Raw genomic sequence first — 134,904 nt, 5'->3', positions numbered from 1 at the left:
TGGGTTTTCTTTAAACATCATACACTATGACATTTAAATTTTTTCTTTCTTTAAACAAAGGGTGATAAATTTGATGGTCCAAAACTCCCATGAGTGATGTAAGTTTTTTAAAGAACAAATTTCTGAAGGAACGGATTTAAAAAATGAAGGACAACACATCTCCATTTGCAAGGAAGCGGGCCAGTCATCCAGGATGGGCATTTTGTGGTTTTCTGAGTTCATGTCTTTGTCTTTTACACTGGCATAGAAACTCCCAGTTTGAAATTTCAAGAATGTTGCAACAATGCAGGAGTGCTGAGAGCATCCCACGTACACTAAGTGTGATTAGAGAATGCCAGATCCAGTGTCAGAGAACACAGGACAGATCTTTTCTTTAAAAGACCCCCCTTGTTCTCTGTTTACTTATAAAAATGCTGTCTCTTACAGCATTTTAGCACCAAAAAAATCACGCCAAGAAAGAAAAGTCAAATTATCCCTAAGTCAGAGAAGGTAGCAAATGTAGACTTTATTTTTAAAAAGAAGAAGAAAGAGGGAGAGAAAGAGAAGCTATTTTGAGAAAAGCATTTAAAAAGTACAATTATCTAGCAAGCAAAACTGATAATTATATAATTCTTCAGCTTTTGACAGCTTGACTTTTGCTTAAAGGGACGGCTTGGGGTTCAGGCTGCACCTTCATCCCTGCAGTACCGGATGCTCCAGGTCTGTGCAGACGGCCAGCAGAGAACAGAGCTGTCATCAGCCCGGTGGCCCGCAGGGACAGGCACTATTTAGCTCAGTGTTTAGGGAAAAAAATAAAGAGGGCAGATGGAAATTGTGGGTAATGAAGAGTCAAGATAGTGGTTAAAAGAATGTTTTCCCTCACAAAAGAATGTGTGTCACGCAATCAGTGACAAAAGACTGGCTTCCCAGAATAATGGTGCCTCCTACACCTTGAACTTTTGGAAGGTGTCACCTTGACTCTGAGACAGAGACTCCGTTGTTGAGCATCCATAATGTGCTAGGCTGTGCTTCTAGCTGTATGTGACTTGCCTCGAGTGCTCTAAGCTTTGTGTGGCAATCGTACCCACTTGAAGGATGAACCAGCTAGGTTCATATAACTAGTAAATTGCAAAGTTAGGAAATGAACCTAAGTGTTGACTCTACTCTATCCTTTTGGTACAGGCTGGGAATGTACTAATCAGCTTTTTCTGTATAACAAACATTCCGTCAGGTATGATGGCCTGCTCTTCCAATCCCAGCACTTTAGAAGGCTAAAGCTGGAGGATCAGAAGTTTAAGAACAGCCTCAGTTATGTGGTGAATTCAAGGGTGGCCTGGGATACATGAGACCCTGTATCAAGAAATAAAATCAAGGGGCTAAAGAAATGGCTCAGTGGTTAAGAGCACTGACTGCCCTTGCAGAGGATCCAGGTTCAGTTCCCAACACCCATATAGCAGATCATAATCACCTCTAACTCCAGTTCCAGGGGATCTGACACCCTCTTCTGGCCTTCATAGACACTATATAAACTTATGCGCAGGCAAACCATTCATCCACGGAAAATAAATTTTAAAATCTTTTTAAAAATAAATGGCTGGGGAGCTGCTCAGTGGGTGAAATATTTGATGAATAAGCAGTAGGACCAGGGTTTGGATGTCCAGAACCCATGTGAAAGTCTTGTAGTCATGGCAACCCGCTTATGATTCCAGTAGGAGAGGGGCAAAATCAGAGGATCTGTGGAGCAAGCTGATGAGCTAGATTAGCAGAGCGGATGAGTTCTGACACAAGTGAGATGCTCTGCTTCAATAACCAGTTAGGAGTGACCAAAGAAGACATGAGGTGCCTATCCTGGTCTCCACATGCATGCACACTCGCATATACACATATGCTCACACATGTGCAAACATACATACATGAGCATACATAACCAGTACACACACCATAAACAACACCAACAAAACACTAACTCCAAGACCCCGTGTCATAAAACCAGAACCCCATATTTAGCCCATTACTTCATGATGTGGTTAATGATATAGGCGCAGATGAGCTCCCTCGCGCTCTTACAGATGGCTGATAGAGTGGCTAGGTGCTCTCTGGTCCAGGAGGGTTCTGTCTGACAGGGTTATCTCTGTTTCCTCAGCAGGTTGATCGAGGTTGGCAAGGAGTGACGGGGCCATGTCCTGAGAGACCAGCTGGCAGGGTGCACACACGTTGGTGACACAGGCTCTAAAGTAACATAACATCCTTGTTCCCCCCACATCCTGCCATCCACAGCAAGCCTCAAGCCCAGCTTGGCTTCAAGGGGGAGACTGGGATTTCATACCCTAAAGAGAGGAGGAGCGAGCACACTGCAATATGGGGGGAGAGGAGGGAAACCCATGTGCACCATCATATTTCATTGTGTATATACATATCTTTGTCAAGAATAATGAAAACTTACCTTAAGAAGAAATAGTTTGTAGGTGTGGCAGAGCACACTTTGAATACTGGGAGGCAGTCAGATCTCTATGAGTTTCAAGCCAGCCTGTTTTGTTTTGTTTTTCAAGACAGGGTTCCTCTGTATAGCTTTGTAGACCAGGCTGGTCTTGAACTCACAGAGATCCACCTGCCTCTGCCTCCCGAGTGCTGGAACTAAAGGTGTGTGCCACCACTGCCCATCAAGAAAAGAAATTTTTAAAGTGACTAAAATAAGTGGCTGATGGAAAAGTAGTGAGCTACGGTCACCATCAGAGAGATAATGATGTGAGAACATCGATGAGGGCCTCTGGTCCACATACTCCCTACTGATGGGCATGTGATAAAAACACTCACGGCACAGCTTCACAGGGTCACAACGTTTGAGGAGTGGCTGGCTTTAAGAGCCTGTAAAACTATTTACGTGTTCTTTCTCAATAATTGCCTTTCTAAGAGACTCTCTCCTAGGAAGATACTCTGGATGCAAAAATATCAGGGGAGGAGATTTACTGAGCCCCTGCTGCTCAACTTTATGTTGACCAGTCTAACCTTGGAAAGCTGTGAAATGAGACAGATATAATTCAACCCATATACATTAGACACCTTGTCCAAGTAACTTAGCCAGCACCGGGCAGCTATTCTGGCTCTGCTTTTTCTGATAATGAAGACCATGTTCTCTGTCTTGTGGCTTCTCATCCCCTCTTCCTCTTGCCTAAAGCCATGCGTTAGCAACTTTTCCATTGCTGTGATAGAACACTGTGACAGAAAGCAAGCTAAGGAAGGAAGGGTTTTGATGGGAGAGGTCATTCGGTAAATCTGTCTCTTATTGGTTGTTGAATAAAGCCCTGTTTGCCAATAGGGAAACAAGATATGTGGGACTAGGAGTCCAGAAGGAGTCTGGGAATTGTAGTGAAGAGGTTGGCCGCCTAGCAAAGGTAAGTTCTTGCAAAATATATATGAGTAATTACGGGTTAATAATCAAATCAGACCTAGCCAATAAGAAACTAAGCAAACAGCCAACAGCTTCATAATTAATATAGTGTCTTGTGTGTTATTTGGGGGTTCAGCTAGGCAGGGCCAAGGCAGCTGGCCGAAAGAATACACGTTACAGGGTTTATTTGGGCTTACTATTCCAAAGTGATACAGTCCCTTGTCGTCTTCCCCCCCCCTCATTTCCCCCATCCCACCCCACCCCCCCACCGCAGGGAAGGCACAGCAAGAGGAGCATGTTCTCTGCACACAGGAAGGAAAGAAAGAGAGCAGGAAGAGGAAGCAGACCACTAACCCTCAAAGCCCGCCCCTCAGTGATGTACTTCCTCCACCAAGACTCCACCTCCTAAAGACGTAGTAACTCCTAAACTGCCAACTGAGGACTGGATTTTCAGATGCATGAGCCAGTGGGGAACGTTTCTTGTTCAAACCGCAAGTCACAATGGCCTTGATGGGTGGCGCTTAGTCTTCATCGTCAGCTTGACTAGAATCACTGTGGAAACACACCTCCAGGGTGTCTGTGAGGGATTTTCTGGTGGGAAGATCCACCAACCTAAATGTGAGTAGCACCGTTTCATGGGCTGAGCTCCAAACTTCATGCAAAGAGAAAGGCTAGCTGGGACCCGCATTTGTCTCTCTGCTTACTGGCTGCAGGTGCCATGTGACCAGATGCCTCACTTCCTGTTGCTATGTCTTCCCTGCCAGGACGGACTGTATCCCCTCAAACAACAAGCAAAAATAAACCTTTCCTGGCATTTGGCCACATCAGTAAACAAAGTAATTAATACAATGGCTATGAGGGATTTATGGTGGACTTGAGCCGCCAAAGATGTATCTTCAGGAAGATGCGCATTCAACGGGATTGGTCTGTGGGTTTTATTTTGGCAACCACGGAGTTATTTAGGCTGAGAGAACATTACGCATAAGGGCAAGATGTAATGAGAGCTTGACAAGGAGTTGATTCCAGGCCTCTGTAGTTCCAGAGAAGGATGGAGAGGTGGGCAGGTGCTGGGTAATTTCAATACTAGGTAAAATTTAATTATAAAAAGAGAGAAAAGGGTCCCTAAGATAACCCCACAGCCTGCTGAGTTTTCCCAAACCAGATACCTGTAATAACCAGCAGCTTGACATGAAACTGGATCATAGGCAGGAGGAGGACTCCCCTGCACCCTTGCTCTGAGAATAAGCACTGTTTTGGTTCCTAGAACACACATACGCTTAGCTGCTTTGTGTTTTATATAAATGCAGTTTCGCTCTGTGCACTTGATACCCGACTCCTTTGGCTCTGGTGTTGGTGAGAGTCATCAGAATGGTGGTGATTGTAGATTGTTCAGTCTCACTGGGTAAGTAGGGAATTGGTTTGGCCATCCTAATATGGAAAGTGCACCCTTGGTGACCTTCGGCCTCCTTCACCAGAATGACATGAGGTGGCATACATCAGTTGTCACTCTCATGGTGCTCTTAGTCATAGTATAGGCTGGACTGGAGACTGAGGCACAGCAGCCTGACCCAGAGGCCCTTTGCCTGAGTCTTCTCTAGAGGGAGTTCCTTGCTGCACTGACCTGGTTACTCAGAGCTCCTAATCCCTATGGAGCTTCCTCAGGGGGACAAAGCAGGAAGCAGCATCCTTGGGAGTCTTATTAGCCGTTCCACAGAATGTCTCTGGGTCATGAGGTCCCATGACTTCGGGGAATCATTGGGGGCCTATCAGCATCAGCTTTGTGTCTCCGGGACACATTTTTTCCCACTGAGATGATTTCTTGTGAACAATTCACTTGATGTTCTCACATCTGTCTCTTGATGGAGGACAAGTTCTCTGGGAACTGGGCAGTATGTCATGAGGTCTCATCATTTCACTCAGGTTTTCCCTCAGAATTTCCTATCTAGTCTCAGAATTTTATCTGATGAAATCAAATTACCCAGCACCTGCCCACCTCTCCATCCTTCTCAAGAGCTACAGCGACCTGGAATCAACTCCTTGTCAAGCTCTCATTACATCTTCCTTTGGTGCCCTTATGCCTAACATTTCCTCAGCCTACAGAACTCAGTGGCTGCCAAAATATAACCCACAGACCAGTCCTGTTTGCAGCTTGTTTTGTAAATAAAGTTTTATTGGTATTCAGACTATGCCTGTTCATTGAAAAATTGTCTGTGGTTGCTCTCATGCCCTAACAGCAGCAGACATCACACGGCCCACAAATCTGAACATGTTTACTATGGCCCTTTGTAGGGAAACACTGCCAAGCCCTGGCCTAGAGCACTGTCAGATGTCTATTCCGTCTACCCCATCTGTCTAACTCCCACTCCCTTTGCAGAATTCGGAGAAATGCAAACAGCAAACCTTTGTTTGCACCTTTGTTTAAGAAGGCCTTGCTCAGTACTTCTGAACCTTCCCTCCAGGGCTGTCCTCTGCCTCCTTCCCCAAATGCCTTCCCCTGCATCTAGGATTGCAAGCAAGCTTGCCCATGGTCCCCAGCTCCTATGCAACTTGGTCTTCTGTGCGTCTCTCTGGCCTTCTCCTCTGTCCTTGTTTGCAGTTTGATCTCTTTGGCCTCAATCCATGGCTTAGCCCAGCTGTTCTGCACCTCAGGGCCTTTGTGCAGTCTATACTCTGCCTGAATGCTCTTTCCCGTTTATTCTTTGTGCAGTCTATACTCTGCCTGAATGCTCTTTCCCGTTTATTCTTTTCCCACCATGTGCCATCATTCATGTGTCAACTTAAATACAGAAGAAGTCGTTCTATGAGATGTCCCTGGAGGCTTCTCCCCCAGCCCAGGGTCTAGAGGACCCACAGCTTTCAACTGGGCCTTCTCACCTTCCCTTCCAGAGACGTCTCACTCCCCAAGCTCCACTGATGTCCACTCACTCTTGGTCTTCTCCCAGCAGAAAGTTCTACCAGAGACAGGTCTACCATAAGCCTCTCCCCTCTTCCCCAGGCTTGGAGCTTGGCACCCCTCCTCACTATGAAAGGGATGGGCTTACATCAAGGAGAAGTTGCAAGTCTAGCTGCTTCAAGCAGAGACACAGGCCACCCAGAACCACGCCAAGGGAACTGCACCATCACTCTCTTAGGGGCAGCATCAGCTGCAGAGAGCTGTCTCAGGGAGGCCAGCCAGGCCCTCGCAGGGACTGCCCACATCAAGGAAAGTGGGCATGGAGGCCTGGCATTCAGTGAGTCTCAGGCCAGCTCCAGGTGATTCCACTCCAGAACACCCAGCCTGACCCACAGGGCACTTCCCAGCCTCTGCATCTCCTTCCCCTCAGTGGCTTTTGATTCCTAGTGAACAGCTCATCTGTTCCATGCATTCTGCCTCTGCATCTGCGTCCAAAGCATCAAGGCTATAGTGTTTGTTTATACTGTTTTAAGAGATGAGCAGAGTTCCCGTCAGACCTGGGCTGGCATTTCTCACAAGCACTCACTTGAAGGTATTTCCCAGGTTCTGTCTCCACCTTAGCAAATGGAGAAGGAGGGTCCTCACTCCAAGGATGATTTTAGGGTTCACTGATGGCACATTCTATGACATGATGTTTAAGTGGGGTTAAATGTAAACATATAAGTATTTCTGTTTATATAAATGTATTTATATATGTGAACCACATGACCCTGACTCCTTGTTATGTCCGTTTATAAACAGCATTATTGAAACGCATGTCTCAAAGCAGAGTGACCCTGAAATTTTGACCTCACTTCCAAGGGCAGAGATGCCTCATTCTTTTCAGATGGCCTCAAGAATGACCGGCTTCGGGAAGCGGACAACCCACTGTGTTTGTTATTTTCCTTGTCTCCGCGACCAAATGTCTGACAGAAACAACAGAGGCGGGCAAGGATTTATTTTAGACCAATGGTGGGGAATCATCAGTCGACTTTGGGACTGTTGATTCAGGCCTCTTATGGAGAAAGTGGAGTCTACGGAGAAGGGGGAGCCTACGGAGAAGGGGGAGCCTATGGAGAAGGGGGAGCCTACGGAGAAGGTGGAGTTTATGGAGAAGGTGGAGCCTATGGAGAAGATGGAGCTTACGGAGAAGGTGGAGCCTACAGAGAAGGTGGAGCTTACAGAGAAGGTGGAGCTTATGGAGAAGGTGGGAGCTTACGGAGAAGATGGGAGCCTACGGAGAAGGTTATCTGCCCTCTGAGGTACCAGGATGAGGCTGAGCTTCAGCCTCTCTAACAAGTCCCAGTTGATATGGACGCTGACCTCTTCCCCACTCTACAGAAGCCCACCTCACTGGCCTTCACGTTTCATTGTGAGATCCGAATCCCACTGACTTAAGGTGGAGGACGATTTGACCTCATCAAAATCAAACTGACCCAGGAGCATGGGAATAACCAACTGCCTCCACCTGTCCTTGGGGACGGCTTGTGTACTCCATCTGGGACAGGCCCTTCAGCTCACCTTGCCCCTCCTCCACCCCAGGCTTGCAGCGCTGCTACTCTACTGTCGAGGGCTCCAAGTGCTGTGTCCAGTGGGAATCATTGCCATCAATGAACCTCGTGTTTTACTGGACTCTCAGGCCCACACCGGATGCCTCAGTTTCCCCATATTCCAAAACGAAATTGGAGAGTAGGAATCAGTAAGGAAAGGGAGCTTACTTCTAGTTCTCAGAGGAGGGGAGCCCTCCAGCATGCATGTGGGGGTTAAAATTTACAGAAAACCTCGAGAGCTGGCAGAGAGATGGCTCAGTGGCTAAAGCCCTTGTGGCTCTCTCAAAGGACCCCGGTTTGGCTCAAAGAACCTACATTAGGCGGCTCGCACTCCCCTGTAATTGAAGTTTCAGGGGATTCAACATCCGCGTGTGCGTGTGTGCATGTGTGCATGTGTGTGTCTGTGTGTATGTGTCTGTGTCTGTGTGTGTGTGTGATTAAATCTGTGTCTTTCTAAGTAATATTGTCAAAAGAGAATGAAACCTACTACAAGGTTTAAAGAGTAGAGGATTTTCCTCAAACAAGTTGTAAGGGAGACTTATGCATTATAGCTTTGTTTAGATTCAAGAACTGTTACACATCTTTGGTCCCTGAGTAAGTACAACCTATTTACAGTCCTTGGCACCTTTGACTGAGGTGTCTTTAGAAATGTGTCACCTGGCCCTAGGGAGAATTTATTTACTGTCTTTGACAAGATTCGTTTTGTAAAACACATTTGATAGGGACTGGAGAGGTGGCTCAGAGGTTAAGAGCACTGGCTGCTCTCCCAGAGGACCTGAGCTCAATTTCCAGCAACCACATGGTGGCTCACAACCATCTATAATGAGATCTGGTGCCCTCTTCTGGCATGAAGGTGCACATGCAGGCAGAACTCTGTATGTATAATAAGAAAACACATTTGCTCCCCATGGACAATTTGGGCTTTATCGACTCCTTTCTTCCCATGCCGCTGTTACTTCCCTGTCTTCCCCCTGCCTTTACCCTTGACATGGACAGTACTTGCCTTCCTGGTCCTTCTCTCCTCTCCTGTAGAATCTATCTCCTTGCCTCCCTTTAAGTGACTCCCTTTTGCTCACACTCTTTAGGGATCCTTCTGTGCCTATCCCTTCATTCCAGCCCTTCCCCAAGCTGGATACCCACTCGTCAACTTATCACGCAGATAATGCCTATCTAGCTACCACAGAAGCATCCTCAATACAACCTGCTCCCTCTCCAGTGTTCCCTGGCTCAGTAAATGATGCCAGAAATATTTCTCAATAAATATACTTTCACATGAGTTTTAAAAAGGAGGAATCCAGATGTGATAGGGTGAAAAGGGCAGATTATTGAACCTACTCTGAAAAGAATAAAGAGAAGATATGATAAGATAAAAAGGTAGATTATTGACTCTACTCTTTAAAAAAAGCAACTACTGGCTTTAAATTTTTTACATTGTATTGGATTTTTATATATTGTATACAAATGTTGTATATTGATACAATACAAATTTGAGATTAATTTTGTTAAAACATCCTACACATACATTTATAATATTGTTCAAGGTATTGTACCTATACAACTCATTTAAGGTCCAGGCACCAACAGTAAGCCAAGATCACATGGAGATACACAGATTAATAGAAATGGGTTAATAATTAAGAGACAACTAGCCAATAAGAAGCCTGAGCCATTGTAAACAGCTTGTAATTAATATAAGCCTCTGTGTATTTATTTGGGACTACACAGCTAAGGGATCAGGCTGGACAGAAACTTCCATCTGCAAGCATCAATTCAACATTTGGGAGACACTGACCGACCACTCACCACGTTTAGCTGCAGAGCCTGTCAGTGCCTGCCCGTGGGCCTTTGCTTAGGTGGGCTTTATCAGGGATTCTCTTCCCTGCCTCAGACTCCTCACACACCACTCTGCCTTGAGCCTTGAGTCTTTAAAGCCACATTGGCAAGATTATAGATCCACCTACACGGATCTGGGCTCTCTGGAGTCACCAGTGAACAAAACAGATAGAAATCTCTGCTTGTGTGCACCTTGCATCAAACAGCAACTCCCATCCCCGGGTAGTTCACCGTGGAACACCAGCTTGATAAACACTTCTTTAATGCACTCACCTCATGAGAGAGATAACCCTACCCCTTTTCTGGAGCAGAAAGGAAGGAGAAGAGCAGCAGGGGTGCGTGGAATTGGGGACAGCAGAGGGGGAGGAGATAGATCCTCGGCAGAATCGCACAGCAGTTTCCAAAAGAACACCTGACAGGAGAGTCCTTGTGGAGCTCTGGCTCTCCCCAGGGGAAACTGTGTAGCATGCCGAGAGCCAGCTCTGTGTTATGGATGGGTTAGGTGAGCAACAGAACAGGTCTGCATGCTCAGGCATCCAACATCAAAACACAAGAGCCAAACCAAGAGCTGTAGCAGTGGCATAGGCACCCACAGACGAGGACAATAGCATCGATTGGCTACTATCCTGGGCAGAAAACATCGGTTTGGAAAGATGGGATGATACGGAGACTGAGAAAACAGTAGCGATTTTCCTGAATGCCTCCTCCCCATATTGATTAATGTTCATATTTCACTGCATTTAATCTTATATATCAACTCTGACCATATTGACTTCCTTGATTGTGATGAGTACCCCTAAACATGGGGACCCCTTTCTCACTGCCTCTATATCGCCCACACCTCTTGTCGAGCGATGGACTAGAAGCTGAAAGACATTGTGAGAGACAGCCGTACTAGGCTTTACCAAGGGCTTGGTCTCAAATTCGTCATTAATTGCATCATCAGTAGAGTCTTCCGAATTCTGTGATTCAGGCTAAACGTGTGACATACTATACACATGGTAGAAAGAAAAGAACAACAGGAACTTCCAGAATTTTCAATGTACTTAAAGTTCATATTTCCATGTAGTAAACAGCACAGCACAATGGCAAAAGGAAGTCAGAACATGGAAACCCAGCATCGAGGGTGGAAGCAATCCACCGAATCTGTCACAGTGGAGTCAAGTTCTCTGATCTCAGTTCTTTGGAATCCTCTATCTACCTTCCTATCATCTATCTATCATCTATCTCTTCCTCCTATGTGTACTGTGTGTGTCTGTGTGTGTGTGTGTGTGTGTGTGTGTGTGTGTGTGTGTGTGTGTTTCAGAGTAGAGAGGAGGAAAGTAAAGGAGGAAGAGATAAATAACTAAAGTCTGTCCAGTTTGGGTTGAACTCCCTCTTATCTGTCTTCTGGGTTATATTATCATGGATTTCAGCCTCTTTGGGCATCCTAAGTTGGATAGTGAATATAAATCAACAATTTTCATGTTTCCCCCTTGTATCTAAGACTAACCGTCTCTGTATACAACATTCCCAGTTTGACACAGACGGGGTTTTGGTTATCTATGTGAATGGATGCAGTCAGTTCTCACTGGTACTCTGCCCACCTTTACAGATCGATAACAGCCCTGCTTGAGGCCCACCCACTGCCATGCAGCAAGGACCACCAGGGGCCACTAAGATGAGCAACTGTGCAGTGGAGAAGTGGGGAGGGAAGGCGGGACTGGATACAAGTCGGCAGTGAGGAGCAGGCTGACGTGAGTGGCCCGCACGGCCACCCGAGGCCATGTGATGTCCGGACCCGTGTTGCCTCCGAGGGCCATTTCTGGGTCTGTGACACTGCTGCAGCTAGTGTCTGTGTTGATGCTCCTTTTACTAAAGGCCGTGCAGACACCCTCGGGCTGGACTGCCGTCCAAAGCCATGTTGATGTCTGAGGGCTGTGCCGAGCATGGTGGCACAGGAGAGCTGACCCTGGTGGTGTGGGCTCAGGAGAGTTGGCTCTGCCCCTCACCTGAAGCGGGGGTGTGTCCCAGTGGAGGCCTGGGCTAACCGACTCAGCTAACGCCCAGGCCCATATCCAGGCTTTTGGGTTGGCCCACCCCAACATCTACCCCATCTATGGCCTGCTGGAGTGCATGAAGGGGCTGAGTGGAACCACAGTCACAGGATCTCCATGACTCAGGCAGGGCAACAGCAGAGTATCTGAAAGGAGTTTTGGTGAGGGCCCGGCATTGATGGTGTAGCAGAAGCCAGAGATCTTGAACCAGATCAAAAACTCATGGCAATGAACATTTGCAACTAAAGCTGTTTGAGCAGAAGGGTACACACAGCAGTTCCCAGTCCACTGCAGCAGATGAGTATGTGATGGCAGGCGGGCAAGACAGAGGACTGAAGTGGGTTTGTTTTGGGGTTTTCATTCATTTCTCCTTTTGGGGGTCTACAAAGGTGGAGGGCAGAAATGGAAGGAAATGAGTAGGATTGGGGTGTATGATGCAAAATTCCCAAAGAATCAATTAAAAAATGCTAAAGGAAATGGCCCTGCTTGCCTGGAGAGGCCAGGAGAGAGTGCAAGTTCACTGGCTCCTGACATGCAAGGCTATTCTGATAATTACTGATCACGTCTATACTGATCGTGCATCGTGACACCATCCCAATTGTGAGTCTGTATACAGACAAAGAAGCCTTCTTTCTCTAAGCGAGATACTTCAGAACTCTTTAGTGTCACCAGATTGGACGTTCTTCATCTTGCCTTGAGCAACCCTGCATTTCCAGTCCCACTCAACACACTGCATCATCACATATCACATATGAACACACACACACACACACACACACACACGGGAGTGAAGAGATCAGCTTCTGGTGCAAATGCTGTGTGAAAACACAGAACAGGCGCTTGATGGAGAGGCTCAGGAGGGGCTGTATCCAGCAGGCATCTGGCCTTGCCCCGGGAATGTCCAATTGCTATGCTTCCCTATCTCACTCAGCCATTTTTCCTATTCCTTCATTCTTCCATATTCGCTAGCTTCTAGAAGTCTGCTGTTTCCAACTGCTGCCTCATGTTGTCAAATTCAAATGAGACATTTACTGTGGCTGGCTGCAGGAGGAGGCTCCAGTCCTGGACCCAGCAGGGGACAGCCCTGAGCTATCAGCCCTAGGCGGGCATCTCAGTTGCACAGACTTGCCAGGACAGCCCACACTTTGCTGACCTATTTACTGAGCGAGCCTGACAGTTTTCACCCAAAGCCATTCGGCATCCTTGGGGTTCTAGAGCTCCCCAGCGGGCCAGTGAAAGCTCCTATTTGTTCTTTGGGGTTCTAGAGCTCCTGAGCAGGCCAGTGAAGGCTCCTATTTGTTCTTTGGGGTTCTAGAGCTCCACAGCGGGCCAGTGAAGGCTCCTATTTGTTCTGTTGTGCAGCTCAACTACCTTCTTTGGCCCACTTCTGCTTCCTTTCTCTCCCTTCCACCAGCATTGATCCCAAGGGCTCTATTTAATAAACATACCGCAAACTAAGATCCTTCTCAATGAGTTTCCCATGGAACCCAACCTACAGAGACAGTAACATCAGAAACACTGCTATGTCCCCAGGCAATTAAGACACACACACAATTAATAATTCTTTATTTGAACTCCTCCTGACATCTAGAAACAAAACCATCCGAAAGTATGTTTTTACATTTACAACAAGGTTTATCATCCTTGTTGGCATTTGAAGCTGAATTTTTTTTACATTTATTTATCGTGTGTGTGTGTGTGTGTGTGTGTGTGCATGTATACAGGCACAGTCATGTATATGAATATTAGAGAACAACTCACAGAAGTTGGTCTCTCTCTCTACTACATGAGTTCTAGAGACTGAGCCCAGGTCATCACACCTAGAGGCAAGCACCTTTACCTAATGCTCAGCCGTCTTCCTGGCCCCTCAAATAAGTCCTATCATGGAAGCAGATCTGTGCATTTACCCAGCCACCTTCCTAACACAAATAACCCTATGGTATGGCTGACCGGTGCATCCCACACCGTTCGGCGCCATTGCTGACCTCCACAAGCTCGTTTGCAGTGGTGTTTCTTCACAGCTTTTGTCGACTTGATACAAACCTAAACATACCCGAAAAGAGTTCACCTCAATTGAGAATTGCTTCTGTAAGATCATTCTGTGTGCACACTGGTCTTCACTGTTGGTTGATGCAGAAGGGCCCGATCTCACCACGGACCATCCTTAAAGTTGTGGCGTAGCTGAAGCTGGCCTGAAACTCTCAGCCCTCCCGCTGGGTTTGCAGGGACATGTTCTCATACCCAGTTATCCACGTATGCTCTACACCAACGCTGTGTGCAGAGGCTACACAAGCGAACCAGACAGGCATTGTCAGGGTTAGACTATAAACCAGACTGCCCACCATCAGACAGGCATTGTCAGGGTTAGACTATAAACCAGACTGCCCACCATCAGACAGGCGTTGTCAGGGTTAGACTATAAACCAGACTGCCCACCATCAGACAGGCGTTGTCAGGGTTAGACTATAAACCAGACTGCCCACCATCAGACAGGCGTTGTCAGGGTTAGACTATAAACCAGACTGCCCACCATCAGACAGGCGTTGTCAGGGTTAGACTATAAACCAGACTGCCCACCATCAGACAGGCGTTGTCAGGGTTAGACTATAAACCAGACTGCCCACCATCAGACAGGCATTGTCAGGGTTAGACTATAAACCAGACTGGCCACCATCAGACAGGCGTTGTCAGGGTTAGACTATAAACCAGACTGGCCACCATCAGACAGGCGTTGTCAGGGTTAGACTATAAACCAGACTGGCCACCATCAGCTTCCTCTTTTACTTCTTCTGTGAAGGAGAGCCTGTCTGTGGATCTCTAACCTCCTACCAGACTTCCCAGTGCCCACCCCAGGACTAGGCAAGTGTCATCCTCACTTCCCCCACTGGAATTTTAGACCTCAGTTTGCCAGACTCTCAGACATCAGATGGCTATTGGTAGTGACACATTCCCTCATCTATATAATTAGACCACCTCAACTAGATGCACTCCTCCTCAATTCCCCCATCCTCAGGGTCACACATTCAAACCCACCCTCCATATCCTCCCTATCTTCAGTGAATCAAGACACCTTGACTTCACGACACATTCCTTTTCCCCTGAGATCTGTAAGAAAGGACGCTCCTTCCATCCCTCTGCTTAGAGGACCTGAACTCTCCTTAAAGCTCCTACCTCAGTGATGGTGTATATCTGAACGTACATGGAGTCAATACCTCGTCTAAGAAATCTTTTACCCAACATAAGAATCCACCTCAGAGCCGGGCGTTGGTGGCGCACGCCTTTAATCCCAGCACTCGGGAGGCAGAGGCAGGCGGATCTCTGTGAGTTTGAGGCCAGCCTGGTCTACAGAGAGAGTTCCAGGACAGCCTCCAAAACAATACAGAGAAACCCTGTCTCAAAAAAAAAAAAAAAAAAAAAAAGAATCCATCTCAGTCTCCCCCTTGATTTCCAAACCATCCCAAACCTTTTCATCCCCAGGATAGGGCAGTGAAAAGCACAGCCTATTTTCTGGGCACAAACAAGTGCTCAGAGTTAGTGTTCAATTGGGTGAAGGGTGATCTTCCCAAGAGGCAAGATGCAAATAGAATCAACGAGCCATAAAGGATGTGATATGAAATATTCATAACTACTGTTTCAAGTGTGCTCTGCATGTTATCTGACCTAAGGGACAGTCAATGCTAAATAAAGTCTAATACTGACTGGAATATCTCTCTTTTTGGCCACAGCAATAATCTTCCTTTAGAGATCTCTCTCCAGGGGCTATAGGCTAAATGTGTTCCCTCAATATTTGTATATTGAAACGATTTTGTTTGCTATAAGCCATTTGGTGTCTGCCATTTTTGCTTTAGAAGCCACTAGGCATTCTTCAGCTCCAAATAAAACAAATTTAACTTCTCCCCTTGCCCATGGAGGCCATATAGGTGTTGGGCTAAAAATCCATCTTCCAACGTGACAAAGCAATATCCTGGGGATTCGTCTGCACTGTCTCATAAACAGTCACTATGGCAACAACAAAACACAGCTAGTACCAAATGTGCGCATCTCGTCAGGCTTTTCCAAACCCATTTGTTCTGCACGTGCTCCCCAAAACGCTCTGGGGACTTGGTGTGTGGGATGTGGGAGAAGGAAAAAGAGAAGAACTGGGGGTTTTGAGTAAGAAACCGGCAATGATAAATGATTGGCATTCCTCTGAAAGTAACAAGTTAAAGGGCTGGAGAGATGGCTCGGCAGTTAAGGAAATGCACTGCTCTTGCAAAGGAGCAAAGGGTGTGAGTTCAGTTCCCATTACCCAAGCCTGACAGTTCACAACAGCCTGCAGCTCCAGCTCCAAGGGATCTTTTGTTGTCTTCTGACCTCCATGAGTACCCAAACACTCTTGGCACCTGAGCATGTGAGAATGTGTACGTGCGTGCGCGCGCACGCACACACACACACACACACACACACACACACACACAAGTAAATCCTTTTGTTTTGATTAAAAACAGTAAAGCTTAGTGTGTCTGAGGATACGGCACATGAGCCAGAAACCACCTGCGCTGAAGGTGGGAGAGTGGAGATAAAAGTCTGACTCTTTGGGAAACTGTGTTCCAGTGGAAGCAAACAGACAGTGAGAAAGAAAGCAAAGACTGACATGGTACCCCATGCCTGCAATCCCAGGACTCGAGAAGCAAAGACTGACATGGTACCCCATGCCTGCAATCCCAGGACTCGAGAAGCAAAGACTGACATGGTACCCCATGCCTGCAATCCCAGGACTCTAAGGCAAACACTGGCATGGTACCCTATGCCTGCAATCCCAGGACTCCAGAAGCCAAAAGCAGAAGGACTGCTGTTTGAGGCTATCCTGGACTCTAAAGAGAGACCCTCCAGAGTGCATAGGGGACCTGTCTCAAACAACTAACCAAGAAGGGGACTACAAGCATAAAGACCGGCAAGCATATAGAAGACCTGAGTGCAGATCCCCAGTATGCACACAAAAAGCCAGGGCAGTAGTATGCATCTGTAACCCCAGTCCTGGGCACCAGAATCCGCCTGATCCTTATAGCTCATTGACTAGCCAGACCAGCCATGTCTGACTGGTGGCAAATTTTGGCCTCCACATGCATGCCCACCAACACACAGGTGCATGTGCACGTGTGCACGCGCGCGTGCACACACACACAAATAAATAGCAAAAATAGTGGAATTGAAAGCATAACAGAGAGGTCAGAAAGAGTTTCTCTCCTGACTGGCCTTACACTAGTCACTCCCCCAGGTGAAGGAGAGAACACAGGAGAGGAGACAAGCAGAGGTAGAGTTCTTTATCATGTCAGCAGACTGTTGTTGCTTTCTGAACCAGGTTGCCAGGAAACACAGCCATGCCACAGGAAAACCTGACAAGACAGCTTCCAAGTCAGGTAGGCAAAGCTGATTTTTACCAAGTAGGAGAATGCTCTTCCAGGGATGATCCCATGTTTTTTGGGTTTTTTTGTTTTTTAATTTCGGTTTTGGTTTTTGGTATTTGGCTTTTTGTTTGTTTCTTTGGTTGGTGGGGTTTTGTTGTTGTTGTTGTTTTGGTTTCTTCAAGACAGGATTTCTCTGTGTAGCCCTGGCTGTCCTGGAACTCACTCTGTAGACCACACTCATCTCAAGCTCAGAGATCGGCCTGCATCTGCCTCCCAAGTGCTGGGACTAGGGGCCTGCACCCAGACATGTTTGGGGATCTTAAAGGAGAGAAAAGACAACCACGTGGACAGAGGCAGCGGCATCGGTGGTCCTCGTGCCAGAACACAGAGGAAGATAAGAATAAAATATCTTCTTTTTTCCCCCAAGACTTGCCTTGATCTCACAATGTAGCCAAAGATGACCACAAACTTCTGACTGTGGGCTTCCACCTCTCCAATGTCGAGGTGATGTAATAAGACCCCCCCAACCCCCTTGTAAGCCTAGGGCTTTATGAGTACTAGAAACTACCAACTGACCTAAGTCCCCAGCCACTGAAATGTCTTTCGATCTCAGCATTGTTAAGAGCAGCAATGGTCAACACTGGCTAAGACACTGTGTATGTCTGAGTTCGTGCCCTCTCATATTGGAGCTGGCAGACTAATCCTATCCATTCCACTTCTCCATGGATGGCCCAGTTCAGTGAGGAACTCATCCTACTCAGCCCTGGTCACCTGAGGTCCCTCTGCTGGGCTTTGGTAGAGAACAATGAATGAAGTACTTCAACCTGTGATCAGTCGTGTCCCGAGCCCTGTACTGTCCAATGCAGGGTGTATTTACTGACTGCTTGGTAACATGTGAAAGCAGAAGGGAATCAATGCATTGGAGAACATCTGGAAAGATCTCAGAGCAAACAAGGGTACCCAGGGCCAAAGAAGTTTTTCTTCTGGTAACTCATTCTGAGGTCAAAAGTCTGCCAGGAGAGTGAGTCATACTCTAGCCTCTTTGTGGTTTGTGGTGGTCTGAAAGAGCCCCCAAAAGGAATGGCACTATAAGGAAGTGTGGCCTGGTTGGAAGAAGTGTGTCCTGTGGGGGTGGGTTTTGAGGTCTCTTTTTTCAAGTTTCCCTCAGTGGGGCAGTCAGTCAACTTCCTGTCGCCTCTGAGTCAAGATGTAGGACTCTCAGCTCCAGCACCATGTCTGCCTGCTTGCTGACATGTTCTCCATCATGACAATAGGCACTGTAAGTTTTTTTGAAACAATCATTTTACATATCAATTCCTCATTCCTCTCCCTCCCAACCTCCCATGTCCCCTACCAACCCCCCAACCCACCCCCCCTATCTGCTCCCCAAGGATAGTGAAGCCTTCCATGGGGGATCATCAAAGTCTGTCACATCATTTGGGGGAGGGCCTAGGCCCTCCTCCATGTACCTGGGCTGAAATAGGATCCCTTCATAGGGAATGGGCTCCCAAAGTCCATTTGTGCATTAGGGATAAGTACTAGTTCCACTGTTAGAGGTCGCATAGACTGCCCAAGCCTCCAAACTGGCATCCACATTCAGCGGGCTTGTTTTGGTTCAATGCTGGTTCCCCAGCTTTGCAACTAGGGTCTCCGTGATCTCACTAGGTCAGGTCGGCTGTTTCTGTAGGTTTCTCCAGCATGGTCTTGACTCCTTTGCTCATCCCTCCTCCCTCTCTACAACTGGATTCCAGGAGTATGGCTCAGTGCTCAGCTGTGAGTGATTGTTTCTGCTTCATCAGCTACTGGATGAAGGCAATAGGATGGCAATTAAGATAGACATCAATATCATTATAGGGGAAGGACATCACCCTTTATAATAGCCACAAACAACATAAAATATCTTGGGATAATGCTAAGCAAACAAGGGAAAGACTTGTATAACAAGAACTTTGAGTCTTTAAAGAAAGAAATTAAAGAAGATACCAGAAAATGGAAAGATATCCCATGCTCTTGGATAGGTAGGATCAACATAGTAAAAATGACAATCTTGCCAAAGCAATCTACAGATTAAATGTTTTCTTTGTAAGAGTTGCTATGGTCATGGTGTCTCTTCACAGCAATAAAAATCCAAACTAAGACATGGGTCTAAAACAGAGGCCAGAAGCCATCAAGCCTCATAACTTTTATACCCTATGGTTAAAGACAAATCAGAAGTAAAAAAAGTTTTACAAAGAAGTCATCTGGGTGGTCCAGAAATTCTAAGCTTTGACAGTGTCATGGTGAACAATAATGAGGTTCCTCAAAGAATTAAAAATCAAACTGCTGTTATGATCTAGCAATCCTGCTTCTGGGTAGATACTCACAGGAAATGACACCACTGTGTCACAGATATTGATGCATTCGTGGTCACTTCAGCACTAGCCATGATAACACACACACACACACACACACACACACACACACACACACACACACACTGGAAACAACTTGAGTCCACCAGCTGATGAATATATAAGGAAAATGTGGTACACAACATACATAATGGTATATTGTGCAGTACTGAAATCACAACATACACAATGGTATATTATGCAGTACTGAAAATCATCTTGTGATATTAATTCCCAGAAACATTTATAGAGATGACAGCAGAATTTGAAAGCCGAGGTGATATGCTGCTTGCTTTGAGCCTGACATAGCTTAGAACCTCCCACACACAGCAGAGGACCCACAGCCTGGATTTCCCAGGAAGCCGGTTTGCTCTGGCTGCCTCTATTTAAGCTCAGGTTTGAAACATAGCTGAGGGTTTCCCAGGCTCGTGTGGGGAAAGACCCAGAGTGCAGCTCTTTCCTCCCTATTGGCCACATCTCACTGTCTCAATAGAATGCCCATCTGTGTCCCTCTCATCTCAGGATGTCCTGGTCCCCCAGGAATCCAGCCATCTGGATGGGCAGGGCAGAGGAGCAGAGAAGAATAAGGAGCAAATGAGACAGCCCTCCTCAAACATAGTGACAGTCTCCCATGTACTCACTCAAGTGCACACTCTTGGCCCTGATCCCGTGCAAAGCTGTGAATGAAAATGTGTTTAATCTAGACAAGAAAATGTGTCTCAAATAGCAACTGTTCACCCCCAGCCCTCCATCAAACTTGTGGACATATGAACATCTGATGCTCCACTCACAGCCCTTCCCCCTCCACCCCTGCCTCTGTCCTTTAGGGTCAGTTGTAACTTCACTTTGGAAGTCTTCAGGGCAGATCCAAGGACCCTGAGACTTCTATGTTACAATTGGCCTCTGTATCTTTTTCCCCTTCTGAAACGTTAGTTCAACAAATATTCATTGGGCACCTATTGTGTGTCAACTATATGCTTAACATGGAGTCAGACAGACAGGAGCTGGCCATCAGGACTCTAGTGGTAAGGGGAATGTTCTTTATTTTGTACCTGCATTGTCTGACATGTGACTACCAGACACCAGTCTGAAGAGCACTTAAAATGTGGTTGGCGCAATGGGGAAACTGAGTTTTCCATTTGTTTTAATTTCCATTTATGTTGCTGCACACGGTCAGTGCTACTCCTGTGTTAGATAGCTCAGGGCAGGAAGAAGCAAGCCATCCATATTCCACTGCCCTATTCTACTGTCTGCTCCAAAGTCCTACAACGGAAGCCTGGGGGCTCCTAGGCTGAGGTCACAGAGCATGATCCCAAGAGCAAGGAGCGGTACATTTGCAAATAAGGATTGAGAAATTCCTCTTGGAGTTGGACATTCAAGGAGGGAAACAATGCTGCAGGTGAGTGGAGATGTTAGCAGAAGCAGAGTGAAGAGAAAGACAGTGCTCTGTAGCCACAGCAGGCTTTGGAGTCCCCTTAGTATTTTAGGAATCTTGGCCATGACATAGAAAAGCTTTTCAGGACAAGCCAATACAAAACAGCGTTAGAGTTTACTAGAAGTATAAAGACACTTAGGGAAAGAATAATGCACAGTGGACTGTGTGGGGGCTTATCAAGAAGAACTGCACTGCCGTGTCTTAACATTAGTCATTTGTGACATCTTGGTAGCTCTGAAGTTACATCTCACACTCTCACATGGTGTCAAGAATCTCCTTCCCTGTCTCTCTTATAAGTGACCAGAATAATTGATCACACTGTGAAACTCTGAGACTGTGCTAATAAAATTAACCTTGGATCAGGGGGCAGAGCTAACAACTAGTGGACAAGATACCATAGAGTACAGAGGACCCAGCAATACAGAGAGAGACGGGAAGGAATAGGGAGGGACTTTGAGATTCTCAGTCGTTTTGGTTTGGGATGGTGTGGAGAGGGTCTCTTTCTTGCTGGGTCTCCAGTCAAAAAGAAAGGCCAACTGATTGCTTCTTAGCTTCTCTGATCTAGCAGGTTTTCACCCCAACATCTGACTTCCCAGTCTTTATTGGTAAATAAAACAATTTGGATAAAAACAACATTTGGCAGCCACATATGAGGCCAAGTCAGTGCTGGCAGGACAGAAAATCCACCAAACCAAGGTCTGAGGGGCATGGTGCTGGCTGAAGATGGAGGTTTCTCTCCTGTCAGGTCCCACCACCCTTCAGCCCCAAATAAGCACACAGAGACATATTAATTATTAAACTGTTGACTGATGGCTTAGGCTTTTATTGGCTAGGTCTGTCTTAATTATTAACCCATTTCTATTAATGTACATATTGCCATGAGGCTGTGGCTTACCCGTAATCTGGCATGGTACTCCTTGGGCAACATAGCATCTCCTCCCCATAAATTGCTATGTCAGCCACATATGGATTTAATTTTCCTATCTTTCCTGGTCCTATACACTCAACCCATCTTGTACTTTGTTTTACCTGAAATAAAGATCCCATCCCTAGAACTTCAATATTTATCTCCTGAAGAGGCCAATCTGGATGCCAAGATTTGGGTGAAATTATTGCATCTGTGCCTGTGTCTAATAAACCTATAATTTCAATGCCATTTATTTGTATTTCTAGTTTTGGTCTCTGATCATTCATAGCATTTGTCAAAATACTTGTTTTATGGTCTCTCCTAAATTTTTTGTTCCATCTACTGAAGCTGTTATGTCCATGATCACATCCAGAGCAGTACATTTGTTTTGTTTTGTTTTGTTTTTTGAGACAGGGTTTCTCTATATTATTTTGGAGACTGTCCTGGAACTCACTCTGTAAACCAGGCTGGTCTCGAACTCACAGAGCAAAAACAGGTATTTTGTTTTGTTTTGGTTTTTGGTTTTTTTCGAGACAGGGTTTCTCTGTGTAGCGTTGGAGACTGTCCTGGAACTAGCTCTGTAGACCAGGCTGGCTTCAAACTCACAGAGATCCGCTTGCCTCTGCCTCCCAAGTGCTGGGATTAAAGGCGTGTGCCACCAACGCCCGGCTAACAACAGGTATTAAGTCTTGTAATTGCTCTGTGGATGAACTTCTCCAAGTGACAATATAAGCAAACCTTGGATGAGATTTTAACCTGACATAAAACTAAGGTTGCACAAAAGAGTCAGGAGACATCCATTTATGGCAAGAGAGGTGGCGGGCCTAGAAAATTTATAGCTGGCAAAGAAGAAAGGGATTCAGCAAGTGTTGTTAAAGTTATGTTGGGATTCTTTCTTTTTAAAAATAATATTTAAGTATACAAGTGTTTTGCCTGCACGTGTGTCTATGCACATGTGCATTGCCCACAGAGGCCAGAAGAGGGCATCAGAACCCCTAGAGCTGGAGTTATGGATAGCTGTGAGCCATCATGTGGGTGCTGGGAACTGAAGCCCAGTTCTACACAAGAGCAATGGTTGCTTTTAACCACTGATCCATCTCTCCAGAATCTGTGTTGGAACTCTTGATTCTCAGCAGGTATTATGATTTTAATGTGCCCACCTTCAGTGAATTTTCTACTTCCTATATACACTAACACTCCTCAAAGACCAATTGTTGATTCAGGCTGCTTGGCCAGAATTGAGCCAAGCCTAATGGTTGTTCAAGCTACAAAACAGGACTGCCAGCATCAACAGCAATACAGAGCTGAACTGAAGTCCCTGGAACAGTTGAGAGTTCTCTGCCTGTTGTGTCCTTCACACACACACACACACACACACACACACACACACACCAGTGTGTGGTGATGGTCAGGTGACAGGTAGGTAAGATGACTGCCATGCAGTGTGTCCTCTTCTTTATGGATCCAGGTGAGCATGTTGTACCTGTTCCTCAGTCTGATGTGTCTGATAACTTCTTGGACCTGACTTTCAGGACATGATTTTAACATATCCTAGTGGATATTGTCAATTTACTTTGACAAATGTATGGAGTAGCACCTTTTTTTTACTTTCATAACAGGTTATTTAACCTGTCTGTGCCTTGTGGGTGGTGTCAGGCAGCTGGTGTTGCTTACATGGTCATCAAGGTGTAGCCATCCTAGTATTTAGATTCAAAATGGAGTCAAATGCTGTGTGTAAGATGGAGTCTCAGGGCAAGGCACAGCCTTAAAATCCAAGTTTTACACACTATGGAGTGACTTAGGGCTGTCAGTGGCCAGGTGGCAACATGGGAGAAACTGCTTAAAGGGGCCCTGGTTATTGATGATAGAGTAACTGTAAGGCCCTATTCTTCCCCTTGATGCCAAGGGCAGGCATCCCACCCAACCCTGAGCAGAATGTCCCTCTCCCTGCCTGACCCTCCCACATACACCTACTCCCATCAGCACAGAGATGACACAAGGACTTTTAGAGCCTCTCAGACTGCATGCTCCCACTTCACTTTTTAAAATATCTCCAGTAGCGAGGGTAGACGAAACAGAGTTCGTTCCTTGGCCAAGACTGCTTCTCAGAAACATTCCAAGACTCTGCTTCATTTAGTCTACAGCGGGTTTAATTCCATCTGGACACCCTCAGGCAGCCTGTGCATTTTTTGAACCTTTGAAAATAATGTAAAGAAGTAACAGAATGGGCAAAAGATTCACTTATATGCACCCCTCCTGAATGCCCCATCTCCCTCACATGGATGCACACACACACACACACACACACACACACACACACACACACACACAGGTGTACATACATGCATGCACAGAGAGAGGGAGAGAGGATGAGACAGAGGGGGAGAGACAGAGAGAGAGAGAGAGAGAGAGAGAGAGAGAGAGAGAGAGAGAGAGAGAGAGAGAGAGAGAGAGAGAGAGAGGGGAGGAGGGAGGGAGTACGGTCGGTATTGTGCCTTCTTCGCAGCTTTCCAAGGAACCATATCCTATCCGCTTTAACATCTCTAGAATCCATTTTCATTCTAAAAGGATTTACTTTGCTTTAAAATGTTTACATGTTGGTTTGGGGAGAGGACTCAGTGGTTTAAGAACACTGTCCACTCTGTAGACCAGGCTGGCCTTGAACTCAGAGAGATCCGCCTACCTCTGCCTCCCCAGTGCTGGGATTAAAGGTGTGTGCCACCAACATCTGGCCCTACCATATCTGGTTTTATGCAGCACTGGAGAGCAAACCTAGTGCTTCAGATATGCTAGCCTAGATTCTGCCAACTGAGCTACATTCACAGCCCATTGGAAAGCTCTTGATAGAAGAAATACTAGAATTCTGGGAAAGTGTAACTGTTGACATCCCAGGCCTCCCTGGAAGCACTAGCTAACCTAGGTTCTTCAGTGCAGAGTGCTGATAAGCCAACACAACAGATCAAAGGCATTACTTTAGGCTGGCCAGGAGGACTCTGGTATTTGTTGATGGGAGATGAGTAAATAAATCTCTCTTATTGATTGATGAATAAAACACTGTCAATAGGAAAGCAAGATAGGCAGGACTAGGAGAGAAGGAGAATTCTGGGAAATGTAGTGGGAATCACCATGTGATCCCGGGAGGAGAGGACGCATGAGTCTGGCATTTTTGGTAAGGTAAGCCCTTAGAAATATATAATAGTAGTTATGGGTTAATACTTAAAACAGAGCTAGTCGATAAGAAGACCAAGACATTGGCTAACAGCATTGCAACTAATAGAGTCTCTGTGTTATTTGGGGACTCTGAAGGGGCGTCGGGACCCAGGTGGGAATCCCGAAAGAATTTGTCATCAAGACCACAAAGTCTCAGCATGACAGACTGTGTCCTGCCTTCTATACAGCCATTTTCTGGCATCATGTAGCCCAGGATGTCTTTTTGCTCATCTCTGACTAAACAGAAAAAGTCACCATCTATAGTTGTATATAGCTCTACATCCCCAGAAGCATACTATGTGAGTGATGCCTTCCATTCCTTGGAGGTGCCCAATGTTGTTATTCTGGGGTCTCTCTTCAGGGCCACCAAGACTATTAGATGGCAGAATTCCATCACTGGGCTCACCTCACAGCTCTCCTACAGCAAAATGGGTTCTAAAGGGTTCAGCGTGCATCTAGGCAGGTACCCAGAGCTCCTAGGCAGTGTCCATGGGGAAACAGGTCCTCCCACTCCCATGAGCACCTGTAAGGACAGCATGATAAAAGCCAAAGGAGGAGCTTGAGAAATGCCTCAGCGGTTAAATGTGTGCACTTCCAGAACACCCGTGTTTGGTCCCCAACTCCCAGGTCAGGTGGCTCACAGGCACCTGTGACTTCAGCTCCCAGGGATCCTATGCCCTATCCTGGGCTCACCAAGCACCTATATACATGTGTTCATAATAACACACAGAGAGACTGAGTTCATTAGGAACCAAGGAAGTCTAGGAACTGGAAACATGCTGGCATTGTTCGAAGGAGACTGAAGAAAGGAAGAAACTGGTGGTAGGATGGGAGATGGAAGAAAGGTTTGATTGACGTCAAGAACACGTCCACCCTGCTTCCACACCATCCAAATCTACCTGGAGTGTGGCTGGAGAGGGGATGTGGGGATCAAGGCTCCACAGAGTCATCTGAGCTCCCATCTCCACCTGCACAACGGATATAGTAGTATACTCCTCTTGAATTTGTTGTAATATTCACTGGGAAGAGACTGTGTGATCCAGTATGAAGACGTCAGCCCATAAAGGGCAGTTATTACTGAAGGAAACCCAGAGGAGGTAGGAGGATGAAGAGCCAGCTGTCAGACTCAAGAGCAAGGATGCTCTCGGGCAGGAAGGTAGAAAGGAGAGTCAAGATTACCCAAAGCAAAGACATAACAGGATTCAGGGATGAAGAAGTGTTGTGCAGACAACCTGCAGGGTGAGGCTCCTTCTTGTTCACCACAGGCTGCAAATGTATGCCATTTGGATCAACTGGGTGAGAGGCCAGTTATGTGTAGAATTCCAAGGGTTTCCCAAAGACTTGCTTTTCCTACTAGCTTGTCAACACCATGGAACACATGACAACACCTCTTCCAGGGCTTTGTTAACCCCCGAGTGCCTCCTTGTAAGTGCCAGAATGAATTCTCTTCCGTCCATCTCTTTAAACAACAAACATTCACTTTCTTAGACCTTTCTCTAGTTTGACTTCCAGAAACATTTCCATTGCTTTGCATCAACAAATATAATACAACTATTTTGTAAAATCCACCTCTTACAGAATTCTCAAGGTCAACACCATCAACAATTCTGGAATGTGCCTTTACTTATTTTTTGATAAAAGTATACTGAACTATCAAGCCTCTTGTGCAGCTTAGTATCAGGGAGTGATTGAACTTTGGCAACACACCTGTAGCCTTATAAAAAGTGATTCTATTTGCTTTCTTAAAGATGACCCTGAAGTTAGCATCTACTCATCAGTTGTAGAAATGTTTCTCTAATATGAATCCCTGAGAATGAAGCTGACAATTACTTACATGTCCCAGAATGCAACCTGAAAAAGGGAGGACATTCTGGCACGTTACAATATGTATAAACCATGAAAATGTTACACCAAGTGAAATAAGCCAGACATAAACTGACAAACACTGCAGGGGCCCACTTGTATGGAGCATCTAGAGTAGGCTTCTCTGGCCTGGGAAGACAGTGAAGGGCAGTTTGTGTCAATGGGTGATTCCAGTTGCAGGTCTGTAAAAGTTCCGGAGATGGGCTGTATGGCAATGTGAATATAATCAACACGACTAAACTGCATGATTAAAACAAAATGGTAAATCTTGTGGTTACATGAATTTTGCCACAATCAAAAATGCATTTTGAGCTGGAGAGATGACTCAGTAAAGTGCTTGTCTCACAAACACAAAGACCTGATATTTATATAAACTCCCTAGAGTTATATAAAATTAAATCTGAACATGGCACACATTTGTAATCTCAGGATCAGGGAGGCAGACAGTTCAATTCTTGGGGCTCAGTGGCTAGTCAGCCTAGCTGACTAGGGAAATCAGTGAGCTTTCAGGTAAAAGTGAGAGATCTTGTCTCAAAAAGACAAGAGGGATGGCTCCTGAGAAATAACTGAGGTTTCCATTTGGCCTACATGTGCACACACACATGCACAAACACATGTACACACATATTTGTGTGCAGGTGAAACAACACACATGTACCTGTACACACACATACATAAAAAATAAATTCCTTGCAAAGAACACACAGTGCTGGATCTGAAAGTGAATCCATGTTCATTTTAGTAGATAGTGTCACGGTTTTCATTCCCGAGCAGTGGGTAAGACAGCCCTTCTCCCACGGCCTCTAAACATATTCGGTCTTCTCCCAATTATGGCTTGGTGGTGGCAAGTGAAGGGGAAAGGGAATAGAGATTAACATGCTTCACTCGGAGTGTAACAAAAGAATATTCCTCCTCCAGGCCCCATGAAGATCTTCCAGACGGTGAAATCTGGGTGGCGGCTTTCTGCAGGGTGGGTGGAGATCTCTGTGGATGCCTCCAGAAACTCCAGAATTATTTGTGTTCTCTTCCCCCACCTCACTCCCTAACCTTAAAAATGATGACTCCCAAAAATCACAGCCTGACCTACATATTTCCCTAAAACAGCTGGCCTGTAGAATCACTAAAACTTAAGTTAAAAATAGGCTCTGGCTCTAAAGGAAGGATGGGCCCTTGGTAACAAAGCCATCTTACAGATGTCCCCCTCTGTACAAAGGGCACACAAAAGTTGACCCAGCTTCGTTCTTCACACTCTTGCTTGCTTGTGGCCACCACTCCCTGCTCTGGACAAAGAATCTTGGTTCATCTGTAGAAGGTGAGCAGGGAGGAAAACGCATTTACAACCAGACCAGAAGCTGGGTCGCTATTTCCATGTTACAAATGCCCATCTGGGCTCAGAGAGTTGAAATGAGTTGTCTGGATTCACACAGTCAGTAGGTGTCATTCCAGATACTGCAGTGGCTACAACCTGCTCCTCTGTGGCAGCCAAGGACTCAGCAGATAATCGGGTCATGAGTGTGCATCTCCTAAGCAGAGAGCAGAATCCTGAACAGGGCTTGAGTCCTGCAGGACCCGGGATGCGCTTTTAAATAACTAAAGAATGGCCAGCAGTGCTGCGGAGATGCCTCAGTGGGTAAAGCACTGCGCGAGGACCTGAGTTCTGAACTACAGAACCCACAGAAAAATACGGGTGCCGTAGCACATACATCTGTAATCTTGGGGCTCCTCTGAGAGGCTGGGAGGCAGTGGAGAATCCCTGGAAACTTGAGGGCCAGTCTCAAGTATGCAGCAGACAAAAGTGACCCTGTCCCAAACAAGCTGGATGGCAACCAGACACCCATCACTGTCCTCCACACACAAAGGTGCACCCGTACGCACGCCTGTGTATGCACACACACACACACACACACACACACACACACACACACACGCACGCACCCACGCGCGCATGCACAAGTACATCTTGGGCACCTTGCTGACTGGATTCTCCCTCCACCTGAGTGAGGAAGAGCATTTTTCCAGGAAGGGTGACTGAGTGGGTGGTCTAAAGAGAGGAACCACTGTCTCAGAAACAGAAAAAGAACATTTGCATCAGAGACAGGTATCGTTGCAGTAACTTATCCATCCTCCAAATCCTGAACTTGAGGGTGACCCTGAAGGACACAGAACTGTGACAACTACAGATAATGGACCCCGGCACACATTTAAGGCATCGAGACCCAGAGAAGCCTGCGGGGAACATCTTTGAAAGATGTCTTTCATTTTGAGAGGTGCAGAGGCTAGGGAGAAGATGTGGGGACTGGGAAAATTCTGACGATTTCATGGCTGAAGAACCTGTGCTCCTGAGGCACACAGACCCTAAGGAGACTATGCCTGGGGAGAATGACGGGGGGGGGGCAGTACCATTCTGCCAGTACAGCACTGTGCCCCAAATCTGCAAAAAAGGCTACATACTTCCATTGTGCTGGCTAGTCTTATGTCTACTTGACACAGCTAGTCATGTGGGAAGAAGGACTCTCAATTGAAAGAAAATGTCTCCCTAAGAATGAACAGTAGGCAAATCTGTAGTGCATTTCTTTCTTTCTCTTTCTTTCTTTCTTTTTTTTTTTTTTTTTTTTTTTTGGTTTTACGAGACAGGGTTTCTCTGTATTGTTTTGAAAGCTGTCGGCCCAGCCTGGCCTTGAACTCACAGAGATCCACCTGCCTCTGCCTCCCAAGTGCTGGGATTAAAGGCGTGCACCACCACCGCCCGGCTGTAGTGCATTTCTTAATTAATGATTGATGCGGGTGGGCAGTGCTACCCCTGAGCAGGTCCTGGATGGTACAAGAAATCAGGCTGAACAAACAGTAAGAGAGAGCCCGCCAGTAAGCAGCGCTCCAGCATGGCTTCTGCTTCAGTTCCCGCCTCCAGGTTCCTGCCTCTACTTCTCTGTGATGGAGTGTGACCTGAGAGCTCGAAGATGAAATACTTTCCTCCCCCACGTTGCTTTTGGCTATATCATTCATCAGAGCAATAGAAACACTGCGATACTGGGTACCTTCCAGTTTCCAGGCGCCCCTGCCTGCATACCTTTGAGTCTCTTTCCCTCTGATGTCCTGGGTTGGGGATACAAGGCAGCAAGTCTGGCTGTTTGGAGACGAGAGTGCACAGCCAGTCAATGGTTTTGGATGAATGACTGCAATATTCATTGCACAGGAGAGCTTTTATAATGTAGTATTAAGCAAAATGGTGATAGGTGTAGGAAACCTTCACCTATATTTCCTTTTTAAAAAGGTTTTGGGGACATGATCTATTTAATCCTGGCTGGACTAAAATTTACTGTGTAGATCAGGCTGGACTTGAACTTGTAGCCATTCTCCTGCCTGTGGCTCCCATGTGCTGGGATTACAGGCATGCATTACCACATCCAGACTCCATCTGTACTCTTACCCAAGCTTCAGAAAATGTGAGCCTTACGCCGGATGTCAGTGGTCCTGAAGAACCAGATCTCCAGAACTGAGCGGAAAGGACCAGCAACAGAGGGGCTCAGAGGGGCTCAGCTGTATTTCAAGACACCCTGTGGCTGATGGCAACTCCACAGTCAGTTAGTTGCCAGTAGAAAAGGCAGCAAACACTTGACTCCAGGGGAGTTTTGGGCTCCTCAGTCATGGGGCCTTAGGGCTTGTAGTGCCCATCAAGCCAGGAAGGTGTGGGGACTTTGCCTCCTAACAGCAGACTGAGCAAGGGCTCCAGGTGGGAGCTCTGCTGTGCCAACCTCCTGCTCTGGCCTCAGGCAAAAAGATTTCTTATATTTTAATATAAAAAAGCTGGCTTCAGTCTGGATTAAAGTGATGTAAGGATTGGAGTTGGAAGAATACCATTCCTCACAGTACCTGACATGCAACAGGCCCTCACTTTAGTTCCCTATTTCTGTATAACAAACTGCCACAAACTGGCTGCTTTCAGCCAGGAGTTACTAATTCTATGACTTGGCAGTGAGGATGGGGTGTTGTACGCCCAGCAGAAGGTTCTTCTCTATTCGAATCGGCCAAGGGCACTGACCCACCATGCTCAGCAGACATCTGGATTAAAACACAAAGAACTGTTCGCTCACATGAAAGCGTGGGGGACTCCCCTTGCCTTCCACAGGCTCGACTCATGCTAGCCTGGGTCCTTTACAGCATGGGTCTCAAGAAACTGAGTCTTCAGGTGGTGGCTGAGCTACCCAACGCTGTTAGGCCTTTAACGGGTAAGAGTAGAGTTGGCACACTGTTGCCTCTGCTGCCTTGGCTGCAATTAAACCCTAGATGAGGGGCAATCATCTCCACCTCTAGCTGAGTAGAGTGGTACACACATACACAGATGGAATGAAGAAGCAGTGGCCATCCTTCAAGTCTACTTGGCCCTCAACTCTACTCACCTGTCAATGCGTGCTTATTCTATTTCTCTCTCCATTCCAGGAAAGTAACTTGGACTTCAGTTTCTCTGTTCCAGGGCAAACAGGATGCCAGTAGAGAGCTATGCTCATATTCACACAAATACAGTGGGGCATGAGAAAACCTCAATAGTCAGCCATGCTAGCTCAGCTACAGAGACTGGAACACAGGCACAGCCAAGACTCCCAGCCTTACATGTGCTCAGCTCTGAAGGATAGTCACCAATTGTCTCAAGACTGTGTCAGCTCAGAGAGATCTTGTGTCGTAGCAGACGATGTATACTGGAAGGGCAAGGGCTGTCCTCACTGCTCCCACATCACAGAAGCTGCCTAACTCTTAGAGACTCCAAGTAAGCAGGGGCTTTCTCAATAATGACTTGTGTTGAATTTCCACAAGAGGAATAGGGCACAGAACAGGATCTGAGTCAAGTTAAGAGACATTTCATGCACAAGCAAGATCTGTGCATGAACCCTATTATCAGACCATTAAACCCCAGGACTATAAGAGACTTAGTGATATCAGCTGGAAACAAGCAATCACAGCCAAGCCAGTAACATTTAAAAATATGAATGCTTTGTATAAGGATTATATAAAACACACAGGTGGCTTTGTTGAGATTTTGAGAGTGTGAAGCTCAGGTCATTTTCCTGGGCCACTGGAATGACCCTGCTGTTTGGCTTAAAGGTCCTCTCTGTGCGGAGGAGAGCAAGTCCTATCTACTCACCTCATCCCTTTCACAGGCCCACGTGCCCACACAACACCAATGACCACAGTGGCCCAGGAAAGCTGAAAGTTGATAGCTGATGTACTCTGGTCACCAGTAGGGGACCTTGTGACAATCAGGACCTACAAGGGTAAACATTCTCTCTTCACACACTACTGGTAGCAGTGTATCATGAGCTGTTACACAATGAGCTGTGTTCTTGCAGCAGCCACTATAGACCAGGGTGCCTAGTAAACCTGGGCTCATTTTGAACCATAACATTCCACTTGGGAAACTTAGGCGGGTTGGCTAGGAAAAGGCACCTTCAGTCTTTGAAGAGCTGGGTGTACCCTGGGTGATTCGTGCACCTGGTACCCTAACTTTGCACCACCTGCCTTTCAATTACGGGACATGCTTGGGTTACCTTTGCAAAGTAAATCATCATGAGTACTGTTTCACGCTGAATCCTTGTGCCCGCCCTCCAAGTGTTTGGATTGGTTTGTTTGTGTGTGTGTGATTTTTGGCTTGGGGGAAGGTTTCTTTCTTTTGTTTTGCATCCTACAATGGTCTTGGGACCCTGATATGCACCACATCCTGTTCTTCAGGCATGACTGGCACATCGAAGCTCCTCTCACAGGACTGGGCTCTTGAGCTCAGGTCTCTGTTGGTGTTTCTGACTCTCCTGCTGACTTCCATTGTCTTCTCAGAACTTTAAAACCTGTGGCGAAGGACTGTTGGGGAAGGGCTTTAGGTATCTACCTGATGCTGCAGGTAGAAAATGGAAAACTTGGCATGCTCCAGCTCGGAAGTCCTGCCACCTCATGCAAGTGCACACACACATCACAGCACAAGACCTGAGGGAATCCAACCCCACAGCTTACAGGTCTACTCTGTCAGGCAGGAAGATGAAACTGGGAAACAACTAGGGTATACAAACTGCTGTCTCCCTCGTACACTATGCCTCTCTGTCACCACTGTTTTCTCGTGGCACCAGATCTCCTACACCTCCTGCGGAAGGTGGGGCACCTGAACACTGTGTCAAGCAGATCTAGCTTATCTCAGGATACTCAGCTCATTATGGACAGGAAAGGAATCTGATTCCAAGTCTCTCACCTTTTAGGGCCATGATCCTTGCGAGGGGGAAGCCTTGGTACACAGCACTGACAAAGTCCATGTACTCCATGCCCTACTATACAGAAGCAGCCAGACTGCAAAGAATTTGTACAAGGCTGGCCCTCAGAAACACTCGGTTGTGTTCACTCTGCTGTGTTTCTCTGACCTTAAATCTCTTCATCTCAGCAGGCACAGGAAGCAAGCAAGCATCAACCAGCAGCCCAGAGGAGCTAGCACCAACAGTCACACGCTTGTTCCTAGTGGGAATTGTAAATAAACAAAAAGACAACAGCAGATAAGAGAGATGCTATAACTTTATAAAAATGTGGTAAGACAGCAATATTTGATTAGATTTTTTTCTGGCAAGTTTATAAAAAAATCTGAAAACTGAGAAACATAACAATAAAAATTACCAAACAAACATTTCAAGGAAACACATTTGTAGAAAGACGATGGAGGGCAATAGTGAGCAGGGAAAGCAGCAGCAACGTGGAAGGAAAGCTGGTTTTGTGGTGAGACAAAGCCTCCAGAGCCCGAGTGAGCCGGGGGAGTGGCGAAAGGGCAGGCAGTGACCATCAGAGGAAGGAAGGCTTCCCAGGTAAGACCAGGCTGAGAGTTGCTGGCAGTAGGGAGAGTGGAACGCAGGCCTCGTGAAACCCCTCTCTGGCAGCGCCTGCAGGCCACATGGCAGTGATTCACAGCCAAATCCCAAAGACGTACCATTAGAAGGCTGCTTCCTCCTCATCCATTGTTCCCCACCAGAAGAGTCCAGTGGCAGAAACTTGAGCTGTCAACCTGAGCATGGGTATCAAATACATCGGGGAGAACCAAAAAAAAACATAGATGTACAAGGTATACACAAGGCTCTTCTCATATCATCTACACAAGGCAAAGGCAGACCACCTTGGAGCAGGCTGAAAACACCTTCACATGTTCCTCGAATGAAAAGGGTGTCCGAAGGCTGCTGGGCAGATGTCTGACTACATTCTGAGGTAGTCTAACCATGACTTGCACAAATAGCTGAGAATGGTCACAAAGGAGGGAGGAAGAAAAGTCAACAGAGAGTAAAGGAAAATATACCACAGAAGCCACTCTGACAACCAGAAGGTAGCCTAGGCTCGGGGGTGGCTTATGGCAAGGCCCAAATGAACTCTGGGCACAAATCGTCTTGGTTCTGCTTGCTGATTTACAGCAGAGTGGCAAGAGATAAGGAATTCACGGATGGATTTCCTAGCCCAGAGCAGGAGCACTCCTAGATGAGGTGTGCCTATCTGCAATGCCCAGTCCTCTGCTACAGACTCATCACACAGTGACAAGCCAGGGAGCCTGAGCTTCGGACAGAGAAGTCCCAGCACTCCTTTCATCTACCTTCCCCCATAACTGGGCATGTGTGGTCTGGGGGAGCAGTAGCTAGACCCCAACTTGGAAAACTGGAGGTCCCTGCATCTGAGGGAGCAATCTGACCCTACGCCACCAATAAATGGGCGATAACAATGAGGAGCAAAGGCGGCTGTCCTTTCTTAACACTACTTCACATTCTTTTTCTCTTCTGCCCCAGAATTCAGAATTCTAAAATAGGATAGGATGTTCTGAAGGTTTAAGAGGCAATAGCTGTGTGAAAATATGTTAGTATTTTCTCTGTTTTCCACATTTCCGGGAACGCCTTCTAGGGCGGAGTTCGCCAAAGTCTTCAACTTCGTTTTCATATTCCTCTTCCTGAACAATACCTAGTTAGGAAGCAAAGAAGCAAAACCCAAGTGAAAATGGCAACTTCCTGTTCTACCACAGTTTTCCATCCAGGTAAAGCCTGATGTTTCTGGAATCATTGTCAAAGCTTTCTGCCAGGGTGGTAGCAAACAGAAATCTCCACTGAGTACTAGTGCTGCTCCCCAAGCAGAACCCAAGCAAACACACTTCTCCAGAATTATGTCTTCATAGGCTAGTCCCTTGAGCTGGCACGCCAATTATCCCTTTTGAAATAATCAAAAAAGTCATGATACCCAGAAGGGACTACAGCATAGCAAAGACATTTGTACCAATTTCTCCAAGTTTTCCTCAGTTCTGGGGTCAGGGTTTCCCAGTAGCATCTGGAAGGGTCTCCAAGCTAGATAAAACACTCAAAGACAAAATGTGGTGTGGCTCAAAGGAGGCAACAGTTGGACAGGGCAAGAGGGAAGAAATCCCATATTACATAGAATTTAGCAAGAAAATTGTGACTCCTGGCTAAGAAACCTGATAAACTTTCCACAGGGTGCAGCCCTCTGCAACTTCCCTAGCCATCTGCTCTGTGTCTGAGGGAAACTCCAGGTCCATACTCATGCTGGCACATGCTAGATCTCCAGGCTAACATGGCAGGCTGCATAGGCAAACACTCTTATCAAGGGATGGCTTTACAACACTAACTCTCCTTGGGAGTAGCTGCACTGAGTCTGCGTGATGACTGGACATGTGTAATAACTCATAAGCAACTACTACAAGCCCAGAAGAATGCCCTTCATCCGATGGAGACACTCCATCACTAACAGCTTCGCAGATACTCCTGAGATCGCTGGCAAATCCACCTGACACTCACCTGGAAGCCAGCAGTACCAAAACCATAGGATCCAAAGTATCACCTGTCCTAGGAGAACAGGCCTTACCTTCATCTTTTAAACGGAACTCTGTCTTCTTCAGCCACTCCTGTGCATTCTTGACTGACAGGGCCAGAATTCTGACCTGCCGAGTCATCACCTCCTCGGCTACAAAAACCGAAGAACAGGCTCTGAGTAAAGGGATGGCTTCGGACATTAGAGTTATCAAGCACTAGGCCAACTTCCTCCATGGAATTAGACAGTAAACCTCTCATCTGAAGCACCCAGAGAAACCATCCCAGCTTGCACTAATCAGAAATAATTAACTGAGGATGGCCTCAACAGTGAGATTTTGCTGGAATCTGAGAACAGCTCTTTCTTGTCTTTCTGCTAATACTAACATCCCACGCCACACCCTAAGTCAGCTGTAACTGAGCACCTGGCAGGCTTACCAGTGTCTGGACCAGTCCCCATGGGCTCTCACCTTCAGCCCAGGCCTTCCGCCTGTAGAGCTCCTCCACTAGCTCTGAAACCCTCCTGATGTGCTCCTGCACCTTCCTCTGCAGCATGTGGCTCTGCTCCTTGGAGCCCAGGTGGCCCCGGATCCAGATGCTCTGCTCAATGTCCTGCACCACTACTTTGCCTTCTTCGATGGCTGGGTCCACCTTTTCATGGAAAAATTCCAGATATTTCTGGTAGGCTGTTTGCTGCCTCCGGTGGACTTCCAAGTGAATGTGCTGCTCATAAGACTCACTGATTCTCTCTCGGCACTCCTTCCCTTCCAGGTCAGCCCTGGGAATCATCACAGCCTCTGGTGCTCCCTCAAATGCTTTGCCAGGACTGAAGTAGCTTTCAGGGCTGCGGGTGAACTTCACCCCACACAGGTCACACTGGGTCCTGTCTACATCAGCCCTTTTGAAGTTCCCAGCTCTGAGCTCTGTAGCCTCCTCCCTGCTATGCTCTGTCTGGATCCATCTTCTCCAGCTGATGCACAGAGACACCACCAGGCAGGCTCTGCGCAACTTGCGCTGGATCAAGGCCTTCCGCTGCTTCTGGGAAAGGATGGCAGTCAGAAAATGATCTCTGTCTTCCAGGGCCAACTCATCTAATTCATGTGTCTCATCTTCACCAAAGTCCCATTCTGGGTCAGCAAACTGGTCCACAGGGCCCATACAGAGCAAGCGGTTCAGTCTGACCTCTTCATGGCAGAGCCCACGGACCACAGTGCCTTTGGCGTGTACACTATCCCACCTCCAGTGGCAATCCACCAGGTACTCTTCATCCCGCTCGAAGAGCAGGTCCTGCAGCGCCTCGGCCACAGACTTCACACTGACTGCCATCAACACCCGCTGCACCACCTTCAGCAGCCTCTTGGGCACCTGGTCTGGCCAGTTTATGCTCATCAACTGCAGCCTTGTCTGGATCTCCCGAAAGCGGCGGTACAGAAGCGGCTTGCAGAAGGGCTGCAGGACTTCCTCAGCATTCACCAGCATCACCAAACACAGCACTAGTGTCCGTTCTGCCTCCCCCGAGATCACATAGTCTATTTCACTGAAGGCATCAAGCAGGACATTGAAGTTCATATTCTCGTAACCACACAGCACCTTGACAAGGTAGGAGAGGTGGAACCGGAAGTCCCGGATGGCTCTGGCCACATCCTTCGGCTTGTACTCTTGAATGATGGAGAACATATCCCCAGTTTCCTTGTCCTTCTTGCTGAACAGGAACTCCCAGAAGTGCAAGAGTGCAATGTAGCTCTTGGGGAGGCACAAGACAGCATTCTTCCAGAGGCGGGCCAACACCACTCCACAGTGGATGAACTGCAGCTCCAGCAGCACCACCGTATTGGTAATGCTGGGGACCAGCGGCGTTTTGCACCTCCTAATGAGGACATTTACAAAGCGGAAAAAGAGCCTCTTGTAGTCTTCAGGGTTCCTATGCACATACAGCTGGTCCATGGAGCTCTCCAGCAACCGGATGAAGCATAGATAGGACTTTTCCATGTTCTCATCTTCCCTGTTAGGCACTAACATGCCAAATTTCCCTTCGACACCTTTCATTCTGCTGCCTCTGCCCTTGTTTCTGTCCTCTCTGTCAGACTCTAGAGCCTTCAGCTCCCGGTTATAACTGTCCTCCTCCTGCTGAAGCAGTTTCTCAAAGTCCTCTGGGTAGCTGGAGGACAGAAGGAAAGCCTGCATGGCACTCAGCCACAGGTCTGTTGACTCCCTGCGGCTGTGTGCACTTTCTTTTTGAAACAGGTCATGGATGTACTCTTTCAAGGCAAACCGGTAGGAGCGGAAGGACTTGCAATTTGGCTTGAGGATTTCTTTGCATGCCATGGGATTTTCTGACAGCACTCTGTGATGGAAATGCCGAGGGAAGAGGAGGTTTAGTAAAGATTTGCAAAGGCCATATGTATCTAGAGACAAAATACAATCTATTTCTTCAAGTTCTTCAGCTAAGGCCGTAGGGAATACTTTCTTGGCTTCCAGAAGCAATCCATTGATTGCCACCAGGTGCATTCTTGACTGAACCATGCACTTGGCCTCACAGCGCCTGAGGGGCCTGTGGAAATCTTCACAACGTTCATCCACACATTTCAAACCCACAATAAATCTCATGCAGATCCCTGGGTAAGTCTTCCCAAGCAGGATCTGTGTGATCTGACACAGTCTGCTCAAAAGGTGCTTGTTCAGGGCTAATTTCACAAGATCAGTCACTACTAAGAAGTGATCTTTTGTTTTCTTCTCACTTAAGGTCAAATCCAAGTCAAAAATTATTCTTAATATGGGCCCAGGGTCATTCTGGGCTATCTGGCAATATTTGGCATCCACTTGAGAAATTCCAAAAAACTCAAAGCAAGATTTGACCATTTCCTTCTCAGCATTGTTTGTTACATTTTTAAGAGCCCTGACCAGGTTGAGAAGGACTTCCAAGCCACCTGGAGCCAGGGCCAAAACCTTCTGACGCTCAGATTCGCACTGGCTGGCTGCTTCATAGAGAGCTTCCACCACTCCCGCTGAGTGGTTGAGCATGTCAAACTTGATGAAGGCATCCCTCAGCTTCTGAAAGTCCCGCAGGATAATCCCTAGCAGGAACTGGGCTTCCGCAATGCCAGACAGCTGGTTGGTTTGATAGCAGAGATCAAGTGCTTCTCGAAGAATAGCTTTGGTGTGTTCAATGTCAGAGTCTCTGGCCACATTGAGGCGGGCAACCCCTAGTAGGCACGAGGCCTGGAAGTCCTTGTCAGCAGTGAGCCTGGCAGCCTCCAGGAGGCAGCCATGTTGCTTCATCAATAAGGCAGCCTCTTCTTTCCGACCCTCCCTGTTCAGCAATTCTGCGGCTTCTGCTAGGCATTTCCGAGACTTCAGGAACACCAGCTGATCTTCTACATCAAGCTTGGAAAGGACAGCCATCATTTCCTTGCTCTTATTTGCACTCAGGTACTTTGCAGCAGCTTCCAAGTAAAACTGACTGGCAGAATAGGAGAGCTTAGGGATGGGAAAGGTCTTGTTCTTTAACATTTCTTCATATCTGCAAAGACAGAGTATTGTGGGACATTTGTACACTGTATGAAGATGTGTTGCTGTGATTTGTGTAATAAAAAGCTAACAGTCAATAGCTAGGCAGGAGAATATAGGCAGGACTCCGGGCAGAGAGAGAACTCTGGGAAGAAGAAAGGCACAGCCATCAGCCAGATGCTGAGAAACAAGGATGGGCAGTGCAGAGATGAGGTAATAAACCTCATGAAATAATGTAGATTTTAGAAATAAGGGTTAATTTAAAATTTAAGAACTAGCTAAGAACAAGCCTAAGCTAAGGCTGAGCTTTTATAATTAACAGGAAGTTTCTGTGTCAGTATTTACGGGCTGGCAGTCCTGACAAAAAAGTACAACTACAAAAAAGGGTGCATATGTCAATTTGTTATCAAAAAATAGGAAAGTCCCTCCAAAATGCAATACAAAGCAACTTAAAGTTCCTATGAGCAGATATTAGAGAAAAGATCTAAACCTGTCTTGCACTCAAACATTTCTAGAAATGCTTCATTATCCAGGAAAAAATTATGTATACTGAAAACCAAAATGTAATACCCATTTTGGGTATTCAGCTTTTGTAAACATGACTGTGGTACCAGAAAAGGACATAACGGTGGCTATGTAAAACACTAGCAGTTGCAGCAGTCTTGGTTTTTTATCTAGCTTGCAACTCTTCTCTTTTGCTAGGTATGCTTGTCACTATAATCACGTCCCACTGATAAAACTCATGTGTCCCTGCCCTCCACTGACTAGAGTCAGTGTATCCTATTACTAACATGCAGGACACATCCTCCTTCTTCAGCCCTCTCTTGTGATGGAACATCAGAGATCAGCATGAGGCTGAGAGGCAGAGGCCACTCTCACGGAGCTCTGAGACTGCACTTAAGAGTCCTCTCATGTGAGAGAGATTGACGTGTTCAGCCACTTCACAAGCAGCAGAGTAACTACCACAGCAGGCCATCCCCTGAGAGAAAGGAGAAGGAGGTACAAAGATGAAAAGAATAAAACCACCTACTTTTCCACTGCAATAGCAGCCTCCTCAAAAAGCTCCTCTTGGCAGTACATTCTGAGTGCTAGGTCAAATTCCTGAATCTGCTCAAAGCATCGGAAAGCATCTTGGAAGCACTGGCTTCGCTTATAGAAATAGGCAGCATCTCTTATCTAGAACAGTAAAATTTAACTTTTATTTAAAATGTTCTAAATTTGCAATCCTAAAAAACTAATGCATGAATAATAAAAGTGATTAATATATATTTCTTATAATTCAGTTAAAACCATTATAGCATAGATAATATAAAAACTAACTCCTTTTAAAATAAAGGGAAAAAGTTAAACCCCAATGTCATGTCATGTACAAAGATGGCGTCTAGGTGGATTAAAGATTTAAATACAGGGACTGGAGAGATGGCTCAGCAGTTGACAGCACTATCTTTTCTCGCAGAGGACACACAGGTTCAATTCCCAGAACTTACATGGCAGCTCACAACTATCTGTACCTCCTGTTCCAGGCGATCCAATGCCCTCTTCTAGCCTCCTCCTCAGAAATACAGGCATGCAGTACACATACATAGATGCATGCAAAACACCCATATACATGAAAAATAAAAATTAAAAAGTTTAAAGGTTCAGATACAAATTACTGAGGAAAAATGTGTGGGAATACCTGTGACCTGTAAGTAAAAATGCTTCCCATAAAACCTAAAGATACAAATCTTAGGAGAAAAGTTAATGAATTTTATGACTTCAAATTCAACCAAGGTCTCACGAAATAAAGCTAAGAAAAAAAAAAACAATTGGGCTGGAGAGATGGCTCAGACATTAAAGGCTAGGCTCACAACCAGAAAAAAACAATTGTAAGGACTATAATATGGTTCAGTGATGAAGCACTTGCTTAAGATGTATATGAGGTCCCAGGTTCAATTCCCAGCACTGGAAATGGAGGGAAAGAGGAAGGAGGGAGAAGGGGCAGGGAAGAGACCGGTTTCAGCACTGTCCAACAGCTCTATGAAAACAGGTGTGTCTCACTATTGTGTAACCCAGTCTGCTGGTCACTAACTAAATCTGAATAGAGACTTTGATATATCAAGTACTGTAATGTAAAAAACAAAATTTAAATGTATTGAATTTTAATTAATCTTAATTGGCTATATCTGACTAGAAGCTATTATATAAGAATTGGCAGGTCTAGATCATAAAAAGAATTCCTGTAGCTACAAAGTAAAGACTTTCTTGAAAATAGAATTTTAAAAACACTCAAAGATTATAAACTGCCCTTTACAATAGGAGAGTGTGGACAACTAACATGAAGCCAATCAACCTCTGTGACAGTGAGCTCCATCTAGAGGCTTCCAAAAATCAGAATCTGCTAAACATGGCCAAGGACATAGGGGGCACACAATCTTTACACACAGTGTGGCATGGCCATTCTCAACAGCAAGGTGATCATACCTAGTAAAATGAGATAATAGTCTCTGAAGACCCCAGGACTCCAGGCCACTCCTAGCAACACATCACAGATGGCTCCAGAAAGACTGACTCACGCTACACCAGTGTTGTGTGCTGCAGCCAGGCACTAGTGAGCAGCCTGGACTTTCATCACTGGAGACATGAGGTAGTGAAACAGAAAATGCTCACTCTGGAATGTTACCATGGTCAGAGATGCAGCTGGAGCTTAACACAAGAGAAAGGGTGGGAAAGCCAAAGCATAGAGCAATACAAGCTTAGACAAATATAGAAAGCACCACTACCTACTCTTCAGCAATGCAAGCATGAGAGGCTGAGGCGAGGTTAAAGAAACAAGTGATACTTGCTCCTTTCCCATGGCCGGCACTGGGAGGCAGAGGAGAGGTGGGGAGTGATAGGGAATGCCTATATCTTGTAGTCTCTTATTAGGGTTCAAGACGGAGGACAAAGAAACCGGAAAGTCTAGAAATTATCTTAATTCCTAGAATGTATGATGTCTATTTCCACTGAAATGCAGTATTCTACCCCATCTCCCACATAAATCACATCCCATAACAAACATGGAGCCAGGTCTGCAGCATTAGGATGGACTGATCTCCTTCTTAGACACTGACCTGGGGTCCACAACTCCAACTTCTCAGTAGGTCTCATTCTCCATTCCCCACTCTGACTTCAATACCCAGGGTATGCTAGAGATCCTGTGTCTGACACACAGACACAGAAACTCATGTTCCAAATAGAGAGAAGGAAACATGGGTGGAAAATGCAACAGCTCACAGCTGCATGATTTCTAGCAGTTTCTGCAACTGCCAGACTTTTAAATTCTTATTCCACTACAACTGATACAGACAAGGAATTGCTGAGCTGTGGAGATGGCTAGGTAGTTAAAGTGCTTGCTATACAAGCCTGAATGCCAGAGTTCTGATTACCAGAACCCACTTAAATGACTGGTGAGGGGAGTGGCTTTGGAAAGTAAAGATGGAATCCCCAAAGCAAACTGGCAAGAAAAACTGATTGCATCAGTGAGCTCTGGGTTTGATTCATTCACCCTGCCTCAATAGGTAGGGATGGAACATGATTCCCAACATCAACTTTGGGCATGAGCAGACACACAGAAACATACACAGACACACACACAGAGATGCACACAGAGATGCACACAGAGACACACAAACACACACACACACACACAGACACACACAGACACACTCGCACACAGACACACACACACACTCAGAAAAAGAAACAAAGCAATTGTTGAGAAAATGACTGACACTTGGGTATCACAGCAATGCAATGTAGCTATGAACAATTTCTAACTGCTTATTTTCTTCTCCTGTTTTAATCTTGCCAAATAAGCAACCTTTTGTGGTCCACTGCCAGCTTGCTGACCACTGAGAAGCTGTGCTCCAGACCAGATGTTCTGCCCTACAAAGCTTTGCACCACGACTCCATTCTGTAATGATGAGCATGCATATTATGGGTAGTGACATTGAGGGTCAAGTTTTTAACCTTACCTCCTTTTAAATAACTTAACTATTTAATTAACTTAACTTATATCAAGTAGCTGCACGTGGCTGCTGGATTAAACTGTGATAATCTAGGTAATTGCTGGAATACAAAAAGCCTTCCATGTATACACACCAGACTACTTACTCAAGCTGACTCCAGACTGTGGACACATGGAAAGAGAAAGCAAGACTATTCTAATATCCACCTGGTTTGGGTCTGCAACTTGGCCTCCCTGTGGCTGACTTCAGGCCTTGAATATTAACACAGATGTGGATGGACACAGACACATACGCACGCGCGCACACACACACGCACGCGCACACACACACACACACACACACACACACACACACACACACACACACTTCTCTTGAGCAGGTGGAGAAACAAGGATCACAGCTAACAGGGCCAGCCTCTCCTTCCTTTGGGATTGGAGTCTCTTCCTACCACAAGCAGAGGCAGAGGACCCACCCCTCCATTTGCTCAGGTGAAGCCCCGCTCTTCAAGGAGCACCCTTGGGTTGGGACCATACCTTCCCCAGCCTCTCACACAACTGGGCAGAGAGCTGGAACTCCTTAGCGTAGCTCAAACACTTAAGAGATAGCTTTGGCTCATTACACTCCAAGTAAGTCTTAGCCAGTTCCAAGTACTGTAGCTCCTTCTCCCTGGGGGGAAAGGAGAAAATCAGCATTGTCATGAAATGTGGCTAGTATAGCCAACATGCTGTTCTCATCAGAGAGCATCTGAACCCATCCTGAGACACTTACTTGGGGCTGACTTTCTTTGATTTCATATTCAGGGCAGTGTAGTGGGCCAGGGCCAACTTCTCCTTCTCAACTGCATCTCCTTTCTGGTAACACTTAGCTGCAACCTGAAATAGATCAAAGATTTGATTCCCAGCAAGGTACTGGAGGTAACAGAGTAAGAATTAATGCATGCATTATATTGCTACAGACAGAGCCCTGTGTCTGGCCCAGCCCAATCTGACAGGGAAGAGCAGGAAGGTGCAGATGATTTAAAGTAAGGAGTCTCCAAAGACAGGGCCCAGCTGTGGTACCAGCTAACACAACCCAAAGGTTTCATTTGGAAATAGCCAGTAGCCATGAAAAAGGTGAATACAACATATAAGTCTATAGGCCACCACAACACCAACTTTTTTAAATCTTCCAACAGCCACGTGCAGAAGGCATACCCTTCTCACTGTATATAGCAGCAACCGTAGTCAGAGCCATGGAGAAATGGGCCCAACGTCACCCAGTGGGCTTTGACATAGTTGCTCACTACAGTGGCAGCCAGCCTGTGTGCTAGTGGACAGCAGTGTAGACGTTGTGGCGCAGAAATGCATAGAGATGGCATCAGAGCACATCCAGATCCTTGGGGCATGCAGATCTATGTTAACAAACCTCCGACTATGAGGTGTGCAAAGGAGTGTCAAATGGTCTCCAAGGATAACCCAGATGCTGGCCAGCAGAAAGCTGCTCTTCTGAACAAGAGTCTTGCATTGTCTCAAAGCACGAGCTACAGAAGCAGTAGGCTCACACTGCACCGGCATTAGGTCTCTATGATGCTACGGGAGGCACTGAGTGGTGCTTTCTGGTGAGTCAGACAGAACGGCCTCTCCCACTCTGCTCTTTGCTCCTGTCATTCCAGCCCCAGGGGCCTGGGACCAGTGCCACCCTCCTTCCCAGCTGGGGCCTTTGCATGCACTGTTCTAGCTGAAATGCTTCCTTCCCCGTCCTTTCTCTGCCTAATTCCTCCATTTATTCTACAATCTCAGCTCAAGACCCCCTTTCTCAAAGAAGCCTTCCCTGACCTCCTGTGTCCGGGACAGGTGGCTCTGGGGACAGCTGGTCCTCATCTGTGACACCTGCGGCCACTCAACTGTGCACTTGTCTGTGCGCCACTGTTGCTCACCATCATATCTTTAGGGTCTAAATATAATGACTGGCCCATAGCTCAACAAGTATTTGTTGGATGAATGATCTTGCAAGGTGGTTCTGACACATTCATTGACATGCAGCCAAAAACTCAATAAGCCACCTGAGTCCTGAAGTCCTTTAGCGGGGGTCAAAATAAAGTCAGGCGAGGAGAAGGCTTTTTATAACATTCTCATCTGTGCCGGCTCCCCTAAAAAAATTTTAGATTCAAACATTCAAAAGGTATTTTTAAAGGGATAAATAATTGGAAACCCATGGACAACACATATGGGCAACATCAAGGATGTTCTGAAAGGAACGAAGGGTCATATTATAACTCTCCAGTCTCATGCCCACACCTGCTGCTGCCCATCCTGCCTTGCCATTCCCGCCCTGCTGCCTCCCTCCACCCTGCCAAAAAGTATATCTTGGTTTTACAACAATAGCCTAATATTCAGTGCTTCTTTCCAATTTTAACAGAGGTCAATAAAGAATAAAAGTTTGAGGCTCTATCAATTTCTACAGCTAAATATTACATATTTTGAAAATAACTTTCCATATATACCAAATCTATAAGAGCATGTTTTTTTCTTCACCTCATTGCCAGAGATCAAAAGGTGGCCACAGCCCTCACACCTCTGAGTTCTGCTACACTCCTTTAAATACACCTTTGCTGCTTCTACCCTGGCATTCATGAGTCTGTGTCTCCTGTCCTTAATGTGGGCTGTGACTTATCTAGCCAAGAGAACTCAGTAAAAGTGCTACAGGGCTAATTCTAGGACCAGGCCTCTAGGACTGATATATTTCTTTGAACCCTGGCATCATATGAAGTAGTTTAAATTGACATGCTGGATCAGGGACAAGTTTTCCAAGAATCTTAGTGACCACACCCTACCCACCTCCGTTACCAGAGCCAGAAACCAGCAAATCACCAGAAACAGAACACCACGACTGAACGGCAGCTAAGTATAGCCCCACAAATTTCCCTAGGTGAGTCCCGAAGCTATTTAGCTGACTCAAACTGCTAGCTCACAGTACGGGGAGCAGTACAAATGACGTGTGATAAGCCACTAAGGCTGGATGGGGTATTTGTTATGCGGCAACAGGTGGCTGAGAAACCCAGACAGGAGTTCTTTTCTGTACATGTAAACTATTTCGCCTGTCACAGCACACAAAAACTCTTCTCAGAATTGAGGCCAAGGGAACTTGAAGAGCTCTGTCTCTGCTACACCTCATGGCATGGCTTTCATCAGTTCTGACTTGCAGTTTAGGGTCTTCACCACTGCCTAGTTCCTTCACTCAGGCCTAGCTTTACAGAGTCCAATTATAACTCTGTTGCTAGAGCAACAGAATGAGCCCCACAGAGAAATCATTGTCTCACAATGTCTGTTCAGACATGGAAGGAGAACTGCAGGCACCTTTCTGGGACACTTGAGAAGCTGTACCCTACACATGTAGTACAGAAGGAAAGAAAGCTGTCTGCCAAGCCCAGTACAGCTGCTTTCTGCTGTAGTCATAGGTACCCCGGTCACCCAGGCGCCCAGACAGTCAGCTCCAGGTGTGAGTTTCCTGAGCTCAGCCTGTGGTGGTAGATACTGTTGCTACCCACAGCCTTCTCTTCCTTTCTTGCCAGAGTGAAAACTCTACATATAGGGCTGAAGTGTGACGCGGGACTACACTCCCAGATGACTTTGCAGAGATGAGGGGTATGTGACCAAGTCCTGACCAGGAGAAGAATGAGAAAGTCCACTGGGGACTTCGGCTCTAAAGACAGATCTTAAAGAAACACGTGCCTACCCTCATTCCTGTGTGGGCTGCTGCTGAGTGGGGTGCCTGAGCTGCTGCAGCAGACATTGTGCAGCTACAGGGGGGAACATCTCTAACAAGCTGCAGCTGACAAAGGGAAGAGATAAAATAAGGTGGGGCCTGTAATGATTTTGTTGAGCTGCAAAAATCAATCATGGAAATAAACAGGTTTTCTTGGCAGGAGACAGGCCATGGCCCTCTTTCTACCTATCAGAACAAGCTGGCACTTTGCTGAAATGAAGGACTGCCATGCCTGAACTGACTGGGAGGGAACAGGGCAACGGGTTCTCCTCCTGTCAGGATAAACTCGGAAGTGGCACAATCTCTGCCATCCTCATTGTGTCCTGGTCACCAGTGTGATAGCGGGAAACCTTCCCACGAGATCTGTAAAGGCCAGCAGTCACAGATACCCCTCACACCCTTGGCTTCTGGCCCCAGCTCCTTACCTTCCAGCACTGGTGCTTGGCATAATAGTCTCCTTGAGTGATCCACTCACCAGGTGTTGAGGTCTTAACAAACATGCTATCGTCAAAGTCTAAAATGAAGGTGAAAACCAGTTTGTTTCTCCAGGTAGTAACCATGGACTTATACCTGTCTGACCTAAACTATATCCCCCCAAATTCCCTTGTTGAATTATTATCATCTACTACTTCAAAATAGGACTTTATTTGTAGAAAAGAGCTACACAATGAAGCCTTTAGGACCGATCTTAATCCAATCTTACTGGTATCCTTGCAAGAGATCAAGATACATCACACACACACACACACACACACACACCATCATTGCACCACACAAGGAAAGACCATGTGAGGACACAGTGAGAAGGTGTTCCTCAACTGGAGCCCAAGAGAGGCCTCAGAAGAAACTAACCCAGTCTAATTCTTGATCTTGGACTTCTAGGTACTAGAAATGGAGGGAAATCACTTTTGTTGTTGTATTGCAGGCAAATGTACTGTGTTGACCTTCTAGACTTCATCAAGATGTATTTTAGCACCATGACATGTTGGTGTAGGTTTCAGAAGATAGAAGTAGAAATGAGAAATAGACATAATTTGATTTTTAACTTCTGGTCTACTTTCCTTGTCTGTAGCTATAAACTAGAAGATGAATAGCAATTATTAATTCCTCCTTGAAAATAAAAAGCCAACTAGTTGTTAGCAAGCTCCCAGAATTCAATATGAAACAAGGTAACAGGAGTTTACAACAAACGTGCCACAAAGATTTTTGTGAAGTTGCATCTCAATAAACCTCACAGTAAGCTGGAAATACCATAATTCAAAGGGGCTTAAAATACAACTAACCTACCAGACATCAAGGCTTAGCAACCAAGCACACTGTGGTTGCTAACTGTACCCACTTAATACAAGCTGAGGAAAAAAGAAAATGCAAAATATGGTTTCCACTGAAGTGTACTAATTCTATACCATTGTGAAGCTGGAAAATTCCATGCTGTACAAAATCCATTTTTTGTGCTTGCAACTGCAGATGTTGTCCTCATCACAGTCTGTCCTTTCTGTTCCATACCAGCCTTCTTCTAGCTGCACCAGCCATGGCCCTCAGAATGTCACCAGCAATGAGCAGCAACGCACAGCTCATGATGTACCAGAGATCAGTGAATGCCAAGACAATGTCAGCAAGCCAAATCAAAGCTAAAGGGACCAGAGATGCCTAGACTAAGGAGAAGCAACTAAAGAAGCAAGGCAACCGTGTTCAGAAGGAGCGAAACCCAGGCAGAGCTGCCCAGCCTGCTCCCTCCCTGCTTTCCTCCCAATAGTCTTCTGAAGCACAACACTGCAATGCCTGCAGCCCTCAGTGTGGACTCCATGTGCCATCCAGGTGGGAGTGTATTCCCACAACAAAACCCATGCTACATCTGAAGAGGACAAGATGACCATGCTAAACAAGCCCACACTCACCTCACATTCGTTCCCCTGTACTGGAGAGACAGATGCTCTGGGAAGAGTTTACTGTGTTCAACTATAGCTTGTAGTTAAGACTGCCCATGCTCTTGTGCTCCTACTGTTACCATGATACAAAATAAAATTTTTAAAAAAACTTTCATTCTCGAACATTTTAATTTTGTAAATAAAAACTAGTTATCTTAATCATCTCTTCCAGTGGGTATTAGAGCATAATTCATGATTAAAAGGAGCATGAGTGAGCCATGCCTTTAAAGGTGACACATGCCTTTAATCCCAGAACTCAGGAGGCAGAGGCAGGTGGATCTCTGAGTTGGAGACCAGCCTGGTCTACAGAGCTAGTGCCAGGACAACCAAGGCTACACATAGAAACCCTGTCTTGAAAAACCAAAGGGGGAAAAAAAGAATGTAAGTTACAAGATAAATTGCAAATTATATACTAGGCCAACCCACTCCTTTTCCTTTTACTGAGGAGGGAAAAGGGCCCATAAAGAGGAAGTCAGGCCTGAACAAGGTCATATGACTACTCAAATGGCAAGGTCCTTGAGAAAATGAATTTTTAATTTTAAGCCTTCAATTTTCTCACCATAGCACAACAGTTGGGCCCTAAGAAAAGAACACTGGATCCTGACCCCCAACTGAGCGATGAGCAATAGTCAGAAATATCCAGGCAACCAGCAAGCTTCTCTACAGTGGATAAGCTCTGCTTCTTCCTGATAAGTAAATAACCCTTAGAGACATAAACTAGAGTCCAGAGGAACCAACTCATTAACTGGTTCTCAAGAAAAAAGGAGGTTTTCTTCTCCATAGAGGGAAGATGTTATCTTACTCAGAAAACTTCATTTTTTAATTAGTCTTTGTAAATTACGATAATAATAATATATGGTCATTTTTAAGCCCTTCTAATACTGCAGAGTGTCTAAAGAACAAGGAAATGATGTCTACATCTCCTCAACAAGCACATACCCACAAGATCTATACAAAGGTAAACACTGTAAAGTTTGCTTCAGAAGTATCCACTGTGCAAATGAGTATTTATACATTTTCTTTATTCAGACCCTACCATGGGGCCTTTTGTTACTCACAACCAGGAGTTTAATAGATACAAATGATGACTCCCTTGCTATCTGAATTCTTGGCCCCTGTGCTGTGACATTCTGAAGCCAAAGGGTCCCCTACTGGTATATGTTTGAATGCTAGAACTGTTTGGGAAGGGTTGGGAGGTGTCTCCTTGTTAGAAGAGGTGTGGGGATGGGTTCTGAGGTTTTCAGAAGCCCATGCCAGGCCCAACATCTCTCTCTGCCTGCTGCCTGCTACTTACAGATGAGGATGTAAAGCTCTCAGCCAGTACTCAACACCATACCTGTCTTCTTCCTACCACAATGATCACTAATTAACCCTCTATAAGCATGCTCCCAAGTCAATGCTTTCTTTTCATAAAAGTTCCCTTGGTCCTAGCATCTCTTCATAGCAATAGAGAAGTAGCTAAGTCACTCACTAACCTAATTCTTAATGTACCAGTGCGCAAAATGAGTTTGGTTTGACAGCTACAGACACTCAAACAGATTTCATATGCATATACACATTCATATGTACATGCAAATGTTCTATTCTGCTATATGCTGATGTACATTCAGTTTTTAGGTTTGTATTAATATAAGGTTCCTTAAAACTGGATCATTCTATATTGTTTGTATTTTGCTTGTTCTTATATATTACATCTTGAACATCTTTCCTGATCTATAAGTAGAAATCCATCTGAGTCTTTTTAATAATTGTATGATATTTTAGACTTTTCCATATGGGATGCTTGGACTTCTTTCATTTTCTTGTTATTACAACTAGGGCTATGTGATCTTTATTTTGATAGGCAATCTCAATCAAACTGCCCAAAAGCTTATAGTAACTTGTATTACAACACTAGTTCCTGCAACCCTTATCCAAAACACTCACTTTTAAAGGGCAAACAACAGATATTTCCTAAAGTAGCAAACTCTCCCAAATGCACCACAGTCTTTCCTGGACACCTTAACATAAAAAAAGCTAAAATGCTTTTTCTGGGAAAATCGTGCAGAGGGTGCTAGTAAACAAAACAAAACTCTATACCCCAGACTGGAAGTATAGAACAGCGATCGAGTCATTAGTCTCACACGCATAAGGGCCTGGGTTCAATCTTCAGCACTATAAAACACAAAAGAACAAAAACTGCCCTTTCCACATCACCATCAGAACGGTAGAGACACATCTCTCCTCTGACAGCAAGACTATTTTAATGAGATCTTACCTTTATTTTCATCTGTCTTTACAACTTGAACAAAGTCTCTCCTAATGAAATATTTGAAGGCAGGAGCCCGTTTCTCTAGGTTTTCATCAAAGATCCAAAGGTTGACCCGAGCCCGTGTGATGGCAGTGTACAGCTGCTTCAGCTCTCCGTTGAGGAGCTAACAATAAGATTGAGGACGCAGATGGTGAGCCTTGTGTCCAAGTGACAATGTGAATATAGTTTAAGGGGTTTATCTGATCTGGGAAAAATACAGAAACTTAGCTTTATTTATTACATGTGTGTATATGATATGTGCACGTGGGGACCCATGTGTACAAGTCACAAGACAACTTTGTGGAGTAAGTTCTCTCCTCATTATATGTAGGTTCTAGGAATTGAACTCAAATAGTCAGGTTTGCCTGGTAAGCATTTTGTCCACGAGCCATCTCACTGGCCACAAAAAAAAAAGTTTTAGAGGCTAGAGAGTTTGTTTTCTGCAGTCGAGAGCACTAGCTGCTCTTGCAGAGGACTGAATTCTATTCCCAGCCATGTAAGTTCCTAGCAGGCAACTCATGGATGACTGTTACTTCAGCTCTAGCCAATCCAACACCCTCTTCTCGCCTCCACAGGAACCCAAACACACATAAATAATAAAATAAACTTTTTTAAAACATAAGGTTTAAAGAATTACTGCAAACCTTTGAGAAAGCTCCCAGGACCTCACAAATGCTGTGACTTGCTTTTTAAAATTAAGGCAGCCATGCCTTGTATAGTACTGCTTAACTACTTCAGACACAGTCTGTGACTTCATCAACTTTTCTAAGTAAAGTTTAGTTCCAGAGGGGAATGGAAGACTCTTCCACCGCCATCAGTGCTCTGCAGGGAGGGAGGGGGCAGATAACACTGAGTTTCCTTCCCCACTCCCACTGTCCATGTAATGTAAGGACAGCCAGGTACAAGGCTCCATTTTTCATTTCATGTTCTTTCCAAGCCTTTTTATGGTTCCATATTAAATCAATGTGTGAACACATTGCAGATATTCACCTTGTACATTTCAGGGTTCACCACAAGGGACCGTGCTGGAGAGGAGTTTGATTTCTCCAGGGGAACTTCAATCAATGGACAGTTTTCCTCTCTGGAGTCAGAGGACGGCGTGTATGAGGAAATGATCTTCCATTCCTTGTAAGCCTGAACAACAATAACAAGTTGAAGAACAACAGAATTTGCTTTTGAAGTGCCTCCCAAACTTCATAGAAAACTGAGCCCCAACCAGAAGTGTAGAGCCTTCAACACAAGCTGTATGGAGGGATACATCCCATGGCCTCAGAATAGCTGGGAAGAACTAAGGTTGCACAGGCAGGAGTCAAAGAAGCTACCAGGAAAATACACCAACACTTGGGTAAGATGATTAAGAAGTCAGACATAGGTACCCTCTGTGGGCAAGAATGCTAAGGGCCCAGGGTGTTACAGTAATTCAAAGAATGTCAACAAGCAGTAAGGACAGAAGAAACCTTACTCCTTCTCACAATGTGGTTAAGAAATACCACATAGGGACAACATTTACACAGGTGGAAGAAATATATAAATTAAACAACCAATGAATTTAGAAAAACAGACAATATATGCCACATGATATAAGGCAGACAAGACATATTAATACCTAATTTTCCACTTATTGTCTGACTGTACACAATGTTCTTAACAGTGGATAATAGAACAACTCAGATTTGTTGGTCAAGAAAAGGAAATAATATTGAGGGTATAGTACTTGCTTTTAGCTCATTCTTTCTCTTATTCAAACCCCCAAAAGTAATGTATTTGTATGACTAGAGGATGGGAATTTTTCCTCTAAAGCAGTAGTTCTCAACCTGTGGGTCGAGACCCCTTTATGGTCGACCCTTTCAAAGGGTTGCCTGAGACAATCTGAAAACATAGACATTTACATTACAATTCATAAAAGTAGCAAAATTAAAGTTGTAAAATAGCAATGAAAAAATGTATGGTTGGGGGTACCACAATATGAGGAAGTGTATTAAAGGATCACAACATTAGGAAGGTTGAGAACCATTGTAAAGGGTCATATTTGCATGTACATGTTCTTTCATTGGTCACTGCCACAGTGCTAAAGTGACCACAGACAGCGTGAATGAATGGACATACTATATTCCAATAAAGATACTGGTCAATGCTAAATTTAGTTTCATATAATTTCCATGTGCCATGAGATATTATTCTTTGAGTTTTTTTCTAACCATTCAAAAAGTGTAAAATCCATTTTTAGTACCAAGATGGGAGAAACAGCCAGTGGGCTGGAATTGGTCAGCAGGCTTTAGAATTGGTTTCTGACCCTAGCAAGGCTGAATTGCCCAGGTTATAGGTAGTACTTATAATGCAAAATTAAATAGGAGTCTCAAATTTCACAATTCACCGTGTCTTCTAAATATAGCCACTTTATTCTCCTAACCTTTCCATTTTGTAAAGGGGTGCCAACTTGACATCTTTGTAGTGTTCAAGAATGCCCAAACCATGAAGTGGATAGCGCTGATAGATTTAAGTTGATAGAGCTGCTTGCTTTAAGTTATTCTACTTAACCACATGATTAAACTAAGTAAATACCTAAAGCACTGCATACTAAACAGGACTGGTTGTTTACTATAAAAATTGATCATTGGGTTCATTACCATACTCTGGAAAGTGATATCAATCATAGGTGAAGTCATCTGAATAGTTAAAAGGTTTAGAAAAACTCTATAGGACATACTCATGACATCCTCTTTGCAAAGCTACTTAGCAAGCAGAGTCAAGGAATGCAAGTAAAAATGCTGACATTTCAAGAGGGCCCTCCTTGAAGGCAAATAGGCAAAAATGACTGCCAAAGGGGCCAGAGAAGCATGATATATTTAAAACTGCTGGGAGAGAAGAAAACCTGCTCAGGTGGTTTGTGGCTACCTATTTCCGGGTACATTTTCAAGATGGGAACAGGAAGGGGCATATGTGCTTACAGCAAAGATTAACAGGACTGCAGCACTTAAGGCAATGAAAAGAACGCTTCTTCCAAAGAAAAGGCCTGGATTCCACTAGCAAATCTCCCACAAAATGTGTGGTTTTCAAGGTCCCCCATCCCTCTCACATATGAGGGACAGTGTCCACCCATGTCCATGCACATCCAGGCTCAAACCCCCACCCACCCAAGCCCAAATACCAAATGTTTGAAAGCAATGCCTGCCTGGGACACTAAGAGGGACAAAGATAGACAATCTCCACTGTTCCCATGTCAAACCATGATCACTATTCAGCAACTTTCATCCAGCTACCTTGAAAGAAACCTGAATTCCAGATCATGGAGGGTGGGGAGGTGTGATCTGCCTTCCCTCTCCTTTTGTTTTTAGTGCATTTCCTCTCCTTGTAGCATTTTCTGGTCTAGAGATGGTAAAGGATAAATTGGGGGCATACTTTGCACCAGGGAATGTACAATTGCATTACACCAGGAAGCACCTTATCAAAATCTTTATATACACACACAGAATAAAGCAAATGTTTATCAAAAAATTCGGTTTAGGTGTTTGTTGCTTTTGTGTTTCTGAATTTCACAGAATTCTGAGTCAGCAGTGGAAGGACAGAGAGAAGCCTGTGCCATTCCCAGGAAGAGGTGAAACGAAACTGATTTTTCTTTTGAAAGCAAAGCTCCCCACACAGATCCTTAAATCTTTGACCTTTGACTTTATCACTGGCATGTGCATACAAATGGCACTTAATAAAGGACAGGAACAACAAATTCTTACCCCTTTCTCTTTCAGGAGAGCCTCAGTCCAACCATGACCAGTGGATGTGTTATTAGGAAAAAAAAGTTAGACCTCAGAGATGAAAAATGGTAGCAGGGTTAATGAGCATGCATCCGTTTTTATTAGCAAATCTACCGGGAAGGGGGTGTACATAGAAATGGCAATGATATATTTATTCGTTATGGAAGTTTCTGGAAGCCAATTCACATGTGAAAGGAAGGCAAGATAAAGGATAAGTATTGGAGCTCAAAGCATTTGGGTTTTCTTCAGATTCTGCTACCAGTATTGTAACTAGGGACAACTTACTTAGCCCAATCACCTTTGGCTTTACCTACAGAACGAAGGTAATAAAAATACTTAGGACCTCAGAACATTGGTGGGATGAGAAACTACATTCAAAAAGTTCTTTATAAGCTGTTGAGGAACCTGTTGCAGTACCAGACATAAATGTTGTTAAATCAAATACATTTAAGAATGATCAGAAAAATGTAAGGAAGGATCCTATTTCAAGGGTGGGATCAGGGACAGATGTTAAAGTATCAAAGCTAAAAGGTACTCTGGTTTAGGTATAAAACAACCCTTCCAAGAATGTAACAGAAAATTTGCAACAGGGACTAGAACACAGCCAGCTATAGCATAAAGAAGACCCATAGTAGCCAGCCTGAGTCCCTACCAAAAGACAATGTTAGTGAAAGGAAACCAGTAGCTAGAAGTCAGAGGACAATAGTCTTGACTTAGTGGTTCCCCTAATGATAATTTTGAGATTAAAACACACACACACACACACACACACACACACACACACACACACACAGCGGCAAGGACCCAGGAACCACATTAAGGCAGTGGCTGGCACATAAGTCACTGGGGGCCAATCCAAGGACTCTGGCTACTGTGGTCTACATGTGTGAAGTTGTGATCGCAGAGGAGGCCAAAGGGCTCTGGAGACAGGGTGTCTGTTCATGTCACCCGCGTTACCAAAGGGCTCTGGAGACAGGGTGTCTGTTCTTGTCACCCACGTTACCTGATTCAGCAGACTGGAACCAAGCCTCACTGTCTTCTTGGAGTTGTCTTTCTATCAACTGACTTTGCCCAGTTCTGTCCTCCTAAGAGTGGACACTGCTAACCTTGCCTTCATATATGGCTCTCCTTAAACTTGCTTTAACTTAGGCATCCCTGGGAGTCAATGAGAACAGCAGCTAATGAAAACTGGCCCCTGAGTGCTGGCCATTCAGAAGACACGAATGCAAGAGAGCCAGGGATGTGTAGAGGGAAAAGTAGCCCATGACATACTGTGGAACAACCCACAGCTATTCTCAAACCCCCCACTAAGTGACAAACCCCCACACTAAATACAAGGTGCTCTACAACACACACAGGCACCTGTGACAAACTCTTCACTTGGCTCCAGACCGTCTTCTGCAGAGCAGAGGTTCCACCCGGGAACAGACCTGGGCTGTGTGGATAGAACTCACTGTGACATACCTCAGAGTCAGTAAAAAAGTTGTAAAGGAGGACATCATCAAATTCCAATCCTTTTGCCTCATAAACAGTTAGCACAAGTGCTAACCCCAGTTCTTCTGGAATTTTCTCCTTTGCCATTTCATTAGCAACAAGAATCACCTATAGTAAAATAAACCCAAACAATATCAGAGTCTACAAAGACAAATAAAGGAAGTGCCACCTGTTTCCCTAGGAAACGAGTAATGGCTTTAAAGTGAAATGGCCAGGACTGGCTTGGTCAGCGAGGACTGGGAAGACAGTCTCAGTCAGTGGCCTCTCTCAGGCATACACCTACCCTGGATCAAGACCTCCTGCATTCTTGCACAGTAATTCAGCTGCTGTTTCTTCTTCGTGACCACAACTTCAAACTGACTTATTTCAGAACATACAATCCCAAAAAGCTTACCTGGTGGGCACCAAATTCAATGGGCTGGGTTTTTCTTTTGTTCCCTCGAAGCAAAATTGCCAAGTCGCTTACACTACAAGAGTCCAAGAGAGTTGGCTTGGGACCATCAAAAAGTCCAGAATCTCTTGGAAGGCGATCAAAGGATTCTGGGAAGTAGAACTGGAGTAAGTCCACCACTCCAGATGCAAGATTGAGGATTCCTAGGATGAAACAGAAGCACCTGTCAGATATTACACAGCATGCCTCGGGTGTTTGGTTTTCTTCTTCACAATACACATCACTGACCAGGCAGAATACTTCATTTCAAGCTTATATCCAGTTCTCACTTGGTTAATGATGTTCTCCTAATCTATATCACTCTGGGTGTAGTGAATGAAGGCAGAAATGTGTTGCTGGTGGGAGCTGACTGACAGCTGGGGATCCTGCATAGGTCTCAACTAGGCCACTCTCAATGCAGGTGGCAATGGATGGCTTGAGCAGTTTGTGGTGGCAACTAGCAGTGGGACCAGGATCTATCCCTACTGTATGATCTGGCTTTTTGGAGCCCATTTCCTACAGAGAGATACATTGCTCAGTCTAGACACAGTGGGAGAACCTTGATCCTGCCTCAACATGGTGAAGGAACAGATTTTGTTGACTCCCCATGGGATATATCTGAGGAGCAGATAAGGGTGGGATGGGGGGAAGTTAGGGAGTGGAAGGAAGGGAGGGAGGGGGAACTGGGATTGATATGTAATAAGCAAAAAATAAATAAATAAATAAATGAAAGAAATGTGTTGCTGTACTGAGTTTATGAACCCTCGATCGCAACTTCCGGTGAGAAAGGAAAAGATCACAGGCAGACATGTCTCTACAATTACAGGTACTGGAATGTCCATATAAACATGGTAAGAATATATATATAAGAAATCAAGAATCACTGTCTCCTCTCATTTGTCCCCACAGCACTGTAAGCAACATTACCATGGAAACAGCATCAGCTAATTGTTAGCTGGAGACAACCAAAGCCTCGATCATCCTTTACTTCCATGTTTACCCAGCTGAAACAGTACCATACAAAGGAAAACTGTCAGGGCCAGAGAGAAGATTTTCTCATCTCTTATCTATGATCTCAAGCAATACTGACTAAAGCCTGAGATACAATAGTTACACTCATGAAAATCACTCCATGAAATCCTTACAAGGGCCCAATGGGACAGATGAAACAATGGAGATGCTATTAATGGACTCTACCACCTAAATAACTGAAGTCCTGGAAGTGATGGATCTTAAGTTAGACTGAATGTCTATCTTCCTGGATCATCTAGTTCCGTTAGACGTCATCTGTCATTTGCCTCATACCAGATAGATTACAATGATCAAGGCAGAACACCATGAAATTCCATGTGTTATCACAACTATTATCAAATAGCAAGGATAAAATGTATTATATAATTCTTTAATTATTACAAGTTTCCAATATTGAGCAATCATGAACGTAATTAGCAACTGCTGTTCCTAAGAAAATCTGTTGCCACTGTGGTTCCATGTTTGTTAAGAGCTAGCAAGGGCCAAAGGTATACACTAATGGGGAAGCCCAAAAGGGGCACAAAAGTACTATGGTGAGTAACTGGAATTCAACCAAATCATCCAGGAAACTAGGTAAGTAAATAATTTTTGCTATAACCATATACAAGGAATACAGGCCAAGCATAAAAGAAACACACACACACACACACACACACACACACACACACACGCACGCACGCGCGCATGCGCTATGCTTGGCTATGACTTTGGTAAACCTTGAAATATTAAGTAACATAAACTATACAAAATGGCCACATATTGTATTTTTCCACTCACATGGGACATCTGTAACAGGCAACTCCAAAGAAACAGAAAGATGATTTGTCGTCAGGGAGTAGAAGGAAGGGTGACCCCTCAACGTGTAAGTTAGAGAAGGATCAAGGGAGACTTCTAACTGCAGTCTTGGGCCTCTACACACACATGCATGTACACCTATCTGTACACACACACACACACATGTACCAATACACTTACGGACATATTCACACACATACACAACACACAGACACATGAAAAATGCAAAAGGAAAAAAGTGTTCAAGTGTATAGTATTTCCCAATTGGCTTGTTTGAGAAAAAAGCTGTCTTAAGGACTGATGAACTAACAACAAAATATTACTTCTCTAAATGGGTATTTCTGAGACAGATAGAGTAGGCCTGTCTTTTCATGATGGCAGTAGACAAGTATTAAGCATTGTTAAAACGCAAAGTTCATTACTAGAGTTAATAACAAATCCTTTTTGTGGTGGTTTTGGGGTTTTTTTGTTTGTTTGTTTTGATTTGGGTTTTGTTGTTAAGACCGAGTATCACTATGTAGCTCCGGCTATCCTGGAACTCACCAGGCCAGCCTTAAACTCAGAGATCTGCCTTCCTCTGACTGCAGAGTCCTGGAATTAAAAGTGTACACACCACACCCAGCATTAATATGTTCTTTAATGTCCTATAAATAAGCAAGGAAGCTAAAAGGTAGGGCACTCTGATGCCCTAACTGACAGCTGTTGGATTTTCCCTTGCTGCCCTAGGCATCTTGAGCAAAAGATGTCAGTCAAACAGTAAGAGGAATTACCCTTGTACCAGCACCAGCCATTTGTAAATCCATGACTTCCTTGAGAAAACTATGCTGAGTGTCCTAACTCCTGAAAGCACAGCCTCAGTCAGGACTCTTTCAAACAGTTTCTAGGAAACTTTGCTATCATTAGGTTCAATGAACTTTTGGTGGCCCTGCAACAATTTCCTCCTACACCAGAGAAAGAGTAAATCCCCTAGTGACTCAGCAGAAGGGTGGCTGGGAATGGCACGAAAGAGACAACCTTTGTTTGCATTCAAGGTGTGCTGCGATTGGTACAATATGCCTTCTCTGACTATATAAGCAGCCTGTTTGACTCAAGTAGCTTAGAGGTATCCTCCTGAGAGGCCTCCCTCCCTTGGTGTCACACAGTAGACACAATGAAAGGCTTCTAGAAGTGAATGATCTTTTCTCCTCTACTCTGAGTTAGACTGGACTGGTAACATGAGGGAAGGTAGTCAGCCAGGTAAGGTAGCAGAGTATCATGGAGACTGTGGCAGGAGAGGGGTCATGACGATAGCGGTGGCAGCAGCTGAGTAGTTGACAGCACAGAGCTCAGCAGAGCAGCCAGGACAGGGGCAAGTGGGATGCAGTAAACAGAAAGACAGACGAGAACTGAGGCTGCAGAAGGAGAGCATTCATTAAAGAGCCAAAGAGACACTGCAGGCTCAGGTGGCTGGAGAAGAGCTGTCAAGCTTTTAGGGCCCCCAAGCCTGGGAGTTATAACACTGACCACTGCTAAGAACTGAAGAGTACTGGTACCTAAGCCCACCTGCAAGGTACACCACCAAATGTTGCCAAGGGTCAAGAAACCCTGATTTTTGGCCTTGTTCCCCGAACAATGCTAACACCAACAAACATGCTAATGTGAGGGGGGAAAGTGAGCCCTACCACTACTGCTGAACTTTGGAGAGAGGGATAATTAGTCTTCCTTTCGATAAGACCCCTACTTGGTTATCCAATACCAAATGGTCAGCCTTGAAAATATATACATACAAACAACATTCAACAGACTGAGTATGTTATAGTGTGTGTGTGTGTGTGTGTGTGTAAGTAACAATAATAATTAAAGAAAAGGAGGCCCCCAGACTGATGCCTGGGAATCCAGCATGGGACTGATCAAGACCCCCTGAATGTGGGCGTCAGTGAGGAGGCCTAGATAATCTATTGAGCCTTAGGTAGTAGATCAGTATTTATCCCGGGTATACAAATGGACTTTGGACTCCCATCCAACAATGAGAGATGCACTCTCACCCTGAACTCTTGGGGGATGGTCTAGGCCCTGCCCTGGATGAAATGACAGACTGTGGACACCCCCATGGAGGGCCTCACCCTGTCTGGGGAAATGAGGGGGTATTGGGGAGGTTGGTGGGAGGGCACGGGAGGAGGGGAGGGAAAGGGAGAGGGACCTGGAATTGACATGTGAAGCAACCTTGTTTCTAATTTAAATTTAAAAATAAAATATTAAAAAATTTTTAAAAAGAAAAGAAGGCCATGAATTTGAGAGGGAGGGGTAAGTGGGAGGGTTTGGGGGAATATAATGAGGGGTAAAGTGATGTACTTATATTTTTTAAAGTTTCAAATTAAAAACAAAGAAAGGAAATTCTGACTTCCTGGGCCTACACCAGAGTTGTACCATTTGTAGAGCTGAAGTTCCTAGTCCCTGATGCCTGCAGAACTTCTGCGCCAGTCAACAATGCCACCTGCTGTTGCTCCTGCCTGCCTGCTGTCACTTCCTACTACTACAAGATCCTGAGAGATACAAAAGCTGTTAAAGACCAGCATATGAAGAACTGCTCCTTGTCAACAACAATCCTGACCAAGTTAGCACAGATGCACCCTGGCCAGGTGACTGGTGTCACTACAAAGGAGTGTCAGCAAACGTTTCCAGAGCACTTTAAATGTTAACCTGAAATGTCTGCATCACAGAAACTCCCTGGAATACATGCTCACTTAAGATTTGTTTCTGTCAAAACACATAGTGATCTATCTATAGATGAGTGGAGGCAAAAATCCTAAGTTCTCTTACTCATGAACACATTTACTAGCAAACTTCAAACCACTAACTCTTACTTCCGATACAGTCCCCAGGCCAATGCTCCAACCCCTCCCCAGCAGATGAGCCAGAGGCCTGAGGTACCTGAGTGAGATCTGTAGTTCTGGTATAGTTGGTGAATCCTCTTGGGCTTTCGGACAGCACACTGCTTATCTACTGTGTTTCTGCTGGCATAGTGGAACAGAGACAGCAGGTCACTGAAGCGGAAGGCCACACCCTTCATGATGCTTTGGGCAGTGTCTCCAGTGAGGAACATGGCGTTGGGATCATTGATGCATTTCATTAGCAATGCCAGCTCTGCTTGGGTGAAGTCCTGAATCTCATCACCATAGAGCTCATGGATGGACCAGGGGAGTACCCTGAGCTTTGACAGCCTCCAGGACAGGTTGTACAGGACATCTTCTTCATCAAAATACCCTTTCTGGGACCTAATCTGCTGATAGAGGCAGAAGAGGCTATAGATCTCACTCCGGTCTTCCTTGAAATTAGGGGATCGTTTCCTCCCTAACTTCTTATAGGCCTCCTCAGTCAGTCTCCCATGAGGACAACTAAGAGCCTCAAAAGAACCCTTGAGGAATGATTTTATTTCTTTCCAAATCAGTGCCGGGTTGTAGGAACTTCTCCCTTTGATCATTTTGGGCCATATCTCATTGGTGAACACCTCAAATGTCACATATACCCGGGGGTCACTTTCACCTGCATGTGTTTCTGTACCTTTCTCCTCCTCACTATAGTTCCCATCAGCCTCAATATCATCATCATCCTCTTCCCAACTGGGGATGCTAAACTCTTCCTGTGTGGACCATCCTACAATGGTTCGTTTTAAGCTTCCATCTTCATTTCTCAGAAAAAACGGTTTAGGCAGAGAAGCATCAAGCAGGAGGAGCAGCTGCTTGGAAGTGACAAACAGAGGGAAGTTCTCATCCCTCAGGTCCTGGAGTTTGTGGACGCTGGGATCTAGTGGTTTGTAGTGACTGGTGGCCTTGGTAGATTTACTGAGCTCAATAAAATTCCGCTGCACCTCCTGGCACAGGACGTGGTTCTTGGTCACAAAGATCTGGTGTAGATGTTCTAGCTGGTGTGGGTGCTCTGGTACACATCCGTCTGCTACCTGGCTGTCCCCTGCTGGATCCACTGAGGCTCCCCCGGCACAGGCTTCACTCTCTTGATCCTCATCTGTATTATCCACTGTCTCCACTTTGATGGAACCTTCCTCTTCTTCATTTTCTTCTTCCTCCTGACCTGTCCCTTCTTTTCCGGGCTCCCCTTCCAACCTTCTCTTTGGCAAGATCTGTTTGGACAGCAATGGGCTTCCTGCCTGCTCAGCTTTCTCCCAGTAAACATGGAATTTCTTCCAAAGCCTATACAAGCAACAGGTTGTTTTCCCAGTGCCACTCCGTCCAATGAGAATGATGGGCTCCAGAGGCCTAGGGTTGAGGTCAATCACAGCATACTCAAGTTCACCCACTCGGAATGGATACTCTACTGTTGTTGTCATATCACTTAGGATGTTTAAGGCCATGTTGGTGCTGAAGCTGTGGAACTTCATGATGTTGTACTCTGTCTCCACAGCACTGGCTGGAGGAAAGTACTCAGGGTCTACCTGCTCTATGCTCTTCTCAGCCTCTGTGTCTTCCACATAGCATCGGGGTATTCGCTTTTGGATTTTCATGTTAGCTAATACTTGCCCTTTGTTGATACCCTTCAGCTTCTTCCGAAGGACACAGGACAAGCCCCGGGTGTAGGCACTGCAAATGGCCATAATGGAATCTGACAACTTGCAGTGATCTAAGACAATGTCCCAGATGCGGATGATCTCCGTATAGACCCGGCCTGATTTTTCCAGGGAGCAGGTGTTCCGTTCTGTACCCATAATTTTCTCAGAGTTCTCACTGCACCGAGCAGAGAAGTCAATGGCAAGCTCCCACAGCATCCTGGCGCCTTTGTCTAGCTTTGCTTCAAAGAGTTGGATGTTTCCTTTTGAGTGCTTCAGCCTCTTCTGCAGGCCCTGGGTCCACTCACCATTCCCCAGCTGCTGGATGGCGAGGATTATTTTCTTCTTTATAACTTTGGTCATAACCTTACTGGACAGCTTCTTCAGCATTTCTGAAGTACACTCGATCTCCCAGGTCATGTTATCAAAGTCCTGCAGACAGGCCTCAATCTCTTGCATGGTCCAGTTGTCCTGATTATCACTGGCCACTCCCAATCTGTTACCTACAGGAACAAGTTGTGAGGCTCCTGGACCTGCCTGAGCATGCCCATGCCCAGCCTCAGAAACAGCAGGGTTGTTTCTACTACAGCCAGAGCTCGCTACACTCTGGGCTCCCTGGAGTTTGTGTTTCTTTCCTTCTGTGCCAGTTACTACCTTGAAAGAGCCTCGCTGGGGATAGTCCTCTGGTACAGACATATCCAACTCAACCTGCTGAATCAGAACTGTGATGTCCTGTACAAGGCGGTCTCTCAGGGAACGTGTCCTGATAGCTTCAGGCTCATGCCTGGTTGACTGAACATCTGCAAAAATCTCTGTGGAAAGGGTTTTGTCAATGTCATCAAATGGCAGAGACCTAAAGGAAGTCTGGGACTTCAGCTGAGACATATGGCCAGGGGCAGAAGACCTGGAGAGCCTCCCCAGGTGGGCAGCAGGGTTCTTCCGCCTGCTCTCCATCACAGCTTTGTTCCAGGCCAAAAGCAGAGCATCATTTTTCTTAATACGGTGCTTTACATCTTTGCCCTCTTTGTTCTTCAGGTTGAAGTTGATGTCAAACTTCACCAGCAGATCTATCAGCTTCTTTGTGCGCTTCAACATGCCCTTCTGGAACAGGAGGTGCATCAGGGTGTTTCCATTGCTATCTTGAACGTTAGGATTAAGGTAATAAAATTCGGTAGGGTTGGACAAAAATAAGTCCAACAGGTGACTGAGGAAGTTAAAGCCAGCGTCAGCTGAAAGACACAAACAGAATCCTGTGAGTGCAAAGCTATTTTTCTCAGGGGATAGCAGACTGTGGGTATGAAAGCAATGCCAGTTTAAGGCATCATACAGCACTGACCTTCTACAAAGAGGTGACACTCATTAAATGACCCAATGTTCTCTACCAAGGTAGTCAGTAAGCAGTAAGCAGAGGCCATGCACAAGACAGCCCGGTCAACAAGTAACTCCCAGTCCAGCTAGCAGTGGTACCTCCTAAAATTACCTGATGTTATTACAGCAAGATTCTGTTAGCTGGGATTCTCGAAAATACATGGAAAATATCTGCAAGCTATACACAGCCAACTTTAGAATCTAAACTCCACTCCCACTATATATGATCATTCACCATGATGTACAATGGTCATTTCTTCAGACCTGGTCAGGAAAACAGCCTTTGCAGATGCCTTTTTCCCAGCTTCCTTCTCCAGAAACAGACTGCTTAAGGAAGAAGCTCACCATTGACGTCCAGAAAGATGTGGAGTGCTGCATGCAAAGGAGTGTCACCTTCCATGAGAGAAACACTACGAGGGTCTGCACCCTTGGTCAAGAGAAGAAAAGCCAAGTCGAAGTCCTCGTGTTTCAGGCACGTGAGAAGTGGACTGTCCTGGCTCTCTTGGAGACCCTCAAGCAGTGCTGGGAGGAGAGTATAATGGGAGAAAGAGGCAGAGAAGAGAGCATCATGACCCTGGAAGGAGGCAGAGCCTGGCTCAGTGAGACGGGGAACCTGTTGCTCTGACTTCCAAGATGTCCCCCTACCACGCACACCCTTTCTAAGCAGTAAAGCTTCCTGTGTCCTCAGAGAAACCCTGCTCCTTCAAGGCCGCTGTCTCTGACCAGGCCCTCCCATTGCCCCTGTCCCTCCTCTAGTCTTAGCACACTTCCCCACCACAGAATGAGGACAGGGCACAAGAACAATGGAAAGCTTTCTATCACATCTGCCTGACACAGTCAGGAGTGTACTTCCTAACTCTGCTTCTTCCCTCCCTGACACACCTCCACTCCACTCACCACCTCCCCTTCTTCTGAGCCCAGTCCACACTCCCTTTGCACTGCAGCCTCCATGACCTCCACCAGGAGGCAGCCCATCCCTGTTAATCTGCAGCCTGCTGTACTAGCACCTGATGCTGCAGATGCGCTGTGAGTGCTGGCTGAATCAAGAACAAAACAGGAATTCTGTCACAGCAGTAATTTCTCAGACAGCAGCACACACAAGTGAAAGGCTTGAAGAAATAACTTGTAAGTAATAGAAATAACTCCCTGTGAATGGAGCCAACACTCATTGGCTCTGTGCTGTGTGCAACACTGGCAAAGACGAGGATCAGTATGTGCTACTACTTTTCATGAAGGGTTACAGCGCAAAAGGGAAAAACCACCCAGCCAAGTACTCTTCCAAACGCCTGTACCCACAGCTCATTTAATATGCAAAGCGACTCTAAAAAATATGGACTAATGTTATTCCCATTTTATAAGCAGACAGGGCATGACAGCCTGTTCAAGGCCACACACCTAGTACGGCAAGAATGGTGATGTGGGTAATTTGGGTAGTCTGCACATTCTAGATACTGTCCTGCACATTCTAGACACACAGCCAACCCATTCTCCTCTGGAGCATCCAATGTTTCCACCCATCAAGTACTCGGCTGTTCCTCTATAAACAAGCACCATAAAATCCCAGCCCACTGATTAGGAAAGAATGCCACTAGAGTGGACAAAGGGCCACATGATATATTCAGGGCAGAAAAGGTCTAGCCAAAAAGCCAGAGCCAACAACCCTCCACATATATGGTGCCCCCCACAGAAGAAACAAACAGGAATGGACTAACTGGGATTCACAAGAATGCAGCATTCCTCAAGGCAACTCACTTAGGGGTTAAACACTCTTTAGCCCCTTAACTGTCTCAAAACCAGGAGGTAGTGAAAGAAAAGGATGTAAATGTGCTGGCTTCTCTACAGGAAGAGACAGCTAGGTCATAGTTGAGACTCTGTCCAGACAACTCATACAGCCCTCTGGCCCATGATGCCCAGGCACACTCACCTCCACTGTCAATCAGGCGGCTTAGAAGTTGGGTCTTCCTCTGGTCCCAGGAGCTGAGATGGGGAATGACAGTACAGATGTCCAGGTCTGAGAGGTCACAATCTTTGATGAGGCTGTTTCTGAGATGTGGCTGCCCACTGACTTTGCGGGTGAGCAGGAGAAGGACTTCAGGCCACTTTTGTCTCTCCAGTAAGAATTTGATGAAGGTGTTGGCACAATCTCGGTTAATGCCGCTAACCACGCCAGCAGAAATTTCTTTCAAAAATAAGAATAAACTATACTCCAAAACTGTCCATATGATTGCCCTTCCTCACCCAACTAAAATCCAACATACACACATAATTAGAATTGTTTGTAAATCAAAACCTTTAAGCACTGTGAAACTCTTATGAAGAAATAATGGGTCACTTTGGACACATTATTTAACCACTAGTGAACATCAGAACAGGCACTGACTCGGGCACCAGAAACAAGATTAAAAATGCCCAGTGGAAAAGATGGAGCTTATCCCATAGTCCAGAGTCAAGATGTGTTTGAAGACAGAATGTTTGAGTCAGGGCAAATACTTGAGTTAGAAAAGGTCTGCCTTCAATTTTTCATAACATTGGGAGGATACTCTGTTAAGAAACATTGAGTTACAGGAAATACGAGAGAAGAGCTGAAAAGTCCAAAAGGTGTTAGAGATGAGCCAGAGGATACACTAGTCTTCAGTTCCTAACTGTGCACGGCACGTAGTGTTTCTATCTGATCTCTGATGTCTAGAGATAAACCAAGGACTAGCCCTTTTAATGATCTTGCTGAGTCTTAAGGTTAGAAAAAAATTCAAATAGGTCCCTCAGTAAGGAGACTGCCAAATTTACTACATAAATTTACTGTATAGAGATAGACCTGGGAAGTGGCCTCAGTAGGGAAAGGCATTTGCCACTAAACCTTATGAGTTGAGTTTGATCTCCAGGACCCACATGGTATAAGGAATGAGTCCCACAAGTCATACATGCAAACTGGCACATGTGTCTCCCAACCAATAAATAAATAGAATTTTAAATTACAAAAACTTAAGAATGCCAGTTAATTTTTATTCATTCCATCTTTTCCTTTCTTTCTCTTCCTCCCTCCCCCAACCCCCCCCTTTTGTGGCTCTAGGGATGAAACCCAGTGCATTGTCATAGTGGTAGGCACTACCACTGAGCTTTATTTGTGACCCATTTTTTAAAAAATTGAGGAGGGAAGGGAGGGGAAATGGTGACTGGGGTGTAAAATAAATATATTTATATTACACACACACAAAAAGAAAGTTACATAGGCTGACTTTGAATGTACTATGTAGCCCACACAGGCCTTGAACTTAAAATCCTCCTGCCTCAGATTCCTAAGCAGCTGGTATTGCTGACAGGTATGTGCCGCTGCTCTTGGCTGTTGAATTTCAAATGAACAAACAATGTTTTAGTAAAGCTCATATAATACTGGGGACATATTTACACTGAAAAACTTGTTTATCTGGAATTCAAATTTACTGGGCTTTCTGTACGTGTTCTGACGATCCTATCACTGAAAAAGGAGGATTAGAATAAACAATTCCCAAAAAGTTTCCTATGGTTTCTCTTTCTCCAACAAGAGAAGATGGGAGAAATGAAAGACTACCCAAATAAAAGAAACTTGATTTTCTCTTGCTGGCTTCTGCTTCCTATCTTTTTCTAAATCTTAGAAATGGGCCGGGCGGTGGTGGCACACGCCTTTAATCCCAGCACTCGGGAGGCAGAGGCAGGCGGATCTCTGTGAGTTCGAGGCCAGGCTGGACCCATAGCCTCCAAAACAATACAGAGAAACCCTGTCTCGAAAAAAACAAAGCAAAACAAAATTTAAGCCAATTGTGATGGGGGTGGTGAGCCAGAGGGAGCACAGCAGCACATACAATTCTCAGAGAAGCTAGGAGGCCTGAGGCCACAAGCCATGAAACACAGAGCCTTTGAGGAGATTTTTGCCAGACTCCAGTTATTGAAGCTTTAACTTTCATAACCTTAAGTAAATTTACATGAGGACAGTTCAGCTGCCATGAAGTTTCAAGCCCAAAGACTTCCTAAATGTAATTTTTCCAAAATGTCTGCATCTAAAAGAGCTCAAAGGACAGGAGGTCCCATCCTAGAGTCTGAAGTTTGCCGTTTGTCCTTGACCCATTAATATACAAAACTAGGCTGAACTTATATATAATCCAATTTACCTAACTTCACTCACATAACAGCTATTAGACATGAGCATTTTTAGTGAAGAATGATGGACTGTTTACATTGTGCTGTTGGCTCCTAGCTGAGGCAAAGGGGAGGGGAACAGAATAACAGTACCAAAGGCGATAGATCAGTCCAAGGTCACGTATCTGGCAAATGGTGGAGCCAGGATTCCAGTACTAAGCATTAGCTGTAACCACTGTGATATGCTTCACACCCTGAAAAACATGTGGGGTTTCTCTGGCCATCCTTTCTTGAATTCTTAGGAAAATTGACACATCCCTTTACAAAGCGAGTCTTTATAGTACTAGGGATTAGCTCAAGCTCTTACACTTGTTAGGTAAGCATTCTACTGTAGGAGTGAACCCCACAAAGCTACCCGCCCAACACTGAGCTATCTCTCTAACCCCTCACTTTTTTTTGAGACAGGATCTCAATGTGTATCCCTAGTTGGTCTGTAACTCACTCTGTAGACCAGGCTGGCCTTGAACTCAGAGATCCTCCTGCCTCTGCTTCCCGAGTGCTGGGAATAAAGGTGTGTGTCACCCCCAGCCCTCAATTTTTAAAAAGCTAAACTTTAGATACTTAGAGCCTAAAATCTTCCATAATTAAGATTTATCATCTAAAGTTCTTCTAGGATAGTTTCCTGATTTTCTAAGGAATAAAAAAATAAAACAGCATTCAATTCTACAATAGCCTACACATTAACCTCAGCTAATGTCTACAGAAGAGAGAAAGGACTATGGCATTGTGGTGGTTTAAAAGAAAATGCCCCCAAAGGGAAAGGCAGAAATGGGAGGTGCTGCTTTGTAGGAGTATGTATGGTCTTGTTGGAGGAAGTGCATCACTGTGGAGCTTTGAGGGATCATATATGCTTAAGCCACGCCCACTGTCTCAGACCACTTCCTGCTGCCTGCAAATCAAAGATGTAGGACCCTCAGCTACTTCACCATGTCTGTCTGCCACCATGTCACACCATGATGACAATGGACTAAACCTCTGAAAATATAAGCCACCCCAATTAAATGTTTTTCCCTTATCGGAGTTGGTGTAGTCATGGTGTCTCTTCAGAACAGAAACTAAGATAGGCATATAAAAAAAATTACAGCACCAGCTTTTATTGCCAGCACTACAAAATACTTGAAGGAACCTTAGCAAAACAGCTTCCATAAACCCAAAGTCAGAGGGAAGGCACTCCAACATCAGGGACACACGGAATGGTGAAAAATACCTGGGGAAGTCCAGGAGGGGTTACAACATTACCTGATATGCCTTCTCTCCAGACCGGGATTCCATTTTAACCAATAAAGCCAAACACTAGAAATAGACATACACCAATGTCTGTGATAAATAGACTCACAGTCAAAGAGCCTCAGGTGTGAGGCAGCAGGAGTCACAGCATCACATACTCCAGGGGGTACATGGCAACCACTTGTCACAGGCCCCAACATCCCCTGCCTGGAAGCCCACACTGAGACAGAAAACACGCGTGCTGTTACAGAGACTGACTAGCACTCCTGGACTTTGCCTCTCACCTGCATCCTAAAATGCCTATGACTACACTGAAACCCACAGTAGAGCAGAGAACAGGGCCCTTTGCCCGAGAAGTACTTCCTTTCCTGCCAGGCTGGTGAGAGTTTGGTACTCGTCTCCCTGCACCACACCCTTAAAGGTCTTTCCAAAGGATCATTCATCCTCCAAGAAAATTAGTTTAGCATAAAAACCACATGAAAATGAACAGAAACAAAGAAAACACTGTATAATAAGCACACGATGCAGGACACAGACTAGTTAAGAAGACAGTTGAAGACTGGAAAACCTCCAGCATGACAGGGAGTGTTCATAAAATGTTATAAGCAACACAAAAGGCTTAAAAGGGGCGTTCTAAATGTGACAAATGGTGTCCCTGGATAAAGGTTGCAGGTGCCTGTTTATTATCTAAGTCTTCTGTTCCTTTTTATAAATGTCCACAAGCTTAATAAGACAAAAAAGAAATAACAGAAAAAAGTTGTGTGTCCTGTAACAGATTTTTTTAATTAACTGAAACATAGCAATAAGACAGACTAAAAATGCACCAAAGTATAATTAACAATAGAATCGTTATTACACAAAACTCCAATTTTATAAAAATATTTGAAGTCAAAATTAAAGGGAGCTTCTGAAGTTGCAATAGAGCTCAGAAGTCATCAAAAATAGAAATAAATCATCTCAAAAGAGACTTCAGCTTTATCTAAATTCTACCACTCAAGGTATAAAAGACAAAACTAGTAAAGTTTTATTACACACAATTTAATCATCAAGCTAACATATCAGTCCCATTTTATAAAAGAAATATAAAAATTATATATAACTATGTTTAGAATAAAATACTAAATGATCAGTTCACAGATACTTTAAGTTTTCCTGGTAGGGGAATCTACATAAAATTAGTATTTTCTTTCCTACATTTCATGCATTTTCTTTAAGGAGGAAAATATAAGTGACATTCTAGGTCAATGCCCCAGCCTGCACTAACTGAAAAGAAGCAACCTCCCTCCCAGTTTTGAGAGAACATAGCAGAGCTCTTCCAGAGCCTGGATCCAAGCTCACTAGGCAAAGCCTCAAGAGGCAGCAGCAGACAAAGCCTCTATCTTATTCTTGGTCTTAAGAACAGGCCTAGCTGGCAACAGCAACCAAAACAAGTGGATACGGTGCCATCTGGTGGTAACCACCAAGAACTGCCAGAGACAATTTTACAATCTTGACTGGCCAAGATTAAAGCTTTATTGCTCAAAATGGTGACTGGTGAGAAATGCAGAATCTAGGGTCCCCACTGCACCTCCCAAATGACAATCTGCATGCACACATTTAGAAATCTCTAGTCTTGATTAACAGTAGATATATTTAGCAAAATCATTTGTTTCTCATTTGATACCAAAGGCTGCCCTATCCAAAGAGATCAGTGCCACTTCCAGAAAACTTCTGGAAAGAGTAAATGGAGAAAGCACCTTTAATTCTGTTCTGTAAGCTTGCTCATTCTTCCAGGTGGAAAACAAAACACTTGTCCTAACAGTGCTGAGCTTAGAACCACATGTATAAAAACCAAAACTCATCAGGTCAGACTGAACAAGATGAAGATACAAGCAACCTAGGGGTGGATACTCCACAAACTAGGACTTTCATTACTCCTTGCAAATGAGGAGAATGAGGTGGTAGGCCACACAACGCAAGTTAGATTGATTTTATGTCCATGCCCCAACACTCTTTTCCTTTGGTTCTTACATCTTCTCAACTTCTGCTTGAACAGAAAAGCCTCTTGAAGGGCTAAAATCTAAATAAAGAAAAATTTTCAATTCTCCAAATACATCGGCCACATGTAACTAGTAACTAGCATGCCAGACTAAAGGGTTGTAGAAAACTTCCATCTCCTCAGACATTACATTACATGGAACTGATTTAGAAAAACATCCCACTGTCATCTTAGCTTTTAAAATTGTACAGCAGGAAAAGAAAACTTTAAAACAAAATAAATGCATACAACTCCATGCTGCTATATGCATTCAAAGGGATCATGATCCTACTCAGAATTATATTCAGTGACAGACTTCTGTAAAGGCTCTAGCTGGGAACACTTTGGTAAATACAGAACTCAACTTACAATTCCTTCCTGCCACTGACTTCCTTTTCTTCCTTGGTTGCATCCTGGTTTGTTTTGTTTTTTCACTTTTAATTCTGTGTTTCTCAATTGTCTTTCACTATTCCTTCGACATAGCAAGGAACATCTTCATGACCAATGTTCCAGAACATTTCTGCATAATCAATATCTGCCGAGAGAACTAGGGCTTTGAAGTGGATTCAACCACTGGCATCTAAATTACCTGGGCAGCCAACTAGCAATCCTGGAATACTGCACATTCCCTCTTCTTATGCATGCTTTCTCCCAGTAAGTACAACTTAACTCATGAGCACAATGGAGACTAGCACAGAATCCACTGAGCTTCTTCTCGAGTTTTGGAAAACCAGGATACTTAATTAATGTCAAAGAAGACAAGGAGGAAGGCTATCTCAAGGGTTAGATGATATTAAAAGGCTCTATTAAAAATATTCAAGGCATTCTGAGAATTAATAATAATTTTGTAACCATGTCAGCAACTTCCTGCCTATTAATGGTCCTTTTACTATTATTATCATCTTAAAACTTCCAAATTCATAGGAAAAGTAACCTCTTTGGTTACTTTGGATTTCTAAAATTGGGAAGGCCATTTTGAAACTGAGATTATTAAAACAAGTTTTCAGAAAGCACATCACAATGGTTGGTTGGTTACACTACCCTACAGGGGGAGAAGTCTTAATTTCTTAAAACATGAATACATTTAAAAACAAAACCTGGTATATCACAGTCTGAAGTTTGTGTAGGGAAAAGGGACCAGCCAAAGAAACACACCCTGAGCAGAGCCAAAGAAACACACTTTAGCCCTGCAACCAGAACCAAAGAAATGCACCCTGACCCTGAAACCAGTGCCAAAGAAACACACTTTGTCCCTGGAATCAGAGCCAGTGAAAGAAATACACCCTGGCCCTAAAACTAGAGCCAAATGGCTAAAAAGCACCAGAGAAAGAAACACACTTAGGCCCTGAAACCAGAGCCAAATCTGACCCTAACCCTAAGAAGCCCTATATAAACCCTGTGTCTGTTCAGCTTGTGGCTGTTTGCACTACCCGCTGTCCTCTTTGGCAGAGGGCAGCCACTCTCCTGGATTCTTCCCTCCCAATAAACCCCTTGGATGAGCTTTGGGTGAAGATCTTCTTTTGTGGCGGTGGCGGAGCAGAGGCGACCCTGGGCAAAGCAGACAGAGCAGAGCAAGCAGGGGCTGTAACACTTTTGCCTGGGAAACCTTCCCCTGGGAGAGCGGAGTTGTTACACTCAGCTCTCCACTCTGGAGTAGAGCTTAACTGTTGCAACTTCGCTCGGGGAAACCCTCTCCTGCTGGAGGAGCAAAACTGCTACACTGGGCAAACATCCCTAGCTGGACGACCCTCTCCTGCCGGGAGCAGAGCCAATACACTGAGGAAGCCTTTCCCCTGAGGCAAGGCTGTACAGCTGCTATGCTTACTGCGGCCTGTGCTAGTCCTTGGCTCCTGAGCTCCAGGATACCTTTCCATCTGAGCTGTGTAACACTCTCCCGAGTGCCAGAATACCTGTCCCACCCGATCCGCCCGAAATGCCTACAGTTTGAACATTCATGGGGTAGAGGAAGGGTTGAGACTCCACAAACATGTTTTGCTCTTCTCATTATCAAGGCCTCATGGAAACAACAAAAGAGATTTTAAATTAATAAGGAAAAGTTAAAACAGTGGGAAAATGCTGGGGAGTGTTAAATGAAAATCAGCTTCAATCTCCCTGACATAAGACATTTGTCTTATGGGCAATAAGTGTTCTTCAGGAGGACCCAGGTCAGCTCACAGCCACCTGTAAATCCAGTTCAAGGGGACCTGACATCCTCTTCTACATTCTGGGGACACTACATATATACTTACACACATGTAGGCAAAAAACTCATACCCATATAACAAAAATACTAAATAAATCTTTTTTAAAAACATCTTGCTAGATGGTGGTGGCAAACACTCTTAATACCAGCATTCAGGAGGCAGAGGCAGGCAGATCTCTGTGAGTTCGAGGGAAGCCTGATCTATAGCAGTTCCAGGACAGCTAGAGCTACACAGAGAAACCCTGCCTCAAAAAACAAAACAACAACAACAACAAAATCTTGCCAAACTCTGGCAATTCCAATAATCCTGAGATGACCTCAGACTATCTCCCACCCCCAGCAACCCATTCCCCACAAACTTCATTTACCCATTCAAGGGAGTTCGTCTTTCTGAGGAGTTTAAATATCTGCAGGATACAAACACTAACCATTTCACATGCATTATCAATCTAGTCTTTCATTTACAAATATAAGTGACAGGAAATCTGGAGAGAGTTAAAGGAAAGCAATAGCACCAAAGAGAAGCAGAAAGAGGGATCAGCAAAACCTCAACAGCAACACAAATAACTCAGTGGGGGGCATTCTTAACCGCAATCCAAGAAGATGAGGCAAATGAAAACAAAAAGAAGATGCAGTAAGAAACAGCTGGGGAGATGGCTCAGTGGTTGAAAGCACTGGCTGCTCTTTAGAGAACCCGGATTCCATTCCCAGCATCACAAGGCAGCTCACAACCATCTGTAACCCAGTTTCAGGGGATATGACACCCTCTTCTGGCCTTTGGGGAAAGCAGGCACACCATGGTGCAATGACATCCATGCATGCAAAACACTCAAATATATACATGAAATAAAATGTCTTAAGAAACAGCCGGGCATTGGTGGCACACGCCTTTAATCCCAGCACTTGGGAGGCAAAGGCAGGTGGATCTCTGTGAGTTCGAGACCAGCCTGATCTACAAGAGCTAGTTCCAGGACAACCTCCAAAGCCACAGAGAAACCCTCTCTTGGGGAAAAAAAAATCTTAAGAAATAAATCGAGAAAGAGTTCTTAGAAATTAAAATCATGGTTTTCCAAATTTTAAAATGTAGCAATAAACAATGGGAATTATATAAGGAAAAGATGAAGAACAAATTAAGTATATGAGGGGAAAGTAGAGAGACACAAACCCAAGAAACTTACTCAGTGACTTAGTAGTAGAAGAAAAAAATGAAGGGGAATAAAATGATAGATATTTTCCCTGAGCTAAAAAACACAGATTAAAAGGAACCAGCAAGTGCCACAAAAGAATAAGTAAACACCTCCATCCTAATATATCCCTAGGAAATTTGAGAACTTAAGGCCAGAGAATGTTCTAGAAAAAGAAACAAAATGACTAACATCAGACTTATGATCAGTAACAATAGGGGTTAAAAGGAAATTAAATATGTCACACAATTTTATAGAATAATGTATAAATCTAAAGATACTATGGATACCAGAAAAGGCTGCCAGTAAATGATAGCATGTTACTGTTGGTGAAACACAGCCTAATTACAAAAGTGGCAACTAGAGATGTGGAAAGGCAAATTTCTATCAATAATAGGGTAAGTATATCCAAATATTATCAAGCAATGTGAAGATAAAGACATTTTCAAAACCTCTCTAGTTTTACCATACATACCTCCTCCAGTAGGTATTCTCACAATTCAAAAACACAACCTCTAGGTAACAGGAAGTATAAATGTCATACGTGAGTACATGAGTACAGGAGATATTAAACAGCACTGCTTAAAGAATGTCACACTGGAAGAGTAATGCTTTCAAGACAGTTGGTGATTCATTCCTATGGGCCCAACTATGCCGCTTATGGTAAGAAGAGTAATATTTTATACAATCACACTACCATGAAAATGCCACCCACTGGTTTCCAACTTTAGAATCAACCCATAGATGAAGCTGAGAAAACTTTTAAAAGTTAAGGATAGAAGATAAATGGTACAAACTGCATAACCACACAAGCCCGGGAGCAGATCTGGAACGACCGTCCACTCTGTCTTACACAGCCATCGCTCCAAAGCAATAGTCAATAAATAGAGATGTAAGTGTATTTTGAGTTGCCAGCAGTGACAGTTTCTGAGAAGTAGGCTAATTTGCGTTGTCTCCTATTCTATATGTTTTTCTCCCTTTTATCATATGCATACATTATGTGGGGGGGGGGTCACCATACTGTTGAAATGTAGACCTGGAAATGTTCCAAGATCATTGTAGATGCTCTATAAGAGTTATCTCATTCTGTCTTTACAAACACATTTTCTGAACATTGGAGGGGAAAGGTCTCACTTCCACCTACACACATGAAGAAAAGATAAATCAATTTAAATCTAATATCACAGAATCACCTCCCCAACACCTCCCCACAAAAAGCAAATTTACTGGTGCTCTACCTGATAGGCCCTTAGAACGCGAAGCCAACTTTTCTAGGTGAGTGTTGATTTTCTCAATAGCTCTGAAGTTCTTGTTCCTCTTCAGAACATCCACAGCAGACCGAGAGTGTAGATCTAGCAGAGTAGGGTCTGCTCCAAAGCTCAGTAGCATCTGCACATCTTCTGTTTGTCCTAGGGCAGGCCAAAATGAGAAGGGGGGACGCTCATGGTTCCTTCCATAAGGAGATATCCCCATGAGTGCTCAAGGGACTGGGGTTCCTCTAGTTTAAGGAGCCTAAATGACAGACTTAGGCAGTCCACCCAACTCCCCCAAAGCAAGGAGTCCTGGTGAGGAGTGGGAAGGACAATAGCTTTTAAGAGGTTCAGAAGTGTGCTCCTCTCTACCTTTCTCCCCTCTCCTAGGCAACAATCAAAGAGAGGGGAAATCTGGTTACTAGGCAACAGTTACAGCTGTAAGGATAAGAGCAAGCTGTGACTTCAAATTTCTTTATCCCCTGGAGAGGAAACAGAATATTGTTCCAGAAAGAATTAAATAAATCACTTCTATTTATATGTAAAAATATTATGTATGATTTTTATATATAACTAATATATAAAATACATACAAATACATGCACACAAGCCTGTCTGGTGATAGAAGGAAAAAGTATCAATTGCTTTGGCATCAGGGTTTTTTGTCGTCAATGTTACCACTCTCTAGCCCCAACCTTCCAGCTCTCAGATCCATCTGAGCTCTGATGTACCTATCTGACAAGCATCAAGGTGTATCAGCGATCATAGACCTGACTAGTTTCAGACTGAAACAGGTATGTTCCTGGGGTGTACAAGACTTAGGCAGGTACAGAGAATGGAATCAATGCTAACCTCCAACTCCCCTGTGTAGTATTTACTAAAGCTTACTATATGACAAGCATCTCGATGCCAAGTGTCAGGTTGTTCACTCTGCTGTCTTCTCCCAACTCTGTGTTCATAGCTGCTTCTCTCATCACATAAAAATAAAAAACCTAAGGCTTCCTATCCACCAAGATCTTACTAAGCTCTAAGATTCCTAACCCACTGTGCATGTATACCCATCATATATTAATCTAGGTACTACAGCAATGAGACCCTGCAAATCCCAAGTTAGCTAACCTTAAGGCAGGTCAGATTGGGCATGAACTAGTTATATGAGAGTCAGATGCCAAAGTTCTAGAGATCAGAAAGGAAAACCAATCATCAAAAATTCAAAGATGAGAGGGACTTGATGCACAGGAAGTTCTCCCCTGCTGGTTTTGAAGGTAGAGGATGCCACAGGGTAACTATATGTGGCCTACAGAAGTTCAGAGCAACTTCTGGAAGACATTCAAAACAGAAAATTGAGACCTTAGCCCAGCATTTCAGATTCTGTCCCAAAGAATATTCCTGAAAGCAGACCTGGAATTCCAGATGAGAACACAGCCAAAGCCAAACATCTTGAATTCAGCCTTTCTGAAAAATCATCAGAAGACCCAGCTGCATTAGGCAAGACTACTGACCTGCAAGAACTTTGAGCTTAAAAATAGGCATCAAACAAAGGGAGGGAGTGTCACTGCAAGCCACTACACTGTTAGTACTTTATTATACAGCACATGTGCAGGATATCATATGGTCAATGAAAACTAACTGATGCTTGTCTTAAAAGGCATTACATGAAGCCGGGCGTTGGTGGCGCACGCCTTTAATCCCAGCACTCGGGAGGCAGAGGCAGGCAGATCTCTGTGAGTTCGAGACCAGCCTGGACTACCAAGCGAGTTCCAGGACAGCCTCCAAAGCCACAGAGAAACCCTGTCTCAAAAAACCAAAAAAAAAGAAAAAAAGGCATTACATGAGCTGGCAAGATGACTCAGCAGATAAAGGCTCTTGCCTTTATCTAAGGCCTTAGTTCAACTCCTGGAACCCATATGGTAGAAGAAAAAGAATCAATTCTCAAAAGCTGTGATATCTACTTACACATATCTCACACCACACACACACACACACACACACACACACACACACACACACACGATGTTCATGTTTTAAGGAAAGGAAGACATCCCTATTTCCAATGTTGCTTGCCATCAGAAGACCACAGCTCAGCCTTGCTCACCAAATCTGCTCCAGATGATAACACCACCTGGCTTAAACACCACCATTCCTGCCACCTCCATTCCACTGACACTGAAATTCCATTACCATTGTAGAAAAACAAAAAGTTGTGTGTTTTTCTGAGACAGGATCTCACTATGTAGAGCAGACTAGCCTCCAACTAAAGAGATCCACCTGCCTCTGTCTCCCCAGTATTAAATGTATATGCCACCACACATGATGGAAAAAGAATGTTTTCTTATACGACCAAGAAGAAGTAAATAGTGACAGGTCTGAGAGTTTGGGGCAAGTGAGTATCATCAAAGAGCTCCATGGGAGTGAAAAACTTTCCTCCTTCTGAGTTCAACAAGGCTTTCCATGTCACAATAGCCAACCTCTTCAGCTATGTCAGTGTCTCTTACATGCAACCTGTATAGCACCGTGTGTATGACAGGATGTAATTCCCATGTTAGGTTCTAAGGACCATAAAAAACTATGTCGGTTGCCTGGCTCAAAGATTATCTCAGGCAGCCAATACAGATCTGGCACAAAGTAAAGTCACTTTGTAGCCTACAGTAAGGGAGGATAGGTAGGAGTGTGGACAGAAGCTTATGTTCTTGAATCATTTAACTCCACAGAAGCACTTGAAAAGCATAGGAGCCAGTGAGTCTCTTCCCACCTAACTCGTTCATGCTTGAAGCCTGTTCCCCAATCACATTTAATGCAAGGGAAAGTTTGGCCCTCTGAGACTGCCACGTATGGATCTTCTCCCATCTGCAGTCCCTGGGCCCAGAGCACAGCTTCCAGCACAGCGTCTCTACTCACGCTTGATGGAGTACCCTGGGAAGTGGGCAGCAGCAACATGCAGGACAGTGCAGCCGGACTCATCTCTGTGGTTGATGCGGCCTTTCCACTCAGGCTTGTGCTCCATTATCCACCTGAAAAGCTGGCTTTCCCCTGGCAGAAATAAGTTGCAAATAGTATTTTCTACACCAAATCAACTATATGCCCCTAAGGGATCATAATGGGGACTACAGCACACATTTCTACTTTCCAACCAAAGGTGTGAGGAGAGGGAGGCATTTGAGGATAATCTCAGGTCAGGTCCCTAGAAGACTGACAGATTCTTTCCCACGTAACTTACTGAGGGGAGAAACTCAGGAAAAAGGGTGTGAACAAAGCAAGGCAGGGCTGGGGAAGGAGTTAAGCAAGGGTTTGACCTGAGCCTCAGCTGGTCCCAGCTATTGTAAAGAGGAAACCAGACAGGGCCTTGACCTTCGGGACATAGGCAAATTTCTAATCTTCACATGTCTCCTCATTTGAAAATGGGTCCCGGGTTAGACTGCTTTTAGTCAGGCTTTACTTTTACATGTTTGTCTACCAATCCCGGTGTAAGAGGAAGAATATCACCATGTACAAAATTCTGAGTATATAAAATGTATAATGGTGGAGCACAAATAAAAGATGGAAAGATAAAGCCCCAATCCAGAATTCTCTTGGCTCCTCCTGGTTCAGAAAGATGTCAAACTTACACCTGTCAAGAAAACACAAGTTTCTATCTGAAGTGTTGGTATGAGTGTATGTATATTAATGACAGACTCAAATATTTAATTTGTAAAACAAATGACAAAACTTTAAAGAGTCGATCTTATGAAGACAGAAATCCTGTTGAGTCTAGTGACCCACACCTGTAATCCCAGGCTCTGGAAGCCAAGGCAAGAGGAACACAAATGCAAGGTCTGCCTGTGTTACAGGGTAAATTCAAAGCCAGAGAGTAACTAGCAAAACAGAGTCTCCCAATTAAAGGCTGTGAGAGTGAGAGTAGCTTAGTGGCAGACAGCTTGCCTAGCACACCTCTTTCTTCTATCCTTAGAGAGAGCGGAGGGAGGAGGAGAAAGAACAGGAGACAGTGTGTGTGTGCAGTCCTTGGCAATATAAACAACTGTATCAGTATTAGTCCATGTTCCTCTCAAGGGTCCTCCAGCCACAGTCCTAAAGTACAGCTGCAAGCCCTCTGGGCTACACAGAAAAGCATGCTGAGGGACAGAACCACACAAGGTACGTCGGTCTTAACAGTTATCTATTCCAGTACTTATCTGGATTCTACCCTTCTGTCTAGACTCTAAAAACACAAGATCTTTGAAATCTGGATCTCTGGTAACTACTAGGTGCCAGTAGAAATAAAGATGTTTTGTTCTTGCTGAAAACCAGAATGGCTTGGATATCCTACCTTCAAGTCGCTCAACTCTGGGCAGAGCCCCAGGGCTCTGAGCTGTCAATCAGTTAGGTAGGTGTGAGAAGGGGAGAACACTCACTGGCTTGGATGCAGAGCCGCATGAGGGAATGGAGAGGGTTGGGTCCTATGGTCTCAACATCTGCACCAATGGAGATGAGCCACTGAACCAGCATGGGCACTTGTCCCATTTTCTCATAAAGCCCAATGAAGGCATACTTCTGTAAAAAACAGCAGCACACACAAGCAGTGTCATGGGAGTTACTACATGAATACAAAACTTGAGCTCCTTCAACCACATATTTTTGAATTGGTAAAACATAAATTAACCACTCTCAGTCTGAGAGCACTATAAATAACACATCTACAATAAAGCAGCTACTTGGAAAGTCCTAAACACAAGTGATATGGCCTCCTATAAAAGCACATTTCTAGAATCACCCCCCCCTTACCTCAAAGAGGCTTTTCAGTGACAGCTCAGGCATATGGATATCACTTGGCAGTCGGTCTTTCTTTGCTGACAACAGTAGAAATGACTGCTTGCAAGGAAGAATAAGAAAGGATTGGCATAGTAATATTCTCTATGGCTTATTAGAGCAGAAAGGTTATTGTATGACCCAACAGCAACAAACAAAAAACAAACTTCATCTACTTTTTAAGCTACCTAAAAAGTTTGTCAGCCTGAGCCATGATAACCTGTCTCCTGGTCTAGCCATCTGACTGGCTGACTATAAGCAAAGCTCTTCCCACATTCCTTCACAAGCTGCTAAGACAAGATTCTTTAATGTAAAGCATCGTGGTAGGCGATGAGGGCAGCCTGATGTCACACAAACCTAAAATTCCAGGCTCTGTATGATCAAGTCTAGAGATACCTTCCTCATACACATCCCTGGCAATGGACTAGAGGCATAGAAACTCAGACTAAGGCCACATTTTGCTTCTAGATCCTATCACTTTAGTGTAGAGTCAATGCTTGTCTTTCACAGGCCCACTGTCCATGCTCAGACCCAGATAGTGTATTCAAGGATCTGACAGTCATGATCACTAGCCTGGCTTTTACAAGATGACTCAGTCTCCAGTACTTGAAAACTACCTAGACATCAGGATGTTGGGCCTGTCCCTTTGGACTGGATTCCTTAGCCTTCCCTTGATGGTGTAAGATGACAATATCCGATTATTATAAAACTCCCTAGCTCAGCAGTTAGAGAAATGGCTCAGTGGTTAAGAACACTGTCTGCTCTTCCAGAGGACCAAAGTTCAATTCCCAGCAACCACATGACAGCTCACAACCATTTGTAACTCCAGTTTCAGGGGACCTGATGTCTTCTTCTGCCTGCCATGAGTATCAGGCAAGCCTGTAGCACACAGACATACATGTAGGCAAAAAAGTCATACACATTTAGAAAGGAAAAAATTTGTTAGCTCAATGCTTAGCACATTGTAAGACTTCAACACACACAACAGATTATCACTAGGTGCCTTTAATCATTCTTTTTAAATTTTCGGGGAAAAAAGTAATTTTGTAATTTACAAATGAAAATCTGAGATTCAAAGGAGAAACTATCAGACCAAAGGTAAATGGAAGATTAAGGTTCAAGGACATCTCCAGTCTCTTTTAGCTATTATTCACCACTTAGCAGGTTTGTTTTGTTTTGTTTGTTTGGTTTTACGAGACAGGGTTTCTCTGTATTGTTTTGGAGGCTGTCGGTCCAGCCTGGCCTCGAATTCACAGAGATCTGCCTGCCTCTGCCTCCAGAGTGCTGGGATTAAAGGCGTGCATCACCACCACCGCCCGGCCAATTAGCAGTTTCTTAAAACTGCACAGAAACCTAGAGTTGTGAAGATTACTCCCTCGGTAAAGTGCATGCCATACAAGTATAGGGATCTGAGTTTGGGTCCCCAGCATCCACTTAAAAATCCACACACAGAACCCTGTCTCGTAAAACCAAAAAAAAAATCCACACACAGAAACAGATATCTGTAACTCCAGAGGAGGCAAGAAAAGGCAGGTCAATCCCTGAATGTTACTGGTCAACCAGCCTAGCTGAATGATGAGTTCCGGTTCAGTGATAGATCCTGTTCAACAAAATAAGGTGAAGAGTGATTGAGGCAGACATTCAACATCAACCTCAGGGCTCCACACACAAGCACATACACATGTGAACATTTATGTACATACACCATACACATATGTACACATCACATTCACTGTACATAACAGAGGCACAGCCACACAGAGAATAAATAAGTAAAGGTTTTTAAAAGTTATTCTGATAGTAAAGTAAACAAATAATGCATTACATTTCCTTGGTACCAAGAGAAGAAATTATTTAATAGAGTATGTTTTTCTAATAGGAAAGCCACTTCCTGTACTCACATGCCATAATCCTTTCTTTGCCAATTTCTCTATTACAGATTGCCACATTTCTGTTGAAAATCCAGTAGTGAAAATATGATCAAAGCAGGGCAAGAAACTCTGCAAAACAATGGAGTCACCTGAAAGAAAATTCCAGAGTTTAGAGACTTCCAAGTGAGGGAAGTCTAGAGCCTTGAGGAAAGGTTCCCCAATGAAGACCACATAGACCATATAGAGTCAAATGTTAAGTTAAAGATCTCAGGAGGAAAACTCATCTCAAATTTAAAGTCCATGTTGACTGAATGGGGTGACAATCATTTTAAGTTTAGCCAGGGTCCTGGATACTGTCAGGGCAGTAGACTGCATCATCTCTGGCAAGGGATAAGATTCTTCTGAGCCTTCCTGGAATGAGTAATAGGGCCTGTGATCCCTGGGCAAGGAGTGTTAGAGCTATGATGTCAAACACACATTGTGAGCTGCCTCACACGACCTTTCATCAGTCCTCTAGGTTATTTTCATAACCAACAACGGGTCAGTAAGATGGCACAGCACATAAAGGCTTACTACACATTCTGGAAACTTAAGAAAATACATATACACTAAGATTAATAATGTTATTTTAAAAAGAATAACTTTTAGCATATTAGAGAAAAATATTTAAAAGTCACAGGAAAGAAAAAAATCATCTAAAACAAGTAGTATAAGTCAGAAATCTCGAGCCAGCAACAAAGGAAACTTACAGGCTGCAAAACAAGACTCCAAAAGCTTTAACTCATTAGTGTCATCAGACTTTCCTGTTTGCACAAAAGCACAGCCACTGAAGCTTCCAAGTTTCCAAACTGCTTTCTGGTAAGACCAATTTCATTCCAATTGAATATATTAGCCCCAAAAGAACACTCTGAAGTCATTTTCCCATGAGGTATTCGGGGTAAGTAACAAAGACTTAAAACACTTACTCCCAGTTTGACTTACTGCTCATAGTTGTGAAAACCCCGACAAGGAAATCAGGAACCTGCACTTGGTCTGGACTTCTCTGCAAAAGTCTTAGACCCTCAAAAAACATACGAGCAGCTTCATAAGGCTGGAGCAAGTGCAGCAAGGAGTAACCAGCTCGATAGTATCCCTAGAAAAAGACAAAATAAAGCTGTAATGTTCCCATCGTCTATGACCTGCTGCTGGAAAGAAAAGCAAGAATGCAATGTAGGGAGATCCAACTCCAGAAGCCTCACTGTGTGCAAAAAAAACTCTCCCATCTCTCACACCCACTCTCTGTCTCTGTCTGTCTCTGTTTATTTCTTTTTCTGCTGTGTGTGTGTGTGTGTGTGTGTGTGTGTGTGTGTGTGTGTGTGTGAGTGATGCTTCTGTGGAAGCCAGTGGTGAACTTCAGATACCTTATTTGTTTAACAAGGGTGCTCACTAAACCATTACAGCAAGACTGACCAGCTGGCCATCCAGCCCCCAGGATCCCCTTATTTCCCTCTCCAACTAGTGCCAGGGTTACACGTATATGAGTACTGGGGGAGGGGGGACGTCCAAACAGCAAGTACTTTCCCCTGAGTCATCTCCCAGTCCTAAGAAAGGCTTCTAAGAAGCAGCAGGCACAGGCTTCCCACATTACACTCTGTGCCGTATCATCTTACCTGTTAGGAAAGTCTCTGTGACATCTAAAATGACAGAGAGGGAAGGAGGCATGAGTATGGGGTATTGTTCATACTGCTAATCACAGTCTGGGCAGGAGAATGAAAAGAGTCCTATGGCTGGTGTTCAGGAAAAAAGTGAGACGTCTGTATAAACACAGAAGTTGTTTCTTGTTCCCTTTACTCAAAGTAAACACAGTTTTCACTGGTATGTAAGGAAAAACTGCACTGTCAGGCACTGAGAGTTACTGAGCTATGTATTATAAGCAATAAGAACAAGAGGTAAAAACATTTTTTCTATAAAGAAGAAAATTACAACTCAACAATAAGGGAAAAGAGGCCAACAAGATGGCTCAGAAGTAAAGGCACTAACTGACAGGCCTGATGACCTGAATTTGAGTTCAAGACCCACAGTGACAGTCAAGACCAACTCCCATAAGCTGTCCTCTGACGCCACATACATTAGGGCACAATTATGCCAACACTGAGAGGGGGAGGAAAAAGATAGGAAGAAAGAAAGTAAGTAATATTTAAGAGAGAGAAGAGGCTGGAGAGATGGCTCAGTGGTTAAGAGCACTGGCTCTTCTTCCAGAGGACCTGGGTTCAATTCCCAGCACCACATGGCAGCTCACCACAGCCTGCAGTTCTGCCTCCAGGGAATTCAACACCCTTTCATAGACACACAGATAAAACATAGTGTACACAGAATAATCATTTTTTAAAAAGAGGGAGAAGGCTCTGGTTACAAATACACAAGTGCAGGACTCCACGTAAGAGTAAAAGAATACTGCCTCCCTAGCTTTGTCAACTGCAGTGGCAGGGAACCACCAAGTCTACTGTCAGAATTAACAGAAAGCGGTCACAATCTGGGTTCATCAAAAAGCAAGCATTCAGAAATTCCACTTAACCATTGATCTCTCAGTATTTACTGACTGGAATTAACCTTTTTTAAATGTCTAAAGAGCTCAAGTAACAACTTGACAAAAAAGGGAAAACTACATCTGTACTGTGTTGGATTTGTTTGTTTGGTTTTGTTTTTTTGTTTGTTTGGTTGGTTGGTTGGTTAGTTTCTTGTTTTGTTTTTCCCAACCACGTGAGCTAGCACAGAATGTTCCATTTATTTGCTCCCTCAGATCTAAAATGTCATCTTTTATTCTGTAGGGGCGAAGAGGATGGGAATATTCTATCCCCAAACATGTTGTTTTGACATGAAGATTATTTTAAGATGAAGGCATTTGTGATTCAAAGTGGCAGAGTAATGCCCTCCTGGAGTGACCCTCTCCCTACATACAGGATTCTCCTGGGAGGACAGTTACCGTAAACTCCTGACTGAAGAAGCTTTTGTGTCACAGAGAAGAGCAACCGTCAGCCCTGCCATGGCTGCACACAAACCTGCTTGCTAAAACAGCCCTTACTTTCCATTTGTTTCTCCACAGGCTGCAGCCCTACACCTAAGCTCCTTTTCCCTTGTCTTTTCACTCTTGATAAAAATAGCATCAACTTTCGGGCTTGCCTCTCATTAGAATCTTCTAGAGAATACCCATAAAAATAGCAACAAATAAAATGTATGCTTTTTCCTCAGTTTAATTCACTGGGGTTTCAGCCAGTGAACTAAGAGGCTACAGAGAACAGTGAGGGGGGAGAGAAAAGAGACACCTAGGAGCTCTGAGTGAGGATGGAGGAGTGGCTAAGGCCGCTATGCTGGCAGAAGCTGGGAATATAACCACACAAGGAAACTGAGAGTATCATTCAGAACTTGCCCAGGCCACAGCCAGAACTGAGGTTATGCCAGACCCCACTACTCCCCACCTAGCATACCCCTGAGAAGTCTCAGACATGCGCTTCCATTTTCAAGCTCAGTGACTTCTAAGGTATCCATTCTCCACACTGGTGATGTAGCTCAGTAGAAGCGTGCTTTCCTAGCATGTACTAAGGGTAAATGCCTACTTACAATGCAAAATATTGAGTCATCTGTGGCTTCAACCTACCCACCTGTTCCCACTGTGCTCTGCTGACAACTATTTTGTTTAGATCTCCTTGACTCTTGCAGCCCAGGCATTGTCTCATTTTACAGCAGAGGAAGCTGAGTTTAGAGCTATACTCTCGTGCACATCAGAACATGTAAGAGGGAGTCCTGTTTGGTGGTTTCCCAGTTTACGGAGGAGCCTTTCTCAAGTACTCAGACCACTAATTTTAACACTTCATAGTCTGTTGCCTCAGATAGCTACGGACAACTGCTTCACTTAAAGCCTCATATTTTACTTCCAGGCTACTCTCTTCAGTTTGAGTATGAATTACTCAGGGTCTGACATAATGTCTCCCACTCCTTTTGTGTGTCTTGAACACCAATGATGAAGTTGCCTTACAGGGTAGTCACTCAGGACATTTCAACTGAAAAAAGCATCAAATTGGTGCTTACCAGACTGGGCATAGTGGTGTGTGCCTTTAATCCCAGCACCCAGGAGGCAGAGACAGGCAGATTTCTTTGAATTCAAGGCTAATCTGGGCTATACAGTGAGTTCCCGGCCAGCCAGGGCTGCATAGTAAGAGCCTGTCTTAAAAAAAAAAGTGCACACACACACCACCTCTTAATTGACCTTTGGCAACAGCTTTAAAGGGTCTCACTAGCCTCTCCAACTTCCCTCTCCCATCAAAGGTCTGCTTTCTACTGACCTGCCATCTCAAGTGGAGCTTTGCTAAAGTGAAGCTCAGGCATCTTCGGCTAACTACAGCTGGTCTATGGAGCTCCCCCAGCCTCTCACTGAGCTCCATCTACCAGGGAGGCAGCACGTTTCAACACTCACCATCCCTGTCTGTACTCCTCTGGAGGCAAGGCTCCCTTACCCCACAGACCTCTGAAGAGCAAGTGCATTCAAGGAGAAGCAATCCCAAAAGATGCACTTTGACAAGAAGAAAGAAAAACGACAAAGGAGGAGGGAAGCGACCACCGCCAACCATACCTTCACATAGGTTGGGTCCCATTGCAGACACTCCTTGGCAGCAAGAAAAGCCTCGTTCCATTTCCCAAGGCTGTAAAATGCATTGGATTTGTTGCACAACAGCACGGCCAATTCCCGAGGGGGAGCCCTGTGAGCAAGAACAACCCAGAAATCAGTAAAGCCATCATTCTACAAATTCAGGGCACAGTCCTCACAGCTACCACTCTGGAACTGGCTGCTGTCACCAGGCAAAGGGCTTTAGTTAAAATACCTGCTATGCATATGAGATCTGTCTTTTGTAATCCCCTAAAAAGACCGGAGCATTCACAACATGTAAACCTACATTTCCCTGCTCCTAAATACTCCGTTCATACTTTCAATGACAAATGCTTTCAACATCTTAATCCTATCCCCCACACTTAATCACTGCAAATGTCTTTATCTGTAGAGAATGGTGGTGGAAATGTAAAAATGATGATGCTATGTAGATGGGATGGGAAGGCATTCCTACCAAGCCTTTAAAGAGTACTTATGTGGCATAACCCATTCCACATGCACACCATATCATACAAGAACCTCTTAAAACATATGATTACACAATCTCCACTGCCAACCCTAAGAACAGGCTATAGACAAGTGGTCTCTGCAGGCTTGAAGGCAGGCTCTACAGGCAGGCAATTTCAGGGAACTTGTACCCATGTGTGCTCAAAAGTAAGTCAAGGTTTCTGGGTGAATGAGGCACTACCTCCTAACTCCTGCTTGTAAGGAGGGGCACAGATGGAAGACAGCCAAAGAGAGGTTCTCTGAAGAATGGCAGGGCAAGCACCACCATGCCTGCACCCAGAGCATACAGGGCAGCATGGGTAGTGTTGAAAGAAAAAAGAAGGTTCCAAATGCACCACAGTGTCAAGGAAAACTGGAATGTTAGACAGACAGAGGGAGAAAAAACAAGACTTGGACTTCTTTTCATTTTATAAGTGTAAAAATAACAAGTCACTATGCAAAAGAATTATCTACATATTGTAGATAAAAAACAAAAAAACTGCAAAAATTATCTGTTACTGTTCCCATTCTCAACCTTCTGTATGTCTGCCTTCATTAACTTCCCAATTGTCCTTCCAAGTGAAGGGATGTAACCCCAGAGACACACAGGAGGCACTGGGCCAGCAGCAGATAATAAGCAGACAGAGAAGGGAATAAAAGATGGGAAATCTCTCACAAAACAGAAAAGACTTTGGATGAAGGAGACCCCCACTACACAGATGACACCTACCATGGGAGGGACACAGCACTTACTCTCAGAGATCCCCTCTGTCCCCCACCCTCACTCCCAGCAAAGCAGCAGCACTGCTAACCCAAGATTTCTGGCCTCCAGAACCATAAGAGAACAAATCTACAATCTTAAGCCACTAAGTGTGTAGTAATTTGTCACTGTGGCAACAGGAAACCAACAGAACAATAATGCTGAGGTACCACGTGCTTTTTCATGCAAACAGGGAACTTTCCAGAAATGACATATCTTCATGCATCTAATATTGCTATTTTAATTTTATTCCTATGTGAAATGAACTTTTGTAATTAATACTTTAGATTAGCTTATCAAGTTATAGGCTTCATCATACTATTTATGTATTTGTCACTATTCCTTGTTCTTATTTGTTCTCCTCCTTCCTACTGCCCTCCCTTGTATCCACATCCTACCCTGGCTACGTCCCTTCCTTCATTCAGAAGTCCCCCAATATTTTAATACATTAATGATTATTTTTCTAAGTTTTGAGTTATAACAGACTATATTGGTAGTCATAACCTACAGAAATAAAGACTCTCAAATATTTCTGAGTCTGTTACGTGCTAAGGTTGAAAACAGGTCTTCTAAAGCTGAAGAGGTGAGGTGGTATGGCCCTATGACCAGGGGTAAATGGCAGAGAAAATCAGCACGATGAAAGCAATGACAATGAAGAAACTTGTCACCCCATAAACTATGATCCTTAAAGCAGATGGGAAAGGAGGTTCTGCTGTGTTTCCCTGTTCCAATAGCATCCCTTGACTTTCTGTACTAACACTAAATAGAGGACAACAGGAGGTGGTATGAGAAAAGAAACATAACCCAGGTAAGAAATATGCAGAAAACATAGACAACCAAGCCCTAGCTCACTCAAAAGGAAACAAAGGCTGCATAGGCTGAACACTCACCCGCACTGTGTAACTGCAAAAGGATCCTGATGGCTTCATTATACCGTCAGGTAGCCAAAGAAAAGTTCACACTCTTAAGAACCTGGGTGCCAGATTCTTTCAACAGGTGAGCATAAACAACTTGGCCCATGCTGCAGAAAGTGGAAGGCTGGTGAGCTGCTTGTTACAGGCCCATGTGGGCTACAGTCTCCTTCATCCCAGTTCTGTGGCACCCACAGAAGCGGTTCATTCTAATCCCAAGCACCTTGAGAGCACACTCTGCCCACACCTCCTGCCTCAGCAGGAGGTCTGAGAGGAACTTTCCTTTCTCAGTTGCCTTGAGGCAAGAACATTCCATTTACTCAGTGGCCTGCTAGAAGCTGTTTCCAAGCACAGGACATGTATTCTAACAGGTGCTGAGCACTAAGACAGTCACATCCACTTGTCACCACAGCTCATAAGGAGGCATTGTTCCCACTGCTCACATGTGAAAACAAGCTCAAGGAGCTTCAAGTCACTTGCCTACGCACCTGCAGGTGACGCTGTCCATTTTTCTTACCCCAGATCTGATCAATTCCAAGTTTCTGACTTAGAGCCTATGCATTTTAGGACAAGTAAAATTCAGCAGATAGTCCTTCTTTCCCTTATAACATACTGACACAGAAATGCACTGTAGTTCTAAAGACCTCATCTGTAAGTGGTTAGGAAATGGGGCCACAGCTTCTCCAGGCCCTTCCTTCTTAAAACCGTATTAAACAGGCCTGGGAACATTTGACCCAGAAGTTGCTTATATCCTCCAAAAAGTCCTTCCTCTTTCCAGACATAGTCTGGTCACTGTTGCAGCTCTGTTACCTAGTATACCAGGCCATTTAAATAACTATGGTCGAACCATTTGAATGCCAGACATGGAAAGCACACAGATGACCACCTCAGATTTGTCTCAAAGGTTGGGGAAAAGGGTCTGGCAGCCCTAGCTACATGACAGGGACCCTAAATATGTTGAACAAAGACATAAGCCTGAGAAAGCCTTAAAAAGCAACTATCAAGGAGACAGGATTCAAAAGAGGTATGCCTTCCAGTATGGTAGCAATGAAGACAAAATGGAAGGGAGCATATTAAATACTAACAATGCAGTAACCCATGTATACCATAGACCTATGGGTCATGAAGTCTGTTGAGTGTCTTGTTGACCAAATCAATCATTGGTATGTACTAATTCTCATTGCTTTTATCATTTAGTCTTGTCAAGGAGTTGAAAGGACTAGAATTGAGCAGGTGGGATGGTGGCTTAGTTTAGACACACATGAGCTGGCTGGGAAGGAAATTTCTGAACCTCATTACATGCCTTAGGTAGAACTTTATGAAAATGAGGTCCATGACTCATATACAAGTCAAAACACAAAACTCAACCCACACTTGTCATTTATACAGAAATGACTAAAGAGGACATGAGAAAATGTCAAGAACTGACTTACAAGGAGACAAAGCAATGTGTTTCTCTTTCCTATACTGCCAGCCATTTGCCAACAAAAAATTATCAAACTGACCATCACCAGAGAGCTAGAACATGAAAATCCTCACAACTATCCTTTAAAAATACTTTCTATTGATAGAAATTTCCAACCAACCAGCTGTGGTAGTTTATTATAATGCCAGCACTCTAGAGGCTAATGCAGGATAGTGAGTTTGAGGTCAGTCTTCATTACACAATGAGATAAAAATGATTTAAAATTTGAGGGAACTGTTCACAGGGGGAAATTGCCTCATAGTTGTTTGGGTTATTTTTGTTTAAATATTTATTTATTATTATGTATACAGTGTTCTGCCTCCATGTATCCCTGCAGGCCAGAAGCAGGCACCAGATCTCATCACAGATGGTTGTGAGCCACCATGTGGTTGCTGGGAATTGAACTCAGGTCCCCTGGTAGAGCAACCAGTGCTCTTAACTGCTGAGCCATCTCTCCAGCCCTAGCCTCATAGTTGTTTACCACAGTGAAAAACTGAAAATAATTCTAAATGTTTCATCATTCCTAACAGATATAAGTCAATTATAGATTGCCTATACCATACATCAGCTATTTTAAAAATCATATAACGGACATTTAGTAACACAGCGAGTTAGTAAAGGAAATATATGGCCTACACAAAGTCATATAATCCCAAATTAGATTTTCAGTAGATAATGTATTGAAAATATGACAAAATGGCAGCAGTCACACCACTGAGACTAAGTATAGTTTGGGTTTTCCTCATAGTTTTTCCTGAATTTTCAATACTTTACAGTGTGTGACCTTCATAATCAGATCATAAATGTTGTCAAAACGAGAGTATAAGAGTGTATCTGAATTCCAGCACAAATGTTTCTCTGATATTTCCAAGTACATGACATTTGTCACTTGGGAATGCTTTCACAGTTAGGTGCTGCGTGGGCTAAGACGAAGACAGTCCCTCCCCACATTCTGTATCACCTCTGTGTCTCGGGTTAAAATGAAAGAGCCTGACTACAGTAGAGACTGCAACCGCAGACAAAAATCTTTCAGCTCCCTGAATCTCTGCTATGGGATTTCCAAGGCCTGGACAATAGGACTCTCTGGTTCTTTATTAAAAAAATAATAATAAGTTGATAATTCAAACATTTTGTGGGGCTGGAGAGATGGCTCAGGGTTAAGAGTCAATACCCACATGGCAGCTCATAACTGTCTATAATTCCAGTCTTGAGGGATCTAACGCCTTCTTCTAGCCTCCTCTGGCCCTGCATACACAGAATGTACAAACATACATAAAAGCAAAACACCATACACATAAAAATAAAGAAATCAGCCAGGCGTTGGTGGCTGCACGCCTTTAATCCCAGCACTCGGGAGGCAGAGGCAGGTGGATCTCTGTGAGTTCGAGGCCAGCCTGGTCTACAAAGTGAGTTCCAGGACAGCCTCCAAAGCTACAGAGAAACCCTGTCTCGAAAAACCAAAAAAAATAAAAAAATAAAGAAATCATTTTAAGTGACTTTTTAAACATTTTATCAACTAGTTCTTTGGACAAGGGCGATATTTTGGCTTTGAGTACTCTGAAATCTGATTTGATCTTTTTCCTCTGTGAGACAGTCTTTGACTTCCTTTATCTTTGTGTCGCTTTGTCATAGAGTGAATTCATAGAAAAGAACAGAGAAGTGGGTCTATACTAGCCTATTACAGCTATCCATGCAGTCTGGAGTCCCCATCATGCGGGGTCTAGTTAGACAGAACTGCATTGTGGATACCTGAAACTACAGCAATGAAAACTGGATGAGGTTACCTTCTCACCTTGTCTTACGCATTACAAGTCTGGCTTTGTGACCAAAAACCAGTCTCTGTTCTCTGCCATAAAAGAGACAGAGGTGTTAGCCTGTGTCTTCTCAACCAGCCCCAGAGTTGGGAATTCAGGATCTCAAAGACATTAATCAGATTTCTGCTCTCAGATGAGCTTGTCTTAACTAGGAGACTTCATTCCAGAGGGAATGTCACTTGCCCTGGCTTTTGCTAGCCTGGTTGGTGCTTTGGAAACACTCAGTCAGAATCACCTGCCAGGTGTCACAAATTAGTGTATCTCATATGTTCATGTGCAGCCGGAGACATTTGAACACAACCTTTAAGCACCTGTGGCAAAAAAGTCTTTACCTAGACTGTCCTAGTCTGTCTCTGAGAGTAAATTTTAGATGGTGACTGCCACAGCTTCTCGAGCTTCAAAACAGATCTGGCTTCTCTGGCCCAGCTATCACTCTTACTTCACTACCTGCTGACAGCCTGTTTGTGACAATTAACATGTTTAGCTTTTGCTTTGGTTCCCATATACCCCAACTTACAATTCTCTTTGCATTTAATTTTGCGTGTCTCATCACAAAAATGTTACGTGATAATGGAAAGCTCTCAATGAATTTTGGCCAGAATGGCCAAATGTTCAAAGCCCTGCTGTCCCCTGCCACATGAATTTAAGGATACAGAGGGAAGGTAGGGGTGGAGAAAGAGAAGCCCTTCAGTTCTTCTCACTCAAATCTTCTACCTCTCAATTGTTCTTTTAAAACCCATCATACATTCCTCTTTTAGTAAATGCTTCTTAGTTGAGAATAAAGAAGGGGGAAATTGTTCTGAACTATTATGATTCCTCAATTCGGCACACCACTGACAGTTTCTGATTTGCTCATCTTTTTTGTTTTGATTTGGTTTTGGTTTGTTTTTCAAGGCACGGTTTTTCTGTGTAGTCCTGGTTATTCTGGAACTTGCTCTATAGACCAGGCTGGCTTCAAACTCACAGAAATCTGCCTGCCTCTGCCTCTGGATTGCTGGGATTAAAGGTTTGTGTCACTACCGCCCAGCTGATTGACTCTTAGAAGCTCTTTGTGACTTGTCACCGCTAAGGATAAACATGGGTTACCTGGAATTTGCATACAGGCCAGTTGAAGGGTGAGAGTCGCAGAATAGGGCTGGACAAAAATCTGAGTTACAAACACATTTTCAGCTAACAGAGGCTACACTCTTGCTCCAGTTGTAGAAACCAACTTCTTGTTTGTTTTGGTTTTGTGTATGGCTTAGAGTTTGAGCCATCTGCTTGGATATGCCTTTGGTTTAAAACTTTGGTTAATATTTACAGTATTATATAAACTTTTGTTCACTTTTTTCTCCAGAGTTGAAATGAAGCTATATATCAAAAAAAGGCAATAAATTATTTAACACATTTCAAAGACAAGCCACTGAAATAAAAACCTGGAGATTTTTTTTTAATTTTCATCTTGGCTACAAATCACTCCACGTTAAGGAAAATTTCAATACAACTGGCCAGAAAGTTCAGAGCCTCACTGTCACTCACGCTATAGCACAAGATGAGAAGAGAATTAAAAGTGATTGAATTTGTTCTACAAACTGTCCTGAATACACCTCTAAAAATGACTTGAAGTCTGTTTACTGATCTCAGAATGTAAGAGGCCTGGCAGAAAAGACGATATTCTCAGTAGTTACTCAAATCCCTTCTTTTGGTTATAAGACTACTGAAACAATGGTCCCCAGGAAATTAGAATTTCCGGCTGGGCAGTGGTGGCTCATGCCTTTAATCCCAGCACTCAGGAGGCAGAGGCAGGAGGATCTCTTTGAGTTGGAGACCAGGTAGTCTATAGAGAGAGTTCCAGGACAGCCTCCAAGCTACAGAGAAACCCTGTCTTGAAAAACCAAAAAAAAAAAAAAGAAAGAAATTAGAATTTCCCCGGAGTCTCCCCCTGGAAGAAGAAGGCTGAAGCTTGGTACCAGCCAGAGAGGGAAGTTGTCTCTGTGAAAGAAAGAAATTACACACGCTTCTGACAATATCACACTACCTGGCAGGAAGAGACCAGAGCCAAAACAATGATTGGTCAATGAAGGGTGTGTTCACACCTTGACTATAACTGCATAGCTATGCATACCTCTAGTCCTCTACATAAACCATCGATAAGTCAGGACATCAGACACTTGGGTGGGCATAGGCAAGATGCCTGTAGATACTTTAAAAATAAAAAAAATAGCCGGGCGGTGGTGCACGCCTTTAATCCCAGCACTCGGGAGGCAGAGGCAGGCGGATCTCTGTGAGTTCGAGGCCGGGCTGGACCGACAGCCTCCAAAACAATACAGGGAAACCCTGTCTCGTAAAACCAAAATAAATAAAAATTAAAAATAGAAATAGATTAATATGTCAGGGCATTAAAAAAATGACACTGCCTGCTCCCCCCCCCAAAAAAACAGAAACATTTACCTAGTGTTTACCCTAGCTATTTAATCAATGCATGTTTCTCAAAACTTCTTGGTAAAAGCACACTATTCTTCTCTGATCTTAAGATACAAAAGGCCCAGTCCCACTTAAGAAACTTTCAAAATGAAAACCCTGATGATTCTCAGGAGAGGGAAAGGGTTAAAAGGCATTTGTTGTCCATCTCATTTAAAACCTGACAAGGATCATTTGTTGGGGTTTTTTTTCCAATTTTCTTATTTTTATGTGGATGAGAGCTCTGCCTGAAGTATGCCCATGCACTATGTATGCACAGGGTCCACAGAAGCCAAAAGAAGGCATCAGATCCCGCACTCCCCCCTTGTGAGCTGCCATGTGGGAACTGAACTCAGGTCCTCTGTTAGAGCAGCCAGTACTCTTAACCACTGAACCATCTCTCCAGTCCTGGAAATGAGATGTTTTAAAAGATTTTTGTTTGTTTGTTTGATCTCTGGTTAATTCAATTTAAATGAAAGTTAATACTCAATAAGGTCAGCTTACAATAGACTTGTGTTTACCATAACTCTTCATAACAGTCATGTATGGAATCTGCCTAAGTGACAACCAATAGATGAACGGATAAAGAAAATGTGCTACAGAGGCTACAGAGATGCCTCAATGGTTAGGAGCACTGGTTGCTCTTCCAGATAACTTGGGTTTAATGCCCAGCACCCACACAATTGCTCATAACACAACCACCTATAACTCTAGTTCCAGGAGATCCAATGCCCTCTCCTGGTCTCCACTGGCACTGAACACACATAATATACAGACATACATGCAGACAAAACATCCACACACATAAAATGAAAATAAAGTAAACAAATTTTTTGGTTTTTCAAGACAGGGTTTCTTTGTATTGCTTTGGAGGTTATCCTGGACTCTCTCTATAGACCAGGCTGGCCTCGAACTCACAGAGATCTGCCTGTGCCTGCCTCTGCTTCTGCCTCTGCCTCCCAAGCACTGGGATTAAAGCCGTGAGCCATCAATGCCCAGCTAAAGTAAACAAATTTTTATCTACTGATGAACAGAGAACAACTGTTTGAGATATATACATTGTAATATTAGCCTTTAAAAAAGAAATTCTGACATAGTCTATACCATGGATGAACCATGAAGACAGTATGTTGATGAAATAAACCAAACACAAAGGGATATACAATGTATGATTCCATTTCTCTGGGGTACCACTGTAGTCAAATTCAGACACAGAAAGCAAAATGAGGTTTCCTGGAGTGGGGAAAAGGACAAAGGGAGAGTTATTAGGGACATGAAGGTTCAGCTTTACAAGTGAAAGCATTCTCTAGATCAGCTGGACAAGATGATGGAAATCCTGTCTCAAAATTGAAAGGTAAGATGGTAAACTGCAGCGTGTGTGTGTGTGTGTGTGTGTGTGTGTGTGTGTGTGTGTGTGTGTGTGTGTGTGCAGTAGTGATGTGTGTGTGTGAGTGTGTGTGTGTGTGTGTGTGTGTGTGTGTGTGTGTGTGTCAGGGCTAGTGATCAAACCAAGGCACTGAACCACTTAAGTAAGCACTCTACCACTGAGCTTGCCACCCCAGCCCTTGGTCTTGTTTTATAACTTAACCCTTCCAGCTGTGGATCTCACTAAACTCCATCTTCTGAATGATGGGATTACAGAAGTGTCACCATACCCCATCTGCTTTGCATTTATCTTTTGATTGTTTTCTAACTAAAAAATAAACAGATGTTCAGATAAAATACAAGTATGGTGCAAAAGAGTAATTTCCTGACTTGTATTTCTACTTAAAAAGTATTTATTTCCTCATGTACACTATGCTATGCCAAGACACCAGAAGCTGACAAGACATCTATTAAGCCTTCCCCATCTCTGGGAGTGCTGAATGGCATGCAGCTCAGGAAAGAAAGGGCAGGAAGATACTAATTGTTTCTGAGCCATGCTGGGGTCCTGGCCTACTGACAAGACAACAGCTAAATCTACCCTGGAGCAGGCATTACATATTAGGGCTTACAGTACCCCACATGTACCTCCTGTGATCATGAAAATGAGCACATCAGGTGACAGGTGTTATTAATAAGTGTATATCATCACCAAATAACACACATCAACAATGAGGTGATTGTGAAGTTTTTAAGATGTTTTATACATGTCTTTCGATAGATAATTTGAATTTGTGAGTGCATTCCAGGGAATAGAATCACTGGGTCAGGTGGGGAGAACGCACTTTTCAGTAAATACTGCCTGTTTTCCAAGCTGTCTCAGTCTATGCTCTCAATTGGAGAATATTAGAAACATAAATCACCAACACCTTTTTGATATTCGGTTTTATCAGTCTTTTTAATTTAACCCAAGTTAGTATCTTGTGGTTTTAAACCACATTTTCCTAATGACTGGTGCTGTGAGTCTTTTCCTTTGTATATTGACTACATGAATCTCACTTTTTGAATTTTCTAACTCACCCAACCACCAGGCCGTGTTCGGCTTTTTGTTGTCAGATTTGTAAAAAGAACATGCCTTTGGTTGTGTTGTTTTTAATAAATAATTACTAGATAACAGTATATCAGACCTGTGTCAGTTAATTATGTCAGCAAACAGTGTCACTACTAGAAAGCGGAGAAAAGAGTGGGATCTGGACAGGGACTTGACACCTGTCATTCATACAAGCCCAAAGCAGTTCAGGAAATAAGTTTCCTAAAGACACCTATTACTAGCAAGTGGCTTAGGAGGTCTCATTGGATTCTATTTTGTTAGATAGTGTGATGCTAATGTATGGTTTTGCAATTAAAAACTAAAAATAGACTAAACTTGCATGCAGAAATGTGACAGTTGACGCTTAATAACAATGATGTTGGGAATTTAGGAAGCTGACATTCTCTCAATTTGGCTGAAATGAGCCATTCTTGTGCCCTTTAAAGTAGCTACTCCAGCTTAACTGAGCCCAGTTGTGCTCCTATTATCTACTTCCACTGCCAAGTCCCTTAGCATTAAGAGAAGCCGGTTCCATCTAGTTGCCAAAGGTTTGATGAGCAAATTGTATCTCCCTGCCAGAGACTGGTTCAGTACTGAGTATAGGTTTTTTTGAAGGACTAAAGAGGTGTTTTTGAAGGACTCTGAGACAATAGGAGCATTTTTCTAGAAGGGTTCATACGCACAAGAGTGGGTGTCCATGCATCAGTGCGTCAGAGGAAAATCCCAGGTGCTGTTGCTTGGATACTGTATACCCTTTTTATCTTATATTGTTTTTAAGACATAACCTCTTATTGGCCTGGGTCTTACAAATTTAGCTAGACTGGCTGGCCAGCAAGCTTCATGGATCCATCCATCTCTGCCTCCTGCAGCTAGGATTACAAGCATGCAGCACTGGATCTGGATTTTTTTACATAGGTTCTGGGAATGGGCCCAGATCTAATGCCTGCACCGCAAACATTGCATCTCCTAAGACAATAGTTCTCAACCTTCCTAATGCTGTGAACCTTTAATACAACTCCTCATGTTGTAGTGATCCCCCAACCATAAAATCATTGCTACTTCTTTTTTTTCTTTTTGTTTTTTGTTTTGTTTTTTGTTTTTAGAGACAAGGCTTCTCTGTATTGCTTTGGAGGTTGTCCTGGAACTTGCTCTGTAGGCCAAGCTGGCCTCGAACTCACAGAGATCCACCTATCTCTACCTCCTGAGTGCTGGGATTAAAGGTGTGCGCCACCAACACCTGGCCCATTGCTACTTCTTAACTATAATTTTGTTACTGTTATGTATTGTAATATAAATATCTGATTGCAGGATAACTGCTGTGCAACCCCTATGAAATGGTCACCTTGAGGATGAAGAAGGTCTCTGATACTCTAGGCATTATCCTAAAGGGAGAAGAGAATGAGAAGAGCTACCTGGCTCTCTGTCACCATTCAATGCTTATAAATAAGGAAAACTTTCCCAAAGCCCCCAAGTAGACCTCCTGAATTCCACTAATGATCATCCCTAATGTTGAGCAAGTAATACCTGTGATCATGGGCTAAGCTCTCTTGGAACAACTCCTTGAGCCATAGTTGGGAATAAAATGGGGGGGTCATAGGTTGTCACACATCTAGAGCATGTCTTCTCTGTACCCAGAGCATTTGCAACTAGAAATGTGTTTACTGATGAAATGTTAATAGGACAATAAAAGTCCCCAACTAAGCGAGGGGGTGACGTGATCAGAAGCTCAGACCCAGGAGCAGCTGCAACAGCATCAGCAGCTGCTCCCTTAGCCCACAGTCGTAGGATGTGCTCCGGCCGTGGAATCCCAGACCACAGATGTGCCAGTTAATTCTACCTAACCAAAGGCAGTCTTCTCAAGGCCCTTCATCTTATGAGAATGTATAAAAACTCAGTATGCTAAGTAATCTCTGTAACTATGGGAACACTACTGAGACTTACAGCCTCAAGACTCCTCCCCTCTTCTAAAGACCCTCAAGTCTCATGATAACCTTTGGTATGCTAAGTAATCTCTGTAACCTTGGAAACTGAAACTCAGAACTCCCCCTCCCCTTTTTCCCTTTAAAAGATTCTCTTTTTGGCTAATGGGCATCTCATCTCATCTCACCCCACCATGGGGTGAGAGCCAAGCTGGCAGCTTGATTAAAGAAACCTTTTACTTTTGCATCAGAAGTGTAGACTCCTTGGGTCAGTCTCTGGGATTCCACAAACCTGGCACAGCATTTACCACTCCACAGCTTCTCCAACTACTAAGTTTCTTTTCTACAAAAGTTCCTTTAAAAGATTAGCAAGGACTGGCAAGACTAAAGTGAGATCCAAAAACTCCACTGCTAACATTGCAAAGCAAACATGAAGAAAACGTTCTGACATGGTTTCATGAAACAATTTGGGTGTTTGTCCATTTATGTCTTTGTTTGCAGAATTGGAAAAAGCCTAACATTTCACTGGTTTGTTCTGGACTTGGCTTGTAGATGTACAAATTTTCAATACAGCCAATTTTTAGAACGTAAACGTCCCCTGACACTCAGACTAGGACTTGACTCACCTCAGACTGACTCACTCTTGTTCCTTGGCTAAGCAGCACTTCAAAATATGTTTTTCATTACATTTCAGATTACAAATGGAACAGCTCACCCTGTGAGAAAAGCAAAAGCAGGACTCCTAGGGAGGCTAATTAACTTGACACTGCTGTATGACTTGGTGTTTACAAGCTGAAATTAACACAGGACCAAATAACTTGTATCGGTCCACACCGGGAAAAGAGACTTGGAAAGAAAAATTAGAATAACAACATGCTAGATTTAGTAAAAATATACATGTAATTCCTATAGGAACTGCTAAAGTGAATATTTATTAAATATCTATGAACACTCCTAAGTTTGCAAGACTGATTTACAGGAAAAGTAAAATAAATTTTACTCACCTATCACAGCCTTCACTTTTACAAATACTCTACATTTCTGTCTGGGGAAATTCATGACTATAAAGTGCAAAATATTCCTTTATTAATGATTATATTTCAACAAAATTTGATTTAAAACTCAATTACATGTATGTTTTTATGGGGGCTGTGCTTTGGCACATGCATGGAGGTCAGAGGACAACTTGCAGAAACCCTAAGGAAAGTGACAGACATCAGCCCATGAAAACCTCAGCTCCTGTTCATCAAGGGACCATGAAGTAGCTGAAAGCGCTGAGCTCATCAGGAGTGTGGCAGTCACTCTCAACTACACTGGTGGCCAGATAAGCATCAGTCAACAGAAACATTCAATGTTCAAACTTGGAGCACAGCGTTCAGTTGTTAGGAATTTGTTCTTCAAATATGTTTTATTCACTGTATGATCCCCTGTAAAAGCAAAAACTATTCAAATGCAAAATTCAACAGATAAATTTATGTAAAGTGTGCTACATCTTAGAACAGAACAATACTAAGATATTTAAAAATAAGAGGTACATCTATATAAAGGGTAAGAACTGTCAAAATATGCCATTAAAGTGAATAAAGTAAATTGGAGGGCAATTTATAGAGCAACTTAAGAGAACAAGTGAGAGAACTTAAGGGTGTGTGTGTGTGTGTGTGTGTGTGTGTGTGTGTGTGTGTGTGTGTGTCTACAAGGACAGTTCAGAAATGATAAAATGGGGATGGAGAGGCTGATCCATGGTTAAGAGTTCATACTGCTCTTCCAGAGGACCTGAGCCCATTTCTCATCACCAACATTGGGAAGCTCACACTCCCTTCAAGTCCAGTTCCAGAGGATCTGACACACTCTTCTGATTTCCACAAGCCCTGCACAATTGAGCACATACCCCCACACACACACAGTTAAAAACAAAATAAGCTAATCAAAGGAGTGGACTTCATGCAGGAAATCTAGCAGTGGGGAGAGTGTTCCTGAACTGTGAGAGATTAAGTTTCTGTTAAATCCCTTGGTTTGTGGTAACTTGTTCTTGCTGCTTTAGGAAGTGAATGGGCCACCTTGCTAAATATATCCACTGAATCACAGAAAGCGCTTAATAAATGATGGTTGGACTCCAATTGCTACAGCCTACAAAGTCTCTGCATGTGCTTCAGACAGACTTTTTTTTCTGTTCACTACTTCTAAGAGAGTAATCCAAAGCAGCTGCAGGACAGCAGGAAAAATATGCTGCATACTTCCTACCTGATAGCCCCATGCAAAACCATTCTGGGCCATTTTCCATGGAATATGTCCAAAAACAGTCAACAAAGGAGACATGTAGTTATTTCAATTTGACAGGTCAGGAAGCAGGCTTACATAGGAAGGAAAACTCCTTGAAAGGCACAAGCTCAGGTCTGAAACCAAAATCTGTGCTCACTATCCCTCAGCAAGACAAGAAGTGACTATAAAACCTAGTCACTAGAATTTCAAAGTAAAGAATGAACTTCAAAGTTAAATCCAAATTCTCAAAAAAAACAACAACAAAGAAACAGAAAACAGTGCATCTATACCTATTTCAAGACAAACAAGAAAGGTGGACATGGGCCAGGCTACATGGCATGTTCATCCGCACTCTCACAGACACACTGCTGATTTCCAGAGCCCACCGTTCACACACAGACTGGCACAGGATCAGCTATTGTAATTGATGTTTATATTTATAGTATAAGCATCAATTTTATGTTGACTAGTAATACATTGACTAATACTCTTAATAAACAGCAGGTCCTTTAATCTAGAATCTTCCTCTCTCCCTCCTAATGCCTCTCATCCTGCCTGCCTGAATTTCTCTTCCTATATCTAGATACAGCTTAAAACTGACTTCCAATTTTTCTTCCTGGGAGGACTGAGGAGCTACAGTCTGAGTGCGTGCTCACATTTCCACTCACACATCTCAAAGGTCTGCCCAGCACACAGTATGTTCTATCACATTAGCAAAACATCAATCTATACCCTTATTATCATCAAGTATCTCTAGGGATAAGAACTGACTCAAAAAGAAAAAAGTCAAACATAAGTTTAAAACAAGCAAAAAGAATATATTGGAGAGAACGCCTCAAGGACCCACTTAGTACCTGGTCAGTGTGCTCAGGCTTAAATGGGCTCTGGAAATTACCAGTGTGTGTACTTCCCAGGCAGAGAAGGTCCTGATGGAGAGAGATGAGCTGGTCCAAGGTTGACCAAAGTGACAGGCTCACTTCACAGTGCATTACAATACCATGTTTGCACTACATTCTGTGGGAAAGAAACCACATGTAATCCAGCACACATAATGGTTTGTTCTGAATGAACTTTCAATCTAGATGAAATCCAAGCAAATCCTCCTCCTACACAGAGAGGATAATGAAGAAGCACAGAACTACAGAAGCATAGCCAAAAGGCCTGCTCAGAAGGGTAGGGCTTAACTTTGGCGTGACTGGAAGTTTCCCCTTCCATGATAATCTGCTGGCTAAAGACGAGGTGGAAGACAAATCTTTGGGATGGTGATTCTGTCTTCTCACTTTCTGAACAAAGTGCAATTTAAAGAGCACTTCCTGGGGTCAGTGAGAGGGGCTCAGTGGATAGAGACACTCACCACCAAGCCTTACAACCTAAGTTTAATTCCCAAGACCAACCTATATGGTGGAAAGAGAGAACCAACTCCAGCAACTTATCCTCTGGCCTTCACTCGTATGCTATGGCGTATGTGTACCCCACAGACACGTGTGTGTGTGTGTGTGTGTGTGTGTGTGTGTGTGTGTGTGTGTGTGTGTGATTCTTGCATGTAAAGATTTCTTGTGACACTCTGCCCTCTTAAGGAAACCTGTTGGAAAAGTGGTCTTTCTGAGGCTCAAGCACTGACTTTTCAGCTCCACTTCCCCATCTGAAAAATCAAAGTGATCTTGTTCCCCACTGTTATCAAAAGCAATGGCCAATAAAAGAAAATTAATTTAAACGTATATATATATACTATAAAAATGCATGTACACACATAACCTACAAAAAATAAGTTTATGTGTGGCATAGCTCATTAAACATAGTACAGCACTGTATTAGAAAATTATTTCCAGCTGGGTGGTGGTGGTTCACACTTTTAATCCCAGCACTCAGGAGGCAGAGGCAGGCAGATCTTAGTGAGTTCGAAGGCAGCTTGGTCTACAGAGCTAGTTCCAGGACAGCCAGGACTGTTACACAGAGAAACTCTGTTTCGGGGAAAAAAAGACAATTATTTTCATATACACGATTCAAAATTATAAATATTGGGAAAAGAGGGAAAAAACCACTAACCAGTGCTGGAAGCCAGCCTTTGAGCTCCACTTCAGTTCTTAAGTGTCCTCAGAGTCTCTCTACCGCCCTCAAATAGAACCCCTGCAGGCTGGATTTTCACAGCTAAGAGGAATTTCACCCCAAGAAGCAACAATAAAGTAACAAGAGAGCACAGACCACAGGTCTTTGAAGGCAACCACAGGAAATGAGAACCAACCAGCAAACAGAAGTTAAGAATTCTGCGCGAACTAGGCCTGTTTGTTGTAGATTGGGAAGTTGAGAGAACAGGAGTTTAACCCACATGTACCCATAACTAACTATCAATGCCTTCATTATAAAATGACTGTGATCCTGTTAGCGAATTGTGACCAGCTTCTTAAAAGGTCAAATATAAGTATCATTGAAAAAATTACTATTCTGGAGCTCTTGATTCTATTTTAGGCTCATCTAAGCATGTAGGTTGGTGGAAATGGCTTTGTGCAGGTCTTGGTTTAAAAACACAGACTTAGAAGCCCATAGGCCTGTGGTAGTGAGACCAGTTAGGCATGTCACATACACTCACCCCATCTCTATCTCTCCTAGAGGGTTTAAACATCTACAAAAGATACTTAGACTCAAGAACCCAACCACATGACATGGAACATGAGAATTTAGGTTAGCAAACAATGCATCATATTCCAAAGACAGTAGAAAACCTCAGAAATCACAAGGTAGAGGTAAGGCAACTGAGAAGTGTGGACACACAGAGGGCAACACAGCAAAAAGGACAAGCCTCCCAGGGCTCCAGCTGCAGGGTGCCCTGCAGAGAACAGACAGCGAAGGGTCATCTGAAAAGTGAGCCAGGCAACACTGGTGCCCCACACTGGCAGTTCCACCTACAGGATTGGGCCCAGCTCACACACGAGAAAATCAGTGCCACGGAAGAGAAAGCAGCAAGCACAGAGAACCTAGCCATGAAATGTAGATTTTGAGAAAGAAATAGGAATGTTTAAAATGTGGGGATAGAGATGGCTTAGTAGTTAGAAGCACTTGCTGTTTTTGCAGAGGGCCCAAGTTCTATTCCCGGCACCTACAAAGTGGATCATAACCATCCGTAACTCCAGCTCAAGGGGATCTGATGCCCTCTACAAAGTGGATCATAACCATCCGTAACTCCAGTTCAAGGGGATCTGATGCCCTCTACAAAGTAGATCATAACCATCCGTAACGCCAGTTCAAGGGATCTGATGCCCTCTTCTGGCCTTCATTGGCACCAGGCACACACATGATACATACATGCAGAAAAATAGTCATATACATAAAGTTAAAATAAAACTAAATATTAGAAATTAAATTTTGGCCTATTTTGTTTTAAGTAGAAGTCACCAATAGACTAAAAGAGGCAGATGGAAGATTATCAGGGATGCAAGATAAGTTCTGGATAATGCAGTAGTCCAACAGAAAGAGAAGGAAAAATACATAAGCATAACCACAATGTCCAAGAACTCACAGCTCATTAAGTATATCAAATAAATGGAAGCCATAAACAAGCTAGTGTGAATACTTTGACATCAAAGTAGGTTGCAAGACATACTTAGTCTGAGAAATAAAGAAGGCCATAGCATAAAGTGAAGAAAATCCCTCAAGATGACAGAGTAATTGTAAATAGGGTGAACCCCAGACATTGGACTTCCAATTTCATAAGACAAATACTAACAGGTATAAAAGAAATAAGAACTCAAATTAACAAAATTAGAGATGAAAAGGAACATACTGTAGTAGATAACAATGAAATCCAAAGGATCATTAGGAGACCCTCTAAAGTAAAATTTTCAGCTCCTAAAGACTTGAAAATCTGGACAAAATGGATAAATTCCTGGGGACAGACAGATGACTTACCAAGATAAAAATTAAGAGGATATAAACAACTGTAAAATATCTATTGTGGTAATATATTGTTTATGATCTAATAAAGCAATTGGAGCTCAAAATGCAAAACTAGCCATAGTCATAGAGCCAGGCAGTGGTAGCATATACCTTTAATACCAGCAGCCACGCTAGCTAGCCATAAAGGCCAGGCAGTGGTGGTACACACCTTTATCCCAAGACTCGAGAGACAGAGGCAGACAGATCTCCCATAGTTCAAGTCCACACTGAGCTACACGAAATTGATCCAGTCTAAAAGAGAAACAGAGCTCGCACAAAGGTGATCTCAGCACTTGGGATCACACACCTTTAATCCCAGCAATAGGAAAGTGGAGACAGGAATGATAAGGCTGGGCAGAGAGAAGAATGCAAGGCAGGAGGAGACAGGAACTCGGGGATTGCAGTCTGAGGGTTGGTAGAGAGGGGTAGTCTGCATATTCCCTCTGAGGATTGCACTGTGAGGATTTTGTGGAGACAGGATCACCCAATTCAGCCTGAGGTAGAGATAAGAGCTAGTGGATGGCTGCTTTGCTTTTCTGATCTTCAACTTGAACCCCATAATCTGTCTCTGGATTATTACTGTTTGTGTTACAATCTATAGTAATCAGTGGGATTCAAACAGTAATAAAGAGTTCCCCCAACAAAGGAAAATCCAAGACTGGACATACTTACTACTGAATTTTCCCAAACCTTTAAAAGGCTAATACACCAATGTTCCTCAAACTGCTCCATGAAATGGGAAGGGAAGGAATGTGCCTAACCCATTCTGCAGAGCTAGAATTACTTGAATTTCAAAACATCAAGAAAATGATGAACCAATTTCCCTGACAAACATAGATGCATACTTCCTCAATAAAAGTTTGCACACTGAACCAACACTTTAATAAAGTGACCATGTTGGTGTCTTCCCAGAAATGCAAGGATGGTTCAACACACACAAACCAGGATGCGTAATACGACACACAAGAAACCTAAGACCAGAAACCACACAATTGCATCAACTAAGCAGAAAACACCTCAGGTAAATTTCAACATCCGTTTATGATGAAAGCTCTATAGAAGTAAGAACAGAGAGAGCACATAATAACAGCTGTTATAACATCATACTAAGTGAGGGAGGTTGAGAACAATTTCTCTAAAATCTGGAATGAGAAAAGGATGTCTATCCTTCCTGCTCTCATTCAACATAGTGGCTCAAAGTCTTAACTAGAGTGGTGTGAAAAAAAGAAAGGAAAGTTACATGGGAAAGGAAGAATAAAAATACCCCTATTTGGTATTTTGTTTGGTTTGGATTTTGGAGACAGGGTTTCTCTGTGTAACAGCCCTGGCTGTCCTGGAACTCGCTTTGTAGATCACCTGCCTCTGCCTCCAAAAGGCTAGGATTAAAGGTGTGCGCCACCACTGCCTGGAATATTTCTATTTGTAAACATCATCATATTATACTTGAAAAACTCTGGTACCTGATGAATACTCTCAGTAAAGTAGGACACAAAATCAACATACAAAACTCTGTTGCTTTTCTACATAACAATTGTCAACTTGCAAAGAAAGATACCAGGAGGAGGGAATCCATCCACACAATGCTTCAAAACCAAAAAATAAAATGCCTAAGAGTAAACCTAACCAAGAAGGTAAAAGACCTTTATAATGAAAACATTGAAACACCGACTGAAGAAAATACTAGAAGATGGAAAGATCTCCCATGATCACAGATTGTAAGAGAAGTGGATGTTGCTGTATTACTGAAAGCAATCTACAGATTCAATGCAATTACCATCAAAGTGCCAGCATACTTTGCAGAATTTTTTTTAAAAATCAAAGGTTTATATGAAAGCACAAAAGACCCTGGAAAGCCAGAGAAATCATTAGTAGAATGAACAATGATCTATTATCACAATGCCTGAGCTCATATTATATTACAGAGCCAATTTAACAAAAACAATACGGTACTGGCCCAAAATCACACACTAACCAATTGATTTGTATAGGGGACTCATAAATCAACATACACAGTTATAGCCACCTAATTTTTGGCAAACATGTTAAAATGTACATTGGAAACAAAGGTTCCACAAATGGTGCTGGGAAAACTGTATATTCACATGCAGACACATGAAACTAGATCACTAACAGGCCAACATAAGCCTTGACACTCTGAAAGGCAAAGACTTTCTGAAAAGATCTCCAACACCCAAGAAAATAATTGCACTGACTGATAAATAGGATTGCATGAAATTAAAATACATCTGCACAGCAAAGGAAGCAATCAATAGAGTGAAAAGATAACCTACAGAACGGGAGAAAAATCTTCATCATCAACTATACAAATCTGATAAGGAAGAGTCCTTAGAATTAATTCCTAGGAATTAGTAAATAACTCCAAAACTAAAAACTTAATTATTTTCATTTTTGTGTATGAGTGTTTTGTCTACATGCATACATGAATGTGCGCCTCTTGTGTGACCAGCGCCCAAGGAGACCAGAAGAGGGCATCAGAGGCCCTGAGACTGAGGTTACAGAAGAACTACAGATGGCCAATAAGTATGCTGAGTACACTCAACACTCGTAACCACAGATGGCCAATAAGTATGCTGAATATATTCAACACTCGTAACCACCAGGAAACCCAGATTAAAACCACATCAATAGTCCATTTCACTTCCGTCAGAACGTGTATCGCCAGGAAAATTCTTCACAACAGAGTTGGTAAGGACATGGATGTGACTGGAGGAACCCTTAATACACTGCTGTCATCTGTGTGAAGTGGTGTGGCCACTACAGAAATCAGTGTGGAAGTTTCTCAAAAGACTAAAGAGAGTCACCCTATTATCCAGATACTCAATGGTATCTACCCTATTATCCACATACTCAGTAGTATCTACCCTATTATCCAGATACTCAATGGTATCTACCCTATTATCCACATACTCAGTAGAATCTACCCTATTATCCAGATACTCAATGGTATCTACCCTATTATCCAGATACTCAGTAGTATCCACCCTATTATCCAGATACTCAGTAGTATCCACCCTATTATCCAGATACTCAGTAGTATCTACCCTATTATCCAGATACTCAGTAGTATCTACCCTATTATCCACATACTCAGTAGTATCTACCCTATTATCCACATACTCAGTAGTATCTACCCTATTATCCAGATACTCAGTAGTATCTACCCTATTATCCAGATACTCAGTAGTATCTACCCTATTATCCAGATACTCAGTAGTATCTACCCTATTATCCAGATACTCAATGGTATCCACCCTATTATCCAGATACTCAATGGTATCTACCCTATTATCCACATACTCAGTAGTATCTACCCTATTATCCACATACTCAGTAGTATCTACCCTATTATCCACATACTCAGTAGTATCTACACTATTATCCTGATACTCAGTGGTATCTACCCTATTATCCACATACTCAGTAGTATCTACCCTATTATCCACATACTCAATGGTATCTACTCGAAGTGTTCTAAGTGAGCAAACCACAGAGATACTCGCACATTCAATGTTTAGCTCTGCAGAATTCACAATGTCCAAGATACAATCTGACACTCATCAAAAGATGTGGATAAAGAAAATGGCACATATACACAATTGAGTTTTACTCATCCATAAAGAATCAAACGGCACCATTTACGTGAAAATGAATGGGATAATCAGGCAAAACAAAAGTAGGCAGACTCAGAAAGGCAAATATTGTTTTCTCTCACATGTACAATCCAAATTTAGGGCACACACACAGCGTGAAGGCAGAAAGGGACTACTTTATTAAGTGGAAGGTGACTGGTGGGGGGTAAATACGAGCAAAACACAATGACATATGTATTTAAACTCTTAAACCCACCCATTTCAGCATGAAATACTGAAATACTAAACTATTGTATGTTAAATGTAAAAAAAAGCAAATACTGATATTTTCTCATATGTAGAATCTAGAATATATATATATGTATATATATAAAGACAAACACATGTGAAACAAGGGGGACAATTTAAGGGGAGCAGAGATAATCAAGCTGGTGCCAAGTATGTGCAAAGTACAGTAATATTCATGTCATCATGAAACTCATTATCTTGTACAGACACACGCACACAAAAGGAATTCATCCTGCAATCCTACAAAACAGACCTGATAGGAAAAGAGTTAAAACAAATCTCTGATCCCTCTACAAGAAGGTACTTTCTAGAAAGCACCAAACAGGATGTTCAACAAAAGACCGTGCCAACAGGGTGATAGCCTTCCCTCAAAATCAAAACGATGCCTGGCACTGGCACTGCCTCAACACTGGAGACAAACGCTGGCAGCTGGAGACAAACGCTGGTGCAAGGGGCGCAGGGCCTCTATAGCACACCCTCTCCAGCTAAAGCAGCAGCGACGGGGGCAGAGATAACTGAGCTGCAGCGGGTCCCCAGCCTGCAGATCTCACAGCCCTGCCTTCTTTCTTTTTAAATGTTTCTGTTTTTCAAGTTGCACATCTCCCTAAGAACCGTCTGTAAGCAGCAGCCCCGAAGCTTGCACGGCTCTGAGAAACGCCCCCAGCCGGGAGCAGAGGCAGCGAGCGAGCGGACCAGCGAGTCCCCCGCAGCGGGCGGCTAACGAGTACGCCGAGCCCCCGAAGGCAAGAGCGCGGGCTGAGGCCGAGGAGGAGCCAAGCCAACCCGGCCGAGCCGCGGGCTGAGCCCGCGCTTCTGCGACTCGGGTGGGCCGGCCGCGGACGGTGGGCCGCGGAGGCCGCAGGGATGGAGGACAGAGGCCTCCCCTTCAGGGGGCCCGCCCGCGCCCGCGCTCCCCGCTCCCCGCCGATCCCGCGCTGCCATCCCCGCGCGGCTCCGCGCGCCTCCAGCCCAGCTGGAGCGCGAGGTGCGTCGGCCCGCAGCGTGGCACGGAGGCCCCCGGGTGGTCCCCGCAGGGAAAGCTCCGCTGGGCCGCACCGCCCCCGGCCGCGTCGCCGCGCGCCCTCCCGGCGCCAGGCCGCGGTCTGGGGTGGGAGGGGGGGAGATGGACGACCCCGAGGGGCCTCGGGAACTCGCGGCCCTCAAAGCCCCAGGAGCCCCCACCAGCTACGCACCTGGCCGCGCGCGGGTCCCACATGGCCGGGGGTCGCCGGCGCCGCCTCGGCACGCGCGTAGGTGACACGGAGGCCCCGCGTTCCGGGCCCGGGGCAAGGCGGGAGGCTGCTTCCCGCGGTTCGTGCGGGACGGGCTGGGGGAGCGCAGCGCAGGCCGAGTCCGCGCTCCCACGCGGCTGCGGGGGCCCGAGAGCCGTCACGTGTCTCCGCGCGGAGGGAGGGGAAGGTGTCGCCTTCGCTCCGAGGAGCGTGTCTCGTCCCGCACCGCCGCGCGGGAGAGGCCCGCGGCGCGGAGGCCCGGCCTCCGGGGTCGTGAGCTTCGAGGCCGAAGTGCGGGCCCGCGGCGTGGGGCCCCGTCGCGAACTGCGTCTCCTCGGAGGCCAGCGGCGGCCCGCGGTCATGGAAGCCATGGCTCCGCACGCTCACGGCGGCGCGCTTCCCTCGGGCCTCGTCCCCTCAGACGCCGACGTCGCACTCACCGCGCTCCCGGCGCACCCGCGCCGTCCCCGGAGGTCGGGAGCGAACGGGGCAGCAAAGCTCCGAGCTGAGAGACGCTCGTCGCCTCGGTCATGTCGAATTCCTGTCACGCGGGGTGGCGGGCGGACGGGCAGGCGGGAGCCGTCCAGGAGCCTGGCAGAAGGGCCTCGAAGTCCTGGCGGTGTGGCGAGGTCGCTCTCCGGAGCCGGGATGCGCACTCGCACCGCACCGGGTGGTCCTCGAGACTGAGGGGACCCGAGTCGCGTCCCCACCCTCCAGGAGCCCGGACCCAATCAGAGGGCGTGGCCGTGGCACGCTGCCTCCTAGTGGCTCACGGGCCTCCTGGGCCAGCGCCCAGGGCACATCGAGGGGCGGAAGACGGGAGCCCAGGGGAGGCGGAGGGGAACACTTCGGTCTTTCCAAGCGCACAGCAAGCCCCACACCCCGCTTTGAGCCCCCCGGTTTGTGGTCGTCTCCCACTCCAACACCCCAAGCTGTGGCATCGTTGTTTCCCCCTTAAAGTCCTTGGGAGGCAGCCCATTGCCTATAGCAGGACCATTGGACAGCTTTAGCCTGCGGTCTCAGGCACGTCCTTCACACAAGCTCCGTACTCCAGAAATTCCCAAATTCAGTCGCATTTTTTAAAATATTAGGGCCTGCCTTTTATTCTAATGTAATTGTTATGGGGTGCATCTCCAGGGTCCCCTTTTTAAAGACCTCCAGGTGATTGTATCGTGAAGTAAAGTTTTTGAGAAGCTTGCTGTTTCCAGATATTGCAAGTCCTTTCATTTAAACAGACTTCATACTATCCTCCCTAGCTCTAACTTGTTTCAGTACACACACACACACACACACACACACACACACACACACACACACACTTTTATTTAAAAGGCCTAGTGAGCCTCCTACATCAGAATAGATTGCAGAGGCCGTATGAGGTTAAAATGGACCCCTGTACTTTTCCATCCATTTCATTTTCATAGCTTCTCTGACTCTTGTCACACCTTCCCCTCTAATATCTTTTGTTATACTCTTCAGAATCATCATATAACTAGATCTTGCTTTTCAAAAAATTTTTTTTAATTTTTATCAAAGTGAGATGCTGGTACTGTTTTTAAAAAAAGCAATCCCCTGCAGCCTTCCTACCTAATTCTCCCCTGGAGCTGTCACATTTAAGTCTTTTAGTTGATGCTTACTTATTTAACTGCTGTGCTCATGTTTGTAAATGTGTGTGATTACTACTTTATTGGGATTATTTCTTCCCAGTTTTATATGCCACCCCTAGCTGGTAAATATTTTGAGAGTGTTTATCAAAACACACCTTCATCCTTGGCATCTAGTTTATCTGGGTATAAAATTCTGAATCATAAAACATTTTACTCCATTCAGGATTATTGAAAATGCTAAAAAAACATTCTATTACTGACCTCTTTTATTGTTTCTTTGTTTTGTTCAATGTTTTGAAGTTACACAGTGCTTTGCAGAGATGTGGGCCTATTAGTCATTCCATGGGCTACTGGGTATATTATTTCATTCTTAGCATTCAAGCTCCTGAATGAACTTGCTGGTTATTTCTTCTCCTTTTTCACTATTTTCCCTTCTTGGTTAACCCTATCATTCAGATATTGAACTTCCAGAACTGGCCCTGTGATTCTGTACCTTAAATTTCAAAACATCATTGTCCTAGTTGACATTTTTGTTGTTTTCTTCTCTAGTTTGTTTTTCTTGTTTTTTTTTTTTTTGAGACAGGGTCTCACTATGTAGCCTTGGCTAACCTAGAACTTACTGTGTAGACCAGGCTGGCCTTGAACTCAGAGAGATCTGCCTGTCTGTCTCCCCACAGCTGGTAATGCTCTAGCATAAAAGCAGTGTCCTCAACTTTATTTTCCAGTTCACCTTAATGACGATTTTTATATCAAACTCTTACTTTTCCAAGAACTGTCTATACTGTGAGCATCACTTTGTTGGCATGCCACTTTCTTTTCATGATTGCTTATTTTTCCTTACCTCCCTTTACAAACCAATGGCCATTCTTTCTTCTCCTGCATACTCTGCTCCTCAGGAACAGCTGTCCTGATTCATTATGCTTCCTATGCTCTCTGTACCCATGTCTGTTGCCTTTGACGAAGACCAGGGAGCAGGATGTCCGTCAATAGAGACCAGAGCGGATAAACTGCAGTGTTTGTACCTTGGGGAGCTGTGAAGCTACACTCAGGAGTGAAGGGCATCTCCGTGCAACTCCATAGGTGTTGTGGCAAAAATCTAGGTGGAACCGTGCATAATATGCTACTTTTGAATGCTATCCCTTGTTAATGTGTCCTTATCTTGTTCATTGGGGGTGGGTACGTGCTCTAGGTGCGCTTGAGTGTAAGTGATCACAGGCCAGGAGAGAGAGCCAGACTCCCTGGGGCTGAAGTCACAGGCAGATGGATGGTTGTAAGCGGACCAACGCGGGAGCAGCACAGACTCTTAACCCCTACCATCTCAGCAGCCCCAGTGTGCTGCTTCTGGAGCAAGATGAAGATCTGGATAAACACACTCTGAAAGAATCGATGGCAAGCAGGGCGAAGGCTGGGATGCACGGGTACTTTTAAAGAGCAGTGGAACAGCGAGGACAGAGGCAAGCAAGCCTCCCATAGAAGCATCTTACTGAACGGAGTTTTAACTTAGGAACCATGCGTGCCTTTAACATAACTGAAAATTATATTTGAGTCTCTAAAAGTATCTCTAAACGTTGAAAACCAACAGAGATAAAGCCGTTTGTCAAATAGGTGTCATAACATAGCATGACAGTTATCTGTTCCTTAAAGTACTGGTAAACACAAGCTCCAGAGAGGCTGAGGGTCACATGAACTGACAAGAAGACCAGCCTGGTCAAATAGACCTCATTCCATAAATAAAATGAAATCTAAAAGAAGGAGATCGTTACATTACAATTTTTAATGCTCTGATGACTATAACTCATTAATTTCCTCCATAACCCCAACATTTTACTTTATACATTGAACAATATTATCCTCAGCTAAGGGAATCCATGAAACATAAAAGGATAAGGATCCATGCTTTTTATTTCTCTCCCTCCCCCCCCCTCTCTCTCTCTCGTTAAAAAAAGTAATGAAGCCGGGCGGGGGTGACCCACGCCTTTAATCCCAGCACTCGGGAGGCAGAGGCAGGCGGATCTCTGTGAGTACGAGGCCGGGCTGGTCTACAAGAGTGAGTTCCAGGACAGCCTCCAAAACAATACAGAGAAACCCTGTCTCGAAAAACCAAAAAAATAATAATAATATAGAGATCCGTGAGATGGCTCAATGGGTAAAGGTGCTTGCAGCCAAGCCTGATGACCTGAGTTCAATCCCTGGTAAAGGAGAGACATATTTGGAAAGGAGAGAGACAGGATGAAGGGGTAACTCCAATAGAATATGAGAGTTAAATGACATATATATCAACAAAATGCCTCATGTTAACCTTGAGTCCTGATTCTTAGTTGGGTTATATATAAAAATGGCTTTATGGTAATTTTTAATTAAAATTTTAAAGATTTATTTTTGTTACTTTTAAGGTGTGTGTGTGTGTGTGTGTGTGTGCGTGCGTGCGTGCGTGTGTGTGTGTGTGTGTGTGTGTGTGTGTGTGTGTGTGTTCAGGTACCCACAAAGGCTGGAGGTACTAAATCCCCCTAGAGCTGGAGTTACGGGTGGTTGTGAGTCTCCTGACCCATATGCCCATAACCACTGAGCCATCTCTCCTGATTTTTTAGACAAGGGTGTCTGCCAGGAATAAGCTTTGTTCTTAAACGCAATGGGATGGTAATTACACTATGTTGAGTATTTGACTTAAATTACTTAAGTGGGCCTTCGAGATGGCCCAGCAACTGAGGGCACCGCTGACAAGCCAGACAACATGAGCTCTGTTCCCATCCCACCTGGTGGAACAGGAGAACCAACTCAGAAAGTTGTCCTCCAATCGTCACCTGTGCTAACGCCCACCATGACTAAATGTTTAAAATTAAAACACTTCATCAGAATAGATGAAACAAGATCGTCCTAATATAGGTAAGTGGTGAAGCTGAGTAACAATAGGGCTGTGGGCGTTCATAATCTAGTAGACATCCCCTTACCCACTGTTTAGCTTTCCACTGTTTCAGTCACCCACGACCAACCAGAAAAATGTTAAGTGGAAAATTCCAGAGATAAACTTGGTGATTTTTAAATTGGGCACCACTCAGCATGATGAGATCTTGGACCATCCTGTCCCACCCAGCAGGGAGCATGAATCATCTCTTTGTCCACACTGTATTCACTGCCGGTCCTCCGGGCACTTAGTATCCTTCCTGGTTATCAGTCGGACTCTCAAGGCCCTCGGTGCTTGTACTCAAGTAACCCTTACTACCCTTAATCATAGCCCCAAAGCACAAGGAAAAGGTTGCCAGCATTTGTGGTATGTCAAAGCAAAGACATAAAATGCTCCCTTTAAATGAAAAGGTGTAGAAATTCTTCACCTAAGACGAGAGAGACAGGGACAGAGAGAAGGAGAGAGACACAGAGAGAGAAATGTCAAAGTTGTTAAGATTGACAGAATGGGCCAGGCGTTGGTGGCACACGCACACACCTTTAATCCTAACAGAGGCAGGTGGATCTCTGTGAGTTCGAAGCCTGCCTGGTTTACAGAGCGAGTGCCAGGACAGGCTCTAAAGCCACAGAGAAACCCTGTCTTGAAAAAAAAAGAAAGAAAGAAAGAAAAGAAAGAAAAAAAGATTGACAGGAAGACTTTCTGTGGTCACAGTTGAGAAGGAGAGAACAAGAATTTATGCCATTTTTTTTTGTAGTCACATCTCAAACCACCCAGGAATTAAGACGGAAAATACATTAAATCTGTGCATGTGTGTTTCAGTACTATATCTGCTGAGGGTCATGAAAAATCTCTAGTCATTTCTTGATAGTTCTTTAATTTTTACATAATGAAATTATGGGGTGCTGGCATGCTGTCTGTTGAGTGCTTGCTGTGTAAGATAAGGTCTGGATTCTGTCCCCAGAACCCATGTTTAAAAGGCCCAGGGTGGGTGTGTGCATTAGAGCCCCGGTGCTGGGGAGAGGGGCAGATAGAGACCTGAGGATCACTGGCCTGCCAACCTAGCCTACTCTGTGAGTTCCAGACCAGTGAAAAGCCATGACATTTTTTAAAAAGTGGCTGAGAAACCCTGTCTCGAAAAACAAAAACCAAAACAAAACAAAACAAAAGTGGCTGATACATGAAGATTCCAGCACACAGTACTGACCTCCGCCCTCCACATGCTAACTCACCACACACGTGTGTACACAGATAAGAAGATATATAGTTGGTTTTGTTAAAATAATGGATTTTGAAGTAACCGGCAATCAGAAATATCTGACGCCAGCAATTCTTTGGCCTGAATCCATTGTGTAATATGTGCTAGCCCTAACCCCCGAGCCTCCCCACTGTCTGCTCACCAATCGTCATTTCCATTCCTGTAATAGCTTCCTAACCCCCAGACTTTGTTGCTGTTGCCATCTCTGCTAGTCTCCCTCTCTGCATATCCTTTAGGGATTCTTTTACATGGGGCAGAAAAAATAACAGGGGCCGGGGGAGCACTCACTGTGTAAGAGTGAGACCTGGAGCGCAGATCCCCAGCATCCACATGAATGCTGAGCGTATGTGGTGGCCTGCCTGTAACCCAGTGCCAGTGCAGAAAGTGGCTTTAGACTGAGCAGGCTCGCTTTCCGACTAGCTTAATCAGTGAGTTCCAGATTCAGTGAGAGACTGCTTCAGTACACAAGGTGCAGAGCAACTGAGGAGACACCAAACATCTGTTCTCCACAGAAACATGCACACACGTGCAAACACGCATGCACACACGCAAACACATGTGTACCCCACACGCATGAAAAAAGTTCTAACTAGGAGTGAGTGGTGGTGTACATCTGTAATTGCAGCACTTCAAAGGCAGAGGCAGGAAGATAAAGGATTTAAGGGAGTTTGAGATCAGCCTGGCAATCTGAGACCCTGTCTCCAAAAACAAAACAAAATAAATGAGAGCTGGGAAGACTGGGAAGCTATCTCAGTTGATAAAGCCCTTGCTGTATAAGCATAAGGACCTGAGTTCAAGCCCTGCATGGTGGCACACATTTATAGCTCCAGACAGGTGGATTCCCGAGGCTCGCTAGCCATCCAGCCTGGCCTCTTCATGAGCTCCAGGTCTAGGAAAACTCTGTCTCAAAAAGCAAGATGAGAGGCCCCTGAGGAGGCCATACCCAAGGTTGACTTCTGGTCTCCACACCCATGGGCACACACATACACATGAAATACACACGCACACACGCATGCATGCACGTGCGCGCACGCGCGCACACACACACAGCCTTTATATGGTTCTAGTGTGGCATGAAGAGGTAAAAGTGCAAATATATATATATGCTCATTCCACTATGGTGTTCCCATTTCTCTTCCAGAGGTTAAAAGAGCTGCCTTTGCTGAAATGTGCCCCATCGTGTCATCGTGTCACTCCTGCCCACCACAAACACCTACGCCTGAGCGCAGCTAAGCGTCTGCACTGTGACATCAAACATCTCTCTTTCGGCCTTAGATGGCAGAGCCAAAACAAGGGCTGACTCATCAGGGCAGCTGTCCGTGTTACTCACACTGCTGAGAAGCCTGAAACGTTATTGGAAAGCCGACAAGTTGGAGATAACTGTAGCCATCAAACTGCAAGAGTCTTATCGAGGGCTGGAGAGAGTACTTGAGTTGGGAGGACAGGGACAGAACCCTGAAGGACAGATTCCCTAACAACAGACGCCTGTCCACTTCTTCTCAAGGCTAGAGGGTCATGTTAGGTAAAGGGCTGTGCTCACAATGTGCATAGCCCCGGGCAGAGTGTGTGAACTGTGCCCAAGGAAAATTCTAGACCACAGAAGAGATGTTGTGATTCCAGAACTCTCCCTGACTGGCTGTGCTTATGCACTGCTCTTACTGTCCATCATAGACAGACTAAACAGGCTGAAAGATCATGTATTTGCAGTCTTCAGAGTTGGTAAGATACTTGCCGTGCAAGCATAATGGCCTGAGTTCGAATCCCCAGTTGGGCATGGCTAGGTATACTTATAAATCCCAGTGCTGAGGAAGCAGAGATAGGCAGGTCACTGGAACTCACTGGCCACCCAGCCTACCCAAATTGGTGAGCTCCAGGTTCAGTGAGAAAGCCTGTCTCAAAAACTAAGATGGAGGGATAAGGAGGAATTCACCCAAAGCCAACCTCTGGTTCCATGATCACAAACGTGCATACATTCCCTTGAACACACATACACACACAAACATGTACACACATGTAACCCACACCCATGTACCCCCCACACACAAAAAAAATGACCTGATTTGAAAATGAAGGAAAATTACTCAACCAGGCACCAAGGCCTCTATTCTGAGTCTGTGGCTTACCTCATACTATAAATCTTACTACCACAGTCTTGCCTACACGTCCTGTTTTTCACTTATGAATGGTCAATTGTAGAGTAGTAAGCCAGTCTCCCTTAACTGAAAACAGTCTTAGGAATATAGGCAGGCCAAAACATTGTCAGAAACAACAAAAACAAGTAATTGAGCTATGCCATGATGGCCACTATACCAAGCAAAGAACACAGACCCAAACCTACATTCCCAGATAGCTCAAGTGAAAGGAAAGAAACTTAAGTACCTGATCACAGAGTGTGTCTTGTCAGACACCATGTAGTGAGGCTTATTTCAGTTGATGGCATTCTGCAATGCAGTAATGGTTCCATACATTTAATAACGGTGCTGCAAAGTTCTACTTACCTAGTGACAGCGTATCTGTTGTAGTGATAGTCATTTTTCACATGTTTGTGATAACTATGTAAACAAACCCATGCTATCAATCACACCAAAGTACAGCAAATACGCTTATGTATTACCTATGTGTATATATATATGTATATATATATGCAGCTTGATGTTTAATAAATGTTATTGGAGTGCGGCATATTTACATATCGTATTTTATAACATGCTCCTTTCTCCAAGAATGAAACTGTTTTTTTACTGGGAAAGATCATGCTCTATGATAATGGCAGCACCTCATACATCTCATGACAAGTGCATCTCTTCATCATGTCAAGAGACCATGTGAAGCAACTGACCTATACCACCTAGGTTGATATAAATTCACTCTATGATGTTGGCACAATGACAGAATTACCTAGTAATGTGTTTCTTAGAACATGCCCTGCTTTAGGCAATGCAGGACTGTATGTACATAAATCAACTGACTGGTTTAAAAGGAAGAGCTTTACAGGGACAAGTAGTTTAATTTTTAGTCACACTCATATAATCTTCATGATACTTTAAGTCCCTCTGATAATCCAAGTTGTCTTCAAAACAACCCTCCACCAAGGGTATAAATCAGCCTCACTTCATAGAAAAGGGAACTAGAGAAATGCAAGGTTGAGTAGTTGACTGAATTCCAGCCCATCAGGATTGGGCTTGGCTGTGTTTTCTTGGACTCTGGACTCAGACTGCCCTGGATTCTGATGCTAGGGAACAATTCCATGGGAGACTCTGGTAACATTTTGCTTGTGATCAGAGGGTGGAGCTAGCCACTAGTTAGCCATAGAGACCAGGCAGTGGTGGCACACACCTTTAATCCCAGCACTCAGGAGGCAGAAGCAGACAGATCTCTGTGAGTCCAAGGCTACCCTGGCCTACACTAGACTGATCCAGTCTCAAAGAGAAACAGAGCTCACACCTTTGATGCTGGCACTTGGTATCTCATTCCTTTGATCCCAGCACTAGGGAGGTGGAGACAGGAGTGTTATGGCTGGGCAGAGAGAAGAATATTAAGGCAGGAGGAGACAGGAGCTCAGCCCTTTTTGGCATGAGGACTTCATAGAGGTAAGAACTCTAGTGGCTGACTGCTTTGCTTCTCTGACCTTTCAGCTTTCACCACCTAATATCTGACTCTTGGTTTTTATTATTAACACCAATTAGGTTCATGCTACAGGTGACTGTATATCTCATACGCACAGAGATGAATGGGTCTGTACAACAGAAAAAAACTATTAACATGCTAGTTTTCATCTCAATTCTAGTATATGTGCTGCTGAAGTAAGCGCTAAATTTTGTTTTCCATTTCAACTTCAGTGGAGCTGCTTCTTACCGTGTGTAACGCCCTGAAACTCCAGCTGTGCCAGCGGGGGCTGTCGTCCACCCTGATGGCACAGGAGGAGAAAGGGAGGTTGTTTAGTCCGGCCTGGAGGCACAAACACTTGTGCCCTCACACAGTCTGTAGGAACCCAGCTCAACATGACTGCAGCCATCTTGTCTTCCAGGCGTCCTGTGAAACAGGGCAGTCATTTAAGTTAGGCAGCCAAGCATGTGGTGCTGGCCACTGACGCCTGGACCATTTCTTAACGGGTGTTTGACATGTAAACAGGTTTCTGGTTTGATTTGGTTTTTGGTTTTTCCAAACAGGCTTTCTCTATGTAGCTCTGACTGTCCTGGAACTAAAGGCATGCACCACCACCACCCGGCCAGGGTTTTTTTTTTTTAATATCTTTTTTACTTATTTTTTAAAAGATTCATTTACTTTTACTATACGAACATGAATGTTTTGCCTGCATGTGTGTCTGTGAACAACATGCATGTCTGATGGCTGTGGAGGCCAGAAGAGGTCATTGGGTCCCATGGAACTGGAATTTAATGGTAGCTGTGAACCACAGTGTGGGTGCTGGGAATAGAACCCAGGTCCTCCTAGTGGAGTTTCTAATACTCTTGGCCACAGAGTCAACGAATCAATGACTGCAGGAACACCCACACATGACACAGAGAATATTACTTTCCCAGTTCCTCATTTTAAGTAATTACAGTTACCTGCACCAAACCCGTGAATGCTTTTAGCCAACCCACTGGCTGGAGCAGGAGCTTCCCTTCTCTGTCTGTTTTAGTCTAACTCTTTTGTCTCTAAGAGAGGAAAATCTTAGAGGACAACGGTTCATTCTCACTCTTACAGTTGCAGATGTCTCAGTCTGCATTTAGCTGCCCCGTTTCCTGAAAACAGCAAGGCAAAACATCAGAACCGACGGGCAGGGAGAACGAGTTGTTCCCCTCGAGGAAACCAGGAAACAGAGAGTTAGCCAAGAAGGCTCCAGAGAGAGGGCATACCGTCCTAGAGCATGCTCTAGTGTCTACTTGATTCTTCCCAATAATGCACCCATGGATAGATTAATTCACTGATGAGGTGGAATGCCTTCTCATCCAATCATCTCTCAGTGATAGAATCTACCATCTCTACACCTCATGTCCAAAGTATAACAAGCCCTTGAGTCATCCCCAACAGAGACATGTCAGTACTGGGCATGCTCCCTCTCCCGACACTTACTACCCAAACTAGAATGGAATAAAGCTCAGGCCTCCCGTGTCCTTAACAACAGTGGACACTTGGCAAAGTCTGGAAACACTGTTCATTGCCTTTGTTTTGCAGGAGAGTAGATGGTTGCTACTGGCCCTCGCTTTCAACAGAGGCCAGTGCTTCTGTTAAACATCCTATCTGGCTCAGTCTTCCTCAGCCACCAATCGCACAGCTCGAAATGTCAGTGGTGCCAAGGTTAGGAAAGCTTGTCTTAGAAGAAGAAACAGTAAATTATCCTTCCATTAGCTAGCTGCCAATAAACCACCTGGAAATGTGTCTTCTAAGATAACTAGGCTTGGTTTTTGTTGTGGGAAGCCAAGCCTGGACACAACTACATTTGCTGGGATGGATAGACACTTAGCTCAAGGCAGCCAACATGCAGACTGTGTCACAGAACCCAAGCCTGGATACAACTACATATGTTAGGATGGGTAGACACCTAACCTCAGGGCAGCCAACACGTAGACTAGCCACCTCCTTCCCCTCTGAGTCATGCTAAGCTCTACCAGCAGAGTCTGTAGTGATTTGCTGAACCAAACCACCTCTCAGGGATCTGAACTGGGCATTAGGATAAAGAACCAGGGAAGCCGGGCATTGGTGGCACACGCCTTTAATCCCAGCACTCGGGAGGCAGAGGCAGGCGGATCTCTGTGAGTTCGAGGCCAGCCTGGTCTACAAGAGCTGGTTCCAGGACAGCCTCCAAAGCCATAGAGAATCCCTGTCTCACAAAACCAAAAGAGTCAGGGAAATTGATAGTGGGAACAAAAGAAAAATTAAGACAGAGGACAGCTACAGGGGCACTTGCAGTCACAGTTAGTTGAGCTGAAGCCACCAGATAGAGAAAGAGGCCCAGAGTCGAGCGAGGCTAGTGGTTGAAAAGGGAGCAGGGCGGTGGGGACGGCCAGTGGACTCTTGGCTATCAGCATGAGCCAGCGAGGACCAGGCTACTCTGGAGAAACTTCCTTTCTTTCCAGTCTGCAGAATTCCAGTCTCTGAATCTGAGTCCTCCCTCTTACCCTTGTCACTACCTGTGACCTGACATAGACCCTGATGTAGGTTTGAAACCCGCAATCTGTTCATAGTACCAGTCACCTACAGAAAGAAGCCAATAAGCAGAGACAAAACCTCTCTCTGCCCCACTCTGTGAGTGAGAGAGTGAGGGTGTGTGTTCACAAGAACATATGCACACATGGAAGCCAGAGCTTGATACTAAGTGTTACACTCTCTTACTCTTACTTCTGAGACAGGATCCCTCTGTAAATCCGGACCTCATCTATTCAGAAAGACTAGCTAGGCAGAAAGCCCCAGGAACCCTCCTGGCTCTCCTCCTCAGCACTGGGTTTATAGGTGGACCACAGTGCCACCTTTTCTGGGATGTTACTAGGCTTCCAGACTCAACTCCTCGTGTTTGGACAACAAGGGCTTTACTGAGTGAGCCATCTCCCTAGTCCAGGAACTGAATCTTAAAACTGCTCTTTATCCAGGGAGCTGGCAATCTGAGAAAAGAGTGGCTTCGTGCCCTGGCAGACTGTCTCACATTGCTTCTCCAGTCAGCAAATGACACGGGAGAATGGGGGCTACAAGGGCAGTCAATCATTCTGGACCTCAGTTCGCCCCTGTGCGCATGTGGTCACCCATGTGTTTTTGAGCTGTGGGTATCTGTGTTTTTCTCCTCATCCACTGCATTCTTCCGTTATCCGTGGCTGTTTGGGCTCTGGCCCATCTCGAAACATTGAATCAAGTTAGTTTCTGCTGGTATCTCCCTTGTACTTTTCCAGGGACATCTAACCTCAGAGGGAGATTAACTCAGAACAAACAAACCATTAACAGCCTGTTGGTGCTGAGCTAAGCTAGCCCGTGACAGTATGTACCTGCTGATAATGTTTTACAATATGGAGTACAAATGCGTCTTTATAATTCAGAAATATAATCATGTTCCTTATCCATTTCATTATGCACTGTCAATAGTAGTTCTTAAACGATGTATGTCTGTCACCGTGCTTTCTTACTACTAAAGGAAGCATCCTATATGTAGATATGCACATCAGAGAATACCATATGTTTAATAGCCAGCAACCTCTTTTAGTCAGAAAATGCCCAAATTGGCTGGGCGGTGGTGGCACACACCTTTAATCCCAGCACTCGGGAGGCAGAGGCAGGTGGATCTCTGTGAGTTCGAGACCGGGCTGGACCGATAGCCTCCAAAACAATACAGAGAAACCCTGTCTCGTAAAAAAAAAAAAAAAGAAAGAAAGAAAGAAAGAAAGAAAGAAAGAAAGAAAGAAAATGCCCAAATTGTCTGCATGTCTGCAACAAACATCATAAACAGCGTAAAAGTGTGAACCAAGGTTAGCAACACAGCTAACTGTCAGGTAAACCACTCTGCATTAGTTATCTGGAAGGGCTGGCCCAAATGACTCTATTCTTGCTGCTGGCTGTGAGACAGAGTCTGGTTACAAAGACCAGGCCAGCCTCAAGCACACGATGCTCTCGCTGTAGCTTCCCACGTGCCAGGATTACAAGCAGGCTTGATCATATCCGGGGGCTTTCTTCCAAGCTTGGCAATATGCCTCTGAACAACATTCTTGGGAGATATCACCAATTAGCCATCTGGTGTTTGATCCTAATTGTCCCTAATTGCCAGGACCAGGATGAGATCTTTCCTAGCTGGTCTCATTTGATTTCACATTGTGTGTGTGCACGTGCGTGCGTGCGTGCGTGCGTGCGTGCATGCGTGTGTGTGTGTGTGTGTGTGTGTGTGTGTGTTGAGGGGCAGGGTATGAATGACTGATGCCAAGGAATTATGGGCAATTTTAAGCAATACAGAAGGAATAGATCTTAGTTCAGACATAACTAAAGTCTATTTTATTTTTAATTTTTGTCTCCTGTAAGTCATGTCCTAACATCTCTAAATAAAAAATAAACAAATAAATAAGTAAATAGCATTGCTCAGGTTTCTCTGTCAGCAGCTAGACCTCAACAAACGGCACCCATTCAGTTCAACAAGGAGAACACAAGATGTAACTAACGGGAGCACATTTGAGGAAAAGGTAAGTAGTCCTCTATGGATGTCCACCTTAGACACCACCTGGTGCCTCTTGTTTATTAGGAGGGGTTGCTTAGAGTGCACACTTCCGGAGCATGTCTATTTGTTTTTGCTTAAGGACAATGGTTGTAGTACAATTAGCAGCACATTAACACAGGCCTGGGGAAGTCAGCCACTCTGGTTTGGAAGGCACCAGTATGGCAAAGTGTTGTCTCAGTACTGTGTTTTTAAAAACTTCTGTAACATTAAAGGCATGAATACAAATAAAAGACCCAGTACATTAGCATTACTACACAGGAGAACTACATATATGTCGTATGTATACATGCCTATGTGTTGGCCTGTGTACATATACATGGGGTTGTTTTTTAAAGACTGTTTTCATATATTGTTTGCCTCACTAAAGAGTTACATTATACAGTCCAGCAAGAGCTGGTCAGGACAACGAAGCTGTCAGTGACCTTGGACAGCAAAGTAGCTTGTGAAAGCAAGAAAGCAAAGGAGAGGAAAATATTCAGAGAGCCAGAAATCTTCAGTTGGGACAAGAAAACCACTTGATCAGCTAAGAACTAGACAAAAGAGAGACAGGGGAAGAGGAGAGAGTCAGAGAAAGAGAGACAGAAAAGCATGGAGAGAGTTGCACACCAACAATTGCTTCTTTTTCATAGGGCCACAAGCAAAATCGGGCCATTTTGACAAATCATGCTTCACGAGGCTGTCACCAAGAAGAGGGGCTGTGTCACCCATTCTAAAGACAGAGCTCTGAAATAACCCAGACAGAAAAGAACAGAAACTTCCTTTAGCTCAGATGGCAAACAGGCCATAACTTGGGAAGCAGAAAGCAGTAGAAAGGGCTTTGAAATCAGAGGCCAGGCAAGCCTTAACCCAGGAACCCAACCATGAGGGGCAGAGATCCAGTACAATACACTTTGTGAAGCTGGGGAAAGTGCTGGCGTGTGGAGAAGGATAGCCCCCCTCACGGAATCACCTGGGGGCCACTTGGGAGTTTCTCTACCACGGAACCCCAGTGTAGTCTTACATGTCCTTTGATTCTCCAAGTGAAGTCATTAACTTACTGGAGGAACCTGGGGCTGTCCAAAGCACTTGTCAAGAACATGAAACTAGCTGGTGGTGTATACCTTAAATTCCAGTATTTTGGAAGCAGAGGAAGGTGGATCTCTGTGAGTTCAAGGCCAGCCTGGTCTATGAAGTAAATTCCAGGCTAGCCAGAGCTACAGCGAAAGACCCTGAGAAGAAGGAGGAGAAGGAGGAGGAAGAGGAGGAGGAGGAAGAAGAGAAGAAGAAGAAGAAGAAGAAGAAGAAGAAGAAGAAGAAGAAGAAGAAGAAGAAGAAGAAGAAGAAGAAGAAGGCGGCAAAGGAACAAGGAGGAGGAAAGAAGGGAAGAAAGAAAGAAATGAAATTGGAATTTAGTTCATGTCACCTGTCACAGAAACCCATATTCTTTTTTAACATAGTTTTAAAGATGTGTATATTTTTATGCTGTGTGTATGAGTGTTTTGCCTACATGCATGCCCGATATCTGTGTAGGCCAGAAGAGGGTGTTGGGTCCCCTGGAACTGGTTTCACATTGTTGTAAATTACCCTGTGGAGTACTGGGAACCACACCCAAGTCCTCCACAAGAACAGCAAGTGACCTTAACTTCAGAGCCCTCTTTCCAGCCTTTCCTGCTTTTTAATTCAAAGATTTATAGTGGTGGGAAGGGGGGCAGCTTTGGTGGCACATGCTTTTAATCCCAGCACTAGGGAGGCAGAGACAGGCGGATCTCTGTGAATTCAAGACCAGCCTGATCTACAGAGTGAGTTCCAGGACAGCCTCCAAAGCCACAGAGAAACCCTGTCTCAAAAAACAAAAAAAAATTTAAATAATTCAAAGATTTACTCTTCTCTCTCTCTCTCTCTCTCTCTCTCTCTCTCTCTCTCTCTCTCTCTCTCTCTGTGTGTGTGTGTGTGTGTGTGTGTGTGTGTGTGTGTGTGTGTGTGATATGTTGGATCCCCTGAAGCTGTGGATCACATCCAACACTTACCCTAGGGATTAACCTGCACCCCTCTGACAACAGTATGCCCCCTTAACTACTGAGTCCATCCTTCCAGCCAGGAACCGACTCCTGAGCCTGTGCCGTGCTCAGACAACAGCAGACTAATCTCTAGAGATGTGTCTTACGTCTGTGTCCAGTGAGCAGATGACGTGGGTGGGAGACTGGAGCCTTGCCCCCTCCCTCTGGCGGGTGTTTAGCCACGTGGTGGGGCTTTCGATGTCTGTGGCTCTTTCATCGTCACTCCTTGTTCTGTGCGTGTCTGGGCTCGGGCACACCCAGAGACTCTGAACCTGCTGCTATCAGCCTCGCCCTCCTCCAGGGACACCTGGGCTGAGGGCTTGGGGGTGTTAACAGAACAAACTGTTAACTGTGTTCCTGCGGATCCCTGCTACTATACAGATTACAAATGTATCTTTGTAGTAAGAATATGATAGTGTCCCTATCTGTCCTTCCTGTCCCCTATCAGGCTCAATTATGTCCCTCAGTGAAGAATTGTTGAAGTGCTTATCCCAGCACTTCAGAATATGGCCACTTTTGGAAACATATCCACGAGTTACCTAACGCTGGGGACAGATTCTGAAAAAATGTGCTACTTGGCAATTTCCATGGTGTTTAAACATCATACAGAATACTTACAAAGGCCTAGATGGTAGAGCCTAATACATACCTAAAATATGATATAACATATATATGGCATATGATTATAATGTGTGTATATATGTATATGGTGTGTCTATATGATATTATAAACAACAGATGCCAAAAATCACAAGATGTACGAGGCCACTGCCAGTACGAGGCCACTGCCAGTACAAATGGCATTCTGTTACACAGTAATGACTTTTTTTTGAGACAAGGTCGTACTATGTAGCCCTGGCTGGCCTGGAACTCACTGTGTAGACCAGGCTGGCCTTGAACTCACAGAGATGCTCCTGCTTCCACCTCCTGAGTGCTGGGATTGAAGGTGCGTGCCACCAGCACTCAGCTACAACCTGTTTTAAAAAAAGTAGAATTATATTCCAAATGTCAAAAAGTATGGATGAGCAGCCACAGCGCTCATCATTATCGAGCACTGTGTACTGAAGAAAATTGTCAGCACTGTGCTTTTACACTGTAGACAGAGCAGAACAGTTACTCCAGCATTGAGCAAACAGATAACATTATATTCTTTTACGGTTTGAGGTTGGGTTTTGTTGTTGTTGGTTTTGTTTTTTTGTTTGGTTGGTTTTTCAGTTTTTTAGACAAGGTCTCACTAAGCAGCCCTGGTTGGCCTTAGAACTCAAAGAAATCTGCCTGCTTCTGCCTTTTGGCTCCTCAGTTCTGGGAGATATGCACCACCACATCGGCCGTTTATTTATTGATTTATCTGGTGTGCATGTGTGCTGTGTCACATCTGTGGAGGACAGACAGCCGCCACCAAGTGGGTTACAGAGATTGAACTCAGGCCATCAGGCTTGGTGGCAAGCACTTTTGCCTACCAAGCCACACCAATTCATTATAGTGACAACCCTGTCAATGATTAGAATTCTCAGCTCCATTATCATTTTTATTCTTTAGGTTTTTTAAAAAAAAGATTTATTTACTAGTATGTATACAGTGTTCTGCCTGCGTACATGCCTGCAGGCCAGAAGAGGGCACCAGATCTCATTATAGATGGTTGTGAGCCACCATATGGTTGCTGGGAATTGAACTCAGGAACTCTGGAATAGCAGCCAGTGCTCTTAACTTCTGAACTATCTCTCCAGCCCCTTCTTTAGGTTTCTTAGCAACCCTTTGCGTTTTTACATGTATTTATTTTGTGCTTGTGGATGTGTGTGGATGCACGTGCACCACAGTTCCCATAGAGGCCAGAGGACAGCTTGTGGGAGTCTGTGCTCTCATGTCACCATATAGGTTCCAGGGAGGGAACTCAGGAGGTCAGCCTTGGCAGCAAGCTCCCCCACCCCACTCTGCTGAGTCATCTCACCAGCCCCTCTATAATCTTAAGAAACCACATATATATTGATGGGGAAGTCCTGTGTATATGTCAATAAAGCACTGTTGGCCAATAGGGAAGCAAGATAGGTGGGACTAGGAGTCGAGGAGGATTCTGGGGAGGAGAAACACAGGGAGTCACAATGTAGCCTCCAGAGGAGTAAAAGGTCAGGACCCTTTCTCCAGTAAGAGAAATACTTAGATTAACCATTATGGGTTAAATACTTAAGTCAGAGATAGCCAGTAAGAAACAAGCAAACGGACAACAGCTTCATAATTAATATATGTTTATTTGGGACTGATGCGGCTCTGGAACCAGGCTGGCGGGAAGGCTTCACCTCTACAATATATATATATATATATATATATATATATATATATATATATATATATATATGTGATCCATTGCCAAATACATTGATACACATTTATGATTGTGTTGTTACTACAAAAAAGTAGAATGAATCCTTGCTGTGGTAGGGTAGGGTCCTCATTTAATATGGCCTGTGTCCTTATAAAAAGACGGCCATCTGAAGAAGCGGACATATGAGGAGAATGCTATGTGGAGACGAAGTGTCAAAGATTGACAGCAATATCAGGAACTCAGAGAAAAGCCCGGAACAGCGCCCCTGCCGGCACCAAACTTACTGGCATCTTGACTTTTGACTTTCCAGCCTCCAGAGCTGTGAGGAAATAAGCTTCTGCTCTGCTAAGCCTTGGGTTTCATTCTTTCAGTGCGACAGAGCTAGCAAATTAGGTCAGACATCCTTGACTGCAGTAACCCGCATGTGTCCCTGTGTCTGCCAACACCTCAGCCCTGGGCCTGGACTTGCGGCGATTCCAGGACTCTGGCTCTCTTCTGACCACGCCTCTTCCTGGAAGGCGAGGCATCCACTGGCCCATGGGGCTGTGGCGCCCAGAGTCAAAGTCCCCACCCTCCTTCCAGACCAGCAATTCTCAACCTATGTGCCGAGACCCCTTCGGGGGTTACCTGTCAGACGTCCTGCATGTCAGCTATTTACGTTATGATTCACAACAGTAGCAAGATTGCAGTTATGAAGTAGCAACAAACTAATTTTATGGTTGGGGATTACCACGGCATGAAGAAACTATATCAAAGGGTCACAGCTTTAAGAAGGTTGAGAACCACTCTAGACCATTATCTGTGTCCTAAGAGCCTCATAATTTTTTAAACAAGGTGACTCTAAGATCCCTGTAAATGTCTGGCCAACTTGAGATCTCAAGTCTGTCCTCCTAAAAACAGATGAGACTTCAATGTGATACTACTGACCCAAAGGGTAGCCAAGGAGACATGTTTGCCAGGGCCTTGGGAGCTATGGATAGAACGTGAACTGTAGCTGGAGTGTCAATACTCACTTTTTTAGTCTACGAGGAGTGGGGACAGGAAGACGAGGGACAGCTACAGTTTCTGGGCTGGGTCACCACTGTATTTCTGCCTTTTAGGGCCTTGTACTTTCACCCTTATGAGCCAGGGTTAATGCCCAGGGAGGATGTCCCGGACTTGTTTGTGTCCCCTCATTTACCCAGTGTGACCTCTGGGTGTGGTCTATCTCACAAGCCCTCAGCAGCTGCTCCAGCTCCAGATCCCTGGCCTTCCTTCCCCTCCCACACCACCAGGAAGATGTGTGGGGTGTGTGTGTGTGTGTCTGTGTGTGCCTGTGCGTGTGCGTGTGCCTGTGTGTGCATGGAGGGACCAGATGGGCTACATTAGCTGTCTTCTTTAGACACCCCACCTTATTTGCTGAGATGGGGTCTCTCACCAAACCTTGAGGTCGTCAGTTCAGTAGGCTAGCAAGCCAGTGAGCTTCTAGGATCTGCAGTCACTGTCCCCTCTCCCCATTCTCTGGGTTATAGATGTGGCCCACTTGCCCCGGTTTTAATGGGCTTCTGGAACTAGGTCCTAGACCTGATAGCTTTGTGTCAACCTGGCATACGCTAATGTCATCTGAGAGGAGGGAACCTCAGTGAAGAAAATGACTGTAAGATCGGGCTGTGGGCAAGCCTGTAGAGCATTGTCTTAACTGGTGATTAAGATGAATAAAGCCTTTCTTCCCACAGCCGCTTCTGTCACAGAAGTAGGGACCCTAACAGACCCTCCTGCAGCAGGCACTCAGCTAACTGGGTCATCCCCTCAGTCCCTGGTTTCTTTCAGATCAAGTCAACTCCTGTAACTGGAGCCCTCAAATGTGTCAACACATAAGTCAGAAATCCAAATGCCCACAGTAGGCAGGCAAGTATCCCAAATGAGTGTAACACCCAGAGAGGGGTGAAGTCTACAACAAATGCAGCTATTGTAGGCTTGATGGAAACCAACAGAAAGCTTCTGGCGTTTTTTGACAGAGTTCTAGAAAACTTGATTGTATTACCAGAAGTTCCCATTTAACCAATTCAAAATTTTGATGCAGTGTCCTACAGGTGAGAGCTAGCCATAGACTAGCCAGATAGGTCAACAAGTTGATTACAGTGATAAAACTAAACACCTACAGCAGACCTGCCGGGTAAGATGAGGTAGCTTTGGGGATTCCCTCCATTCAGTCTGTCCCGATCTCACTGATTCCTCTCTGCAGGTAGAGGAACAAATGGGGTTTTATGTACTCATTTTTTTAGATGCATGTTTTTTTTAAATATGGCATAAATGCTTTGCCTACATGTATGTATATGTACCACACGCATGCCCGGTGTCCATGGAGGTCAGAAGAGGGCCTTAGATCCTCTAGTACAGGAGTTAACAGATGATGAGCTACCGTGCAGGTGCTGGGAATTGACCCCAAGTCTTCTGCAAAACTGCCGAGTCCTCTCTTCACCCCTGTGCTGTTGATTTTGGAAATTCTCCTATCTTCTTCAGCCACGGTAAACCTCAGTGGCCCGGCCAGCATCTCCATTTCTGCTACTTCTTGTTCGCACTGCTGTATTTGCCGCCTTTGGCGGGTTGCTTTAAGACCGTGATGTGGACCGTAGGCCCCCAAAGCCTCCAGTTAATGTTCCCGGCTCCCTGGCACTTAGCTGTCATAATGCTTGCAGAACGAATAAAAACTAGTGTGCATTAGTAATGAGAGGAATATCTCAAAACTGCTAGCTGTAATTATAAATTAGTATGCATGACAATAAGTATCATTACCCTGGTAATCAAGAGAGGAGTGAAACAATATTCAGCAGGAATATTACTTGAAAGGAATTTACGTTAAGCTGAGAATCTGATTCTCATGGGGGAACTGGGGACTAATGGTGTCTAGTGGCCAGGGGCAGAAAGCCTGCAGTGGCCTGAGCCGGTGGGTGGGCTTCTTTAGCGCCTGCGGCCCAGAGGGCCCGGTGTGTGGCCTGCCGCCCCCGTGCGGCAGGAGCACGTACTGCATCGCACTGGTGGACAGTTTTACCACTAGAGGGCGCAAAGGGCTCAAACTACCAACAGGCACAGACCAGAGTTCTTTTTACATGAGCCTTGATCAAGCAAAAGACTGTCCATCACTCATTTCAGCCAACCAGGATCCCTCTCTTCTGCTCATTCGTTGTCTGTTTCTTCCTTAGTATCCAAGTTAGGGTTGGCTGACACTTCCATATCACCGTTCATCCCTGGAGGAAGTCAGAACAGGAATTTAGACAGGGCAGAAACATGGAGGCAGGAGGGGGCTTGCTCCTCATGGCTTACTCAGGACATTTGCCCAGGGGTGACACCACCCACAATGTTCTGGGCCCTCCCCCGTCAATCACTAATTAAGAAATGCCTTGCATCAGAGGCATTTTTCTCAATTGAGGTCACTACTTTCAGACAACATAGCTTGGTATACAAGTAGCCAGCACACTTACTGCTTTATAAACTTCCAGGTCTGGGGAGCCTTATTCAGAACACAACACACACACTCATCCCAGGACCTTGTACACTGCAGCTGCTTCATTTAAATATCTCCACTCTTGGACTTATATGAAGATAACATCCATAAAATAAATTGTAGACCTCACAAAACATTGTCTTTGTTTGCTTGTTTTTGTTTTTCCAGACAAGGTGTCTTTGTGTAGCCCTGGCTGTCCTGGAACTCGTTCTGTAGACCAGGCTGGCCTTAAACTCACAGAGATCCTCCTGCCTCTGGCCTCCTGGGGTTATCTGCCTCTGGAGTGCTGGGATTAAAGATGTGAACCACCACCGCTCAGTCATTGTCCCTTAAAAAAAAAAAGGATAAGAGTAAAAATATGTTACCTATAATTCTATCACTCTCGGTCAGTCACTATTGTGGATGAGCAAGCAAGTCAAAAGAAGTAGACTGTTTAGTGTTCTCTGTGGACCATTGGCCATATGGGATTACTGGCTGCGATATAACACTGTGGAAAGAGGTGTGGGAGGCTACTTAGCCAACTCCATTTAGGGCACTTTGGGCTTTTGGTTACAGAGAAGGCCAAATCTAGTGGAGACCAGCTGGCTCCTGGCTGGGAGCTTCACAGGTGGGGTAGGGACTTGTCCTGTCCTAGTGACAATTTGCCAGCTAGAAAGATTTCAGGAACCTAGAGTAAGGTTTCTCTTTATGCCATTTACTGCCCTCCCCATCTCTTTGTCAGTTAGCCTATCGTGGGCAGCGGCATCTCAGTCAACTTCCTCACTATTAGACTAACCAGAGAGACCCCACAAATCTGAGGAAAAAAATATGTACGTGAATGACGAAGGATCACTAACAAAATACCTACTAAGGAGATAGAGATGGATAAGGAGAAAAAATAAATAAACAATTAAGGACCAGCAAGACGACTATGCAGGTAAAGGTCCCTGCTGCCAAGCCTGAGGACCAGGGCTGGATCCCCAGAACTCATGTCGCAGAGGGAGAGACTCCAGGTGTTATTCTCTGACCTCCACACACATGCCATGACACGAATGTGCCCCCACACCAACAAATAAATATAACTTTAAAATGTAGGCTGAGTGTGGTAGTACATGCCTTCAATTTCAGCTCTCTGGAGTGGTGGCAGGAACAGCTCTTTTGCAAAAGGATGGCCTGATACAAACAGAGGAGCTGAATCTTCAAATGCAGAGACGGTGTGTTGAGAAGAAGCATGGCCTGAGATCAAAATTAGTGAATCCATTAACTAAACATCATGGAATCATGATGTATCTTGCCAGACTGGGGTGGCAGAGCCAGGTAGATCTCTATAAGTTCAAGGGCATCCTGGTCTACAGAGTGAGTTCTGGGACAGGTTTCAAAGCTACACAGAGAAACTCTGTCTCGGAAAAAGAAAAGAATTATAATGTGTCTCACCTATCACATTAACTTGTACCTAAATTACTAGGTATGTAATGAAATAGCTTTTTCCCCCTTTAAACACTTGGTACAATGTTTTTACAATATGTTAGAGACATCTATTCAGGTTTAAAATGTTATGTGTTTGGACTTCACTTCTAGAAGGCAATAGCACGTTAAGAGATAGACCTAGGAATATTTGCGGTGTTTTTA

General features: G+C 44.5%; 1 protein-coding gene across 3 annotated transcripts; it reads right to left on the bottom strand.

Annotated features, from left to right (window-relative positions):
- Positions 1-33,435: 33,435 nt before the first annotated feature.
- Positions 33,436-111,887, bottom strand: Trank1 (tetratricopeptide repeat and ankyrin repeat containing 1). 3 transcript variants are annotated; one of them, XM_040739543.1, is made up of 22 exons: positions 111,463-111,887; positions 87,900-88,026; positions 84,275-84,425; positions 83,324-83,442; positions 81,399-81,482; positions 81,029-81,167; positions 79,539-79,670; positions 76,629-76,799; positions 66,514-66,768; positions 64,935-65,111; positions 61,592-64,450; positions 56,819-57,018; positions 56,395-56,532; positions 52,172-52,315; positions 51,149-51,305; positions 47,389-47,477; positions 43,988-44,091; positions 43,753-43,885; positions 40,261-40,406; positions 36,194-39,243; positions 35,779-35,877; positions 33,436-34,866 (listed from the first exon to the last, which is right to left on the bottom strand). In XM_040739543.1, the coding sequence occupies exons 1-22, from the start codon at positions 111,870-111,872 to the stop codon at positions 34,766-34,768; spliced, it is 8,985 nt and encodes a 2,994-aa protein (XP_040595477.1). In that variant the 5' UTR covers positions 111,873-111,887; the 3' UTR covers positions 33,436-34,765. The 3 variants fall into 3 exon arrangements, with proteins under 3 accessions (XP_040595477.1, XP_040595478.1, XP_040595480.1); XM_040739544.1 differs by having other exon boundaries at positions 33,436-33,934; XM_040739546.1 differs by lacking the exons at positions 87,900-88,026; positions 111,463-111,887 and having other exon boundaries at positions 84,259-84,360.
- Positions 111,888-134,904: the final 23,017 nt, after the last annotated feature.

Source organism: Mesocricetus auratus, unplaced genomic scaffold (genome assembly GCF_017639785.1).
Source record: "Mesocricetus auratus isolate SY011 unplaced genomic scaffold, BCM_Maur_2.0 Super-Scaffold_100691, whole genome shotgun sequence".
Classification (NCBI taxonomy): domain Eukaryota; kingdom Metazoa; phylum Chordata; class Mammalia; order Rodentia; family Cricetidae; genus Mesocricetus; species Mesocricetus auratus.
Note: the sequence above shows the minus strand (reverse complement) of the source record. Positions and strands in the feature narration are given on the sequence as shown.

Excerpts from the sequence above, each read along its gene's own strand:
- Trank1 (XM_040739543.1), bottom strand. The coding sequence starts at position 111,872 with ATGGCTTCCATGACCGCGGGCCGCCGCTGGCCTCCGAGGAGACGCAGT. Across the intron at positions 84,426-87,899 it reads GGGACCCAACCTATGTGAAG|GGATACTATCGAGCTGGTTA; the intron begins GTATGGTTGGCG and ends GTCTTTTTCTAG. Across the intron at positions 34,867-35,778 it reads GTTCCGTTTAAAAGATGAAG|GTATTGTTCAGGAAGAGGAA; the intron begins GTAAGGCCTGTT and ends CTTCCTAACTAG.